The sequence below is a fragment of the Cavia porcellus genome, unplaced genomic scaffold (genome assembly GCF_034190915.1).
Source record: "Cavia porcellus strain 051 isolate PalLab524CR breed Dunkin Hartley unplaced genomic scaffold, mCavPor4.1 scaffold_24, whole genome shotgun sequence".
In the NCBI taxonomy this organism is placed as follows: domain Eukaryota; kingdom Metazoa; phylum Chordata; class Mammalia; order Rodentia; family Caviidae; genus Cavia; species Cavia porcellus.
The window spans coordinates 40226772-40349979 of NW_026947507.1; the positions used below are offsets into that span (position 1 = coordinate 40226772).

The 123208-nt window shown below is 48.2% G+C and overlaps 1 protein-coding gene and 1 non-coding gene across 3 annotated transcripts; one reads left to right on the forward strand and one right to left on the reverse strand.

The window, feature by feature from the left end:
- The first annotated feature begins 3285 nt into the window (after window positions 1–3285).
- On the forward strand, window positions 3286–3425 carry LOC111754564 (small nucleolar RNA SNORA2/SNORA34 family). Its single transcript, XR_002789239.1, has one exon. It is a non-coding gene; the product is annotated as a small nucleolar RNA SNORA2/SNORA34 family (small nucleolar RNA).
- Window positions 3426–9036: 5611 nt separating this feature from the next.
- Scara5 (scavenger receptor class A member 5) lies at window positions 9037–105339 on the reverse strand. 2 transcript variants are annotated; one of them, XM_063234919.1, is made up of 10 exons: window positions 104959–105339; window positions 101447–101564; window positions 87674–87802; window positions 85513–85566; window positions 45410–46084; window positions 36975–37055; window positions 35464–35562; window positions 33756–33812; window positions 16119–16313; window positions 9037–11073 (listed from the first exon to the last, which is right to left on the reverse strand). In XM_063234919.1, exons 1-10 carry the CDS (start codon window positions 105004–105006, stop codon window positions 10937–10939), a joined length of 1593 nt encoding a protein of 530 aa, XP_063090989.1. In that variant the 5' UTR covers window positions 105007–105339; the 3' UTR covers window positions 9037–10936. The 2 variants fall into 2 exon arrangements, with proteins under 2 accessions (XP_063090989.1, XP_063090990.1); XM_063234920.1 differs by lacking the exon at window positions 85513–85566 and having other exon boundaries at window positions 104959–105337.
- Between the last annotated feature and the right edge of the window lie 17869 nt (window positions 105340–123208).

Consider the following 123208-nt stretch of genomic DNA (forward strand, 5'->3'; position numbering starts at 1 on the left):
CTGGCATAAAGCTGCTTATAATAGTTTCTTATTTTCTTTTCAATTTTGCTATATGCATATTTTGTCCTCTTTTCCATTCTGTTTTTCCTCTTGATTAGTTTTGCTTCACATCTGTTAACAATATCCATGATTTTTAAAAAGTTGTACTGGGGAATCAAACTCAGGGCCTTGTGCATCCTAGGCAAGCATTCTACCCCTGAGCTTCACACTCAGCTTCTGTTTACCTTTTTAAAATTTCAGATTGTAGCTTTGTTCATCATGATACTTGTTATGGTTTATGTCAGCTGCTCCTCCCCTACCCCCCCCCCCATTTCATGCAATCATGGACACAGCTGAATCTAGCATTCATGATTTTCATTGTCTGGTGCTGGGGTTGGTGGTATGAGTGCTATACTTGCCCAAGGGTGGAGCCAGCATACAGTGTAAGGGCAGGAGGAAGGCGTGTCTTTCTCATTTGCCATGCCATTTGAGCTTGTTGTTTGTGGCTGCCTAAACCGCTGTCCCTTGGACACATCATTTTGCTTTGGAGCCATCTGAGTATAGACTGAAACTTCCAACCTGTAAGAAATAAATCTTTGCTTCCCTGACTTTGGTCATCAGGTATTTTGCCTCAACAACAAGAGAGAAAAGTAACTAAGCCAATACTGTTCACATTATTCACCTGTTGGTGGACTTACATTGTTCTAACTCTTGCTCATTACAGACAAAGCTCCTCTGGATGTGTGTATTTAAGTCTTTGTGTGAACATATGTTTTCACTTCTCTTTGGTAAATATAGTACTTAGCATTGCAATGTTGGTGTCATCATAATTGTAAGTGAAATAAATCAGGCACAGAAGTCTAAATATCACATAGTTTCTCTTATGTGAGAGACCCAAAGAATAAATAATTTAAAGAGCAAAATAGAAGATAGATGATAGGAAGCAGGGAGGTAGACGTTTTGCAGATGGGAGGGGAACCTAGGAATAGAGACAGAGGAAGGGAAGCCAGAGAAGGGGAAGCAGAAGGATTAAGAAACGATATGTAGGGACTGGGGATTTAGCTCAGCGGCATAAGCGTCTGCCTTGCAAGCAGGCAGTCGTGAGTTTGATCCCTGGTACCGATAAAAACGAAAAAGACAAAAAAAAAAAAAAAAAGAAAAGAAAAAAGAAACGATATGTATATGTACTGAGTCCCATAATGAATGTGTTCACTACATAGTGTCAACAGGTACTAATAAAGAAAGTGAAAATAAAAGAAACAATGGTATCCCGTGATAGGCACATATATAACACCACACCAAACTGGTTCCCAATTGTTTGTACTGTTTTTGTTTTCCCACAAGCAGTGTATGAAAGTTCCAGGGCTCCACATCCTGTCCAACACAAATTATCATGGCTATTTTTGCTTTGACCAACTCATTATTTTTTTAAAGGAGATTTAAGTGCCAGAAAAATAGTGATCATATTTACCCATGTAGAGACCATCCCAGAGCTTCTGATCTTTGGGTAACTTCATTTCCCATCTCATGTCATTATGTTGCTGCATGAAGGACTTCCTGTAACATTTCCTGTGGTACAAGTCTGCTGGGGAAGAATTCTTTCAGCTTTCATAAGTCTGAAAAAAATCTGCATTTCTTCTTGGTATTTGGAAGATATATTGATCAGATTAAGAATTCTAGGTTGATGGAATTTTTTTTTTTTTTTGGTCTCCTTTTAAGCGTTTTGAAGATGCTGCACTCTTGTTTTTCAAGTTTAATTTTTTCCAAAGAAACATCTGGTGTTATTGTTATCTTTGCTCCTTTCTAGGTAATGTTTTCCCCAACCTGTATGTGTGTGTGTGTGTGTGTGTGTGTGTGTGTGTGTGTGACTGAGGGGATCAAATCAAGGCTCTGCACGTGCTATCTCTGGCTACTTTTAAAATTTTCATCAGTGGCTCCAAGCTATATGCTTTGCCATATGACTGTGGCCTCCCGCTGGAGCAGGAGTGGGCAGCTTATCCATGATCCCTTGCTGAGCCAGCTGAGTGTCTTTTTTTGCAGTTAATTGAGACTTGACTTTGTCTCTGGTGACTTGCTTCTCCAGTACCTAGAACAGTGCCTGCCTTAAGGGAGGGATTCAGTCATGACCGCATGGACCCCTCCTGTTGTACACATTGAGAAACTTAAAAGCAGGTCCCAGTTTAGTTTCTTACTATACATTAGCCTTGATTGAGAGACACAGAATCTACTGCTTAGTAGTGAGGAGGAAGATGCAGAGCAGGGAAGTTTCACGGGATGGAAGAATCCCAGGAGGGTCTCGGTGCACTAGTGTAGAAGGTGGCCCAGGTGTGTTTCTGCGGCAGGGAGAAGCAGTTCAGCGCTTCCATATCCTGCGTTCCTCCAGCCTCACCCCCGACAGGGAGGGCTCAAGTAGCAATGAGGGCAGCCAGAAAAGTGTGCCAATAAGGCATCGCCCACCTGGTGTACAAACTGACTGCCGCTACCTAGCGTAGGACAAGAGGGTCACAGACCAGCAATAGGCGCCGTGGGGACTCAGGCTGGGCAAGGAGAGAAGAAAGGAAGCGAAGAAGCATGTGAAGGGGAGGGGGCTTCGGCTGCTCATTGGCTCAACCTCTGTGTACAACGGTGTAGGATGAGAAAACTCACGGACAGCATTGTTTTAGGGCTGATGACCATGTGGAGTATCTCACGAGTGATAAGTATTTCCTTCCCCTTTGTTGACAGGATCCTGATATGAGGATGACATTTGACTCCCAATCATCCTGTCTCAGCCTCCCAAGCACTGAAATTATGGGTGTGTGCCACCATGCCTCACTATTAATTTCAATTCCAAGCCTCACACTGAATTTCAAATAGTGGGAAAGCCCATCTTTTTCGTGGATGTTTACTTGGAACTTTGGCTTTTTTATTTTGAGTGTTTAAATATATGCATTGGTCTAGAAGCCATGGTAGCCTTTGATTTGCTACTTGTGGAGAAGGGAGTGCCGGCAATGCAGTCAGAAGTTTCAGTGCATGTCAGGCGGGAGGCAGAACCCTTCCAGTTATCTGAGAGGAAGTGCAATGTGAACATTGGAAGCTGTCAGATGTGCTGCTAGCAGCACCAGTGTGAAGGAACTGCCATCCCTGCAGAGGAAGGGACCAAGATACCTCTGGGAGAAACAGAAAGAGAGGATGGCAACCAGGCATGGGGGGCACAGGCCTCTGAGTGCAGCACTCGGAGGGGCTGAGGCAGGAGGATCACAAGTTTGAGCCCAACCCAGGCAGTTTAGTGACTTAACAAAGCCCTGCCTTAAAATAATAAATGGACTGGCCCTGAATCAAGGTCGGCAGCTTCCTGAGGCTGTTGGTTTCGTCAAGCAGGAGCCTAAAGAGATGTCTTTCTATGGTCTGTTGGCCATTTCAGGACTTGGGCAGTAAAATGGTCAATGCATTAGAAAGAAACAGCTTGAAGCAACCTCTCCCCTCCTGGTGAGTGGTTGTGAGTGTGGCAGGCTGCGGTGGCCCAGGCTATGCTGGGACCCAGAGCACCCGTATACCAACCAACCCCTCCTCCCCTGCCTGTTCTGCTTTGCTGAATTTCAATATACATGAAAAGTATGGACAGCTATTTTGAAGAGAACATGCGACTCTACAGCCGCCATTAGTGACTTCCCTATTATCTGGCTTTGAAGACTTAAAACGCCTTACTTATTCTGTTTGGATCAGTTTTATACAATGTTGTTTTGTATGAATTCTCTGTACGTGAAGACATGGACAACTGTTTGGAAGAAAACAAGAGACAGTGAAGATCTCAGATCGTCTAGCTTTGAAATTTGTATCTCTTACATTGCTTTATGTCCTATTTTGTTCTGTTTTGTTGTGTTTAATTTTACCCCCTTTAAAATAAAATTAAAAAAATATAAATGGAAAATGAAGGGCTAGGGATGTAGGTTAGTGCAAAATGTAGCAGAATTCAATCCTGGGTACTATGGAAAGAAAGAAGGAAGGAAGGAAGGAAGGAAAGAAAGAAAGAAAGAAAGAAAGAAAGAAAGAAAGAAAGAAAGAAAGAAAGAAAGAAAGAAAAAAAGAAAGAAAGAAAGAAAAGCGAATGAGAGAAAGATATGGGGCTGAGGTACGGCTGAGGACTGGCAACATGGTGCTGTTCTGCCGTGCAGAGTCTCCAGGGACCCTGAGGGTGCTGGTGCCGCCGAGTGGGAAGACATGGCCCGGCCTGTACCAGCTGATGCTGCAGCAAGGAACCCCCATTGCCAGGAGGAAGCTGTCTTACTAGCACGCTGCTAACAAAACCAGGACAGAGTCACAGGGAAAAGCCTGCTTCCTGGAGACTGCAGCCGATCATACTTCACAGTCTCCCTCTAGAACTGCCTCTGCGGAGATCTCACCGGGGAGCCCTCAAGGCTGTGAACGCACTTCAGAGTGAGGGGGAAGCACCACAGAAAAGATGAGTGTCAGGCTGGGCTTGTACTCAGATGCTTGCGTGACCTCTACAAAAGAGCTTTAGTGACAAGCTGATCTGATGCCCCCAAAAACCCTACCAAAAGAACTTTGGACTAAAAGAAGCTAAGTATAATCATGGAATCTTCTAAAGGAGCCCCCGTGAAAGGCTGGCATTTGGGCATTGTGACACACAAGTAGGAACTAAGTATTTCACCAAGTCTTACCTGTGAGGTTGTCTTTGTAGGCAAATGGCTTTGCATTTACTAAAATCAGTGGGAAGCAAATGGTTCTAGATTTTCTATTGGCACCCAGGGTTGAATTGCTCCAACAAAGACCACAGTCAGTCAGCACCATGCTGGGTCCCCTAGGAAGGAGGGGGCCACCTGAAGGCACAGCCCACAGGGAGACATCAACCGAGTCCACAAAATGAAGACCAAAGTGACACACTCACAGTTCCTTTCCCTAGGCAGAGGAATCTTGTCATGGAAGATATGTGGCCTAGGTAGGGAGTTGACAGGAGGAGAGGGTTCCCACCATTTACAATAAGTGTCCCTGATTGCCTTTCTCTGGATTTATTTACAAAACAGAATCTGAATTTTTTTGTGTTCTAGCTTTAAATTACAAATCCTCATAGGGGGCCCCAGAGTTCTAACAAACCCATTTCCCGCCTTGTCCTTCCTACCTAGTCCTTCACCTCGTCCACATGACTCACCATAATATCCAGTCTGGATTAGCTCCCTGGGGAGGCTCCCTCAGGCCACCCAGGTAACCGCAGGGGCACTACTGCCCTTCACACCCTACTGCCCCACATTACACTGCACTACCCAAGAAGGACTCAAAAGAGCGACCTTTGAGACCCATTTCTCCACCCCTTGTCATCAGTGTTCACACACAACCACCTCTCAGAAACTCACAGAGGGAATGTAATACTCACCTGATTGTAACCAGGCAACCCAGGAAGGTAGTTCCATGTAAATAGCAACTGTTCCTCTTGATGCAAGGAATGTTGCTTCACTTTCCCTGATTAGCATGTGTTATGGTGAGACCAGCCTGATGTTCCCATTCTCCCATACCAAACATCGTCCTCCTCAGTCCAATTTGTGATTCAGGAATAAATAAATACATCAAATGGTTTTAGCAAATGAAGAGAGACAAGCAGAAAATGGTTTGGTTTGAAATACTTTGCTAAGAGACAAAATTTTCAGGATAATTTCAGAAAGATCAAAGGTACTAAGCAATATGAGAAGAGAAAGAAAGGAACCTGAAGTCTTCTGGATTGTGATAGTCTTTTGATAGTGTTGCAACGAAGAGATGGTAGGTACTCCTTTGACTATCTTTGCCTAGCTCCCTTAAATGCTTTGAAAAGCCAGATGTTACAAGACTGGTTAGGAATGAGGGGTCTCCAGCCTCTTTTGCAAGCGTATTACAGGTTTATAAGAAGGCAGTGTTCTCTCCCGTGGGTTGCTAGGGACTCACTCTCTACAGGTGGTCTATCTAAATGTGGAGCTGATCTCTGTAAGCATCTTAATGGGACTAGGGCTCAAATGTCCCCTATTTCAACATAGGTGCTCTATGATCTTTGCTTCTACCTGCTTTAGAGTCGAGCTTTCAGAGCCTAGTACTATTGTTGCTTGTCTCATCAATCAAGAACACAATAGTAGTGATTAGGATGTTTTGGATATTCAAATCTGAACTTTTCCACTTCCGGTGTGGTCCTTTCTATGCCTGAGTCTCCTCTCATGGAGAACTGGGATGATTAGAACAGAGCCAGCAGTTGTACAGATTCTGGGAATTCATTGTGTGGTAAATGCTCAAGGGATGTTGCCTATCACTTTCATCATCTGAGCTCTGCTTATCTGTGACCACTTTGTATGGGATATTTTACTTTATTCTATTCTATTTTCAGTGCTCACACTGGAATCCAGGGCCTTGTGCATGTTAGACAAGTGTTATACCACTGAGCTACTACCATTTGGGATGGATGGAGCTACCTACCTTCTTACTGTTTAATCTCCATCTCCTAATGTTTTCTGTGTCACCAGAGCTGCCTATGCTATTGTTAACTCACTAGAAATGAAGATGGTGCTTTAATCTTTTTTTTTAAATACACAATGAGTTACTTGTATTTTGCTTTGCTTGGCAAACAGTATCCCCTTCATTAATGCCCTTCTTATTGCTGGATAGTGTTCTTGGGTCTCTAACGTTATACTGAAAGCCTGTGGAAGTAGAAGAGAGCTAAAATGTAACCTCTAAGAGGCCCTTGCTTGTGCTAGATACTCAGTGAGTATTGCTTAAGAGACATACAGGGGAACTTGGTCCATACACTCCCCTGAGATAGGGCATGGGTCTCCAAGGGGAGAGAAGATCCATAAAGATGAGTGTGGATCTATCAACTGCAGGACCTCCCCTGGACCTAGAGCGATGCCTCAGCAAATGCAGCCTGGTGATGAAAGTCAGCATTGTGCCCTCTCCTTATGGAGCAAAGAGCCCGGTGGGAAGTAGGAAGGCTCTCATAGGTAGGAGACAGGTAGGAGCTGAGAAGCAAGTGAGCCAGGCAAGGGGCCAGGAAAGCTTTACCAGCTCTTTGGGGTCACAACAGAGGTCATTACTGAATAGTCTAAAACCTCTGTTTTTGACTGTCTGTCTGTTTCAGGACATCTGTACTTTTTCTGAGATTATTTCCTTATTGCTCATCTGTAGCTCAACTGGGCTAATGCTAAGGAGGACCAAGTAAGAGCTCTGGGGCTGAACTCTGAAGGGAGTGTGGTGAGAAGGGCTGCAGAAGAAGGCTGGAGACTCATCCCAGCGCTGGTCTCTGCCAAATGCTTGAGTTGTGTTTGCACAACAAAGGCTGTTTCCTTAGGATCCTCCATGACCAGGAAACAGCCATGGGAGGACTTCTTCCAGCCATGAGAGAGGACTTGGCAGAATAACCTTCCTTCCAGCATAACCAGGAGGTTACAAATGGCACGAAATATTTGAAACCCATCGTTCTGCAAGTTGGACAACATGGATCGCGAATCCTTGAGACAAGGGGAACGGCAACGGGGGTTTGACCTCCATCTTGGTTTTCCATCTGACTATAGCCCAGAGAGGGGCTCGAAGTCCAGCAAGTTTGCTGAGGTGAGAGGCAAAGACTAGCAATAAGAGAGATTAGAATTTCTCAGCACCTGAGGGAAGGGAACAACAAAGAGAAATTCAGAAAGGTACACACAAGTTTCCTTGGGCCTTCGGCTCACTCCTTGTATACACACCCAGTCTACTAAAATGGTTGTGACATGTAGGCTGCAAAGTGAGGCATCAGGCCTGCAGATAAGGACAGTCAGCACACTTTGTGGACAGTAGAGAGGGGAGAAGAAAGAGGTTGCTGCCCTTCTCCCAGGAGACCATTTATAGAACCAGAATCACCATCACCATGAAGTGTGTGTGTGTGTGTGTGTGTGTGTTGGGGGGTGCCATCAGGCATTATGAGGAGGGGAAAAAAAGGATTCTTCAGTTGTAGAGTTCCAGAAAATCCACCTGTTTCTGCAGTGTTAGGTATTTCCAGAGGTGCCACCTACAAAGCTGTGACCTCAGCTATGCAATGCCCGTGTCTGCCCACAAACTGCTTGCAATTCCTGCTTCTCATTCACTGACGGACTTAGTGACGTCACAGACTCAGACCTCACTCCGGACCTCTGTCTCCTGTGGGAGTGACCCCCCAGAGGGAAGCATACCCCTAAGTGAGAACTCTGGAGTTGGCAGGAAACGGGCAGGAGTGCCTTTCTTCCTTGAATTCAAAAGCATTTCTCTCATGACAGGAACCCTGAGTATTTTTTTCCCCTTGGGACTCATCTCCTTCAGTTACCAAATCAGGTTTGTGCTATTGCATTCTATCGAGTTAAGTGGGTCTCCCGGAAGTTCATGTGTGGGAAGCTTAAGTCCTCAGTGTGCAGGGAGGTATTTGGGTCACACGGGCAGAGTCTTCATTAGTGGATTAATAATGCATTTCTCCTGCGTGTTCTGCATCTCACAAGACTCTTTCAGAGACTGTGAGACAGTTGGTCATGAAGCAAGCCTGCCCCTTGTGTTTTGTCCTTTTTGCACATGCCTGCTTGCTTTTCTAGTTTCTGCATGAATTGAAGCAGCGATGGTCTCTCAGCAGGTGTGGCTGCCATCTTGGACTTCCCAGCTTCCACAACTGGGAGCCAAAAAAACCTCTTTTCTTCATAAATTTCCCAGTCTCAGATTGTTTTGCTATACCAACAGAAGGCAAAATAAGGCCAGTCATTCCAGCACTCTTGGAAGCTAAGGTAAGGTGGGGGGACGGATTTGAAGTTCAACTGCAGGAAAGTAAGTAACTTAGGAGACCTTGTCTTAAAATTTAAAATAATAGATTTAATAGTGGGGAAGTCTGGAGATATATCCCAATGTGAAAGCTCTGGATTCAAATCCCAGTGCTACCAAGGCAAACAAACAGACAACACACAGAGACATGTTCTAACATGATGTTGGTCTAAAGTGTGTTGATTGTTCTGTGGAAGAATTAAGATGACTTTTCATAAATGGCTAACCCACTGAAACATGACCACCAGCCCTCTCCACACACCTTGAGTTCTCAGATAGAACACAATGGGACCCTTGTTATTAACACATTTTCCACTTTATTGAAATTCTTTTTTACAAAGGTCTGGTGTACTTAGGCCAGGCCTGATTCCTCTAGTCCCTGAAATACAGGACCATGGTCATCTCCATGTCCTCTTAGATCGGTATGTAAACTAGTCGACTTTTATTTTAAAGATTTAAACATTTTAACATTTCAATATTGTTTGTATTTGACATAAACAAGACTTGGGCTTTCCTAAATGAAAAGACCAAGTAAGGAAATCATATGTCTTCTCATTGGTAGCATAACTAGGTTCTTTACCACAACCAAGTTGATGATTTTTAAAGTGACATTTTTCCACCTTTGGTATTTTCCTAACACAAATTTTGCAAGTGCTGAGCTATGTAGTGAAGAGTGCTATGTTTATATATACATACATATATTGGCTCTGAAAGAAATGCATGAGTACATGCGCATTACGTAAACATAGCAATGGGTCAGAAGGAGTTGGGTCATTAGAACATTAGTCACAAGCGTACTGTAAGCAAAGAATGACTGAGAGCATGTATTGGCTTGGTTGTCAGCCAAAATCTTTGCAGGACCTATGGCTGCAGGGGCACAGGCCCCACTTTGTCCGGGCAGAATGATGCTCTCCTGATGTGACCGGTGACCCTGTATCTGAGGCCCGACTGCGAGTTTGATTCTCCCAAAGTGAGGTGTCTGCACCCACTCACTACCATGTGGCTCCCCCAGGTCTGGAATTCACACACAGCCCAGTTCAACCCCTCTTCATGTAAACAGCAGAGTATGATCTCCCTGACATTCAGAGGGGCCGAAGTCACAAAGTTGCAGAGGCCCATGGCCCTTTATTCTCCTTGGAGGTTACAGGGAATCCTGACTTCCATCACTCCTGTAAAAAACTTTGGGAAGATGCTCCATCAGCTCCCAACAGCTCTGAGACACAGTCACTTTGCGTTAACCCTGAGTGCCCAGTGACTAAGCAATGGACTCAGGTTGACACAGGTGACCTCCGTGTTACCCTCCAAATCCACTCTGCCCCTGCTTGGGTGGTTGACCTGGGGGCCCATGGTGTCTGCCCTTGCAGACACATGGCACAGGGTTTGCTATATTCAGTTTTCTAATCATGCAAGCTAAAGTCCAGCCAAGACATGCTATGGTGTGGGTGGCACCTTGGTTCAGTCATTCTTGATCTTCTGACTTGGGAGCCAGGTGAATGGGCCAGTTGAGTACTACCTGGAGGTAGGTTCTTACCCAGACTGACGTACCTTGTACCAACGTGACAAAGTGGATAAATGAATTTAGCACCCAAGATACTATCAGCACACCACTGTAGTCACTCAGTAAATTCCAGGTTCCCTCTCGCTCCTACAGCTATTTTTCCCGCTCTGTGTCACCTCCACAAGTGTGTAGAGGCAGAAAAAGAGAGGACACCAAGTTCCTTAAGATTACCGCTTGCTGGGGAGGTGGATGTTGAAACTGTCTTGGCCTAACTGAGGTTTGGAAATTATCTGCTGAGAAAATGATTCATAATTCCCTCCCATCTCTGCAGCTGCCTTTGTCTCTCAGATCTTCTGGACATTCATCTGTTACCAAGAGACTGAAGAGAACATGGATACTGAGACCCTAGGAATGGTGGCCAGATGGTTGAGCCAACTGGTGGTCCCGCTGGCCAGGGCTCCTCACTTGGAAACCCAGCAGAAGGAGAGACAGGCAGTAGATCCCATAGAGCACTTTGGAGCAGATGTCTAAAAGGAGAGTGACAACAGGCCACCACAGTCCTAGCATAGGGCCATGGGGACTGGGGGGGCTGGACTGGGCAGAGCAGAGGCATGGCCAGGGTAGCCCCAAGTGATGCCCCACCCCAGAAATGCAGGAAGGAGGCTTGGCGACAGGGTCCTCGGGTTATGCCTGCTTTTAGAATCTGCTGCATGTGACCCCGGCATCCTCAGCATGCCCACAGTTTGTCACCCCCCATTTGGAGAAGCTGCAACGGAAGATGGTGTCCTCTGTGCCCTTGCAGGCGACGTCATCCATCCAAATCCTCCCTGTGCCTGTGAAGACAAGGCAATGTGACTTCTTAGCAAAGATGCAGGAAGGAGGAGAAAAGGAGGCAGGAGTGTGTCTGTCCCTGACTAGGCTGGCCCTGGCCATGCAAGCATTTGTCAGAGCTGGTGGCTTCTGCCTGCTGTCTCTGCCCCACCAAGAATTTATGCTTGTTTTTAGGCTGGATTTTTTGCAGGCAGCATAACAATAAAAAATGGTGAGGATACTTATTGCTCCTGTGTCTCAAGCATCTTGCACATGGGAGCTTTCTTAGTCCTCACTATGGTGCTCTGAGGTAGGTCTTAATAAACCCATTTTGTAGGTGGGGAAACCAAGGCCTGGAGAGCAATTGGTTCAAGGTCATTTAGTTTATAAGTGGTAGAGTCTGACCTCAAACTCAAGTCTTGCTGCTCTCAAGCTCACACTTTGTAAGAGACATTGCACAGCTGTAGTGACATGGTGTCTCAACGCCTTTGCTGATGAATAGTGAGGCAGAGTCTAATAGAGGCACAAGGTCAGACAGGCCCTGGATTTCCCAGTGTCCCAGAATCAAGTTCATCAGTGTCAACATCACCTCTGGTTTTGTGAGGTTTTAAGAAGATGATTCTGTTCTATGGGCCTACATAGTGGTTCTGGAATGACTAGGGACCCCAGAATTTTACAGACAAGATAAATATTAAAGAATATGCAAGAGCATCCCTAAATCAATAAGTAATTAGGTCAGTCTCCAGATACCAGATCTCTAATACAATCTGTTAGTAACTTTACTTGCAGCCAGTCCTGCGTACCTAGCTCTTAACTGGACTGACCTGCTGGTCTGAAGGTGCCCATGCATGGAGGGCCAGGGGCTTTCACTGGTTCTCCCAGGATCCTACCTGAGCCTGAGCCACAAACAGCATAAACTTGCCACTGAGGTCCTGCAGTGAACAGCAGAGGCTCGGGGAACATGGGTCTCCATGAGTGACTGGGAAGGTCTTGTCTGGGGTTGGGCATGATGGGGCAGAAAGGAGTGGAGTCTCATGGTTAATGGGCAGGCACTGGTGGACTTTCTGGCCTGTGGTCCCAGATGCTGGAGCCCATTCAGAATCCTTCTGGAAAGATGACTGGGCTTCAGGGATCCCATGGGAACCATAGCTCTGCTGCTCAAAGTGAGACCCTGGACCCACAGAAGTTGCATCATCAGGAGCTCAAATCTCCCAGTCCTGCTCAGTCTAGACAGTGATAAGATCTGCATTTTAACAAAGGGGCTAAGCCTGGTGGCTTGAGAAGCAGTGGCAGAGGTGCAGGAGAGACTCTGTTTTGTGCTGTGCTCCAATTCAAGTCTCAGCACCATCTAGGGTGACCTTTTATGTTTTTAGATTCTGAAGGGTCTTCCCAGGATAAGGAATTCTCAGTGTTAAAATCTACTAGGGCCTGGGTGCATTGGGACAACTGTCACTCCAGCAACTCATTTGTTAGATCTGTGACCTGGGACCAAAAAGCACAAGGGTAAGGGTCATAAACTAAGTTCCAACATTACTGGCCATGTCACCCTGAGCAACTCATTGAGATAACAGTGCCTGTATTGGAAAGCACTTTAGAATTTTACCAAAGCCTATAAATAAGGAGCTTGGAAACCAGTACTAGACCTGGACCTCACACCATATCCTCCTCATCTTGTTTCCCAGCAGCTTGACAATTTCTACCTCTTTCTTAGGGAACTGACTATCAAAACCTTAAACTCTGACACTCACTCTTGGGCTGCCAGGTGAAATTCCTTTGCAAAGAATGTAAAGGGATCATGTAAACCCCGGTGGTGCTGACTGAATCTACTGCATGGACTAAGCAATTTAGACGTGTTTTTGTTCTGTAGATATCTTCCACATCTGCTGTCACAGGATTTCTGTGAAATGATCTGGGGATAGAACAGGGAGGACCCTGTCTTTGCAGAACCTCCTCCTAGCCTGGAGAGCTAGAGCTCTTACACAACAAGCCCCCGCAGTCCAGCAGTAATGCGCAGATTAAACATCTCCAGGAAAACATATCAGTCTACAAATTACCCAGCAAAAGGCCGAGAGCCCCAAAGCTCTGTGGGATTAGTCACACCCAAAGAAAATAAAGAAGCAAATAAAGGAGACTAACAAATAAAGAACAGGCCCAGGGTTACCGGGACCAAATGTGCATTTAGAATCTCAAAGCTCCAAGCTCTAGCTGGGGCTTAGCCAGGGAATTCTGGCTCATGTCCACATGTGGAAAGCACAGTAAAATGGAAACAGGGTCATTGAATGAGCAGCCCTGAGTATCTCAATTCTGACAACCGTGTGGGGTCTCCCTGAAGGGGGAAGCAAGGAGCAAACCATCTCCACTCCTCACCCTGTTGCAGGAGCCAGCATTCTGCGGACTCTGGGTGCCAATCATTGTCTCAGGTTAGAATGACAAGGATTCTTCAAGGAATAGTCCCTGGACCCAAGGGTCACCATCACATGCCTGGGAATTGTTAGGAATGTGCCAGGGGTCCATACAGGTGGAACTGCTTAGGCCAAGTCCTTGCCTCCACCTTGTTATCTCTAAGCTTGAGCTGCCCAGTAAAGTCCTGCTGGGGCAGCCCAGGGTGAGGGGACTGCTCTAGAGAAAATGTAGCAACCAGCACCCTTATACCCTGAAGAAGTGAGACTGGGGCTAGAGTTTAGGTGCTCTGACCCTCACAGCACTAGCTGTAAAGATGACAAATATCTGAGTCCCTACTCTGTGCTCAGCACTAGTCTGGATGATTGGAATACACTAATGAACAAAAAAAGACAGCTACAAAAGACAGCTACGTGTGAGCTCTGATGTGTTTATCTACAGCAGTATGACTAGCAGGAATAAATACACAGAATCCTACAGGCATGCACCTGAGCTCACACACAGGGGTGGCAGAGAGAGAGAGGAAAATGGAGGCACCAGCAGATGAAGTGACACATGCGTGATATTGTTAACCACTATGGGGCAGGGCTCACTCAGTCTAGGCCTTGCTCCTTATCAGAGAACCCCAGTCCACAGTTTGAAACATGTAACCTTAAGTCAGGGGTGGCAAACTATGGGCCAAATACGTTCCCCCACCTGTTTTTGTAAATAAAGTTTTATTGGAATGTGGCCCCATCTGTTTGATTACACATTGTCTAAGGCTATTCTCTTCCTGTGACTGCAGAACTGAGTAGTCATGACTGTCCCTCATTCTGCTCTGGCAATTTTGCCTTGTTCTGTTCCTGCCACCAAAAACTAAGCAGCTTTGCTCCACCATGCTCTTCCACCACGATGTCCCCACCTTACAGTCAACTGACCATGAACTGAATCCCCTAAAATTGTAAGTCAAATTAAGCCTCTCCTTTACGTTGTAGCTATTGCATGGATATCGTGTCCCAGCCATGAGAAAGGTGACTAATACAGAAAATTGGTACCAGAGAAGTAGGGTCATTGCTGGGACTATATCTGACCATGAGGTTTAGGTGTCTTTGGAGCAGGTTTACTGGAAGACTTGGAAAGGTTTGAGATGTGGGCTACAACAGCCCACATGTGTGCCTATTTTCATATTAGTGTGGATGGTGTCTGCAATAGGAGTCAAATGAAAATCTAACGCTCAAGGTGATGTTGTTGGGAGATGAGGCCTTGGGAGGTGATTTGGTCAGAAGGATGGACACTGTGATGAGACCACTGCCCCTCTTCTACTGGGGACCAAGCAAGAGACATCTTTGAGACAAGAAAGGGGCTCTCACCACACACTGAATCTGCTGCTGCTTTGCTCTTGGATTTCACAGGCTCCAGAACAGGGAGAAATAAATTTCTTCTACTTATGAGTTACCCAGACTGTTATTTTGTTATAGCAGCCTAAATAGATTAATAAGAGACTGTAGTAAGCCTATTGCTGTCACGGACTGAACTGTGTCCCTCCAAAAGACATACACGGAGGTCCTAACTCTGAAAGGACTTACAGTGTAAGTCTTTGAAAAGGTACTTTAGATGAATGAAGTCAATAGGATGAGCCCAAAGGCATTACGGCTGATGTCCTCATAAGAAGTGGAGGTCAGGACATGGACACACACAGAAGCAGACCATACAGGGACACAGGCAGAAATGGCATCCACAGACCAAGAAGAGAGGCCTCAGGAGAAGCCAACCCTGCCAGGACCTTGACCTTGGACTTCCCTCCAGAGCTGTGAGGAAATAAATTCCTGCTGATTAAGCTGCCTGTTCTATGGTATTACGGCAGCAACCATAGCAAAAGGACATGCAGGCAGCCAGAGAGACAGACACGGTGGGGGAGCAGAGACTGGAGCTCAGGTGGCACAGTCTTCCTCGCCACAGGAAATGTTTGGATGGTTAATGTCACTGTCTGGCTGGGAGGATCTGTGTCCTCCCTCCACGTCTCCAGTACTGTCTGTGGGGAGGTAGCATGTACTCTTGAGCAATCCGAAAAGCAGGCAGCACAGGGAGGGCCTCGTTCTGTGAGGACGAGGTGGGCGATCTGGGCATGCTCACCTGCAGTTCAAAGGCTCAGAGAGGCAGGGACAGCCCAGCAGCATGGGTAAGGGTCTGGATTCCCGAGATGCCTGTCTGGGCTGCATCCAGGCTCTGCCCTTTGCTAGCTGTGTGGTCCTGGGCACGTTACTCAATTTCTCTGTTTTTTCATTTGGGAAACAGGATATCTGTGTTTACTCAACGGTGCTGTAGGCATTAAATGAGATTTTGTAATGTGTTCAGACTGTAGCCTGGAACACTGTGAGCATGGGAAGTAATAAAAGTGTAGGGAGATAAGAGAGCAGGTCGCAAAGCCTGAAAGATGGAGGCAGTGGGAGAGGGACTAGCGATGTGAACCAGGATGGAGAAGGAGGGCTGGTAGGGAAACTGACAGGAAACGAGATTTAGACTCAAGGAGAGGAACTGCTTCCCCGGGGGACAGTGATCTCCCACCGACCGAAGCACCCAGGCAGAGCCTGGCACTCTTGGCCGAGTCCAAGGGATAGAGGCTTTGAAGAGGAGGTCAGTCCAGGATCCGCCGCGCCCTCCCCAGGTCTGCCACCTCTGCAGGCCTCACCTTGCCCGAAGCGAGCTGTCCGGTACACATCCTCTGCGCTGCGGAAGCCCAGCATGCGGCACACCACGTCCCCATCCTTCTTGTCCCAGCCGTCGTCACACACGGTACCCCAGCGCCTGTCATGGTACACCTCCACGCGGCCCTCGTGTGGGCCTGAGCCGTTCACCAAGCGGACCATAGGGACTTCCAAGACACCTGAAGGGACAGCCACTGTCAGTTACCACCAGGCTCCAGACACAGCAGGGCCCTCACTCTGAGGCTCCTCTCTGAGGCAGGAGTGTGGGGCCACAGCCAGGGGACCAGGATGTGCCACGCTTGCCCTGTGTTAGCTTTCTTTCCCTCCCATTCCTCTGTTTCTTCTTCTTTGGTTTTAGATTTGCAGCAACAGTGACTAGAAGGTACAGAGATTCCCCACAGTCCCCCATTGTCAATATCCCCCACCAGAGTGAGCATATGTTACAGCTGAGGAATCCTCTGATGCATCATTGTCACCCATACTTCTCCCTTGGGTTGGATGTATTCTGTAGGTTTGGACAAGCGTCTAATGACAGCATCCACCATAGCAGTGTCATGTAGAATAAGTCCACTGCCCTAAAAACCCTCCGTGCTCCACCTGTATATCCCTGGCACCTCCAACCCCCTGCAGCCATTTCGTCCATGGTCTTCAAAGCTGTACCTTTTCCAGAATGTCATGTACTTGGAACCACACAGTAGGCAGCCTTTTTAGATCGGCTTCCTTCAGTTGATACTATGGTCTAGATTTAAAATGTCCTCCCAGAGTTTCATGTACATAGAAGGTGATTGAATCATTGAATGCTATACTCATCAGTGAGTTTATCCACTAATGGGCTCATTGATGAATGTGCTATAAGGAGCTGGGACCTGGCTGGAGGTGACCACGGTGGAGCATGGTCTGGAAGGGTCTATTTTTGTCCTATCTCCTCCCTTCCTTCTCTCTCCCTCTGCTTCCTGGTTGCCATGGGTTGAACAGTTGTCCTCTGCCATACCCTACCATCATGTTGCTTCTGCCTTGGAGCCAGCTGAATGTGGATTAAACCATGAGCCAAAATAAACCTTTCATCCTTTAAGGGTATTTTGCCTCAGAAATGGGAAAGTAACTAATACAGTAGGCAATGCATTTACATTTTCTGTGTCTTTTCATGGCAGGATTCAGGGATCTGTATCTTTTTCAAATGTCCCAAATGAGTCAGTGGTAATTTGTCTATAGATTAGCATTCAGGGGTGACAGGATTAGAGAGCAGTAAGGTTTTCTTCTAGCTCTAATTGTTTAAAGACTCCAAAGCCAGGGTCAAAGTCATCCTTTTGTTTTGTACCTGGGAGATGTGGGGTGGTGCTGGGGGTACTGTACTGTAACACAGTGACAAGTAGGTGACAGGATGCAAGAAAAGCTCCATGTGAACAGCCAGAGAAAACAGCAAATTTATTCTACCAAACCTGATCAAATACTGCTCCTCAGCCTCCTCTTCCTTTCTTCTTTCCTCTGTCCTCTCTCCCCTCTCCTCCCTTCTTCCCTTTCTTCCCCTACCTTTCTTCTTCTCCTACTACACACTGTCTGGACAAGGAAACCTGGAACATTTTGTACAGGGTAACAAGGAAACCACCAGGAAATCACGCCACTCCTAAGACACGAAATGATTACACATTGATCACCCTGAATGGTTCCACTCAATATTTAATGTATTTGCTTATATCCTTAATCCATTCACCTGAAACAGAGTTACTGAAAATACAGTTCCTGCTGGCTGCCAAAAGGTAGGCCAAGGACCTCTTGGGGAGCAAACCACGGAGGGAAGCGGGGATCCAGAGGTCAGGTCTGACTCAGTGAAACTGCCTAAGCGGTAATGAGGAGCTAACCTGGAGCCAGCAGCAGCAAAGGAGGCTGGGCTCAGGGTTGGAGGACACAGACTTGTCTCACTTCTGCTGGCACCATGCCATGGCAGGGGCTGAGAACAGAAGAATCAGTGTGGGAAATGTAGGGTGAGAGATGCCATGAGTCCTAGAATATTTGAGAAGCCAAACATGACATAGGCAGGCAGTCAGACCTGACACTCAAGAGTCCCTGACTTAGCCTTTCTGTTCTGGCCAGCTCCACTCAGTCCATTCGCTTCCTCACTTGCTGGCAAGCAGTTGAGAGTCTGCTAGCAGTGTCAACCTACCTGGGCCACAGCACTGGAGCTTATTCCTTATCACTTGTCCCCAGGCCCTCAGACTAAGAGCTAATTCCCACAATAAGCTATCAGCCACTTATGGGGTTACCAGATGCTGCATGACCCCAAAGAGGTCAAGATGATTCTGAAAGCTGTGTCACCTCCCCTGGACTCACTCAAACCAGACAGTACATTTATTCTTGATTTGTCTTATACAAAATTCTCCTAATGTGTGTTTTGCATTCTCTTTACCCCTAATGAAATCTGAGCTCTGTAAACAACTCCGTGGGAAACAGTAGACTAAAGTTTAATCTGTCTCACTCTGGGACTTGGACACTCCTGGGGCTGTTCCTTGAATGATGACTCAAGCCTCCTTGGTCCCTGCTGAGGGAGACAGTGGGCAACACGTTTCTTAGACCTGAGCAGCGCTGCCACCTCAGGCAGTGCACTTGGGCAATCACCAAACACAAGACCCCTCTGTAGCCTGAGAAGGATGTCATGACTTTCTAAGAGGCTTGGGTTTCATTGGACAGAGGGTTTCAATTCAGCCTTTTCCTAGCAGTTTCTGCCCCAGGGCAAAGATTTCCCCTAAGCAACCAACCACAACAGGAAATACTCTCACCCTGCTTAATGAGTCCTCCTTGACTTAATCAGACATGGTGCCCAGCAGGCAATCCCGGCCTGCTCTGTGATCCTCCCAGAACACTTACTGTTAGTCTTTCTTCCTGAGATACCCCACCCTGGTCCCTTCAGAGTGGATGAAGTTACTTAAGGTCTAGAAGGTGCCCCTTTTGCCCATTACAGGAGTTCAGTACTGTATGAAAATCATGCACTTCTAGGACTAGTGCAAGAAGGAATGGCCCAGCTAGAGGACAGAGGTCAAGAGTGTCTGTGATGAACAAAGGGACCCAGGTTTTGGAGACTACAGCCACTACCCTTACTTAGTAATGGCTCTCTTCAACCAAAGAGCCCATTTAAAACCTCCTTTGCATCTCTTCTCCATGAGCCCTGGAAAATCCTTCACAAACAAAATGAGGATTGACATCCCCAAAGAAAGTCCTGCCCTCAGCATTGCCTTGTGGCTCCCTGATTGGACTCATGGGATGAGACCCTGGGTTAGGAGACTGTCACTTACTTTCCATCATTCAGGGTCCCTAAGTGGGACTGGGGCCTGCCTTTCCATGTGCTCACAGCTTTCACTGGAGAAGACAGTCCTGACCACAAGCCTGGCCCTGCTCACCCCTGGGCAGAATGACACCTTCTGCCTTCTATCTCTTGGCGGGGAAATCCCAGCTGAAGGGAGAAGCCAGTAACTGTTCCTCACTTAAACATGGAGGGCAAGTGGGGTTGTTCTAACCTGACAGTTTATCCCAATCCCCCGGCCACAGGTCCTGGACAGAGCTTTTCCTTGTGATCTCTCCCCTACCCCATCCTTAGAAGAAACACACACATGCCCACACGGCTAGACCTGTGTCCCTTTTTTCTTGCTACCCTGAATCTGGGGACTCTTGACCCCACCAAGTCTCCTTTTATGCAGAGAAGCAGACAGAAAAGTGCCCTTCAATCAAAGCTCAGCCGAGAACTGTCACTGCTTGATCTCTCTGTGTTATGTAGGGAAACTGTTGAGGGCACCCAGGATAGGGGATGGATTTCTTCCAACTGAGCAGCCTTCCTACTCTTGTAGATCAATAGGCTCATTGTTTCCCCTCACAGTTTTTCAGGGGCATCAGTGGTTCTAACCCTTGGTTGGGGCTTTTTACCACACTGCAACCCCAGCCGGTAGAACCCACTTCCGGTTCCCTGACCCACTGAATTGATCCTGTCTCCTTACCCAGGCTACTCCTGGGACAAGGCCTGTGATCTTCACCCACTCTCCTGCAGCAGGGCCTGGATTCCCCATCCCTGACTTGGTTCCCCAGTGAAAAAGAAGAGAGGAGACCCACATAGAATCAGGTCTCCTGGTGGAGAATATACACGAGTCTGGACCAGGAAGTTCCACATTTTCTGAGGATATCCATAGTAGGAACTTGCATTCATTTAGCTGTGGGCTACAGATGTCCCCATTGCTTAGTGTATGGAGCTATTTTAGTTAATTGTGACACAATCTTTGGGATTTTTCAATCATCACAAATGATGGAGAAATACAGAATTTGCCAGCTGGCAGAGACTGAGAGACATTGTCCAAAGCCTTCATGTGACACACGAAGGAACAGAGGCCCAGAAAGGCGATGTGGCTTTCCAAAGTCCTCCAGCAGTAAGGAGAGAACCTAGGATCTGAACTTGACACTTAACCCCGGGGCCAGCTCTTCACCTATCCCTTCCTTTGCCCCCTAGAGTCCCTGAGCTCTCTGAGCAGGGCCTGATAAACTGTTTCACAACTTTGATGAAGATGTTTTTCTGATGGAGCAGCTACACTATCAACAAGTATGTTTAACCCTAAAACTGTCACACATCCACCTGCAAGTCATGGAAACACACTGGATGGCCCCCCAGTTGCTGCAGTGATGTCTTGGAGGAGCAAGGCTACTGCTGAGTTGTATTTGAATGTGTCAATGACTGCAAGCAGGCCAAGGTTAAATTTAGCCTTGGCTTTTAAAGCAAGTCCACTGTAAATCTACTTCTTGTGCATAAACAATGTGTTATCTGTGTGGATTCTTTATAACTATCTTTACCAATGTATTTCTTTTATTTTTTCAATGACTCATTTGTTTATCTATCCAGGAGTACACCCCAAACCCCTATGACATTTCAGCGTTGCAATGGGCACCAGGGATGCAAGGACAAATAAGGATTGTCTTTGCCCTCAGATCACTTGAACTAACAGCCAACACAGAGAAGGTGCCAGGATGTCAGAGCCGGCATAGAACTCAGGGACCCCTAGCCAAATCCCATATGGAGAGGAAACTGAGGTTGAGGTTGGGGAAAAGCCAAGATCCCTCCATTCTGAGACCACTGGTCCTTCCCATGCAAGCCACTCTGCACTAAGCCGCTCTATCTACTCAGGAGGCCAAGGGTCCAGATGGCTGCCCTGGAATTCCAGTCCCTCCCAGTTCCAGCCAGAACCTTCAGTGCCAAGCTGAGCTAGCTGTGGGGACATAGGGTTACAGGACCCAGTCTCTGTTTTGGACACAAAAATGCTGTGAAGCAATCGCAGGCAGCCCAGCATGTGTGGCCCTGAGACAGGCAGTATGCAGCCGTGAGGAGCACAGCAGAGCACAGAGGCAGGCAGGGCCAGCAGAGGCCACTGCACATTTCGCAGATGCTCTCTCTTCCTTGTGGCTTCCCTTGTCATAATTGTTTCCCAGGGTGCTGAGGGGATCCATGACAATAGGTCTCGCCTTGGCCAGACTCCAGCAAGAGGCCTCTGGGTCCTCCTCTTAAGAACTGGGCCTCCACCTTGGCCTAAAAAGTCTTGAATGAGACACTGACATCATTTCTAACTACTCCAGGCCACATCTCTAGGATCCGCCAGACTTGCCCTACTTTGAGGGCCTGTCTGGAAAAGCTCAAGGCTGCTCCCCAATTTACTATTGCTTCTAGCCAACACTTGCGCATAGGACCTCTGTCTCCAGCCTCCTGGGAGGTTAGGAGTTTAATAAGCACCAGTTTCCCGTGTGACAACTCCCTTCCTGCTCTTTGCAACTCTTCACCTCCCCAACCGTACTGACCCCTCTCACCGCATCCATGACCTCTCACTCTGCCTTTGAAACCCTTTGCCTCCGTACAACCAAGATTGCATCTAGTTTATGTTAGATTCTGTTCCTTACTACAGTATTTACTGTGGTTGAATCTGATCTTAATACTGTCCCCACTTTGTCTTCCACATCAGAGGTGACCATGACGTGGGCCATCGTCTGTGGCAAGCTGGTCAATGTGGGCTGCACTCACAGTCTGTGGCACTGCTTTGTATGTGGAGAAGGCCATGAAGGGCTGCATGGGCTTAGAAGTCCTGTCCAAGCCACTGGGAGGGAGATTATTACGGTCACGCAGATTCCCTCAGAAATCCGAGCTGGGGGTCTGGAGAGGACGTGAGACAGGGAGTGCACAGTCAACAGGCCCTGTTGGAGATGGGACCCCATGACTGGCTGCCCCAGTGGTAATGGCCCCCAGAACAGCCTTGGATTCTGAGTGTCCTTCTAATTCAGGCTCTACAAAGCCCATTTGTATGATGGGTCCTAGGAGCCTAAAAGCTTCCCAGATGCCATTACTCAAAGTGACTCAGATGAGTCTCTGGTCTTGGCTACAAACAAACCCTGAAGAATGCCACAGGCCCATCTAAGCGCTGCCTAGCTACCTGCCTGTGAGCGTGGTAGGGAGGAGGATAGTGAGTTTGATGGAGGGGCAAAGTGATTTCTATGCAAAGGAGACCTAGGCTGATTCTAAACACAGGAGTAGGGCCAGAATGCTGGCCTCATCCCTGGCCAGCACCACCTCTTTTCACCAAACTTCCTGAACACTGGTAGAGTAGTGGTGGTGGGGACTATAGCACAATCATGGAGGTGGCACACAGAGGGTCACCAGCAGTCCATTCAGCAGTTGGTAGGTCATCTTCAAGGAGTCTCCCTGAGGACATCCCAGGCCCCAGCTGCTGGAACAGGGGTCGAACCCTTGAAAGCCTGTTTGCCTGAGTGACTGTTTGCAGACTGACTGCAGGAACATGGGTCTCACCCCTCCAATTGGATTAGTCTATTCTCAACTTCCTCTCTTATCCCCAGAGTGCTGCTCCTGGCTTCTCAGCATACTAGGGGAGGGGGACTAGAACATCCGGCAGAAGCCTGGCTCCTGCTGTCAGCAACTTTCTGCACACTAATGCAAACTAGATGTGATTCCTTCAGCAAGGCAGCTCTGGAATGGTCCAGGAATTCCCTGCTAGGGCCAAGGCCACTCTCGGGCTCCTCATGCAGACTTTATAAATCTCCTAACATGTGGGATTCTCTTCTCCAAGGAGGCGTGTCTTTGCTCTCACTGTCTTATACAGTACATATGTGTATATCTATATGTAGGAAGAGCAGGGTCCCACATGAAGCAGATGGGGCCTCCCCCAAAATGCCCTGCAGTGACTCCCTGAGCACCAGAGCTGGAAGTGGCCTTGGATGTTCACCTTGAGCCCCTCCTTCCACTTCAAACACTGGAGCAGGGTCCTTTGTGGACCATACCTGACAGCTGCTCATCCTGCCTCCAGGAATGGAAGGGAACTCACAGGACCTCTCGGGAATCCATTCCTGGCTTTTCAAACCAGCATCTGTTTTTATTTTCCAGGCCCTGGCATCTCAAGATGTCTCCAGTGCTTTTTCATACAATGATCCCTTACCTTATTATGCTGTGGTTTTCAGCAGTTGCTGGGGAGTGAGATGTGGAACATCTTTCTCTCAGCACCAAGGAGCAAATGGCTTCCTCACTCTGCTTCTCAGGGGGCCGAGGGAGACCTCTTAGTGGACAGCAGCTGCAATCTCTCAGACCTGGTTTCCGGAGCTGGGGCAGCCTTACAGCCACCTCCTGACAGCCAGCTTTGGCTGTGCCCAACTCAGCCCCCAAATCCAAACACAGCAAAGCCATGTCCTGGGCACTTCCGGAGAGGCTTCCCAGGTCAGGTGAGAACATAAAGGGAACAAAGGCATGAATACTGCTTCTCTGCACACAACTCACTGCAAAGCGCTTGCCTCCTGCATCCTCTCATCATTCCCCGCAATGGAACAAGAAGGGAAAGGGCCCCTAAGAGTCACATGATTTGCCCAGGGTCACAGTCGGCTCCACAGACAGGCTCCAGTCGGCAGGAAGAACATAAACCTCTCTCTTTCTAACCACAAGGTCAACTCTCAGGCTGAACACTTGACGTCCCTAACAGCCTTCTCCAAATTCGAGGTGGTGTTTATCTAGCTCAGGACAGCTCTGTGGGACAGCTTAGCTTTTTTCCTGCCCTTGATCCCAAGGGACTGAGTCCTAGGCTTATAGTCGTGGTTCTCAGCCCTGAATGTGTACAGGAATCACCAGGAAACCAGAGCTCGTGGCAGTTCTGAAGAGGGCACAGGTGGTCTCCACACACAGCCAGGGCACTGTTACAGAGGATGGATCTGGGGATGTGCCCTATATGAAGGGTCTTCCTGATGTACCCTATATGAAGCACGTAGAAGCTCCTGGGAAGGCTTTCTGGACTGGTTCCTCTACGAGGAACAGCGCTTGCTATTCTCTCCTTTACCTCTGTGCACTCCTCCTATTACAATGAATGAATGAACATGTGGGTGAGTGAATGAATGCGTGGGTGAATGAATGGGTGAATGAACAGGACTTACACCACTCTGTGAGGTGCTGAACATGGAACGGGTCACTCAGCCCCAGACTGCGGGGCTGTGCATCAGAAGGGCCCTCCAGCCCAAGGAACTTCGCTTCTGAAGGAGAGGAGCAAAGCCGAGCTAAGCCTGGAGTAATACAGCCCTTGATGTTTGTTTTTCCTGCCTCCCAGTCTCCCTGCCAAAGCAAAACGAGGAAAGAAAAGAGGTCGTGGAGAAGAGAAATAAACACATGGAGCTGGGAACCCGGCTCTGCCTTCCTGCAGCTGCAGAGAAGGGCCCCCGCGATAATTTGGACCATCTGCCCATTAAGGAAGTTGGACTTTCATTCTATTGTAAAGAAAGGACTCCCCGTACCCCAGCCGGCCTGCAGCCCCGGCCTGCCGCCATGCCTGCCCTAGCTGGGTGACACTTTGCAACAGGAAATGTGATCCGAATGCGAGCACAGGAGCCACCCCCAAGCTCGAGCAGGGATTTCTCCTTAGGCTCTCCTGCAGGGCATGGTTTCCAACATGGCCTGTGCACAGCGCTGTACAAAATGTTATTCCTGGGGCAATTTGTGCAGAAGTTGGTGCAAAGCATTTTTATGGCTCTCTGTCAGCGGGTGGAGGTGTACCATTTAATAGGTGAGGAAGTCGAGGCTCAGAGAAAAAAATGACTTTTTCCAGTCCCATGATGAAAGGACCTCACCAGGGTCTCCATTGTGTTGTCTCTGATATTGGGGTCACATGGGGTGTTCTGGAATTAGCTGTAAGGAATACTTACAAAACAGCTACATCCCAATTTCCTATTATCTATCTTCTATTTTGCTCTTTACACTTCACGTTTCTCGTCCAGGAGAAACCAAGTGATCTTTAAACTCGTGTTCTCATTGATTTCACTCAACATGATGGTCTTGAGATGCACCCATTTTCTTACAGGTAGCAACTCCCCATGATGAAATATATAAAATGGAAACCAAAGAAAGAAAAAGAAGTACCTCCTGAGGCACCACGGCTGACCACACACTCATCTTCTCTAACTCCCGGCCCCCACCTCGGCTTGTCTCCTTGACTCTACTGCTTATTATTTGGAAATTGGGAATTTGTCTCTTTGATGTTACTGCTCCAGGGCCCCTGGCTTCTCACAGGTATTTATCTGCAATAGAGATACGCCTGATCAAATAATAAATGAAGAGCTTTTCCTGCCCAGGGGAGCTCACCCACAGTGGGAGGACGTCATTAAGGCCCAGAGACTCTTCTCAGAGCAGGATTTGTGGGAATTTCCTGGATGGCCTGGGGGGATAGTTGACCACTTTTTTCTTTTTTGCTTCTGGGCTTCTCAAAGGCCAGCTAGAGGTTGGTGTCAACTAGCATTTAGGACTAGAAAGAGCCTTGGGGAGCTCAGAGAAAAATGACAGGAGCTTGAGAGCTCATATCAGCAGGCCTGGGGCTCCCTTAGCCACACACTGTGAGGAGACGCTGACATTTACAAGGCCTCCCAGGACCCACGCCCATGCCTACTGGTCTCCTGGGAGGGCCTTCTCTCCTCTAGCCCTGGGTTTCCATCTTTGTTCTGCTCCCCCAAGTTTCAGGGCTAAGAACTTCGTTCGCTAGGATGCTTTCTCACCCCACACTGTAAATCCTCAAGAGGCAGCCTGGAGAATCAGCTTAGCACATTCTAACTTTCCAAGCCTGGGCTTGGCGATGACCTCTCAGTGGTTTCTACTTCTGCTGGTGGGGCTGGGGACACACTTTGGAGCATTCCTCTGCAACACGCATGAGCTCAGCGACAGGGGTGGCTGGGTCCCAGGGGTGTGGAACTCAACACAATCTTGATAGAGGATCGTGATGAGCGATGAGGCATTGCAGCAAGTGACCCTCTGGGCCCTGAGTCAGCAGGGAAGTCAGCAGGAGTCCCTGTCTCCACACAAGCCCTCCCTTGGTGGGCTCAGCTTCGCCTGTCTTTCGTCTCCCTCTCTTCCATCCAAATTCTACAGCTTCCTGCAGAAAAGAGGCTGGACTGCAGCTCCAAGGGAGGTAAGTCTGTCTAGCACCGGTCCCACGTCCCTCCAAGGGTTTTGTCCATTTCCAAGGACAGGAAGGGACATGGAGCCAGGAAGTGAAGCGGTGGGCACCACCCTGGAGACCGCAGTGCTCTCCGCACATGTAGCCTCCCACCATCTCCAGGGAGGGCTCGAGGTCACAGGGATTAAGAACAGTTCTCAAATTTGTTTGAAATGTTTTCCAAATAAACAGCTCTGCTGCTCCTAGCTTCAATGTGAGTCTCAAGTTCATCTGGATTTAGAGCTTTCTTTGCCTAAAACCCACATCAAAGATCTGATCGTCAGTTCCCTGGGGGTTTCAAGGTGTTGTTTTTCTAGAAAATTCTGCACTCCCTTCAGTCTGAGGTTTTTATTCCCCAAAATGTTCTCTGGCAGGGCAAATCCTAGAAACTGTTTGCCACAGAAAAAAAACAGGAACTCGGAGCAACAGAGCTGGTTCCAGGCAGCACTCTGCTAGAGTATAGGGTGGAAGCAGCCAATCTGCCTCAGTCCTGCTTACACACCTGCCAGCCCTCACACAAACTCCAGACAACGGCTTGTTTATTTTTTCCAGCTAGCAGTTCTCAGGCTTTGGCCCCTGATTCCTTCCCCCACCTAGCACACAGCACAAATATTAGCCACCCCCGTAAGTGCTGTTTATAAGATATGAATGTAAAAGCCTGGCACAGCAGATTGCCTTGAGTTCAAGGCCAGCTTGGGCTACATAGCAAGACCTTGTCTCAGGAAACCAAGGGGAAAAAAATGAATGTAAAATGACTACCTCAGCTGATCCTGCCTCTCAGGAAGCCCCCGCCCTCCAGTTGCCCTCCTGGCTTCTGTGTGTATTTGTGTAGGGTACTGGGGGTCAAACCTAGGTAGAGCTTAGGGTGTAGCAAGCTACTGAGCTACATCCCCAGCCCTTTTGGTTTTGAGACAGGATCTTGGTAAGTTGCCCTGGTTGGCCTCAAATTTGTAATCGTCTTGCCTCAGCCTCCTGAGCAGCTGGGATTACAGGTATGCATCACCTGCTTGGCCTCTACCTAGCTTTTTAAAGGAGCTAGGTTTTTACTTCTGCCAGGCCCTCTTGCATCTGTGTGAAGCCACCCAATACAGATCAACCAGAATTGAACTCTTGTCTGCACTCAGCAATCTGAATGCTCCTTGGAAGGAGTCACCAGAGCTTTCTGGAAAAGTCACTGAGTTTGTTTTTGGAAAGTTAAGATAAGATCTTGGCAAAACCGACCATCTGAAGGGCAGATATCGTCTCTGCACAGAACAAGGGGGAAAAAAAGAAAATTGCATCCAAAGAAGCTCAGGGACCAGCCTCAGGGCCACATCTTTGCTCTCCGCCACTTCTGAGTGCCTGTTAACAGGATGACTTTTGGAAAGCTGTTTTGGGAGGCTCTTTGCCAGTGAAATCAACCGTAAGAAGATTGGAACTTTCAGCTACCAACCAACATCTGATAAGGGTCTAATTACCAATGGCCAACAGTTTAACAAATCATGGTTAATCAATCAGTCATGTTTATGTAATGAAGCCCTATAACAGCTCAAAGGGCAGGGCTGGAAGACCTGCTAGGCTGTGGCGCACAGGGAAGTACAGGGGAGGGGTGAGCCTGAACCCGACCCATGTTGTTGCACCCAGTGTGTGCGTCCCTGCGGCTGTGGCTGAGCTGTTTTCCTGAGTTCTGTGAGTTGTTCTAGCAAAGAACTGAACTCAAGGAAGGGGTCATGGGAACCCCCAATCTACAGCTGATTGGAATTAGAAGCAGCCCCAATAGACAGATGTGCAATCCGTGAGTCTGCGCCATCTCCAGAGGGACTCAGCTAGAACTGAGCTCTGGCTGGTGCTGCTCCCTGCAAAGAACCAGCTGGTGGCTTCCGGGTGCCCAGAATGCCACGCCCAGGCCCCTGACCACTGAGATGCTCCCTCCCTACCTGTGGGCCTTGGTTTTAATTTCCAACACCCCAACCTCCTGTGCCAAACTCAGCAGAGTTATCAGAGGCTGCTTTTGCTCACATCTGTTCTGTTCACCTGAGACACCATCACCTTCCTCATCCCTTGGGACTTAGCTCAGACACCTCACTGACTTTGTCCCCAAGGCCCTTCTCTACTCCCCTGTGATGGTCAATGAGTCTTTTACCTGCCACCCGTGAGTTTCCAGCTGTTAGGCGCCTGGGGCGTGGCAAAGGCTCCACAAACATTTGCCCAGAAAATGAATAAAACAACGCTCTCTACCCAAAATGCTTCTCTTCAATCCGTGCAGCCACCTTTTCCTCAGAAGTATGAAGGGGCCAGTTTCCCCTTCCTGCACACCCCACTCAGTCCCTGCGGCCCCTGCCTCTCTCCTAGCATCTCTGAGGGTCCAGGCACCCGGATCCCTGCTCTCCCCAGAGCTTGCTCTGCTCACTTTCAATTTGTTCCCAACATTATCTCATTGGCCACTGTCCGAGCTCCTGGTTCCTGTCTCTCTCTCACCACTGTCTCCCATGCCCCTGTGGTTTTTGCCTCAGGAACATTTTCCAGAGTAAATTTTGTGTCTGCATGTTTTTTTTAATCCCTAGACATAAACTTTGGGAAGGAAATAGTTGAAAAGCCCTTTCCTGGTTCCAAATACACAGGGTGACAGAAGAGTACAGTGAATGTTGAATTTTTTTAAATTGTCACAATAAAAGATATAGTTGCCATTAATCCTCCTCTAAATATTCCTGTGGCTTTGAACACACTTATCCCGCCCTTCTTGCTGCTTTCTGAAGCAGTTCCGGAAGTCCTCTTTCATGAGTCTCTTTCCAAGGTGTGATAAAAAAATACGGTGAATGCTGCTGCCAAGTGCCACCCAAAGGAAAAGCAGGCTGGTAAAAACACTGCACCATGTCCTGGTCCACCCCATTCACTGGATCTGACGGTGTGCAACTGCCGGCTCGTCCCCGAGTCAAAATGACCACAAAAGGGAAACATTTTGAATAAATTTAGGTCGTCGAGGCAGCCATGGCAGCACAACTATACATTCATGGAAAAGGCCCTGCAGACCTGCTCTGGAAGAAAGTGGTGGACCAATGGAATATGCGTGTTCAAAGTGAGGGAGAGAATTTTGAGGGGGATTAATAGCAATTGTTTGTCTTTTCTGTGATAAAAACTTTTAAACTTAAATATTCAATATACTTTTCAATCATAGCTCATAGGCTTTTGTATATTTTTCTGCCGAACAATTGCTAGAGACTACAAGAACGAAGAAATATATAAACTGAGCAAACGCACCAGGAGTGCACAGGTGCCCTGGTATTCCTGAGCTCAGCCCATGACACACCCAGGATGCATGTAAAGGGCACCCAGGCTGGGTTGGCTTTGCAGGTGGGTGCAGATCCAGGCTGAGAAAGCTCAGGGCCACAGAAGCAAATGAGGGCAGTCAGGGCCAGTGAGGAGCAGGAAATGCTGGCTAGAGAAGAGTATCTTACAAGCAGCAGAGAATTGCTAAGGAAGAAATTAGCACTTTCATTCTAGACTCTCCAGACAGTCAGAACAGCCCATGAAGACTCTGGCTGAACACAAGATAACCAGAGATGGTGGCAGAAGAATGGACAGTGTGGAGTCCAGGCCAGGCAGACCCAGTTCTCCCCGGTCATGTCTCTCACGATCGCTGGTGACCACTGGCAGGTTCTTTATTCTCTCCACCCCGAGTCTCCTCATCTTCCTACCATGGATGTGACTGTGTGGAAGACAAGTTGCTGAGGGCTAAGGGACACAGTGTGTGCTTCTCACCGTTCCAGGCACATGAAGATATTAGTAGCACAGGATTATGGGAATAACTAACTTCTTAGAAGTGTGACTGACTTCTAGATCACATCATTGCTGGGATGTTCAAGTTACATGAGAAATTAAGGCTGCTCACATGGTTAAACAAATACTACTTGTATATAAAAGGCATGGGGGCCCTGCATCTCCAGGCCCAAGGCTCATTTTTGATGGGACATTATTCTAAACAAATTCCTCAGGGGCAGGGACGGGAGAAGGGGGTTTTGTAGACTTTAAGAATTCTCAGTGCCTCTTTCCTTCTAAAATAGAGATCTCAATAGCTCTGGGAAAAACCCTCCAGAACTCCACCCACTTGGTTATTTATTTTAAACATGCTATATGTTGGGGTGCCCACCAGGATCCCACCTCTAAACTTTCCCAAATACACCCAAAGTACTGAACATTGTCAAGTTTTCTGAGCTGCCAATGATAACACTGACTTTGAATTCAGCCTATATCATCTGCATATTTTTCCCATGAAAAACCAAATCAAGACTGGTTTTTTAAACAGTCTGAATGTATATCCTTCTTTAAATTCATGCCATGGGATTTAAACAAAACCAGATCCTTTACCTACCCTCTTGTTGCAAGATACTGTTTATTTTTCCTGCAAATGGACCATATATCAGGGTAAAATAAATGTCCTTCCCTCTGGAGATGTGTACATGGAACTTTTTTTTTTCCTGGCCAAACTTCCAAAAGCTAAACATCTAATGAAATGACTGATATTGCCCTGGCCTGTGGAAGGGGCTTTAATTCTCACCAACCAAACATTGAGGATCTAGAATCTAGACCCAGTTTGGCCATGATCTAAGTGGGGATGACCTTGGGATCCTTCCACCTCTCTATTCTTGGTCCTAACTCCATGAGCTGGTGGGGTGGGGTGGGATTGGGAAAGGGAGAGAGAGAGAGGAATTGATCTGAAACCCATCCAAACCCCAAAACCCTATGACTCCAGATCAAAACATGGATAAACAATGGCAAGATTTTTGTTCTGAAAACTATTTCAATATTGACTCAAAACTCAGGTCCCAAGAGGATCTCTCTGTCATGTACTCCTCAAAGGAAAACCTCCTGTCCTCCTCCCATGTGAGGGGTAGCTGTCTTGCTTTTGTCACCAACACCTTTAACACAGACCTGCCTGCTGGAACTTTTTGGTTTGGGGCTACAGGGAGACGTCAAACCAAAGCTGGTGACCACAGCAGACCCTGCTTAGTGGCCCCTCCTGCACAGAACCTATTTTGGAGGAGGTCCGCTCGCTGATGCTGAGAACTTTGTCTTCCCATGGTGGGGCTGCTCAGTCCCAGGGAATGACTAAGAAAGCCTCAGAAGTGGGCACCATGTTCGTCAGCATTTCCGCCCTTCCCTGAAAGATGAGCTCTGGGCCTCTCCTCTGAGCCGAGTCTCAGGGATATAGTTAACACCTCTGGGACAGGACGGCCTTGGGAACTCTGTGGGAATCTGAGCACAGCTGAGGTTAGCATGGTCTAGGCCGGCTGGGGAGTGGCAGCCATGGGAAGGAACTCGACATGGTGCAGACCCAGAGGTCAGCACTGAGCCACTGAGCCGTGGTGGCTGTGGGTCCCCTAGTGCTTCCATCTGCATTCAGACAGGAAGCCACGGGTTTTAAGGAGCCCAACCCCACTTTTCAAGACCCCATCGCCCAACTTCCAGGGGATGAATCAGGGAATCAGAGCCCTGGGATTCAGTTCCACCTCTGGCCCACACAGTGACATAGAGAAGACTGTCCTCCCTTTAAGCCTGGATGGTAGGGGTGATGCCTGCAGGGTAACTGATTCATGATGAGGGGGGCGGGTTCCTCACACACTGAACAGCTTCCAGTCAATGAACCCTCATTGCTGAGCCCCTCACCTTCCTGTCCCATTACCCAGGGGCCACTTTTAAGGTCCTGGAAGGGAAAACTTAGAGCATTGTGTAGCCCGGGGCTGAGTTTCGTGTCTCCAGGCTCCAGGCAGGGTGTAGTCCCTGCAGAGGGGCGTCCAGAGCTGATGTCAGCCTCTGGTAGTGCAGCCAGCAGGCCTGAGAGCCAAGTAATGGGGTGCCCTGGTCCACGTCTCCCATCCGCCCCATCCACCACTGGGCTCTGGTTCCTACCTCCCCAGATTGCGCTCCCACCGCAGAGCCCTGTCAGCTCTGCCCACAGAAGCCAGGTGAGTCCTGACCAGAGAGTATCCTTCATGGCCATGGTCTCTGGGCTGGCTCGACTTCCAGGCCCTGCTCTTAGGTCAGCTGAAAGCAGCAATGCCAGGGCCTTCCTGACAAGACCCCGCTGGTATGTGGGCAGCATCTCTGATCTCTCTCTAAAGGTCATCTCTGCAGTCCCGCCCTTCCTGCCCAGCCTGTGCGGAGTTGTTTATTTCTCAGGGCTACATGCCACGATCCTTCTCAGCTACCTTGGCAGCAGCCTATTGAGGACAGCCAAGCTACCCAAAGACATGTTCAGCACTCCACCCTCTAGGGAGCCCTCGATGGGGTCCAGCTTGTGACTCTGCTGTGGCTCCGCAGGCGCCCTCCCAGCCAAGGCTGGAACACAGAGCCCGAGGCTGCGATAATCTGCTCAAATCCTCACCAACTCTCAGCCAGCAGTGCGATACAGATATGCTGGGTGTTCCGTTTCAGGCTCAAACTCGCCTGCAAGGTGCTATTCTCTTCCCTGGTGCCTCTCCAAGAAGCCACTGATAGCCCTCTGGGGAAAATGTGCCCTGGGGAAGCTGCCACCACTAGATAAGCCAGCTCCTCTAGTACCCCCTTCAGCATGGACCTTGGCAGAGGGGCGCCCAGGCCACCCTGTGAGGTCTGTACTCCATCCTGGCAGCAAGGAGGAAACAGAAGAGACTGCACTGGGCCTCATGCTCATCTTTCGGGGGAAGTCAGGCATTTTACAAAAATTGAGCACAGGATTTTAGCCCCCACCTCTGGGGACTTCAAGAAGTAAGTCTGAATTAGTGTACTACCAGGAATAAAAATAATGCTTGGTGAGTCCTAAGTCTGGGTCCAGACTGTAGTAAGTACTTTACACAGATCAATTCACTTAATTCTCATTAGCACCCCAGGGAATGAGGACTCCTCTTGGCCCCATTTTACAGATGAGAAATTGGAGGCGTGCAGATTACACATTGCCAGCCAGTGAGACAGTCAGGAGGAGGCCTCCAGATCCAGCCACACACCACGTCTGATGCTGCACAGACCCCCTGTGACCCTGGGCTCTGGACCAGCAGAACCCTAAGAAAGGAAAGGCAGCTCTTGGGACATGGAGCCCAGCCCCTGGGCCCCCAACCTTGAGCTGCATGAGTGATTGGCCCACCCACGCCTACACAGCACCCAGGTGCCCCATGGAACTCTTACTGGCATCCCCCGCTCTGTCTCCTCGCTCTCCCTTCTCTCCTTTCGGGCCTCGATCACCTAAAACACAGGAAGAACAGTGGCATTAGAGGTAGTAACAAATTCCAATGATGACTTAAGCCTTACTTGCAGACTTATTAATCCCAGGCCAGAGAAATCCTTAGGCAGGAACCAGCAGCAATCAGAGGGCACAGGAGGCAAGAGAAGAGCTCAGACAATTGTGCCCCCTGTTCTGGTCACCCCAGGAAAGAGCAGGGACCCAGCAGTGAAAGTCTCATCTCTTTCTTAAGCACAGAAGAGCAGCCGCCGCCACATAATCTCAAAGAGCACATGGCATTCAGCAGAAAGATGATGAAGGAAAGATGACAAAGCAGGCTGGGGATTTGGCTCAGTGGCATAAGCACCTGCCTTGTAGGCAGGTGGTCGTGAGTTCAATCCCTGGTACCGATAAAAACACACACACACACAAAAAAAAGATGACAAAGCAAAGGTATTGCTATGAAAATTTCAGGGTTTTAGAGTCCACATCCAACTTTGTTCCAGTGAGCACAGAGGAGGAAACAGGGAGGGCTCCAGTTAAGTAGGAAGAGACACGGGTTATACGCCAGGCAGATTTTCTGGTGGGGCAGACTATAGAACATATGAGTATGAGTTTCCACGGAATTAGGAATTTCCTTCTCAGGATATGGTTAGAAGAACAAAGCTTCTTTCCCAGGTGGCATCTCACTGTACAAAGAAGTAGAAAATCCTGCCACCACTTAGGAATTCTATTCCAAGGATCTCTGGAAAACCATCTGCAAAGCAAAAGTCTCTAGTGTACTATGGGTGAAAACTGCAAGTCAGAAATTTCTAGAAGAGAATACCTAGCAGGATTCAAGGTTTGAAAAAAAAATGCTAATATTTGTACATGAATGTGTTCAGAGAAAGGTCTGTCAGGATGTGCTCCAAAGAGTTGACAGTGACTATTCTAAAGAGTAAGCACTGAAGGAAGTGAGGGGTAGGGTAAGAGATTTTCTCTTTATTCTTTGCACAAAGACCCAAGGTAGCAATAGTGTTTTTTCAGTTCATTGTATTAAGAGAAGAGTAGGAAGCGTGGGGAAAGAGCACTGGATGTCCTCATCTTGTGTAGCGATGACAGGAAGTCTTAACAGTCTTGAAAGAAAATGGGAAAACAGAGACTGACTGAAGTAGGTTCCCATAAGAATGAGTTTCTGTTGTTTTTTTTTTCATTGGCACCAGGGGTCGAACTCATGACTGGTTCCCCTAAGAATGAACAAGGCACTATACACAGGAAGAAAAAAATAAATCAGAAGAAACGTGTTGCTAACATAAGCCTAAGGAGTGATTTACAGTCGTAAATACTGGAGGTCGTGGAGTACTGCAGAAAGGGAGGAACCTGGCAGGAAATGCAAGGAGGGGCCTCTGTGTTTTTCCTGGGGGCCACTTTGCCACCTTCCATGTTTCCATCTCTGGATTGAAGCCCACAGTAAGACTGCAAAAGACTTTAAAGACATTTTCACACACAGTCATTCCTCGTGACACAGAGCACAGTGGCATGAGGACTGTGAGCTTTAGATGGGAAACTGAGGCTGAATGGGATGAAGACACCGGGCCCTGGGTCGCTCTGCTGGGTGGCAGAGACATGAAGTGGCCCGTCAGGCCCGCCTAGCTCCCAAGTGCTGTCCACCGGTGCGGTGAGGTTCGTCATTACCTTTGAACCCACGCAAGCCCATCGGGCCTGTGGCTCCCAGCTTGCCGTCATCACCCTTGGGGCCAGGTAGTCCTGGGGTTCCCCGCTCGCCTGGAAGACCTGGAGGGAGAAGAGACAATGGTGGAGCTTCAGACCCGGGACCAGAAGGTCCTCAAGAGGTCACTGTCTGGTTCAACGACTGACCATGACCACACACCCTCCATATCATGGTTTCCTGTGTCTTCCTCACTCACTTTGACCTTCTCTCTCTCATTATTTAGGTGGGGACCCCTCCTCCTGAGAGGCCTAGTTCTGTTGTGAGTGGCTGGTGCTGATCCCAACCCCACTCTTTACTGCTGGAGATTTAGATTTGCAAACACCTGGAGCCTTTGTGCCCCAGGCATAAAGAATCTCACTGAATCATGGCATCAAACTAGGAGGTACTGTTATCCCTGCACTACCCATAAGGTAGTCAAGGCACAGAAAGGTTAAGTAGCCAGCCCAAGGGTACACAGCAGTGCTGGGGCAGGATCTGAGCTTCCTGAACAGAGAGCTCTTGGCTGGTCTGCCTCAGCTCCTTCGGGGTCTAAGGCGCCCCCTGGCCCCCAGGGAGTAGGTAGGGGGATGGCTGTTAGTGAACAGGAGGAAAATGAAACAGTGCTCCATTCTGTGTGAAGAAAGAATAAATAATCAGTTCCTTCCTGCAAAAGGGGCTGGAGGTTCAGAAGGACAAGGAAGCCATGGCCTGCTGCCCGATCAGGCCCCAGGCTCCTGGGACAAGGGGCCAGTGCTGATTGCACCATGGAGAGCCAGGACCAACAAACACTTTCATCAAGCAAGAGCCCCAGGGGATCTGGCCTCAGCTCACACTTATCTCTGCTAGGCAGACTGCCCTTTATTGACTAATTGTCCTCTCCCTCTTGGAGAGCAAGCTGGCTTTCTTTGGGCTTCTTTTTTAGGGGATCTGAGAAAGTTGCCTGGAGTGCTCGGTCCCATGGGAGGAGAGGGGAGGACTTCAGAGAGCACTGACTAATTTTCCTCCTTTTCCTTCCTGGGGGGCCGGGTAAGCATTCCCAGAGTCTGGTAGTCCTGTGGCCACAGAAGCCTGATTCTAATGCAGGATGTGCCCACACCTACCATTCATTAGGCAGAAAAAGTGGGTATGCAGCACCTTAACTGAGTTTTCAGAGCTCCCCTGAGGGGCTGGAGTAAAGGCAGACTGGGCACTGCCTCCTCTCTTTCTTGGAGATTCGGGCACAGTGATTCCTCAGATATGCTCCCAGACACCTCTCTGGCTACACTTTCCCTCTGGCCGCCTCCTAAGTCTCTGAGGGTGGCTGCGGGCGGAGCAGACTCAGTTGTGAGGTTTGACAGTCACAGAGCTGGAGCTTTCACAATAACTGAGTCTAAGAACCACACAGTCTTTCTAGAAGGTTCCAAAGTGCCCTCCCTGCCAGCCACTGGATCTGCAGGGCTGTTGTGCATGCAGCAGGACAGACAGGGCAGGAGTCTGTGACTCATGGGTGCATTACCTCGGAGGCCAGGGAGGCCAGGGATGCCAGTCTTTCCTTCCTTGCCTTCCTCCCCCTGATCACCTTTGGGTCCTGGTGGCCCTAGAAGGTAAAACCAACACCAAGGTTACAGAGTTGCTTTCTGGAACAGGCCTCAGACATCTGCAGGGGAAGTAGAAACTTCTTCTCTGATGACAGGAAGTGTCTGGGTGATGATGCCTTGGGATCCCACAGGATGTCAGCACCACCTAGCTCCATCTTGGGAAGACCAGGGAAGGCTCCCTGGAAGAAGTAACTTGCAAAGGAAATCTCAAGAAGCCAGAGCTGGTTACAAGCGTGGGGTGTGCTACAAATGGCATACCCATGTCGCCCCAAATCCATACACTGAAGTCCCCTGCAGTGGGGTGGTTTAGGAGATGGGGTCAGGGGGAGGAGATTAGGGTTACATGAGGTCATGAGGGTGGGGTCCTTGCCATGGGATTAGTGGCTTCACCAGACAGGGTGTGCACTAACGCACGTACACACACACACCCCACACTGACAGTGCAGCTGCCTGCAAACCCGGAAGGAAGCCCCTTCCTGAACCCAGACTTCCAGCCTCCACACCAGAAACAAATGTCTGTGATCTGAGTCCCTCTGTGTTTGGTGCTTGGTTATGGTAGTTGTGATGACTAAGCCAGGGTAAAAGGAAGGATCCTGGCAGGGGAGAAATCCCTCAAGACAGAGCTATAGAAACCCCCATAGCACAAGCAACTGGTGGTGGAGGAGGGCACTGTGGGGTGAGAAGGGTGGGTCTTGGAGGCCCTGCCTAAGTGCCCCACAGGAGGGCCCCAGAAAAGAGCCCTACACAGGAGGGAGTGGGGCTGGAGTCTGTCCAGGTGAGAGGTGGTGGAGCCCAAGGTCAGGGAAACAGCTGTCAGGGGACATCAGGGACAGAAGAGCCCAGCCTTGGCTCCCATTGGTGAAGGCCAGAATGAGGAGGTGGGTACACCCTTGGGCCTCTGCTGGGCACAGGACGGAGGTGGTTTCTACCTGCTTCCGAGCTGCCTCTCGGGGCGTGTGTGACTGGACTCAGTTCTCCACAACTGTGCCATGTGTGCAATTTATTTGTCATGTTCCGCAGAGCCAGCCAGCAAATGAAGGAGCTGTGGTTTCAGTCCAGGGTCTATCTGGTACGCCCTTTCTAGAATGTTCTGCCACTTGCTATTCCCAGACTGGCAAGCCCAGGAACCCCTCTGTTTACCTTCCAATACTACCAGCCCTCAAAGCTGCTCATCCTGGTGATGCCTGCTCTGACTCACCATTCCTACCAAAGGGGACACAACCCAGGACCTGGTACTATTGTCACACACCTCATAACGCAGTGACAGTAGACGTGTTCTCTCTGTCCTGACAGGGACTCACTCACTCCCTGAGACAGCACTATGTCCTTTAGACCCCCAGCTCTGAAGCTTCTCTCCTGCTGCTCTGTGAGAAAAATGTACTGGGCTGAGCAGTTCCCGCCCCATTCACATCCACTGGGAACCACCTCGCTCTGGTCAGGAAATGGGGTCTTTGCAGATATAATTAGCCAGCCTGAGGTCATGCTGGCTTGGGGTGGGCCCTGATCCACTGACTGGTATCCTCATAATAAAACAAAACAGAGAAATGAGGAGAACATCATGTGACCACAGAGGCAGAGACTGGAGCCATGTGACTGTAAGCCAAGGAATCGAATACTGCCAGCGGCCCCCAGAAGCCAAGAGGAAGCCAGGTTTCACAGAGCTTTCTTGGGGGCGATGGCCCCCACACACCTTGATTTCAGGCTTGCAAACTCCAGAACTGGAAGAGAATAAACTTCTATTATTGTACACAATCCAGTTCGTTGTGCTTTGCTGGAGCATCGCTAGGAAACCAAAACACGCATACTCACAGTGTCGTGGTAAGGTCTTACACAATACATAGCTGATGAATGAATGAGTATATGAGATCAGAGACTGTTAATACATACAAAACAAGCAGGCTGCCAAGAGCAAGATGTGCTGATACATTGCAAAAGTTGGCACCAAGCTCAGACCCTAACCAAAGTTGACAGATGCTTAATATTTCGATGGCACATCCATAGGGGAAAAGTAATCATAATCTCTTAACAACAACAACAACAACAACAACAACAATAAATTAATGAGTTACATAAAATTAAAGGAAGGTTGGGTTTATGGCCATCATTCTCTTTTCTGTGAAAAAAAGCAAAGGCTGCCATAGTGATCCCAGGTTCTAGAACTAGCCGGATTTAGAAGCAGACCCTGTTTGGAACAGGCTGAAGATTATACAGTCAATGAAAGGCAGAGTTAAGACGCAAACAAATGCCACATTCCCCTTCGAGACCTCCCCGGTGGTTAGACAGCAGCAAAGGGAATCCAAAGAGGGTGCCTGGATCTCTGTTGCTGGACCCTGACCCCATAGATCCCAGCCCCTCTTGCTCTGTTCTGTCCCCCAGCCTTCCCACAGAGAACCCGGGCTCAAGGAGCTGAGATAGTCATAGTCACATTTTCACACTGCTGCAGGTGTCATTCTGCTATAGTCTGCATTTTAAAGGTCCCCACAGCCTTAGTCCCCAGTCCACGACATTAATACTGGGTAGAGAACCTTGCTGTAGGAAGTTGGGTCATTAGGGATATGGCCCTGAGGCAGCTATTGGGACTGCGGTCTCTTCCTGTTTCCTGATTACCATGAGGTGAATGGTTTCCTCTTGCCATGAAGTTCTTTCTGTTCACCATAGACCCATGGCAACCGGGCCAACTAACCAAATACTGAACCCTCCAAAACCATGAACCTAAATAAAGCTCTCCTCTTTGTTTTATTTTTTCATCTTTTTGAGACAGGGTTTCACTATGCAGTTTGGGCTGGACTTGAACTCACTTTGTAACCCTGGCTGGCCTCAAACTTGAAGCAATCTTCCTGCCTCAGGCTCTGGAGTGCAGGGGATACAGGTGTGCAGCTGGTTTAAAGCTTTCCAGTTTAAAGTTTTCCTTTTTACAAGCTGATTATTTGGAATATTTTCTTACAGCAATGAAAAGCTGACTAATTAAGCATTGGACCTTCCAAAACCAAAGCCAGTATAAACCTCCCCTGTTTACAAGTCACTTAGCTAGAACATTTTGTCACAGTAATGGAAAGCTGACTGACACAGAACCCAGGGTATGGATTTTCCTGAGAGTGATCCTGGTAAGAGGAAGGTGCTGCCCAGTGGAACCACCCTGGTGTGACTAAGAGAATGGCAAGAATTTGGAAGGTGAGAGCTGAATGTGGACACACCGCACCAGGGCTCAGGCCCTTTGGTCCTATTTCAGCTGGATAAGAGCCCTTTCTTTGGTGCAGTTTGTAGCAGGAAGCGAAAAGATTCAATTCAGTGGCTTGGTGAATATGGAAGTGATTCCTGACCTTGGGAGTGAGGGCATCCCTGACCACCTGCACCCTGCTTTTCATAGGCTTCATGAGAACTATAATCAGATTACTGTTGGAGTTGTTCTAAGGTGCATCCCAAATCACCCTGCTGACTCTGGATTCAAAGACCAGATGTTTTAGAGCCACAGTCTAAATGCATGGTACATATGGGTGTATTTTTTACACACAAGTAAGTGGCTAGTGCTGTAGGGTCATAGTGGAGATCAATAGGCAGATGTTGGAACCGACGGTGAAGGTGGGCGGTCATCCCCAGCCTGGGTCCCAGTCTCAGATCAAGCTAGCCTGGCTGACTGACAAGAGCCTGCAGGGTGGCCAGAGCTTTGTGGGGTCACATTACCCGGTGCCCCAAGGACAGGTTCCTCTTCAGACAACTGTGGCTGCCCTTGGCTACACTTTCTCAATGGGCTGCTGTCTTCTCAGGAATCCAGGCTGGCAACTTCTGGTCCACTCTGACTCCTTTCACATCACATACACCCTGTGACACATGCTTGCCCTCAAGGAGGGTCCATCTCCTCTGCCATGTTTCTGATTGCCATCTTCTTTGCTGGATCCTCCTGGTCCCACTTCTGTCCCCCTTGTCTCTGGTCTTTCTCTCCAACCCACTGTGTACACTGCTGTTAGATTAATCTCTCCAAAATACATAAACAACCAAGTGAACTCAGAGTTCTCAGAGCACCCCCAGCATGGTGTGGTCCTCCAGCATGGTGACCTCAGCCCTTGTGGGCGATGTCACAGATCATTTCCAGTCTGAGCTTCTGCTGCACTTTCTATATGATGCTTCTGGACTCTCCTCTCTCTCAGCAAACTCTTTCTCATGGGTCCCCAACCACTGGCCTAGGCTTCCAAGGGTCCAATCCCCCTAGGCCCAGAAATTTGCTTTCATGCCCAGCTATCTGATCTCTCAGGGCACCATGATCAGAGCCCCCAGCTGTTGGGCACAGCTGTGCAACACTGAGGCTGGAGCACCTGAGCCTCATCAGGCAGCACCTGCCTGCTCGCTGAATGCTATCATCACCTTGGACTGCAGTCCCTAAGGAGGACAGCCCTCTGCAGAATGAGTCACCTCTCTGTGACCCCATGGCTCATACAAGGCCTGGCCCACTGTGAGGATTAGTAGGGTGACTTCTGGGCAGTTATGTGATGAGTTGCCCCCAGTAACACTTGCACGAGCTTTTAGACTTCTCCCCTTTCTACAGTCACACGTCTCATCTTTGCCATTAGCCAGGAAGGACTGGGTGAGGAGGTGGCCAGACAAGGAGGAACAGGGTGCTAGTAGGGGTCCATCTTAGGGCAGTCCACCAGCCTTGGCCACACTATCTCCAGTGCAGTTCTGCTCTTTGAGATGCCACATGGATGCATCTTCTGCCCAGAGGAGGACCAGTGACTGAACATCTGGGAAAAATTCCAGGGTTGTCATGGTGACCAACCAACATGGGCAGATGCAACTCTTTCTTCCTTTCCAAGTCCTAGGACAAGGAGTGGGGTGAGAGGAACTGTGTGTGCTGGAATCAGGGGAGTGACCTGCTCAGAAGGAGCCATCAGGACATCTGTATCTCAGCTACACTGAACCCCCCTGACAGAGGGCAAAGTCCTTCCACTGGCTGCTCTACACTCAGTTCCCTGAAGTCATGGAGCCCTGGACCTTGGCACCTCCTCCGGTACAGCCTGAGAACTCCAGGCATCACCCCCCACCCCTGAGAAGTGGGTAGGGCAGCACTGTCAGCCCCATTTCACAGCCAGGGAGACCCAGCCCTAAAAGATGAGGGGCAGCCTCTGAGTCCAAGGGCAAAGTGGGCAGGGCCAGGCTGAGTACGGCTGCTCATTTCCACCTTACAGCAAGGTCAGGGGTGGAAGGTGAGAGGATAGAGGGCCTCACAGCCCACCCCGGGACCTCACCCAGGCCACATATCCCGGTCCTTCATGGAAAAGCACTAATCTCCATGTCACTCAGTGCCATCTCTGTTAACTAGAGCCAGAGGCCCAAACTTAGCATCCGGCATCCAAAACACCACTTGAATTAGATCCCCTGCTCCAGAAATTTCCTATCCTACTATCATAGATGGTGGTTTTCTTTTCTCGAAGAAGCAGTCCACAGATACCCTTTTTGGGGCTAGTTCACCAGCCCAGCCCAGCCTAGCCCACACTGAACCCTGCCCTGTGTTTGCATCTCCCTGTCACACAAGGACCAGTGTCTGAGTTGTCCTCAACTGCAAAACAAGACTGGATGACATGCTGCTCATTCTCGAGTCTTGTGATTTTAGGCACTCACATTTAGCCAAGGGCCATTTGGATATGACTCAAGGTGCCTACCTCCCACCTACCCCCACAGAGCCCCCCTCCCTATGTCTCTCCCCCTCCAGTGGTGCCTCCCCTCTCTAATAATCTATGTTCTTGGCTCCTTTGAAATTCACATGTGCATTTCAGCAGATGTGATTGATGCTCAAAATCCAAAGAAGAAAACACAAAGCCCTGCTGTGAACATCCACAAAAGACAAACAGGAGACGAAATTCATAGAAAACTGCATAACAAAGTGAGAGAATGAAAACCATTTGGACTAAGCTCAAGAGTAAAGTAAATACGCTCTTACTTGAAAAATACAGATAGTTGAGTATTTGTAGATTCTGAGCCAGGCCAGGGTCAAAGAGAAGAGAATGGTGTGTGTATGTGGATTTACCCGTGTTGGTGTGAATGTGTGGATGTTGGTGTACAGGTGTGCGTGTGTGTTCATGTACATGTGTGTCTGTTTAAAGATTTTAAGAAAGGAACTGGGCAAAGTGAGGGAGCAAGGCCCCTCCTGACGGTCCAGGGCAACGGGGACGCTTTGCAGGTAAAGTGTCCCCATCCTGAAGCCGGGCCAGAGCTCTGTGAACCCTGAACAGCACTCCTTGCAACCTGAGAGGGAAGTGGGAAAGGGAGAAGGTACCAGATAAAGGGCACCACTGAGAGCTGGAAGGGCTGAGCTGCAGGAGCCAGGAGCCACAGGCCTGCGGTCTGAATGTGGCCTCCCCACCCCAGATTCAGGTTCCACAACCTAGTCACAGAGACACAGCATCAGGAGGTGCAGCCCCGAGGAGTGACTGGGTCAGGAGAGAGGAGCCCTCCAGAATGGGATTAGAGCCCTTACAGAAGTGGCCCCAGGAAGTCTGTCCCTTCGACCATGTGGGGACCCAGCAAGAAGGTGCTGCCACTGCTTATAGCAGGGAGCAGGGTGTCGGTGACAACTCTGGGACTCCCAAGTTTAGACATTTGCTTTATGTCTTTCCAACCTCACAGGAAGCCAAAGGGACGTTATTTGGGTTACTTTTCTGCAGAGTGGGGACAATAATACTGTTTGCAGGATGTGAGGAGAGGGGTCTTGAGCAATGCTAGGAGAATGAGGGCCTGAAATGCCTGGTTCAGGGTAGATAAGAAGACAGAGTGGCCATCTCATCAGCAAGGGCAGACTAGATGCTGACAGGCAGAAGACACTGAGGGAAAAATACAGGAAAAGCCAAGATCCAAGGCGTGGATTTGGAAGGAACAATTCTACCCTGTCTTTCTTCAACTTCGGAGACAGGAAAGCCCAAAGGGACGAGGCCCAGTCTACAGGCTGCCAGGGGAAGCCCTTGCTCGTCCGGCATCCAGGTTTAACGGCTGTCCTCATGTCCTGAGTCCCAGCTGAGTTTGCACTGAGGACACAGAGATGGCCCCATTCTGCAGGGCAGCAGAATGAGCACAGGATGTTGAGATTCAAAGTCCTGCTCTGTTCATTGAATTTGGCTCTTCCTGGGCTGAATGTTTCTGTGTGTAAGTTAGATTTCACTAAATCTATTGAAAACAAAACGGCCTGGGTTGCGACATCACCAGTCATGTGGCCATGGTAGTTCTCCCTGGTGTGTTGTTTTTGCTGAAATCCTGTCTCTCTCTGCAGTGACACCTCCCTTAAGCCCAGCTACACGAGGACCCGCTTTCAAACAAAGCCGTGCACAGGAGAGTGCGCTGGGAAGCGGGGAGGGGAGGCAAATGCCAGGCACCGGGATGAGTCCTGTTTGCGGTGCTCAAACAGAAGCTCAGGGAAGGGGCCTGCTGTGTAGGGCAGAGACAAGGCGGCTCCTGGAGGAGGCCAGTGTGGGAAGAGGTTCTGGGGAGATGCAGTGATACCTGCACACAGCTCAGTCCATGCTCTTGACGAGCTAAAGAAGAAAGCAGGACAGAAGGGAATGTGACCAAGAGCCCAGCAAGATCAGAGAGGCCGGGGTCCAAATCCCTTTCTGTCCTGTGATCTAGACAAACTGTTGAAGCTTCCTGGACCTCATGCCCCTGGTGATACGAGGGGGACAGAGGCACTTCCTAGAGAGGGCATTACCAGTCCTGGTCCCAGAGTAGGAACACATTGGGGGTCTGCACAGTTTCCCATCATACTCAAGAGTTACAGATGGAACGAAAACAGTGTCAGGTGAAATGCGTTCTTCCACCTCTGGTAAATAGACCTTCCTAACAGCCCTGAAGGTCAGCTTCAAATGTGGGCTTCTCTACTTCTTGGGGCACCACCACCAGAGCACAGGACACCGGAGGTGCTGCTCTCTTTCCTCCCCCTGCAGCCTGGTTCCTGGGCCTCCTCTCTGCTCCTGCTTCAAGCTCTGGGCAGTCTCAGCCCAGCACTCAAGCTCAGATTCCCACCCACTTAGCCATCCCCAGCACAGGAAGCCCACACTGGCTCCAACTTGTGGCAATCCTCCTGCGTCAGCCTCCCAGGTGCTGGGATTCCACGTGTGCACTGCCACCCCTGGTTACCAGCCTTTGGATTCTACTCTCTGCCCTAGAGAAGTTTACCCAGGAGTCAGATCTGGGCAGACCCTGGAAGCGATTAGGGTCACACAGGCAGAAAATCTCAGAGTTCTGTGGGCTCAGACACAGGAGTATTTGGGGATGCCAAAGGGATTTCCCGGCCCTTGGGAGGGAGGTGCAGGAGAAAAGCCCAAGCCAAGGGCTGTGGGAGCTGGGGACTGGGGGCTGGCGGCAGCAGTACCTTGGGCGAGGGAGATGTTCCGCAGCGCAATGGAGTGCTCCCAGTCCTTGAGGCGCAGGTCCTCAGTGACCGCATTGAGCATGGCCAGCTCCTGCTTCAGCTGCAGCTCCATGCCCAGGTGCACCAGCCTCAGGCGGCGTGTGTCCTCACTGGCGTTGGTCACCAGCACCTGCAGGTCCTGCAGCCGCGTTTGGTGTAGCGCCACGTCGTAGGACAGGCTGTGGTTGAGGCCGCGCAGTGAGCCGCCCACATCCGCCAGCTCCTCGCCCAGGACGCCCACCCTGCGAGCCAACCCGTCCAGCAGGCCGGCATGGCGCCCCAGCAGTAGCTGGCTGCGATTGCTCTCCACCTGCAGCTGGTACAGCTCCAGCTGCGCCGCATCGCTCTGCTGGCCCGTGCGGTCCCGCAGCAGGGCCACCGCCTGCTCGGTCTGCGCCGCCTGCTCTTGCAGCCCCCACAGCGTGCCCTCCAGCCGCTGCACAGCGCTAGCCAGGGCGAGCAGTGAGTCCGACTGGTTCTGCAGCGCGTCCTGCACTTTCCACACCTGTTCGGTCAGGTCGGCCTGCAGCGGGGCCTGCAGCAGCCGCAGCTGCAAGTCCCGGAAGCTCTCATTCAGCCAGTTCACATTCCTAGTCAGTGCCTTCAGGTCGTCCGGGGAGCTGCGGGGTCTGGACACTGCGGATGAGCAGAGGGAGAGGAGATGTGAGCGCCGCTGGGGAGGGAGGACCAGGTATCCAGGGATGAGCAGACCGGACATGAGAGGGGGGCTTCCACAGATCCCAGGCACTGCACTAAGTCTGGTCCCCAGCCTGTCTGCACCGCACAAGGGGGTCAGGGTGCCAGGTGTGCCACCTGCAGACGCTAGTCTGAGACTTTTGCAACTTTTCTTTTTAGTGTATGCTTACTGTACGTAATAATTATGTTCATCTTGGACGGTTGGTAATACATGTACATGTAATACATGTATATGGCACCTTGATCACCTTTACTCCACCTCTTCTCTCCAACCTCATAGCCCTTCCTATCTCCACACACACTATCTCCTTAGCTCCTACCATCCCTTTTTTATTTTGCATTTCAAATTGCTTAGATTTTGGGATTCTAATCTAAGAGAAACCGTGCAATCTTTAACCTTTTGTATCTGATTTATTTCACTTAGCATTATGGAGACACTAAAGTCTTTTTTTTTTAGATAGGATCTATGTAGTGCAGGTTGGCCTTGAACTCACTCTGCAGTCCAGGCTGGCCTTGAAATCTCAGCAGTCCTCCTGCTTCAGCCTCTTGAGCACTGGGATTACCTGTTCAGTCAGGTCGGCCTGCAGCCACTTGATGTGTGCCACCAAGGTATGTACCATGGTCCTGATCTAAGCATCCTCTGCTAGGCTGGTCCCTAAAAGATTTTGTATTTTGCATATTGCAAAGTGGTTGAGTAATAGGTTTCTGGAATTCCATTTAAGATACCGGGTTCTGTGACCCCCTCAACTTTAGGAAGTGATCACCTGCAGTGGCCTGGATGTCCTCCTCCCTTGAAATCTGTTAGTGGGAGCTAATTGCCAAGTGACAGTTACAGTGAGTCACGGGGGCAGGGCCCTCAGGAATGAGGTTATGTCCCAGTCAGAGGTGCCAGGGAGCTGCTCACCCTTCCGGCCATGCGAAGATACCCAGGAAACATCATCTCTGAGAAGGAGACCCAGGCCGAACCCTGCCTGTCTTGGCACCTTGATCTTGGTCTTCCCACTTGCTAAGCTACAAGCTGTAAACTGCTGTTGTTTAGAAGTCATCCAGTCTGAGCTATTTCATTGTAGCAGGCCAGATGGACTAAGCCAGCAACATGATTATCCATGTTTACAGTTAGACCTGCTAATGTTGCCCAGGGCAGCATAACAAGTGATGAGAACCCAGAGGACCGGCTCCAGAGCTGGGGTTTTGCCCCCAGTCTGCTCCACAAGGGCCTAAAGGAACAGCATTCAGGCAGCCAGGCCAGCTAGGCTCATGGCCACACACAGTGTTATTTGATACCCTTCGGAGTCCAAGCTCCCTTCCTCCTGCTGTGGCAAAGGTCCTGCTGGGCAGGTGAAAAATGGCTTTAGATCTCTACCTTCCTTCTCTGTATCCTCTCACCCTTGTAGTTCTCTGACTTTTAATCTTCAGAAAATGAGGTATCGCAAAGACTCCCCACCCTTTCCTCTTGGAGAGGGTCCCTTCTCTTGGCTACAAACAGCTGTTTCACAACCCTAAGACCAGGAAGCTAAATGCTGGCCTCTGGCCTCCTGCATCTGCTGGGGTTCAGGGTACACTGCACGCCCTGGGGTTAGGGGTCAGGGGCTGTGTGTCCCTCAGCTCTGCTGTGCACACCAGGAAGTGGAAACCAGTGGCCTGGAAGAGACAGAGGAGGAGGAGGAAGAAGAAGATGAGACACAGAGGGAATTCAGCCTTGGAAATCTTAGAATCCAGGAACTTGGTTACAGAGCTTGTCAAACAACAAGGACATTTTGACAGGCTAAGTTCTCTTCCAGAACTTCATGTTAGGGTGGGGGAAAGAATCTGCATGGTTTGGGAGTGGTCACATGAAAATCTATGACCACAGTCACCTAGTGACACTTATGGAAGGACAGAGCATTGCAGTGGTCACCTTGTGGAAGATAAGCCATTTCAGAGGCACCCAGAGTAGGACAGGGCCTTAGAGCCCTGCCCTTAGACCTTCATCCAAAAAGGTCACACCATGAAATGGTCACCTGCCTCTGCTTACACCACTTTCAGTTAGTTCTGACTGTTGGAATAGTCTGCAGTCTGCTCAGGCCCCCCAAAATGTGCCCCCTTGCATTTCCATCCACTGATCTGCCCTTTGGGGGAGATAGAGAGCTAGTGGACACCATTCTTCCCACAAGACAGCCTTGTAGCATTTCAAAGAACTTGCAGTTCTTTCTTGTATTTTCTCAAAATGAGAGCTAGTCTCTGTGCATCATAGCTGACCTCTCTAATATATGCACTACAGTTGGTCAACACCAGCTGAAAGGTGGTCTTTGGAAACCAGGTGCTTTTCCAAGGCATGCAAAGACCTGACAGAGTATGGGGGAAGGATCGGCACATTGTTTTGGGCAGGAGCTGTCCAATGAGATGGGCCTCGGCTGGCCCTGTTCAGTTCATCAGGGCTTTGCAGAGTCAGCCACTAGGTTGGGTCTACCCAGCCTCTGGTGAGCTAGATGTTTCCTCTATTCTACAGTTGAAGTGACCGAGGCCAGGAGGGTGAAGATGACCCACTAACACCGGTCACTCCTGCCCCTTGAAATCCCAGCATGGCTCCGTTCTGGAAGGTTGACCACAGAGCTGCCGACACACAGGGAGCTTTCAGGGAAAATGTGGGAACCATCCACTGTACAAACCACCAGAGGTCAAGACTGGAACCTAACACAATCTACCCACCCCAGGCACAACTGTAAGACACAGTGGATAAGAAGCAGGAAGACTGACATCCTCCCTTCAGTTTCTGGAGCACACAAACACAGCACTGGTGCCAGCAGTGGACGGACCCTGAGGTGTGATGGCTCTGATCTGGGACTGGGAGTGATGTACAGAGGCCAGAGTTCACAGGACTGGGTCAGGCCATGGTTGCCTGGAGCCCAGAGCTTGCCAGGGGCCACCCCTTTCCCTCTCTGTCTCTCCCCAGCTGCCATGGCTCTCTCTAGCCCACTTCTGGACACTGTGTCCTCTCTCCTTGGAGGCCTCAGGCCCTGTTCATCAGCTCCTGCCTCCTGCCCCAGCCCTTCTCCCTGTCTAGGAACTTGAACTGAAGCTGTGTCCACATGGGCACAGCTGACAATCAGCTGCCCTTCCAGGGAAGTCCATGTGTGCCCTTCCTTGCTGTTCACTGCATGATCAAAATTAACACAAATCCAAAGACAAGCAACAAAAAGCCTCCCAAACACCCCAATGGCCTCCAACAAGATTCTCTGGGTTTCCTTCTCTGGCTCCATCCATTTGCACAGCCAGACTTTGCAATTCGATGTCTGGGTTTTCCCACACAATATTATAATTACTTCACAAGCACTTTCCCATCCTTGACTCCTGTCCTTTATAATTGTGATGACTGCAAGAGTCCCTCGAGGGGACACACTGTAATTTATCCATTTTTGTTCTGTGGAATCTTTTATTTTCTTTTCATTCATGGTAAATAAATGCAGAAATGTTTCCTCTTTCTTGAAAATTTTTCTATAAACTTTTCAATAAATTCCCAGAAGTTGGCCAGAGTTAGTCAAAAGGCATGGCTATTTTATGATTCTGACAAAACCCCAGCCAATTTAATCGCCCCAAATTACACTACTTTAGTTACATTTCAGATCTTTAAGTGTGCCAATTACCACACAGTATTGCTGCACCTTTGTTATTTGTGCACAGCACACTTCATAGACACAAACTGGCACCTCGTTATATTTGCATTTCAGAAGTGGCCTTTCAAAGGCAATATCAATGGCTCTGGTACGCGGGTTAACCGGGATGTTACTTTACACATCCTGCCCTCTGTCGAAGGCCTTCCTCTGGGATCATGTGTGCACTCCGGAGTGAATTATCTCCTTCCAGCAGTCACCGAGTTTCCCAGCTTATACTCCTGCACCACCCCACTCGCCCTCTAATTCCTTCCAGATGTCTGCTGCCCTCAACAGGGAACAATTCTTACTTGAGTGTGATCCTCTTAATTCGTGTTTATGCAAACAGTTCATTTATCTCTCTGCCTGGTGCATCTACTTTTAATGTGTTTTAATTATTCTTTAACTTTTATACTTTCACACAAGGAAAATAAATCATAGGATAACAATAACAGCTGGAATTTCCTGAATACTTATTGTACTCCAAACAACAGTTCTAAGTGCTTTCCACATCAATACATGAAATCTCCAAACAGCTCCATGCAATAATTGTGAACCTACAAGTGTTATTAGTATCTTCATACTCCAGATGAGAAAGGGAGACACGCAGATGTTAAGTAACCCTCTAGGTCACAAGGCCAGGAGATGGGGGAGGCTGACTGAGCCCCTCGAGTCTGGTGTCTGAGTCCTCAGCCTGAACAACTTTTCATCCTCCTGCAAAGGTACAGGATAGAGAACAAAGTATGTAACAGTCAAAGGTGGAATAAATTTTGATGGCAGTGAGCTCCCCATTATAGACCCAGGCTTAAGTTAGGCTGCTTGGTAGGAATCATATAGGGATTCAACTTGAGATTCTGGCCTTGTATTGATTGCTGGATCCAAATGAATGCATTACTTTTTTTTATAAGAATAAGTGATCGGCATTCACATTGGCCTTAGGGCAAGATGAGGCTTAGTGGTACACAGAAAATGTGTTTTGTGGCTCTCCTTGAATGGCCTTGTCTCCCCATCCACACCTGGCCTGTCTGTGCCCTGCCACAGCTGCCTGTTATATGCAGGAAAAGTTAATCACCTACAATCTGAGTCAGGGTGTTCCGAGAGTGACTGGACCTGTCAGCATTTGCCCTGAACACATCAGGTGTACTATAATTCCTGCCAGGTGTGCATGCGTGCATGCGTGTGTGTGTGTGTGTGTTGTGTGTGTGTGTGTGTGTGAGGGAGAGAGAGGAAGGCAGAAAGTGTTTCACTGACCTTGTCACCTTGATTGGCAGCTGGATGTCCATTGCTTTATTTAAGTCATAGCCTAACTCTCTCCAGGAGGTAGGGCAGTGCGTGTTCAGGGTCTCATTTAAAGATAACACAGGCTCAGGATGTCAAGAGCTTGCCTGAAGCCTATATTAAGAAGTCACCCTGGCCATCTGTCCTTTATTCTAGTACCCTGTCCTCTACACCTGTTGCTGGGATCTTTGGTCACATGCTGAACTCCAAGCAGGAAAAGCAGGAAAGGAAATGGCATTTTCAAATACCTGCCAGGTGCCGTGGCCGGGACTGGTCTCTTAGGACAAGGTGCTTCCTTCCCCTGCCCAGCACCATGGGGGGGGGGTAATGCTCATCGTGCCCATGTTTAGATCAAGCAGCTCAGGAAGGTGGCAAAGCCAGTGCAGGCGGCCAAATGCCCTGCCATCACCTGGGGGCCTCCCAGTGCTGCGGTGGGGAGTGGCACTATTCTACAGACCAAAACAAACTAGAGCGATCCTGCCGAGCTCCAGGCCACCCTGCTTGTGGGAGGTAGCTCTAGGCCCACGGGACATGCAAAGGCCCGGTAAGTCTTGCTTTATCTTCTGGGAAGGACGGGAGGCAGGCATGGGAGCTCAGAGGCCATCAGTGGAGGGCAGAGTGCGGGAGGGGCGGGCTACAAGGCCAGCTTGGCAACCAAGGAAAGGAGGGGCCTTGGCTCAGGTGAGGCAAACTGAGCTCAGGTATCAGAGGCTGGAGACATGAGAGGAAGGGAAATTCATTTCAAAGCAGAGCATAACATTTGTTCAGGATTTGAAACAAAGAGGTCACCAGCAGAGCTTTGGCACCTAAAGTATGCACACGGCAACCTGGGGTTCCTTTGACCCCACTGTGGAGGAGAGATCTCACCTTTGTGGTGAGTGATCAGTGCAGAGGCATGCACCCCCAAATTAGGTTGTTTTCTTTTATTGGGGGGCAGGTGAGGGGAATACTGGGGATTGAATGCAGAGCCTTCACACTGAGCTGCATACCCAGCCCATTTCTATTTTTTATTTTGAAACTGGATCTGGTTAACTGCTCATGCTCCTGTCAGAATCTCCCAGAGTGCTGAAATTATAGGCATACACCACTATGCCTGCTCAGAATTGGAATTTAATCTTCCCCTAACAATTGTCTTAATAAATTTGTGTTTTCTCAGCGAAAACATCAGATGATAGGGACTCACATGCAGCCCCTCACCTTGTTCCCTGGGATGGGGTTCAGCCCCTTACCCCTTACCACCTCTGTCTCCAGTGGGGTCAGTTGGGGCTCCAAGATGTGTGCTGAGGCACAGTTGGGACCCAGGTACCTGCCCTAGCCTCCAAGTGTCCCTGTGCTTGAAGGAGCAGGACAGGCTACAGCAATTAACACCTCGATGACAATCACAGGGGAGGCCTTGGAAGCAAGGAGGTGGCTTTTTCTGCTTTCTGGACACAGAACCCTCCATTTTTGCTTTGAACTGCACATGATGAAGCTGGGCTTGAACAAAAGTAACCACTCTTGATTCAGGGCCTCAGGAAGGGCTCTGACTAAGCAAAAATCCCAGTGTGGTAAAAGTCAGCTCTGCCACTGTAACACAAGACCACAGACCAGCAGCTTGAGTGAGTGGCTGGAAGCCTGGGTCAAAGTGCCATCAGGATTGGTTTCTCCTAAGACCTCATCCCATGTCTCTTCTACTTCTTATCAGGACCGGGTTCAATGAACCTGGGACCTCACTGAGCCTGAATAGCTCCTTACAGGCCCTGCCTCCCAGTGCAGTTGCTTTGCTGTTAGGGGTTCAGCATTTGAACTTGGGGACACAAACATTCAATCCATCACAGGGTTCCTCAACATCCCAGATGGTGGAGTCACATAGAGGAAAGTTTCTGCCACTCTCTCAGGGTGCAAGGAATGATCTTTCCAATCTGTCACTATAATCTTCTCTTCCAAGGTGCTGAGATAAAATGAACAATAAAGATTTAAAAAGGAGACAAGGAAGACTGCAATTTTAAACCTTGGTTTCAGGACACAAAGGTTACCTAAAGTGATGATGTGTTTTTCCCTTCCAGGGAACTCACTGTAAAAGTATTCCTGAGGGTCTTAAGATACAATCAGTTTACAAACACAAGGCCCTGAAAATTCTTCTTCCTCCCGTAGATCTCCATCCCCAAGGAGGCAGCATGGGTAAGTGGACATCAGATCTCAACTTCAAACACATGCAAATGACTGGCGTCCTAACCTAGGCCACCAAATGGGGAGCCGAACAGATGGTAGGGACACACATCCTAGATCACCCCCAAGACCACAGCACAACTCTGGATCCCAGACCACAATGTGCCCCCATGCTGCTACATTCTACTTTCTCAGTATGGATCCTTTCATGCCTCTCGCTGAAGTGTCTTGAATACTCTTTTTCTGTGATAAAAGTCAGCAGATCTGCCCTAATCTACCCTACATGTGGGTGGGGCGAGTTGAGATCCCCATTGATTCTTTGGGGGGCCTCCTGGGACCCTATCAGGTGACAGTGGAAAGTAGTGAGAAATGGTCAGAACTGAGAAAGTTCCTGATCTGTGTGTGTGTGTGTGTGTGTGTGTGTGTGTGTGTGTGTGAGAGAGAGAGAGAGAGAGAGAGAGAGGTATCTGAAAATCTATAAATTAGTGTAACTAATGTAAATATAAATTAGTATAACTTTTGGGAAATAGCTTGGCTGGAATTTTTATGAGTCATAAAAATGTCCATACCTTTTGACCTCCTAATCCAATTTCTGGGAATTTATTGTTAGGAAGAATTTCAAAAGAGAAGGAAAGCTTTCTGTATTAATGTACCATAAAAGATTCACCAATAAAATAATGGGTAAATTACAACATGTCCCTGTGGAGTTATGAAATACATATTTGATCTTCATCCCTTTTCCTGGCATATAACTTCTAAAATCCAGAGTGTCAAGTGTCTTTTGTATGCTCAGGAGATGACCAGCACCTGGACCCAGGTAGTTTTGGAGGGGAGCTGGTCACTGGAAAGATCAAGATAGGATTACAGGGAGGAAATTTCAGCCTTGGCCCCCAAATCTGGGAATGGGACAAATGCAGAAGGTTGGTCACCAGTGGCCAGTGAGTTAATTAATCATGCCTGCATAATGAAGTTTTCATAAAACCCCAAAAGAAGCCTGGTGTGGTGGCAACTCCCTGTAATCCCAGCATTCTGGGAGCCTGAGGCAAGAGGATTGAAAGTTCAAGTCCAACCTGGCTAACAGTGATTTATCAAGATCCTGTCTCAAAAATAAAAATTAAACAGGGCTGGGGTGTAGCATGGTGTGTGGGCTGTGGGTTCAGTCCTCACTACTGCACTGGCCTCTGGTGGTTTGTTCAGCAGATGGTTCCCACGGTGCCGGGCTGTGATGGGGGCTCACTTCCTTTTCCCCAGAAGCTCCTCATATGTTGGCAGCTCTGTGGTCAACCCTCCAGAATAGAGCCATGCTGGGACCCCCTAGACCAGAAGTGACCAGTGTTAGTGGGTCATCTCTACCTTCCTGGCCTCGGTCACTTCAACTGTAGAATGGGGGAAACATTCTACGCAGCTCACTAGACTGTATAGGCCCAACCTAGTGGCTAACTCTGCAAAGCTCTGATGAACTGAACAGGGCCGGCTTGGGTCATCTCATTGGACAGCTCTTGCCCAGAAGAACGTGCCAATCCTTCCCCCATACTCTGTCTAGCCTTTCACGCTTTGGAAAAGCGGAAAAATGGAAAAGTGTCCAAACATGACTTTGAATAGAGGCTGACAAACTGCACATGGACAGACAGGTTGCCAGAGACACCCTTGGAAATCACCCAGGAATGCAAAAATTGGAATTTCCCTCATTATCAGAAGCAGTAAAAGACTGGTGTCACTAAACTGCAGGACAGTCCAGCCCCACAGCCAGGTGGCTCCATAGTAATGTGGAAATGGCCAACAGGAGGGTGATGTAGAGAAGAGAAAGTAGGTCTGAGCACAGCTACAGGAGCCCATATCAGGGTCCGAAGTCATCAGGACCCAGGAAGAAGGTAGCAGAGTTTTAATTTTTTGGTGAGCCTGTTATTATGTTAAGCACTGCATGCCCCATTTCTAGCTCAGCAGGACACACAGGGTAGACATTCACAGGCTGGAGACCAAGGTCTCCTTCCTGATCATCGCCCTGCTGGTCTCTGCACTGAAATCAGAGGGAATGGGGAGCTCTCCGCTGCAGCTTAGAGCACAGCAAAGAAACCAGACAGATTCTATCTTTGTGCAGGTAGCCTGTGCAGTTTGATGGAGTCACTTCTGGACACTCATCTGCTAGGGGCTCTAGGACCTCGAGCTGACAGCATAGGTATGGTATCCTGCCTGCCTTCTGGCGCTGTCCCCTATCAGTTTAGAGGTCGCCAATTCTAGGTCCAGCAGATGAGTGAGGGTGAGTATGTAGGTTACACCCTTGCACACACATGCACTAAATTTTCTGCCCCTGAGCTCATGCATTGGCTGCTTACTAGCTGCCCATCATCCACAAATAGATCCCGCCCCTGCTATGTTGGAGGGCACATGGTTGGACTGGGAGGTTCCACAGGCTGAAGAGCAGCAGCTGGCGGTCACAGAGGCCCCTGTTAGGATGGGCTGTCACAACTTTAGAGGAAAAAAGTCCCAGCAATGTATTTCTTACAGTCCCCAGAGGTGGAGCTAGACACTGTGTATCCAGGAACACAGGTGCCTTATTGGTGGTCCAAGCACATGGAGTCTGTGACAACTTAGTGCTGATTCCTGTGGGAAATAGGTCCAAGGTCAATTACAAACTCAAAACCCTCCTCTTGAGTGGATTATCCCCTGGATTCCCATTCTGGAAGCTTGAATGTCTGAAATCATAACCAGTAATGTCAGGAAACCCAGTCTTGGTGACACACATGCATCCAATAGGAAAACGACTGATTCTTGGTGAATTTGCAAGCACACTTTTTGGCTGTGTTAATGTCATAACATTGTGCCTCGCCCTGAACCTTGAGCCCCATAGGTGTTCAGCAAGTAGCTGATGACTGGAAATGAAAGAGTTCGGGAGCAGCGCCCTTGTCTCTTCCTGTGGCCTGGACTGGAGGACATGTGCTGGCTGGTCCTGGTCTGTGCCTCCCACACTCAGCCTATTTTTTTTTTTTCCAGCCTATTGTTTACTCCTGTCATGACTCCAGCTATCAAGTCCCAGGGGTGCAACCTGGCAGCCCCACACCCAGCTACACTTCCTATCACTTCCTTACCATACTCAGCGCATCAGACTTCTTAGAATTATGGAAATGACTTGAGACTCACATATGCAACACCTTAGCTCTGGGGAGAGCTCTGACCAAGGGAAACAGAGGCTGAAATATCACGGGCTCTCCAGACAGACAGATGTGACTCTTAGGACCAGCTCCTGGGCTGGGGTGGGATGGAGCCCAGTTGTCCCAGCGGAGACCAATGCGGGACTATAGTCTTGCCTTGGCTTTTCTTTTTTCCTGGCCTCACTGTCCCCTGATCCTTAGTCCTGCTTCTCAGGATCACTTCTCCCAGTTAATCGCCAAACCCCTGGTTCAGACTCTACACAGAAATCCTGGGGCAGACAAGAAGCATCCCTTCCTCCATCATGTTATCACATCTTGATTTTTGCTCTTTGCTTCTTTGAGTCCCAAGAGATCACAGATAAGTGCATGTGGGCTATTCCTGTGAGCATGCACTGCCATCTGGGACCGACTCGCTAGAGTCTGGTTGCTGGTGAGTACCAGGGAGTCTAAAATACAAGTCCTCTCATCAGTGTGCTTTTGGGGGAAGAAAACTACTTAGCAAACCTACTTATCCTTTGCTTTGAAATGCTTCTGCTCTAATGGTTTAAAAATGTTTATCAGGAAAAAGCAAAAGCAAAACCCAACACAAAATGATGTGAAGAAGTTGAATATTATTGGTGTAACTGTGGGAGAGAGGCCCTGAGCCACCACCAAGCTTGTTAGGATAGAGAGGGGAACAAACACGAGACATAGCATGGAAATGACATAACACAGAAATGACATGGCCAGGACTTACTGGCCTCTTGGAAGTAGAGGCTGAAGAAGGGGCAGACCCTGGTACTGCTGAGTGACACTGTGCCTAGGAAGGTAAAGTCCACAGCTCTGTTGGGCCAATAGGCTGATTGATGATCACCAGGAGTCGCAAAGTCAGCATGAGGAGTTTTGTAGATGGCAAAAATCAAACTTCAAAATGATCTTAACAGATGTGACATCTCAACTGAAGGTACACAGACTGCCTTATATAAGGGACAAATGCATTGTGCTTGTAATCATCTGAAAGATTGCTGAGCTGGTCACCTGCCAGCTCCCATTGATCGGATTTCCATCTGTTCCTTCCCATCTCTTCCACACACCCTATTCCTTAGCCTCGTTGGAGCCCCCCTGGGAGGGAGGCATTATTGTCCCTATTTTAAAGAGTTGAATGTGAAAGCCTTGTGAAATTAAGTAAACTTTACAGCTAGGAAGAGACAAGATGTGGCCTGGAATTGGGGGCAGGAGCTCTGATGGGACCTCAGAGCCTCCCCGATACCTTCCATGTGGTTTCACATCTTGGGGGGGGGGGAGACCGCAACAGCACCATAAAGCAGAGTGGTGTGATGTCCTAATCAGGTGTTGTCATAAGACTGCTGGTTTGAGCACCAAGTTCAGGCTGAGCAGGGCACTGTCCACATGGCCAGTGCTGTCCTGGATGGCAGTAAGCTCAGCTACTTTGGGCAAGAGATGATAGATGAATAGTGCAGGAAGGTGGCCTCCCAATTCCAGTACCCCTCAGACAGCACCAATGGGACTGGGGTCTCAGGTGGGCAGATCCCAGAGCTCATCTTCTATGCCTGAGGCTGAGAGGGGCCCATCCTTCACAGGAAGCCACCAGTAAATTCAGGAAGTGTTTCATGGCACATCTGAAGTCACCTTGGGGGAGTGCACCAGAAAGGCCCACGTCTAAAAACTTTCTGCACAGGAGTGTATATTTAAAGCATCACACTAGAGTATATTAGGTTTCCAGGGCTGCCTTCATGTGATACCACAGACTGTGTGGTTTCCACAACAGACATTTATAAGGTGAGATCAAAATATACAGTGGATGCTTAAATTTTAAAAAATTACAATAAAAGACACATTGTCATGAATCCCTCTCAAAATTCCCTCCCCCTGACTTTAAACACATTTTTCCCATCATGCTTATCATATTCTGAAGAGGTTCTGGAAATTCTCTTTCACGAGTGTCTTTAAAGGTATGATCAAAAATATGGTGAACACTGCCACCATGTGTCATCCAATAGAAAGTTAGGCTGTTAAAAACATCAGTGTGGACTTCCGGGAGAACATGGTGGATAGATAACAGCAGCTATGGAGGCTCTCTGAGATAGCCAGTTTAGAATCCAGGAATGGTGACGTGTGAGGGGTTCTAAGCAAGGGGAGATATACCATGCTGACCCAGGAACGAACTAAGCTGAGAGAAACCAACTGGAAATGCAATTCCAATGCTGTGACCAGAACAGATAAAATCTCAGCATGGAAGCTGGAATCCACGCCTCTGGAAACCTCAATTTGAATTTCCTTCCACCGCTACTGCATCTGAATCGGCACAGCAGGGACAGCTCTGAAAGCAGGAATCAGCAAGTTGAGAGTGGGAGTTGAGAGTGGGACTGGTGGAGAGCCCTGCATTGACTTGTGGTGAGTGAGAGGAATGGGGACCCTTCCATAGATAAGGAGGCTCCAACAGAGGACATTCTGGGACCAGGCAGACTAGTCGGAACAGGATGCTGCAGTAACTTTAGCTGCATATTCTCCTCTCAATTGGGACTGGTGGGGAGTGCCTGATCCAGGTGAAGCCGCAGAATAAGACCCAGTAGACTAGCCCAAACCAGGTCCCAGCACCTGGCAGTGCACCCTAGCAGTGAAGCCTTTAGCAGGTTGACCTGGAGGGGCGGGCCCAACATATGTTGCCCCAGTCTGTGTCTCCCTAGTACACTGCAGTGGGTGGGAACACCTAGCTGGTGGATTCAAACAAACTGTAACCCACAAAGAAAGAAACTGGGCCTCCTACATACACCTGTATGGAAGGAACAAAAAATATGAGAAGAGGAGGGAACAAAAAAGGGTCCTCGGCACCCAATCCTGAGAACACTGATCCAGGAAAGGTAAATGCAAAGGAGAATGAGGACAGAAAACATGCAGTATCAGACACGGCACCAATAGACATAAAGCAGTATCTCCGGAGCCTCATAGACAAGTTCAAAAACGAAGTATTTAATGAAGTAAAGCAAGATATAAGTAGAATCGTTAGAGAAATGCTAAGCGCCACCCAAGAAAAAACAAATGGTAGAATGGAAGAACAGAAAAAAAAGGGAGAATTGTTTGATGGAGAAAATAGAGAAAACATAGAATACGTGAGGCAGGTTCAAAGAGATTACCAGGAAACTAAAAACCCTATTGAAAGCTGGCATAACAGCTTGAAAGAAACTGAGGATAGATTATTGAACTGGAGGACAGATTTGTAATGTGGCAGCATGAAATGAAAAACTTCTTAAAAATAACAAGAAAACAAACAGTGATAATACAAGGCTAGAAGATGATAAGAGGATCTACAACTTAAGAATTAAGAACATAAAGGAAGAAGTAGGGACACAAACAAATGAATTACAAAGGCTATTCACAGAAATAATCCAGAAGAATTTCCCTAATCTAGCAAAAGGTAAAGATACTCAGATGTATGAGGCATACAGGACCCCAGCCACCTATAACCCAAACAGAGCTACACCCAGGCATATAATAATCAAAATTCCAGAAATCCAACATAAGAATAGAATATTAAAAGCTGTCAGAGACAAGAAACAGATCACTTACAAGGGAAAACCCATCAGAATTACAGCAGAATTCTCGGCACAAATCATCAAATCACAAAGAGCATGGGGGGAAATAATTCAAGCTTTGAAAGATAATAACCTACAGCCAAGATTGATATATCCTGTACAACTGTCCCTAGAAATTTATGGAGAAACAAGGTGCTTCCAGGATAAACAGGAACTAGGGGAATTTGCAACCACCAATTCAACTCTACAGAGAATACTGCAGGACATTCTAAAAAAGAAAAATACCAAGATTCCAGAAACAGTGGCAGAGTGGCCACAATGAATGGAGCAGAAAGCAAAATGAAGGAGACAAACTTACAACTAATGACAGAAAAAGAGCTCAACAGAAATGAGGCAGAGAAGGTTGGATGGTAGGAACAGCTATTTTGGAGAAAACAAGACATTATAATAGCTAGTGCTGATTTAATAGCATCTTGTTTTGAAGTCCCATCAAGCTTTTGTTCTTCTGTCTCCATCGGTCTTAACATGTTGTATCTTATTGGATATGTGATAGTATAAACAAAAACTTTTATAATCAAGGAGATTATACAGAAACCATTGTTCATTTTCTGTTAGTTGGTTCTAAATACCCTGTAATACTGTCATTCTCTTGAATGGTTTTACATTGTCTTGATACGTTTGATACTACAGTATACGAAGTTATACTCAAAGACTTCAAGGAAAGAGACACTATGGTAACTGCTTTTATGTTTGGATATCTTGTGGTGAAACACTATTTTGCTTAAATGGTTATGTTCTGACCTGTGCTGTTTTGTTGTTATGTCCTATTTTATCTCAGTCTCCTTTTTTATTATTTACTTTTTTATTTTTATCTTTTTAATTAAGGGAAAAAATAAATAAAAAATAGCAGGATATATTATAGTAACCCACTTTGATTTCCTATTAACTTGATTTGAAACCCTGTATTGCTCTCACCATCTTGTTTTGACTGATTTTCCTCTATTCTATTTTGCTTGATAGTACCAAGTTTGAGAGTATAGGCAACAACTGTGAAGACAGTAAGATTCACTATGACGCCCATTCTGGTTTGACTGTTATCCTCTTTTGAAGTCCATAATGTCTCCAATGTTTTGGTTTTATTGCTTTTGTTCTTTACTGTTTTGTTCAATTTTATTATAACTGATAATATAGGCAATTATTTTTAAGATAGCAAGAGGCATTATGGTAACCATTGTTGATCATCTTGTATTCTGTTTTTACATTATGTACTATGTCCATCCTTTTGATTTGACTGACTCTGTTTTGTTATGTCACATTTGGTTTTATTCTCTTCAAAAAAAAGTAATAAGAATTGTAGGAGTAATAAAACCCAAAATGTGTAACTGTCATTGTAAAAAATAGAGGAAAAGAAACTTCTCTAAAGGATACAACTGCATGTATATTTAAGTGTATAAGATAGATAACCATATTACTGAGTTTTGTTGGGTCATTGAACAGAACTGTTTGCAGTCTCACTGTTTGAATGTCCACTTTATATGCTTTAATTTTGTAACTTGAAAAACTATTTCTTTTTTTTTTTTTTGTCTTTTTCCTTTTTATTGGTACCGGGGATCGAACTCACAACTGCCTGCTCGCAAGGCAGGCGTTTATGCTGTTGTACCCTTTTGGTTTTTTCTTTTTCTCCTTAAATAAAAACAAACAAACAAACAAAAACCCATCAGTGTGTTCTCATACACTCTATTCACCAGATCTGGCCCTGTGTGACTTCTGGTTCTTCCCCAACTTCAAAATGACCATGGAAGCTATGTAGTTTGAATCAATCAAAGAAGCATCAGTGAAGACAGCACAACTAAAGACACTCATAAAAGGGAATGGTCAGAACTGCTTCAGAAAGTGGCAAGAACAGTGATTTACATGTGTTCAAAGCAAGTGGGAATATTTTGAGGGGTATGACTGTTAATTTATCTTTCACTGTTAATTTTTTAAAAAGCAAGCATTCACTGTATTTTTAAAATCACATCTCTTATCTTCTCACTATGCTGGAGGCTAGAAATCTAGGACCAAAGTGTCATTTGACTTGGTTTCTTCTGAAGGTTATTAAAAAGATCAGTGCATTCTAACCCACTCTATTCACCAGCACCATGTGACTTCTGGTTCTTCCCCCAAATCAAGATGCCCATGGAAGCTAAACATTTTGAATGCATTAAAGATGCATCAGCCAGGAGAGCACAACTAAAGACACTCCCAAAAGGAAACTCCCTGTGGAGCTCACAGACAGCCACCTTCTCTATATCTTCACATGGTCCTTCTGTGCATATGCACCCTGCTGTCACTCTGTGAGCCCAAACTCCTTCTTCTTATAAAGATTCAAGTTGCACTGGATTAAAGTGTACTTCACTTGAATTTAATCACCTCTTTAAAGACCCTATTTCCAAATCCATCCTTTTTTGAAGTAACTGGGAGTCAGGACCTTAATATATAAACGAGGGGAGCAAAATTAAAGCCAACTTTAATTCCCACTGTAATTTCCACTCCTGCCCTTAACTCCACATGTAAACCTGATAGAGATGAGTGTTTAAGCGAGGAAATTTATTTTCCCCATTAGAGTTCATAGACCTAAAACTGTGGGAAATCTTTTACTGGATCCATGGATATAGGAGTGATGCCAGTCAATCATGAACACCTGCTTGACCAATTAGACCCACCTCTACAGCTTTGATAAGCTAGGGCTCCTCTCAGTTGGTAGAACCTGATACTCTTAATCTCAGGGTCCCAGGTTTGGGCCCACATTGGGCACCAAATACAAGGATCCCTTCCCAATCCTCATCCCTCTGCAGGAAGTTTATATTTGTAATCCATGAAAATGTTATTGGAATTTTAATAAATTAATTCCAATCTTCCATTTCCAGCTCAACCTATGGTGAGAATAAAAACACTAAGACATATTTATAGTTATGGGGAGCCAAGGGGGTCCTACGTCTGGCCAGGATGAAGGTTCACTGGAACAAAAGCCTTGACCCAGATTTTACTAATTCATGAAAAAAGAAGTGGCTTGAGGATGAGCAACTGTGAGAATGGTGGAAAACAAACAAGTATTGGGAGTTGGGCATGCTAGGAGGCCTGAAAGCATCTCTGCAATATGTAGAGAGAAGAATATGCAGAAAGACCAATCTGTATAACACACTGAGGTAATAGCTAATGTTTTGGGGTTGGTGCTTCAGCTCTGATGTCTAGACTGTTCTGCCCTGGGATAGCATAGCCTCTTATCTTAGGGCTCAGTCCCAATTGACAGCCCTGGAGCAGTGGCTCTTCATCTCAAAGACTCAACTATGTTTTATGTGGAGTCATGGAGTGAAACAATGACTGTCACCTAACTTCCAAGATTATGCATCAACACCTCAGCCAGCCCTATTTACATTTCTTGGAGCCAATTGAAGGGAGAAGGAAATGGCCCACACAGCTCTGTACATATCAGTACATGGAGACAGGGCCAGGTTTAGCCAAAATGGAGGCAATTGTTCTTTATTCAAGGAGAGCCATCCAAGTGGGCCTCCACAGATAAGTAATTAATGAGAGCCCTTTAAAGGGACTGACTGGAAAGAAATTGGGGTTCACAGTAAAGGCGGGTGCCTACTTCTCAGTTGTGGTCATGTCATCAGGCAGGGACTCCAAAGGGACTCCAAAGTGGCCAGGCTGACTCTCAGGAGGCCAGGCTATCTGATGTTCCCCAAACCCAGCTGTTCTCAGATCTAGCAGCAGGTATTGATTAATACACTTGAGGGAGCTGCTCCTTCACTGCAGGACCTCCCAATCTCCCTGTGGGGTGCAGCAGTATGAATCTGCCTGGCAGCACTGAGCTCACTCAGAAGTGCTTAAGAGGGTAAATTGAATTGTTTGTAAATATCTCCTTGTAGGGTATCGTCTCCCACTGTCTTGGGGGGTTTTTGGTGTTTTCCTGCAGTTATTTCAAGAAAAGACCCTCAACAGCCTGCAAACTGAGCACTCACTATAGCTAAAAAGAAAATTAAGTCTGTTCTCAGACCCATGTGGACAGCTGCATTCCATTTAGAGAAAAGTGGTTTTGCACCCTAGTAGCTGACTGCTGACTCTCCCAGGAAACAGCCCTCTTTTTTTTTTTTTGCATTTAAGTGAAAATCTTCATTGATATACAATCAAGTAAAGTTTCCATCTAGAAAGAAAGGATACAGAGAGAGACAGTGTGAGTACTGATTTTTTTACAGACCTGAGTTGAGCTTATCTCCAGCACTTTTCCTTCTAATTAAAAGGGGAGAAGGGGAACTATATCTGCTTCCTTAACACAGTCTTTTCATATCAACGTGGCACCTGCCCATAGTAAGATGGTAACTCCTCCTGGAATCTCATTTCTTCACTGTGCTAGCAAACTGATCATGGGCATATTTTAAAAAACACATCATAATTGGATTTTGAAAAATTAATAGAAGAAACTTTCATTTATTCAATACTTAAACGATTGCCAACCACTGTGCAGGACACTGTAAAGTATGTGGAATATCTAATCCATGTCGAGATCTTTGAAGTTTTACAGAAGTCCCCAGCAGTAAATGTTGTGGGAAATTTAGGTTTGGTATCTATAGATAAGATACCAAAATCACTGTGGAAACTGAATTAAATGTAGTTCAACAGGGACCTTTTGTGTCTCAAAAACCATATCTGTGTTCCCTGTTCTATGAAAATCTGGGACCATGATTGGACATTATGAGGTTGAACTGTGTGGGTTCCAAAGAGACCCTCAGCACAGAAGTGGACACTTTGATTCTCACTCAAGCTTCTTCCTTTCTAGCCTTGAATGTGCCCTGTTTTCTCCATGCCTCTCAGTAGGACCTCTGGTCCTTACCCTTTCAGCCTACACTATGCGCTGCTGGTCACAGAGCCAACAATGGCAATATCTGGCATGAAGGTCACCTTGTGTCCCCTTGGATGTCCCTCCATAATTTACAGGTAAGAAACCAGAGTCCTAGACAAAGAGCCCTCTTGGTACAGGTCAAGCATCTGGCTGCAGGTACCAATGAGATGACAAACTCAATGGCCCAGGTGCTCAACTGGGTGTAAGAAGCAGGGAGTCTAATGTTAATGTGTCTACTCAGTGCCAGGCAGTGAAGGGGGCGTGTTTCATCTCATGTGATCCTCTGAGATCAGTGATCATGTGTCCAGATTTACAAGCTGAAGCCTAGTGAAATCAAGTAGTTCGGGGAAACACTATTCATGAATGGCAAATTTAAAACTGAAACCCTATGTGTCTTGTTCTGCCCCGTGCATCATTTACCCCTTCTCCTGAGTAGAAGCCCATCATGGCTGGGCAGAGACCCCTCCTGCATTTCCCTTGGCCGCCTCTGGTCATTGTCCTATGGAGCTGGAATCTGAAATCAGTGAGGATGGCCAGCATGTCTCTCTGTTTCTATCTTCCTGGACAATTTGTTCCATAAATGCTTGTTTTCAAACAGTTCAACATCATTCCCCCAGGGGCTCCACGTAGCTTTTGGTTGGAGTGCTGTTGGCTGATTTTCTCAGATCCATCTTTCTTCACTTGTTGAGTCTGTCATAAAGTGCTTTAAAGAGGCTGGAAATTACCCTCACTAGTAAGCATGTAGGGGATCAGTGCCAGACTTGCCAGGAATCCAGGCATTTAGAACATGAGATTCTCACATCACTGTTCTCCAAAAAGCAGAACTCAAGATAGTAAGATCACACTCACTCTGAGCTGAAAATGGTCTTCACAAACATTTACTTTCAGATGAAGACATAGCGAGGTGACAGGAAATATTCCAGATCATCTAGATTATTTAAGAACAGAATTAGGTCTAATATTCCTATTTCTTGAAATGTTGTTTACATCTTTCTACTATACCACACTAGGTATCTAGTGTGTCCAGAAAACCAAAATTGGATATCCACCCATCTGCTCCCCCATCTACCCACTCACCATCCACCCATCACTCATTCACCCATCTATATGAATCATCATTGACAATAATACAAAAAAGCATTCCTTTACAAATAGGCAGTTTTTCCAATTAAAAACATCGAACAATAAGAGTAACAGTTACATGGAAATACTGGTTGGTCCCCAGAGTATTTTCGTTATTGGTTTGGTTGAACATTCCAGATTTATAAAAATATTTAATATTGCAAAAGAGTCTAATGAAATTATGCCAGTGACAATCATCAATCACACTGTTTTTAAATAGATTTAGAACCTTTTCTGCAAAATAGAAAAATCTTAATGACAACATTTAACATCTCATAATAAAAAATTACATGCATCTCATGTTTAAAGTTTTTCAAAACTTGGCAGGTTTGCATGACCTGCAGTCATAACTATTGTCATTCTCTTTATTTGGTTTTATTTTTTCACTTAAAAAAAAGAGAATTTCATGAGCTCCAAGACTTGGATGGATCCTCAGACATACTGGCTGGGATTAAAAAATACAGTAAATGTTAAAACATTTTTTAAAAGTTTATTACAGTGAAAGACATGTTGCCATTAGCTGTGTTCTCATGGCTGCGTCAGTGTCCAGAATCAATTCAAAATACTTTTCACGGTCATCTTGAATTTAAATTTTGAGACCAAGTCTTGATAAGTCACTAAGTCACTATAGACGGTCCCTTCCGCTTCCCAGAGTGCTGGAATTAGGGGCAGGTGCCACTACATCCAGCTGCTCTATGGCTCTCTTCAGGTGGCACGTGTAGCTCTTCACCCTAGCTGACCACCAGGACTATCTTCCCTGGCAGTAACAATCACTTGTACTTTCCAGAGAGATCTAAAACATTTTCCTCCCTCTTTCCAATCCCCTCTCTAAGGCTCAGCTCACTCAACATGGAGGCAGCCCTTTTCCTGGGTGCAGGTGCACCCACAGTGCTTCCATGAAGATCTGAGTCAGAAGGGCGCCTTGGCCGTCCTCAGGGGACTGGCACCTTCTGTGCTCCATTCTGTCCCCTGCCAGCAATTCCCACATGAATGCAGGGGTGGGAGGCACATAGCCCTGAGCTTTCCTCAAGGACTCAGTTGTGACTGGAGCTCTAAGTGGCAGGGAGGGTGAGGAGTGCCCGCCCGACTGTCACAGTCTCCACGAGACAGCCCTTTAACGAGCTGAAGACCAGTCTTCCTTCCTTAGGTTTCAGGTTCCTGTCATTAGCAAAACCTGTCCTCCCTGGATGCTGTGTTTCAGCTTGTGTGCATCCATTGACATGCTGGTATTACGGCCAGGTCCAAAATGCCCCTAAAATGCTTTTTTTGATGAACTGTTGGAGACTTTAAAGAGTTATATGAAGAGTTGTTGAAGACTTGTTTGCCAGCTGTTGGGACCTGGGGAATTCATTGGATCATGACAGTGCTAACTTCATCAGCAGGTTAACACAACGAAGCATTCACAGGAGGTGGAGCCCGTGGGAGGAAGAAGGGAATGGCTTGGCCCTGGCCCACTACCCTACCCCTTTCTGGCTGGCTGTCCTAAGGTGAGCTTCTTGGTCACCATGAAGTGGGAAAGTTTCCTCCACCATGTCCCTCCCTCTTGACGTTTCTGTTCACAGCCAGCCAACTATGGATTGAAACTGTGAGCAAAATAAATCTGTACTCCTTTAAGTGGTGGTATATCAAATATTTGGTCCCAGTAGTGGAAAAGTGATGAATACCACTAGCAACATCCAACAACATATTCTTTGCAAGGCACTGAGGCCACTGTGTCCTTCCTTCCATGGTGGCCCTCCCTCAGGCTCAAGGGGGTAGTTCTTTCCCCACTTTTACTTGGCCCAATCTCACTCTGTAGAGCCTGTTTCTCTTCCCCACCTTTAATAAAACTTTGCTACCATTAAAAAAAGAGTTTTTGGGGGTGAGGTGAGTCTAATTTGTATATTACGGCTGCACCTACCTTTAACTTAAGCCCTACTCAGAGAGGAAAATAACACCAAGGAGGTTGGAAAACCCACCACTCAATAACCATTTTTTGGAATACAGATTAAGCATCTCTAATCCAAACATCTGAAATCCAAGATGCTCCAGAATCTAAAATGTTTTGAGCACCAGCATGAAGTCACAAGGGGAAAATTCCATACCTGAGTTCATGTAACAAGCCCCAGTCAGAATACAAGCATACTAAAAACCTAAAAATTACCTGCAGGTAATGTTCAAAGGTCTGTGTAAAGCATCAGTGAATTCTGTTCTTTGACTTGGTCCTATCCCATGACTTCTTGTTACATATATGCAAATATTTCTAAATTTTAAAAAGTCTAAAATCTGGCCCCATGCATTTCAGATAAAGGATTCTCAACCTGTAACTAAGTCGGCAAGAATCATCAATGGATGCTAACCCCATTGAACAAAGGATTGCTAGGAAGCACTATATTTACACAGTATCAGGCAGCTGCTTAATTACAGAGGGAATAAAAGATGCCTTTAAAATAAATAATTCTGGGGACAGGGAAGTAGCACAGTGGCACAGCACTCCCATAGCAAGCATGAAGTCTTAAGTTCAATTCCCAATACAAAAAAAAAAAAAAAAAAATTAAACCATTCTGGTGGTTACTACCTTAAACAAGTGATCAGATTTATCATCATCAATTAAGGAACAAACTGACATAATCTACTTCCCGAGCAGGATTTACTGTGTCAAGAATGTTTAATGTGCATCAGGCATGAGAAAACAAATCCACACTGAGAGGCAGTATACCAAGTAACTCGCCAGTAGTTTGCAAAAGTATCAGTGAAATAAAGTGAAACACTAGATGTTTTAGCCTTTTTCCAAAAAGAAGACTAAAGACATATAACCTCTATGTGTGTTATTGTATACTGAGTCTTTTTTAAAGGCTGAGGAGGACATTAAATATGCACAAACTATTTATAAGCCTATTGATGCTAAATTTCCTGAATTCAATAATTATATGGTAGTGATACAGGAGACTGTCTTTGTTTTTATAAATACATACTGAAGTATTTGGGGATAAAGTTTGCACCTGATTGTCAAGTGTCTTCACAAAAATAAAAAAGGCAATAATAATTGAGAGACAGTAAGAAAGCAGAAATATAGCAAAATGTCCACAATTTATAGATCAAAATAAAGAGTATATGGGTGCTCAGTGTAGTTTCCAGCTTCTCTGGAAATTAAATATTTTTCAAGCTAAAACAAACAAAAACCACAAAGGAGCCTTCCAGTCCTGGTGGCCCTAAGCAGGATTGTCATCTCCCTTATCCCAGGCACTACACTTCATCAATGTAACTTTGATTACAAGGGCTTTTTGGTGGACAACTCTATCACATACTTACTGATATGGGGCAACGGCCAACCTCAAACCCCAAACCTCACTTGAAAGACTTTTATAAGACATGAATTGAAATTTCATGCGGTATCCCTGAAGTATACACAATTATGTGCCAATTAAAGTTAAAAGTTAAAAAAATGTTGAGTCACGTCTTGGCCATTTCTGCAGCACATGACTTCATGTTCATCCCTATTACATTATCAGGTCTGTGCTGTCTCTCTGGGATTCAGCCTCAGAGTGGGTTGAGAGTCCACATTCTTTTCAATTCAGCCCAGATCTCTATGAACCACAAAGAAGATAAACATGTCATGTGGGACTGAGCTACACTTAACAACAATTTATTAATCATGCACAGTGTGCAAAGAACTGGATAGGGTCAACAACAAAAAAAAAAAAACAATGACAACAAGTAAATAAGATGAGCTTTTTTATTATAGCCTTCTGGAAGATAAGAACCAGGCTCTCTCCTTCTTTGTCATCCCCTAGCACCATGTGGCCGTGACTAGGCCTAGTGACAACACCTGCCTTGGCCTTCTGTGGTCCTTAGCCAAAAGCTTAATGAATCAACTTCCTTCAGACATGATATGATAAGTAGTCAAACAGCTGGAAGACTTTAAGAGCTCATTACTTATCAAACATGTAAAACCTTTTTTAAAAACTCAAAATAGTGATGACTCAACATCAAGCTGGCAAGACCAGGGTGGAAATTAGCAAGCTTTCGCACTGCCAATGACTGTGCAAATTTTTTCTGTTTTGGAAAGCACCTCGGCCAATGCATCAAGAGTCATTAAAAATATTCACACCCTTTGTAAAATAATCTCACTCCTGGGAATTCACCCTAAGGAATAATTCAGAAGAAGGTGAAATACTACAGTGCAAAGAAATGCATTGCATTCTCAGGGGTAGCTGTGAAAACTTCTAATAACTGAGTATAATTAATTCATGATATGTCAGCTACATAGACTTTGCTGAAGCCCTCAAAATAACAAGCGTGAGGCTTAGTTCATAACTATAGGGAAACACATATGTTATAATAGTAAGCAAATGTGTGCATGCATGCAAACATAAGGATTAAAAGAACACTGGCATTATTGAAAATAACTGACTTTAGGGAAGTGGAATTGTGAGAAATTTTACATATATCCTGATAGAGCTGTTATATTTGGGCAGAGGATTTTGATAGAATCGTCTGTTGGCTGAAGGGGAAAGAAGTGTGTCATAGACTGACCGTGTCTTCCCAAAATGCATGTGTAGAATTCAAACCCTGCTGGCTCAAACTGTAACCATATTTGGATCTAAGGTAAAGAAGAGGTTAAGGTAAAATGAGGCTGGAGAGCAGGAATCTGATCGATGTCCTTACAAGAAGAGAAGACCCTGCAGGTAGGGAGAGGGGAGAGGTGGCATCCACAAGCCAAGGAAAGCGATCCTCACTGACACTTGGTCTTAGACTTCCAGTTCCTGACACTGAGCAACTGTACATGCCAGTTATTTAAACCACCTGCCTATCTCTCTAACTTGTCATGGCAGCTCTAGCATACTCAGACTGTAACAAACAACCCAGCCGTACACAGCTAACTTGCATATCTCTAAGGGTCAGACCAGACCACTGAGCATAACAGATTCTCATCATTATCCACACCCCACAGGTGCCCAGAGCCAGACAGAAGCTGGTGAAGCTCCTTTCTATCTTCTCCCCATTCAATAGAACGCCCAACTTTCTAACTCAGGAACAGCATTTCTAATATGAACTGCATTTCTAATATGAATCTGCCCAAACCCACATTTCCTCTCTGTCCTCCTTCAACTAGGGACTCCCAGCAGAGACTCCAGGTGGCCTGAATGTCCCATTGGACTTTCAGATACAAACTGCCTTAAAAACTCAAAGAATCAAACCAGTTCCACTCGTGACCATACACCCAAAGGAACTGACACAGAGACTCACGCGTGAAATCATACCTGTTCATGTACCCAATAACCAGAAGGTGGAAGCACCCACGCGACCCCTGAAAGATGAACAGATAAGCAAAATGCGCCTATGAAAGGAAGGAGATGCTGACTCAGGCTACCCCGAGGGCATTATCCTATGTGAAATCAGCCAGTCATGAAAGGTCAAACCCCACCTATATGAGGTAGCTACGATAGACTTCTCAAAGAAAATAGAAGGGTAGTTGCCAGGAGTTACAGTCCCAGGGGACACAGTCTCACCTCAGGGACGTGGAAATTGTTCTGTAGATAGATAGGATGCTACTAAACTATGTGGACACGTTTAATGCTGAGTTCTGCACTGCAGTGGCTAAGCCCGTGACTTCATGCGTACTGCGCCATAGTAAAACTCCAAAGGGTATTTTAAGAGGAAGGCTGCACGGGGAGGGGGTGGGGGAGAGATGGCCAAAGCCTCAGACTGGGTCTCAGTGCGCACCCAGCAGAGATGGTGGTGACTCAGGGGAGGGGCTGGCTGGATCCAGGCAAGCAACTAGACTCTGCCCCATCCCACCCAAGCCGGAGTGATGGATGGGCCGACTGAGAGGCTCTCAGCGCAGCCCGGGATCAGCTTTCCCAAGTGGAGTTTCAGGACCTGATCTGGAGCCCTCGGCCAGCGTCTTCTTTCTCCTGCCCCTGTCTTCTCTTCCATCAAATGAAAAGGTGGGGCGGCTGCGTGGCAGCTCTGGACTGCAGGGGAGCAAAGGCGCGGGCCAGCGCCATGTGTTTGGGGTTTGCGCGGCTGGGGACCCGAGAGCGCCTCAAACCGGCCGTTCCCATGGGGCTTGCTGGGTAACATTCCCAAATCCCTCTCCTAGGAAGAAAAACAAACAGCTGAGAGCAAGCGCTCCAGCTGTGGGGCGCGTTCCAGGCGCGAAGGGGGGGGGGGAGGGAGGGGGGAAATGATTCCAGTCCCAAACGCCTAGTTAAATCGAAAGCAATAGTCCACAGGAGGGAACGGGAAGGCTTCCATAAACCCATTTTACCAAGGAAATGTGAAAGTCCATCCCCGAGCGTTCAGGCGCTGTGCTTTGCAATCTGCAGTGCAGTGCTCCAGCCCCCTTCGAAACGTTGGGTCATAAAAGCCGACGTCGTAAAGACCCACACGGCCAGGCTGTGTGTGCAGAGCCCAAATGGTCAGAATACAGAACAGGCTTGGTACTGGCCCTCCGTGTGTGCAAAGTCATTCTCCAAGTCCCTCACTACTAGGCACCTCAGTTTCCCTACCTACATCTTGCCAGCAGGGTGGTGGACAGAGCAGTAAATGCTGGCAGACGTGAAAGCCAGGCCTGTTGCAGTCACAGATGAGCAGAGTCCTCTTTTCCTGGGCTGTGGATTCAGTTAATTAGTGGAGAAATCATGAGGGGACAAGTTGGGGCTCACAGAGCAAGCTCTTGACTAGGTGAAACATATGAGGCCACCCATCTACCCTAACTGCCAAGACCATTTAAATTTAATCAGTTCCCACATCTCTTCTCTTATGAGAACTACAAACTTCCTTGGACCTCAGTCTTTTCATCTGGAAATGGGGTTAATGACATTTACCTTAAAGTCTTTGGAGGATCAAGCGATATATTAGGTGTGAAATCTAATTGCTACTGTAATGTAATGGTGGCACTGGCTGAGAAATGGGTACCTACCATATATGGGAAGATTGGGGTGTTTGTGGTGCCCCAAAGGGGGCATCTTGGGAATCAGGCCATTGTTGCTGCAAGAGGAAAGCAGATTTGCAGCAGCACAGTGCTCATTCCCACCTGGACTCCTCCCATTCAAAGTTTTTTCTGGATGGAGAATCCTGACCATGTTTCAAGCCTGCCCCTCACCCCCATCTGCCTGCAGATGGAAGGAACATGGGCTTGAATCTGGCTCTTGAAGCATCTGGGGCGGCCTTGCGACAGAGGCCACAGGAGGAGTCACTGTCTTCCTGGACACAGAAAGAAGGGCTGCTGTAGGACATCCCAGAGCTGGACTGAGTTGGCAGAACGGAGTAGCTGCCTGGCAAGAGCCAGAAGTTGGTCTTGGGCAGGTTCCACAGGTCCTGAGTGAGACCCTGCATGGTGCCATAAATGTGTCCCACACACCATTATTCCTCACTGTGGGAGCTGGGCTGACAGCCCTGGAACAGCCGGGGCAGTACCACCGCTGGCCACCTCGGAGCAGAGTCTTGTGGCCAGGGAAGGCCCAGAGCCACCAGGAGAGGAAAGGGCTTAGCACATCTCCACTGCCAGCTGGAGACCAGCCCCAGGGTCTGAGGCAGTGACACCAGCATATTTGTTGTCATTAACTTCTCTGCATCTGGACTTGGAGGAGAGCTGGGCCTTGGAAGTGCAGGAACACGGACACCTCCTCAGGGGCTGGCATGGGCCCCCACTGTGCAAAGAGAACTTTACTCCACACCCTCAGTTCTGCAAAGAGCTCCTCACTTTGCCACCCTCCAGTCAGCAACACAGAGGCCCGGGAAGAAAGCTGGCCTTCAGGAAAGGGAAGTCCACAATCCCAGGTCCCTGAAGCAGAGTCTAGAAGGAGGGTACAGGGACACCAGGTGGCCATGCTTTCCTAGCACTAAAAACACCTCATCTTGTTGGTTAAGTCATGGGCAGGGGCTCCATTGCAGGTACTTGAGTCTCAGAGTCTCATTGACCTTGGTAATCCTCATCAATGCCCAGGCATCAATGCCCAGGCATCCAGTGCTGATGTTTTTCCCCTTGAATATTTGTGTATGGTTTAGATCTAAAGTGTCCCTTCCCTCCACAAGTCTCATGGGTTTAGAGGTGGGGCTTTCAGTAATTGAATCATGGAGGCACTACACTTAGCCGCACATCCTTCCATGAGCTCCTAACATAGTGGAATGTTAGGAGGTGCAGCCTGGTCAGAAGAGGTGAGTGAGTAGGGGTGTGACCTTATAGTTGGTTCCCCTCTTCCACTTTCTGGCTGCCACAGTTTGAGCAGCTTTCCTCTGCCACGCTTTCACTGTGCTGTTTCTGCCTTGGAGTCAGCTGACTGTGGACTGAACCTACTGAAACTGTAAGTCAAGTAAACCTCTCCTCCTTTAGATTATAGGTGCCTGGTATTTTGTCCCAGCAATAGTAAAATGCTTAATAAAGTGTGTTAACAGTTACCATCTATGCCCATTCAATTCAGATAAGACCTTTTATGAAATGCTTCTTTGGGTGCAGAGTATAATGAGAAAAATATTGATTAATGTGGACTAAGTAGTTTGCGATGTAGCAGTTACCATTAAACAAATTGGGAACTGGCCCTTCCTAAGAAGGATGGTGAGTGCTTAAAAACATTGCTTCATTCAGGAGTCACCCCATGACCCCAGGGATGGCATCAGGATCCCCACTTTATAAGTAAGGAACCTGGAACTCAAAGTCATGGTGAAAAAGAAGCAGGTGGAATAAAATCTAAACCTATATGACTGTAAACTCTAGTCCATGTGGATGGCACAGAAGTTTTCAGGTATGGGCCCTGCCCTCCAGCAGGCCCCTGTTCAGTGAGGAGTTGGCCATAGAAACAACTGGCTTTAATACGAGTGCTAAGTGGACATGCAGGTTATTTCCAAGGACCTAGAGTTTTTCACAATCAATAGAACTTTAAGGGTTTGACAAGTTATCAACCTGAGGTCCCCAGACAGAGCCTCAAAACAAAGAAACAGACAAACGGACAAACAAACAAAAACCAATGACTGGTGATCATCGATGAAATCTAGCATTCAAGTCCCTGTGGCTCTGAGATGCAAGCCTCCTGCTGGACACCACACAGCCAATGGTGACACTGGGGAGTGATAAGGGCCGGCCCACGAGTGTGAGCACCTGTTCCCCTCAGTGTAGCCATTGATCTTCCCATGGCCACCTGACAAGACAGAAGGCGGAGCAGTGTCAGGGTGTGAGGGTGCTTCACCTCCCAGAGGGCTGGGCTGGTCTCCTGAGCTGGGGACATGTCTTCTGCAGCTGCCAGAGGCAGCCCAATCCTTCTTCCTCATGACAGGGAGCCTCTTTCAAATTCAGCAGAGAACGAAGCCAGCAATGCCTTCTTCTTTTCAACATTCCACCAGGAACAATGCCACATGAACTGTCACACGCTGGTATGGTGAGTGGGCTGAATAAGTGTTCCCCCAAGTTCATGTCTATTCAGAACCCATGGATGTGACCTTACTTGGAAATAGGGTCTTGGTGAATGTCATCAAGTTCAAGTGAGAACATCTCACATGAGGATGGGCCCTAAATCCAGTATGACCAGGGTCCTCACATGGAGAAGGCTCCATGAAGATGGGGGTGCAGTTAAAATGAGGCTACTTTGAACCAAGACAAACCAGAGACCACCAGTCCCACCAGAAGCTGGGAGAGGCAAATGACCTTCTTCCTCAGAGCCTTGCCAAGGCCCTGACCTGGAACTTTTAGCCTCAGAGACAACATGAGACAATAAATGTATATTATTGTAAACCACCCAGGATACAGTACTTTATCATAGCAGCCCCAGTAGACCAAGACCTGGGGAGTCATTATCTGAGCAGATGAGCATTTGGCAAGACGAGTTTGGGTGGAGATACCAGTTTGTATGAACTGGGTCACTGTAAATAGTGGGCAGTGGCCTCTTTTTCTGCCTTCACTGCCACGACCCCAGGCCATGGGCTGCAGACAGAGCAGAACATCTTTTTCTGTGGCCCTGAGTTCTCAGGCATGTTGCCCAGTGTGCAATTAAGTCTCCTTCGCTATTTCTCACAGGAAACGAGGCCTTTACACATGTTCACAGAGACAGAGTACTTAAGAACCCTGCTCTTCTGTATAAATTGGTACAATCTTTCCATAATACCTTAAAAATATGTGTCCACTTTGACCCAGAAGTACCAGTAGGAATTTATCCTAGGGAAATAATTGACTAGTATTTATATAAAAAGGCATCGTGGGACAAAATGGATTTTTTTTTCTCTTCCTTCATCTCTTCCTGGTCATGACACATATCCTGCTCCTGCTGGGACTATACACAGGCCAAGCCAGAGTGATAGAAAGGGCCTTTTATAATAAGCCACAAAGAGAAAGAAAAGGGTTAGGGAAACCCCTTTAGTACAGTGGTTGTGCTGGCAGCAGGTGATTTTTGCAGGATAAAATCGGAAGTGTATGGACACTAACCCGGAAGCAGAACCATAGAGAGCTGCTTCTCTTCCTTCCTTCCTCTTTCTACAGTTGAACCCAGGGGAGACAAGATGCCCCAAAGGTTGACAAGTAGGGACAAAGTCAAAGAAAAGGAAGTCGGATGGAATGGAAGGACATCCATAGGGCCTGGTGGCAGGGTGGCAGGGAGGCTCCCTGGATCACTCCAGAGACTCTCACAGAGTCCCAGGAGCCAAGGGCTAAAGGCTCCACTTTTCCTCCTGAGAGCTGGGTGGAGGGCCATCTTGGCTCCCTCCTGCCTTCGCCACTGGAGAGTTCTGGCTCATTAATTCTGGCTCTGTCCTGCCCCACAGGTAGAGTTGGAACTCAACACCAACAGTAGGGATTTAGATTGAAAAGGATGGAACAGTCGCACAATGGCTCTCACCCCTAGATGGAATGCAGATGAGGCGTGAGGAGCTAGGAGTGGGGGACACTGGCTTCAGGTTTGGGAACTGAATATTCCCAGAGCTTTCGTGGGGCATTCTTCCGGAGGTGCTACCTGAGCAAAGAGAAATCAAGTCTCCATGATGTAAGACATGTCCCTTTAGGACACCCTGGGCCCAGAACAACTAGGTGTCCTCCTCATGTGGAAGGACAGTGGGGCTCATGGGAGGAGTCACCATAGAGAGTTTAAGGGGAAATGGGGAACATTTGAATCATGCCTTTACTCCAAAGAAGGAAAATTACTTTTAAAAATTAGGAATCAGTCAGCTTTGAGAACCTAGGGAGGCCCCAGAAAGCAGGTGCCTGGGACCCCTGAGCAGGCAGGCAGGATCCTGAGGATGGGAGCCTGAAAACAAGTCCCTGTGCTACCACCCTGTGCAGGTAACTCCTACCCTGGTCTCCATCCCATTTGTACACTTGAGGCAGCACCAATTCTCTCAGGCACTGCAATGCTGCCTCTCTCTGCAGGAGCCCTCAGGGAACTTCCAGCTGCTGGACTGGGACTTTGGCCACCAGGAGCTTCCTCTGATCCCTTTCCATCCTTTATACCTTATCTTGCTGAGGAAGCACCTGGCCTGGGCTAGAAGACACCCTCCTACCCACCTGGGGGCTTGCAGGGACACCTGCCACCGGGGCGGAGTAGACTTCCTGGACCTCCCCGTGGTTACTGCTGACTTCAGTTCTCACCAGAGAGAAACACGGCAAGGGATGGTGTTAGAGATCCCCGTGTACTCTGGATGGAATGGAACCTGAGTTAGGCTCTACTCTGTGGTCCCCTGTGGTCAGGCTTCTGGTGGAGGGTAAGATGGATACAGGGAAGGATGCAGTTCCCTCGCCTCTGGGACTGCTGCAGAAAGGATCTCAGAGTATGCAGAGATCTCACAAAGAAAGGTAGGAACCCAGGGAATCCTGGCAGACATCAGGCCATGCTGAGCTGCCCACTGGAAGGGTCAGAAGGAAGGTTCAGGCTTCCTGTCCCTGAGGGTCTTCTCAGAGATGAAAGGTAAGGGGTAAATCCAGGAATTATCCTAACAAATCTGAACACCCTATTTGCCTAAAGGCCATGATTATGAGCCACAGGGCTCTTCTGGAAGCAGAGAGACTAGGAAGTGTCCCCACCCACCACCACCAACATCAGCAGTAGCACCAGTAACACCATCACCACCACCAAAATACCCCGACACCAACACCAGCCCTGCAGGCATAAGACTGGCTGGTTATACGCAAAGCCTTCTGCCTCCCTCCCCTTCTCACCAAATATTGTGTTGATGCCATAGTTTATCTGAAATTCAAATGTAACTGGGGTTCTCACACTTGTCTTTGCTAACTCTGGCAATTGTATGGGAGACAATTGGAAGAGCCAGGTGAGAGAGGTGAGGGCTGTCGGGGTTGTGGATGGAGTTGAGGTGGAAGGGGAGGATGAGTCCAGTGGCATTCCTTGGCTTGGACAATTGGTGGATCATGGTATCAGATCATGTAGGTCAACTAGAAGAGCAGATTTGGGAGGTGTTGCATTTAACATGCTTGTTAAATATCCAGATGAGATGGCATAAGAGACAATGTGACATATTAGTGTGAGATTCAGGAAAGGGGAAGACAGAGCCCATTATACTTGGTGATGGTCACCAGGAAGAGAGTTAAGTTCAAGATTTTGAGGGCCAAGGACTGAGCTCCTAGTTATACCAAGGAGTCAGGCAAGGCAGGTAGGGGTGAGATTGCCCAGGATATCTACTGACAATCTCACTGAACTAAAGCTGAAACATCTCTGAGCATCTTGGCACCCCTATTTTGAGACTTGCAGCGACACCTTTATTGAGCCCTGGTATAAGCCCACATGTTGCAAAGATAATTCCCATGTCATTTCAGTCTTACCACAGTTAGGTGATTACTCTGTGCCCATTAAAAACAGTTTTCAACAGTGAGGTTCAGACAGGCTCAGATAATTTCTCCAGATCACAACTTGACCTGCTGAGATTTAAGCTCAGGTTTGCCTGGTTCCAAACATCTGTTCTGTACTGTGTCTTGTTTGTTTTCTGTGCCTCTGCTTGACCAGTTGGCCTGATCCTTTCCAGGTGGGGCTTTTTCTCATCCCTCTCCATATCTCTCTGTGTCTCCCATGGTGCTGGGCACACTTCTGGCACTTGCTGAGTAATATTTTGGATGTGATGGGTGAGGCCACCATGCCCTGGGGCAGGGTCAGCCAAGGCATGCTGCTTACAAAATTGTCAAAGAAATTCCAAGAGTGTATTGCTTTTTCTTTCCAAGAGAGTGGGAATAAGAGCTTCTTAGCTGCTCTGTCTCAGTTCCAGTCCAAACACAGAGTGACTAGTTGGTGCCAAAATCTACCCAATAGTCCCTGGCAGAGAGCAGAAGAAAAGGTGGGTTTACAAGGTTCCATGCCTGTGCCCTGAAGAAAGAGAGTTAAAGCCACAGAATATCTAAGAAAGAACTCCTCCAGCTCCTGCCCTTTGCTTTTTGGAAAGGAAAAACATGTGAGGTCTGTGTGTGGGACCGTAACTCTCATACGTCCTCCTATCCTTTCCTGGGGTAGATTTCCCTTGGGAGTTCTGGCAGAGCAGGGTGAGGAGAGGAGGGATTGTCCTCAGTGATAATCACCTACCACGCACCACGGCACTCACTACACAAGAGTGAGTGAGTTGCCTAGCCACTGCTAGGGCAACTCACATGGGTGAGTCAGTGACTTCCTGACCACACTACAAAGTGGGTCTCTGATCCCTTCCACTTTAGAGAGGACGATGCTAAGGACTAGTAGTTGGGGATGCTTTGCCTGAGGTCTCACAGCTAGCGGCAAAGGCAAGAAGCCTGCCCTGGCAATCTGACTCTACCGACCATGCCTTGAACACTGAGTACTAAATCCTGCCTCAGACCAAAAGGCGCAGGTAGGTAAGTCCCCCACTCACATCCTTCCCATCCACCACCTGGGCCCAACCCCCAGCAGGGATCATAGACCAGAACAGGCAATGCCTCCAAGTCTTAGTTTTCTCATCCAAAAAAGAACTACTTTCTGGAATTCTCAGATTGCACTGAGGTTTAGACAACACATGTGTGAAAATCTTTGGCATCTCTGAAGCACAATCCAGAGGCAGAGGACAAAATGAGCCAACTAATGCCAACTAATGAACAGATAAGCCTGGGGCAGGGCTGACAAACTTTCTGAAAGGGCAAGGCAGTCAATGTTTTAGGCTTTGCAGACCACACGGCCTCATTCACAGCTCACTCAGCCGCCATGCATGGTGAGGGTGACCGGCCACTGCTGTCAGGTAAATGAATGAGGCTGCTGCGTTCCAATAAAACTTCATTGACAACAGATGGTGGTCTAGATAAACATGGCCCTTAGTCTAGAAGAAGGACTCCAGTGAGACATGGCTAAGATGTGTCCTCTGCTCTACCCTCCTTAATTAATGGAAGGATTGGGCCAAAAACCCACTTGTCAAATGTGTGTCAGCTGCCTCCGCACCTGTTTTTCTGTCCATGAGAAGTCAAGGCATGATGAGGGTGGGGTGGAGACTTTTGGGGTGAGGGAGTCAAACTGTTGTTCTTTTGGTCTTTCTTCTTCCCGACTCCCTGGACTTAGTGTAAGACTGGGGTGCTCCTGCTGGGGAAGCTTAACAGACAGGGTACCCAGCAGAACTGGGTGGGATTCATGCTCCTAATGTGGTAGTGGTCTGGACTCTAAGGAAAAGGGTACAGGGCTCCTGAAGGGTAGCCCTTCACCTCACAGGACACAAGGGTAGCGTGCATACACGGACTAATGCGCCCCAGTCACCTCCTCCTGGGAACTGTGTCCACGGCAGCGGGTGATGGAATGGGGGTTGGATGGGGACACTGGCTCAAACATGACTATGGCCCAAAGCTAAAAGGAAAAGCTAAGTGACACAGTCAAGTTGATATACCAGGCTGCAATCCTCAGCAGGGCCCTGTGTGATGACATTTTACTGTGATGACACTACATTAAAATTGAAGCCACAACAAAACCAACAAGCCCAGTTGTCCTGACCCAGAATGGACAATGTGTCCTTTGAAGAGACCTGGGGCTGGGTGGGAGGAGAACCAACATGATCATGAGGGGCCGTGTGGCAGTCCAACCCTGGGACAGTGTCCCTGTGTCCCTCTGAGGCATCTCCAGAAAGGGTAATGCAAATTCAGCCTGCAGCAGCATCTAGCACCCAACTCACAGTTGCCCCAGTCCAGTGTGCCCTGGGCTGGCCACACCACCCAGGAATAGTGTCTATTTACTACTCAGACTGGGGAGAGGGGTGGCTGTTATGTTTAGTTCAAGCATTCATGGAGCTCCTGCTATGCACATGGTGCTGGGAGCACCAAGAGGAAGAGCTGCAGTAAGTTGTCAGGGGAGCAGAGCCCCACACCAGTCATCTCAGTATAATGCAGCAACGTGTGAGGAGCGAGGCTCCCACATCGGGAGATTCCCCAAACCAGGTCTGAGGAGCTGCCCCCTTGGGAAAGAAGGGCCCATTCAGTCTGCATTTTCACCTTGCTGATGAGTAGTCATGGGATGAGGATGGAACCTTGTCACGTGCCTGAGAGAACCAGAAACAGTGCCAGGGAGGTTCAGGGGAGCTTGCTGCTCCTGGCTGCTCCTGGGTGGAAGCATGATTCTCTGCCAGCCAGGGAAGTTGTGATGGGGGTTCTTGCCTTGTTGGGGAGGCTGCTGCACAGGACGTGCTCTGAGGTCCCTTCCAAGGCTGGGCCTCAGTGCCATGGGCAAGACTGGCACCCCGAGCTGGCTCAAGTGACTCCCTGTTTGGAGGGAATCGCAGCGCTGGAAATGCCGACTTGTTTTTTGGCTCACCCTGAATTGTTACAGCCAGTCTGGGACCCCTCAGACGATGTTTCTGGGCTCCCCTGGGTGTTAATTAGGAACAGGGGGCGCAGTGTCCCTACTCACAGACAGTAACTTGGGCTAAGCAAGAAGCCTCCAGTCTTTTGTTACCCTGAAAGCAAAATTCCTCCCATTGTGTTAATTACAATGTCTATTTACTGAGTTCCTTTTAGTGCCAGGGACTAAAAGTTTTCCCCCATTTGTCTAATCTTTGCAACAGTCCTATAGGATGCATAGCATTTTATAAATGAGGAAACAGTGGCCTCAGAGGTGACCTTATTTGCCCTCAGATGGCAGCCCCATTCCAGGGCACAGCCTGGACTGGAACCTAGAAGCTTAGTCTGAAAGCCCAGAACCTGATGGAAATTCAGTGATTATCTTAGAATGTTTGAAACTCAAGAAAAAGAAGAGAGCCATCATTTAGCCTGTTGGGTTTTTTAGACTTACAGCTTGTGTCTCATTAGTGAATTGTAAATAAGTGGGTAGCTTGTGGTCACTTAAAAAAATGAGTAGAACAGAGTAAATCATCAGTTTGCTGTTCACACAGTTAAATATTATCTCAGTTATGTTTACATGTGTCCTCTAATGCGAGGTGAAATGCATCTAGATGGTGGTCAGAAAAGACACATAGATCTTATCCAGACTATTTAATTTCACAAATGAGTGTACTAATATTCAAAGGGGATAGTGATGTTCCCAAAATTATGGGTTATTACAGTTGATCTGAGACTAAATCTGTTTATCAAGCCATTAGCAAACCTAATCGACTGTACAGAAAACCAATAAAAAGAAACAGTAGGGCCAAAGCTGTAGCGCAAGGCTTTATCTAAGTGATTTAGAGAAACTGGCTTATCTAACCCTTGGTACAACCTGGCAAGGCAGCCAGGAGCCCGGCTTCCTCTGCTGTCAGATGGAGGAACTCAGGTCCAGAAAGACTGGGAAACTTGGTCAATATCACACAGTGATGGAGAAGCCAGGGTCAGGCCCAGAGAGCCTGGCACTAAAGTCCAGTCTCATACCAGAATAAAGTACTGCACCAGTTACCCTGTCCTGATATGCTTTCTGAATGCTGCAATGTCAGTACAGATGCTACAGTGAGTGGATATTAATATAATTAATTACACACCGGTTTCTTCTCCTGGCCAAATGTCCTTACATGACAATTCACTTTTCACATCCTTCAGATACTTGATTAAACTGAAATAATCTTTTTTTCCATGAAGACATTTCTAAGCTCCCCTGTCTTCATCATTCCCTCATTTATTTGTTCATCTATTCACACACTTAAAATGATATGCACTTAAAGAATCAAATAGAACAGGCAGAACTTTTTTAAAGGTAAAACTGTCACAACACCCTTCCTTGTCCCAAAGAGACCAAGGCAGTTTACACAAAGTACATTAATCAGAGAGAGAGAAAACGAGGCCAGAACGAGGCTCACACACAGATACCACAGGATGCAGGCTCGCACCGGGAGGAGCACAGGCTGGCTCCTGGCTTTCCCTTCGTTACATCTGAACCCGTGCAAGGTGCAATGGCCAGCAGCTGACTCTCAGCCTGTGCTGATTACCTCCTTCCAAGAGATTTCATAACTCTTAGATTCACAGTCTCAAGGTGAAAAGGAACTAGTCCCTAAGAAGTGTGGGCCTCAATTCTATTAGAGATAGCGGGAAGCATTATGGTAACCATTGTTGATCACCTTGTATTATGTTTTCACATCATCTATTATGTCCACCCTTTTGACTTGACCGATTCTGTTCTGTTATGTCACATTTGGTTTTACTCTCTTCCAAAAAAGTAATAAGAACCATGGGAGCAATGAAACCCAAAATGTGTAATTGTTATTGTACAAAAGAGAGGAAAAGAAAGTGCTCTATACTATATAACTGCATGTATATTTAAGTGTATAAGATAGAAAATGATATCACAGAGTTTTATTGGATCATTGAACAGAACTGTTTGCAGTATCATTGATGGAATGTCCACTTTACAAGCTTTAATTTTGTGACTTGAACAATTATTTCTAAGATGACAATATGTAATCCATTAACTAGTGATTTCCTACTGTTCATTTTTTTCTGCAAATCTGTATAACTTGTACCCTTTCTTTGCTTTTTTTTCTTTTCTCCTTAAATAAAATTAAAAAAAAAAAAAAAAGAAGTGTGGGCCTCCTCCTCCAATGGAGACAAATCAATTTCTCACGGGTCCTCGGAAATCAGCGTTCCATAAGGTCATGAACCCTCGAGGACATCCCTGTGATAACCACAAGGATGAAATGTCACAGAGTGGTTTCTGAAAAATGACACACTCTGGTTTCCAGCATGCAGGGCAGATTCAGAATCTAGAGTAGAAAGTAAGTGGGCTCTGAGCGTGCTATTCCGAGTGTAGAGTCCAGGGGTTGGCCTGCTTGAATCAAGGTGATCAAAAGAATGGGACTTTCAGTTCAAATGACATCAGCCAATTCTTCCCCAGGCTGAGCTGTCCCTAAGACTCCAGCCCTCAGGAATTGGGATTTCCTTTGCATTCTTTAGCATGTAGCGTGAGCTAAATCATATAGCCCGTGTGTGTGTGTGTGTGTGTGTGTGTGTGTGTGTGTGTGTGCACATGCATGTGCGCATGCGTGTGCTCATGCGTGTGTGGTTTAAAATCTGTCCCACCTCATGACTTTGTATTCCCAGGCCTGTCCCTTTGTCTGTACCAACTGGCACCCATGCACAAGTTAAGTGCGTGCTGAAGATGTCAATGATGATGACTGGCAGCCACTGCTAAAAACAGTTAAATGAAGGTGTGAGAGGACACCCCCGCATCTCACCAGGAACTCTGCCTGGTCCAGGTGATCTTTCTGTTGTTATAATCCTGCAGCATCCCCCCTAACTAGGTCCTTTATGTTAGCACGGGAAAGGGAAGGGAGAGACAATTCTTGATGACTGCTCTTCATCACTGCAGTGGTTCCCAAAATAGTCACAGAGACATCCTCCACCCCTTTAACTTCACCACAGAGAACATCTTTCCTGAAGAGCTTCTTGGCAACTTCCTGACCACACAACTATCCACGCTCAATTCTCTTGTTCATGAGTTTAAACCCAGTGTTCTGTGCTGTCTACAATGAATCTCAAACAGAATAAAAACACAATGAGATGGGATGGGATGGGATGGGATGGGATGGGGTGGGATGGGATGGGGTGGGGTGGGATGGGATGGGATGATACTGTCTAAGGACAATTCCAGGAGCAGATGGTTAGATGGAAGGCAGAAAGGCCAACCGAGGGTATCACTTGAGTGGTGGCTGGATTAGTCTTCTGACCACGTAGGTTAGGGCAATGCATAGACAGATGGTACAATGTTTGCTTGTTATTTTGAACATTTGGGCAATGAGATGACTCACGAGAAATCCTAGAGAACTTATAAGAGTGCTATTTTGGCACAATGAAGTTATAATTTTTGAATAGTGGAATAGTAGGAGCAGGCATACGCCCATGAGATGTTGCCAGTCAGCTATGAGATATGGCACTTGCCACAATGGATCATTTTGTCGCCTAGCAGTAGGTTATATGAGATTTGTGGTGACAGGTTTTGAAGTTTAAGAGTGACTCAGATGGTTATCTTGGGCAAGATGACTTGTCCAAGTATGGGCAACAAGAGGAGGGAGCTCCTACCATAGAAATCCAACAAGAAGGTCGGCTCTAGTTCATTAGAAGAAATCCAGCTCTAGTTCCCCCTGAACCAGGGATGTCTGCTATCTTGATATTTGCAGGAAGGGAGCATTGCTGGAGGTTTCTAGTCAGGTGATCTGAAGAATCTCCTAAGACCAGGCAGAGCCCCCTTCGGGAGCAGGAGACTTGTCCACCATGTTCCCCTCCCTGTGGGAGCGGTAGCTATGAATTCTGCTTTCTCACCTGTCATCCCCACCATGCTTCTCCCAGGGGCCAACATGACTTCCAGATAACAACCTGGGGAAGTGACAGTGACCATACATCAGAGCCAAGGAACAAAGTATGACACACGTTTCCTCATATCAGTTCCAATCCTGCCAGATTTTCCATTCTACACTGACAATGCAGTGTCCCAAAATTTAGGTTTAAAGGCGACTAAAATGGTGAAGAAAAACATCTTCCTGTTTTCCTCCTGGAATGACTAAAGGACACACAGATTTCACACAGCATTTTCATGACATTGGGAAACCATGTTTCATCCTCCTTCCCGACACTTCCAAGATGTCATCGTAAATCCCATTCAATCTCCAAGCCAGCGAAAGTCTTTCAGAGTCATGTTGGACTGCTCAACTAGTGAAACAAACCACTCTTCTATTTTGAATGGAAATCTGTCTCTTTATAATTTCTGCCCATTCGTCCTAGCTATGCCCTGAGGTCACACAGGATAGTCTCACTTTCCCACATGGAAACCTTTCAGACTTCACCAGGGAACTTTCCTCCTCTGGAAGTTTCCTCTTCCCCAGGAGGAGGTGATGCTGTTCCAGGACTGAAGGCCTCTGTCCCAAGGCCTCCACCAGCCCTGTGTCTCCCCACTGGACCCCTTTCGTCACCTAAAAGTTCCTGGTCTGCAGAACAGTTGTAACTCCATCGTCTGGTTTCTCTGCTGGGCTGAAATGCTTTCCAAACATTCCAGAAATTTGTTATGGTCCTGGCAGCCAAACCCACAAAAGCCAGATCCTAAGCTCTCACTGAGAAACCCAAGAACATGTTCAAATCATCCCGTGGCTGGCTCAGCCCATGATAGATCTGCTGGACACTGTCCTTTGGTCCCCGGGATGAATTATGACATTCTCTTATTGTTGCTGTTGGCTGCTCCCCACCCCTTACTGCAGGTCTGTGGTTCTTGAGACAGATGGCATGCCTGATCCCCTGAGTGCAGAGACCTGAAGGCACAGCCACACTGCATATGTCATTACAATGCCCAAGCGACTAGACCTACTTGACGGACATTGAGTCCCAACCAAGGAGGTCCTGGGCATCTGCCTCAGGATTTCCAGCAAAGGGTCATCTGAGGGGTGGAACCTTCTGATGCCTGCCCCAGAGTTAACTCAGGACCCCACCCTTCGCACACCAGATCAGCTCTGCCTGGCGGGCAGCTATACTCTGACAACCCCACCCTCCTCCCAGCCACTGCTGCAGTCTCTACGTGACCACATGCCCCCTCTGTACCCCCAGCCCCATCATGGCACCCCCTGTGTCCCATCTTGAGATGGCTTCATCTGCCTAATCCTCTCATGGTCTGTAGGCTAGAGGCTCCTTGAAAAGCCCTGCGACCCCAATCCCGACATAGAGCCTGGCAAGAGGTAGAGTCTCACATGAGATGTGCTGAATCGAGATAAACTGATCCCTTGGACCTGTGTTGTCAAGTCTAGAGATCTCCAGGGAGAAGGATGGGAATAGAGGACCCAGTTATGGGAGGAAACCACTAGGGGGCAGCCACAGCCTCTGCTGTATGGCTCCAACCCAGGGGACTGCCAGGGGGACTGTGGTGTGTGTGTGTGTGGGGGGGGGCACTGCTTCTAAACACAAGATCCACAGGCCCCTCATATGATCCCCTCCTTGGTCCATGAACTCTTTCTCCCTAGCTAAAGAATGTGTTCCAAACCCCAGGATCGGGGAGGAGAGCCTGGCTGAACTGGGGTGAACTGATTCTACCCCTAGTAGTTTACCATGCAAAGGTTTACCATGCCTCAGCAGCATGGCACCTTGTGACTATTTTCATGGTATCCTGAGAGGGGGACCTAAGATGCAGTCCTCCAGACCCAATGTGAATCACACCCCAGAGGTCCAAGGAGGCCCAGTGCAATCCATGTCCCACAAGGACAGAAGAAGTCAGAAGCTACACAAAGCAGCTGGCTCTCCACCACTACACCCAGATCCTGCAGGCTCATGTATTCCCTGTCGCCATCCCAAATAAAATGACTAGGGCTACCAAAGAGCCCTGTCAAGTCAGCTTCTTTGGTGGTTTCTATGGTGACGAGGGCAGCATTTGGGCTCCAAACAGTGGGAGAGAAGAGCGTCCCTCTCATCCCAGAAGGCCAGCATAGAAAAGGGCTGCTCTTACCTGCTAGGATGAAGATGCCCACCAGAATCAGAAAGACCAGCAGATAGAGGCCCAGGACAGCATGCTTTAGGGCCGACAGGGAGCCCAGCTGGGTACAGCAGCCATTCACCCGCCGTTTGTGGCACGGACCTGGACATTAAGAGATGGAAGCAGGAAAGACACTTGAAAACTCCACAAGCCTCTTTTTCTCTCTGGTCTCATCCCTCTCATGCACATAGATGTTCATGTAGAATCTCTCACAGCCTTTCTGTACATCTCTACCACAGCCACCTTGACAGGGAGCTTCTAGAACCATCACCAGATGTTCAGCTTCCAGCTGTTCCTCCTATCTATTCATGAACAAACCAGACAGGGTTGTCCACAGCTCATGCACTCACACAAATCCGTTTGTTGAGGCAGCTCAAGTGGCAGAAAAACGGGCTTGACATGGGCTTGAATATCTGTGTTCTTTACCGAGTGTCATTGTCTTATGTGATACAGGAAATAGAGAAAGTTTTCAAAGGAACTTGCAAACTCAGATTTCTGCAGCAGTCAGGAGAGCATAGGCATGAACAACATGGGCCAAGTATGCCCACTCTGGAGGGGGCTGCCGCCTAAGGATGAGGACCATGTATGGCCAGAGCCAGAATTTTTGAGATGTGCTACAAATGACGAACATGCATCTCCTTATTTTTAAGTTCTGGCAATTAATTAAAAACTCAAAACACAGGGGAGTGTAAATAAAGCACATTTGCAAGCCAGAGCTGACCACCAGCTTCAACTCTGGGTTTAGATTTACCAGAAAGCACAGTACCACCCTCACAGGTACACGTGACTCACTGGCTTACCCCAGAATGAAATAGGGACAGGTCACTGCTGTAGTGGGCTTTAGGGACAGCGTATTCCGATCCTGCTGATTTGCAAGTAAAAATGTCAAAGTGCTAATTAGCGACAAGCCCTGCATCAGGACCCGGATGGTCTTTCAGCTGAATTTGTCCTTTGAAGCAGCCATTTTGAGAGGCTCAGGAGAGGCCAGGAAACTCACTAACCTCACTTGTCAGAGGAAAGCAAGGGGAACTCTACCACCCAAATTCCAGCAGAGATTGCAAGAATTGCAGCACGGTATTTTCCCCCCAAATATGTGTGCCTCCTGTAACGCGTACTCCCTGCCCTGTGTGAGTGCGAGACTCTCCAGAGAGCCTGTCCCCTACTTTGGTGGTGTCACTTACTGGAGTGCGCTGCTTGTGAAGGAAGTGTGAGCAGAAGCTTTGGCAAGAGAGGTTGCCATCAACAGTTTTTCAGTGTCTGAGAGACAGGGGACATTTGCAGGTTTCTGTAAATTTCATCTGTAAGGAGGTACTTCGAGGGCCTCTCGGCTTTCATGACCACTTCCATGGCCTCAAAAGTTTGGTCACTGTCAAGGAAGGGGTGGTGGCTATTGATGGCCTAGGAGGCAAACAGTCCTGGACCCCTAAAACTACTGTTTTTTGAGGGATGTTTTCCCATTAATTCTCTCCATTGTATTCCAAACACTGCTTTTCCAACAGCTAAGCAGAACTATTACCCAGAACTTCCATTAAGCACAGGGTATTGATGTGAAGCAAGCTGTAGAGAAATACAAATTCAAGGACCAGTTTCGTAATTCCTTCAATGTTAGCAAATTTGAAAGAGACAACGTGATTTTGCACTGAGATCTGGACAGTACTCCGCTCTTTACTTCATCCTAAATGTTCTTTCCTAGGATTATACATCCTTTTCTATACTAGACTGAAACCAGTTTTACTCCTAAATACGTAGGCTGTGGTAGCATCTCACCTTTTTGTCCCGGGAGGGACCCGTAGGCATCTGATTGTAACTTAACAGAGCAAAGTCTGTCTCCTTCCGGAGCGAGACCCACGGGCACAGCACTGCGTGTTGCTGCCCAAGTGTGAGTCCTCCTTATCCCGATGGCAGCTCCAGCTCTCCTGGGCTGGTTCCCTCCCCCACAACATCCCAGCAGGAAAGGGAGAGGAAAATCACACAGCCTCGGATACATATGGCCAACTTGCATTTTACTTTCTTCATTTGTATGCATATTGCTAGCTCCTCACAAGACTGGGTCAAATTGCACTGGTTTTGCTGGATTTTCCCATAAACAGAGCAATTCCTTTGCCCTCCGTGTTGTGCTTCCATTTATCTATCTATCTATCTATCTATCTATCTATCTATCTGTCTGTCTGTCTATCTATCTATTTTAAAAAGAATAAAACCTAACAAAACAGAACAAAGCCAATCAAAACAAAACAGTCAAAGTGGCAGAGAACCTCAAAACAGGGTAATAAGAACTCTACAATGGCTACCATAATTCCTCCTGTTATCTTCACAATAGTTGGCCATACCATCAGACATGGTAAAATCAAATATAAAACTCAGAATAAAATCAATTAAAACAGAACATTAAATAAATCAGAACAAAACTACAGGAACAATACTGGATTTCAAAAACAAGGCAGAAGGAAATCCCCCTTGTTCGCTATATTGCATTACTGTTATCCTCTTAATAGATGCTCTGACTACCATCCTTAGGCCTTCAAAATCAATCAAACAAAACAAGCATTTAGTTGTTTTTGTACTTCAGTTGCTATGAATTCATCCTGTCCTCTGAACCAGCCAGTTGCTTACTGGGGCCGAGTGGTGGGGAGCTTTTATTTAACCTCTAACCCTAGACTTTCTCCTGAGAGAGTTTAACTCCCTCAGCAAGATTTGATTGTTTTGTGTACCAAATAAAATCTAAATATTACACGGTTTTGGATAGAGATTTTCTCCAAATAGATAGATAAGCAGAACACAAAAGGTGTGGCAAGATGCTTGGAGCAAAGGAAAGGACAAGAAATGAAGAGGAAGGTAAGTTACCAGGAAGCCCAAACACAAGGCGGGCTTTCTTCTCCAAGCAGTAGCAACAGGGTAGCTGAGTGGCCCACTCAAATTATTTAAGCTTAGCAAAAGATGAAAAACACTCCGTAATTATACAATCAACAAGACCAGGGCAAAAAAAAGTATGCCTACATTTTTGATTTTCAAGCTGATTCAAGGCCTCATCCCTTTTCTCCAAGCAGGGTCCCATCCCTAATCCTCCCAGGGCCAGGGACCAGACAGCTAGAGACAATCCCTGTGGGCCAGAGCCCACCTGAATTGTTCAAAGCCCTAAAGCTTTCACTCTGTCCTGCCTGGCCTTCCCCAAGGACCACCCGGTCGTGCCTCTAACCTCCTCTTGTTTTCTTCCACCTACAACCTGGCCAAATCTGGCTTTCCCTCCAAGCCCTACAGGGGGTCCCACTCGATATGACCTGGCCTTTCTCTCAGGAAAAGATCCTTCTTACAATAGAAATGGCCCCTCTGCACTGACCTCCAGTCATAGCCCTATGAATTATATGCATGTATGATTTTAAAACAGCATGTTATCAGAATCTGTCAGGACCCAGAGGAAGTCTCAGCATTCCATCATTTTAGGGTTGGTCTGTGTGTCAGACAGAACACAGTAGAAGAGTCGATGTGTCACTTCTGAGATGAGACAAAAGACACTGCAGCTTCCCTCCTTCTCTCTCCCCCTGCCATCATTCATTTGGGAAGCAGCCAACTTCCATGTCACGATCACCCCATGGAGAGCCTATGTGGTGAGAATCCGAGGCCTACAGCCAACAGCCATGTGAGTGAGCCTGTAAGCAGATCCCTACCCCAGATCAGCCTTCCCGCTGGTGGACATCCTGACTCAGCCTCACAGGAGACCCTGAGCCAGAAGTTCCCAGCTAAACCACTTCTGGATTCCCCTCAACTTATATAAAATATAAGCATATCGGTGAGCAAAAACTTCATCTGAAAAAACTGACAGTACTTTGGCTTTCCTTGTATATCCGTGATTTCTTCAGAAAATGTATGAGACATGCATTTATGTTTGTTTTCCACTGCTAAGTTTTGGGACAACTTGTTAGGTAGCAATGATAACTAATACACTTACAATAGACACCAGGAAATGGAAAGACCTAGAGCCACGTGAGCAAAGAATTCATCCACAGCCTTCAGATTCAGCTCCCCAGCTCTACAAACAGAGCAGAAGGGAGCAGGGTCAATGGACGGGGGCACGGTGTGCAGCTGTACTGATTCCGCCTCCAGAGTCCACATGGAGGAGGCCATCACCCAGCAAGCTCGAATGACAAGCCTTTCTAGAGGAACTGGCATCCGTGCTGCCTCTCCTCAGCCTTATCCTCCCATGGACAGTTATTATAAATTTGAGAATTCTACCACCGAACCAGCAATGCTGTCTGTAAGTTATTATAAACTTGAAGGCTGTGGCTTTAAGAAGAAAATGTTCTTCCTCCACAGGAGAACAGGAACCGAAGGAAGTTCCTGATGAAGCTATTAGTTATTAAGTGGTGTTGTTTGCAGACTCAGGCACACTGGAGACCTGAATGATGGGGAATATGGTGGATGGTCACCACCATGAAAGTGACAACTAACAGACACTCTTCCAACACCAGGAGGATCGTGGGAAGTGTCCTCCATCTTGCTTTCGAAGTGAGGTGACCTCTCATAAGATCAAAAAACCAAAGGAGGGCACTCATAAGGTCAGGAGAGGACAAGGCCAGTGGCTCAGAGCCAGCAAAGAGACACTAAAACATTAGTACTCTGTGAATTGAAGGACAAGCACAGAATATCAGTCTGGGAGACGCTGTTTATCTCCATGTGAAGCACGTGGCCCCCTAATCACCCCAGAAGGGGACAGATATCCCCATCTTTAGACATCTTTGCCTGATGCAGCCTACAGGACTGGCCACAGGGGCCTATGACTTTCTTCACGTCACTCCAATGTGTCTTTTTTTAATGTCACATTTATTTAAGAAAGAAACTATACTATCACAAGTGGAAAATTAACATTTTCTCATTATGTATTAAAACAAATACCTAACCGTTACAATAACAACTTACAGCCGAATATGGCACCAAGCATGTTGAGATCCAGGGAGCTGTGCACAGTGAAATCTGGGGAACCCTGGCGTTAGTCTCCTTCCAGAGTGCAACCCTTGCACTGCCCTCTTTATGGACAGCTGTCTGTCTGCATTTCTGTCTGTGGCATCTTCTGAGGCAGCTGTGTCTCCCCATTGCCCCGCACGGGGTCCCATGGACAGCACAGCCCTGACAAGTTCTTTGCAAGAACAAATCCAGGCGCACGTTTACTTCTGCTACAAAGGCCATGGCTCACATTTGCCCTGTGCAAACTGATACACTGACAAGTAAGTGACGGATTCTAGTTGGCCAGAGAAACACAGTGGGAGCAAAACGTAGTTCTAAAAAAGATAATGAAAGCTCGGCTTTCCTAGCCTATCAGGACTCCTGATGCCTCTTAGTGCTCTCTAGGTAAACTGCGCGATCCATTTCTTGAAACTTCCTTGGAACACCTTCCTGCCAGCTCAACACCAAAGTCATACGTGGAGCTTCTGAAACATGTGAGGCCTGAGCCCCGCCCCTGGACGCTCTCGTTCTAACTCAGCCATGAAATGACAGCTTCAGGGCACAGAGGTCCACAGCGCTGCACCAAGGCATCTGTCATGTCAACAGAGGATGTGAAGACACATTCTTGGAAAGCAAGCGAAAGGTCTATTATTAAGAGCTCGGTTTATTGCGGAAAAATCTTTTGATTCCTTTTTTGACAGGACACACTCACAGTGAGATTGCCTCAAACTATTTTATTATTCCCAGAGATCAGAACTCTATCGCTTCTTTGCCCAGAGAGCCTTTGCTGAAACACTGTACACTGAGGGCGGGAGTGGGGAAGGCCTTGGTTGGGGGCATGAAAGAAACCAAAAGGAGTTTATACAAAAAGCCAAGGAGGCCTGGAAGGTCGAGCTGAAGATGAGCAGTGAGCGGCTCCCCAAGCTGCAGGGACCTGGGGGTCCTGGTCTCCTTACATTAGGCCACTTGCTGTCCCTAACACCGCAGGAAGGAGGAGGCACAGGCTTGGGGCTCCATGGAGGTGAATTCAAAGTAGCAAACCCGAGCCAGCCTCTCCAGCAACATGACCTTCCTTTGAAGGCATATCTTCCAGTTTCTTCAAAAACAATATTTTAATTGCTCAGTAATAATTTTAGAGCACTGTGGGAGTCCTGTGTGTGGATTAAGCTGCTCCCACTTGCCAGAATATTCACCAATTGGATCTGATAAAAGTGGGTATTTACTTTAAAAACAACAACACAACAGCAAAACAAAACAAAAAACCAACTAGGTCTAAACCACACAAAACACAGGACACAATGATTCCATAAGCACTACTTAAGTTTTAATAGCAACAGACACTCTTTGTGTTCCTTTTGGTTTTGCGGCTCATAAACAGCAGGTGGAGACAGGGTTTTACGGCTGGGAGGGATCACAGCACAGCTCGTCCAAGGATCTGCGTGAAACCCACCCAGCGCTGACTTCATTAGGATAAGCTTCATCATTCCCGGGAGGGTCACTCAGCACAAACGCTGTTTTCATTGTACAATCTGCAGGGTCAGAAGCAGCCCCAAATAACCTCTGCCTTTGCAGCTGCTGCAACATCAGGTGTAATAGGGATCTCCGCTCACCTTCCCTCTGAAAATGGTGTGTTCTCATGGAATGGCTGGTGGCTGAGGGCACCCAATGATCTTCTGCATAACCATGTCCTAGCTTTTCCTACCTGTTGCTAGGAAGGAGGAGTAGATAGAAGGAGGGGCGGTCAGAGCCAGTTCTGTTTAGATTGATAATGACCTAGGACAGTTACTGCTAGTACGTCCAGAGATATCCGATCATTTTGGCAGTTCCCTATAAATATTTTTCCCAATCCCTATTTCCCAAGTTACTCTGCATAAAACTTCCTGAAAACAGTCTAAGGATTGTGCTATATTCTGCAAAGTGCTAGCATGAGGCGAAAGGGCCCATAGTTGGCATGCACCTTCTTTTGTAGCTGAGGCAGAGGGATAGAGATAGATGCCAGGTGAGAGAGGAGAGAAGGGCAGGCAAGGTGAATCTGCCAGAAATGGACAGCCAAGAGGGAGGAAGAGAGCAGAGGGGTCCCCCAGGAAGAACAGGGTCATGGGACTGGCTGAAGAGGCCACTGTTCACACCCCTAATGGACAGTGCACAGATCAGAAGAAATGGGATATCAATGCAGGAGAGACTCACACAGTAGCGAGCTTAGGCTCTGCCCGAATTCTGCCAAAAGACCCTGATCTTGCAGAGCAGCTCTGGACCCTGAACAAAAAAATTCCCAGTTGCTCTCCTAGCTGCTGGTGAAAGATAGAAAGTCACCTGACGGTGTTTGCAAGGAGGAGGCTGGGGCTCAGCCACTTTTATCACAACACTGCCCCTCTTTCCAGGACACTGCTGCCACCTCCCTGTCACCACCTCTTCTACTTGGATCTGACGAATTGGTTTCTCCTGTAGACAGGAATGGTACATTTCAGTCACCTGTCCCTAATTCCACTCCCACTACCAGTGGGGTCGGAAAGCTGTTGTGGGTGTCTGGTTTTGAAGACGGGAAAGCTGAGATCCCAGCTCTGCTCACCAGTATGGGATTGAGAAAGAAGTGTGCCTGAGGCCTGTGGCTGTCACCTCTGCACAAAAAGCTTCCAACCGAGGGAAGCTTGGCAGATCTACAGAAATACAATGGACCGCTGTCATCTGCCCAGGGCCCAGACCCAACAGTTATCTCATATAGATTTTTGTTGGAAAAGTCTGGCCAGCGATGTGAACAGAATCGCAGCCATAAATCACTTTGCATAGAGATGTGTAGAGAGACCACTCCAATGAGGGAAGTATGTGTTTGATTCATCTGTTCCTGGCGTACAGCAAGTGCTCAGTTAATGTCTGTTGACCATTGTCTTGTTAGGAAATAAGACAAATAAACCAAACACAAATTTAATGGGCACCAGGTTTCCAGTTTCTGTGTTTGATGCTTTGACATTGAGAGCCTTGCAGACTGTGGAGGGCCAGTATTTAGAAATAACAAATGGCTCACTTAGGAACAGACCTGTCACATGCAAACCAACCAGGTCAGACCCAATCTCCACAAGTCCTTCCTGGGCTTTCACCCTCCAGGCCACAATCTACCTGCCACAGTCACACCAGAAATCCAGGTACCGAATAATCAGGGCCCTGTGTCCTGAGGTCCGCTGAAATTAATCACATGGCCCAGCCTGAGCCAAGTGATTACGCCTCACTGTTTATCACCATGGAAACCACAGCAAAGGTCCCTGTGATTTTTTTCTTTGACCCCTCCACCTCCTGGCCAGCCAGGGTGCTTCCTTGTGTGGCCCCCAGGGTGTGATCTCTGGCTGACCTTCCCCATCTGTTGACCTCAGCATGCAGGTTTTAAAACAGCTCTGCAGTCTCCAACAAGGTGACACTCAGAGTATTGGTGGCCGCCTCCCAAGCACCAGATGGGTTCATTCTAGGCGTGACCATAATGAGAGAGGGGGTTATTGCTCCACCTCTCAGATGAAGGCTGAGCTTGGAGGTTGGGTGACTGGCCTAAAGCAAATGGCAGAGTTGGGGTGTTTAGCTGTGCAGAAGTAGGAGAGCTGAGACCCAGAGAGGGCTGACTGCAAGTCCTGGGAGGGCCAGGGAGGGGGCTTAGCCAGGACGGGTCAGTCATTCCTTCAGCACCCGATGCTTGAGCAGGGTGTAGCAGTGGAGAGCGCTGACTCCGGATCCGTCTCTACTGCCATGTAACTTCAGCCACCCAATGGGCAGCTCCCTGTCCTTCAGGGAACCAGTGGCCAGTCCTAAGGGCAAGAGGACTGAACATTCTTGAATGGGAGGGGGGGGGTGCTGTTATAGGCATTCCCAAGGAAAAGCCTGGGGCTGTCTGCTTTGTCTGTCTTGGTTATCCCTATAGACTGCATTCAGGGCACAAGACACTGCAAAATCCTTCCTCTTTTTTTGTTTGTTTTTGTTTTTGGGGGGAGACGGGTACCAGAGATCGAACTCATGACCTCACAATTGTCAGGCAGGCACTTGTGCCACTGAGCTAAATCCTTGGCCCTTAAAAACTTTTTTCTTTTCTTCTTTTTTTTTTTTTTGGTACTGGACATCAAACTTATCAAACACTTGCTAGGCAGGTACCTACACCAGAATCCCTGGTCCAGAATTCCTCCTCTTGACCACTTACTTTGCTTTTGTTTCCTGTGGCTGTTTTGTTTTTGAATTTCCTTTGGGAATATTTGCCAAATATAGGAAATTTGCCCTCGATAAGTTCATTGTGCGCTGGAATCTGGGGCCTACAAACAAGGCTTTGTACCAGGAATAGAGTAGCAGGGCCAACCCTCTTTATGTTCCTGATTAAAATAGCACCTCCTTCACTGGGTAGTCAGTCACAACTCAAAAGCCAAGGGCACACCCTGAAAACTAAGGCCACCAGAGACTGCCCTGGGCATCCATGAGGTTGGCAGGCCTCACCACACCCACCTCCCTACAAAGCCATGACCTCTTGCCTTTAGCCTGCTGACTGCCTTTGGGATCCCTAACATAATAAACCTACAAGCGGAAGACAGCTTCCCTTGTGACCCCAGAAATGCTTAAGAAACACAGGAGTGAGGAACCATAATCCTAGGACACCAGAGGACAAAGTCAACTTCTACTCACTGACAACTTACAGCTACACTCTGCCAACCGATACGCATCCTCCCGCAGTCCTGGGATGGGTATGAGTGACATTATTGTTTTTTAGAAGATGAGGTCTCCTAGCACCAGGGGCCAAGGACCCTGGGGGAAGCAGATGGTTCACTCTGACATGATGACTTCGCAGGGTCAATACATGTAAAGGTGTGGCCAAGGTCAAGATGCCCACAAGGGACAGAGTGGTGTCCTCACATCACTGCCACTTGTAGCCCCAAAACTCAGGGCTGGGGAGCAGTAACTGGAACCCAGAAGGAGACCACCACACTAAGAGGACTCCCAGCCCAAGATGACCTTGTGGGGTGGGCCTGAGGGATGGCCCCCTGTCTTTTCTCCTTCCAGCCTCTGCCAGGGCTCCCCCATGGCCAAACCCAGAAAAGAAGAGAGCAGGGTGCAAGATAGTGATGAGAGGGATAGCACTGCCCAGGGCCAGGCCCGAGCTATGTGCCCAAGATTCAGGTTGTGCGTGGCCCATAGATTCCAGCCTGGGCCTGCAATGTCCAGCCCTTCTCATTCACCAAGCTGCCCCCAACCAGCAAGAGAGACCAGGAATGAGGCCACCTGGCCGCTACCTCCTCCTGGGCCACAGCCTTATCTGCCAGCGCATGGCTCTCTGCTCTGGTCTGGCAGGACGCTTCCCCAACCATGCTACAACTAGAATGAGTTAATCCCTCCATGCTCCTTCTGCCCCAGGATGGGCTTCTCCAATCTTCAGAGGGTGATGACCCCGTGGGGGGCATTCCCAGGTCCTCCTGGAAGCCCACTCCAGCTTTGGGCAGCTGCTCACAGCCTCAGCTGCACCAAATGAAGCAGGAACACTTGATGGATGGGAAGATAAAGGAGGGGGCTCCCCCAGGAGAATAATTGAATTTTATGGGGAAGGAAGGGGGAGCCCCTGGACCTAGCGTGCAGCCAGGAGCATGTGTAAGTCATTACATCCGCCAGCTTCCCATCTGTGACCACGGATGACGCCACGGGTGTGGTGAAGGGGCTGAGGCCACGGGGCCAGTGGGACCATAATATTTTTCTGACACTAACACCTCTCTCAGGCCCTGGGAAAGTGCTGCCAGAAACTGGGCCCAGCCAGGCACCACCCACTTGAAGGCCTTGGCCTCTACTTCCAGTGCCAAACTGGAGAGATCCCCGGCTACACGGGAGGATAAAGCAGGGAGCAGCGCTAGGGAGGGGGAGGGGACCCTGGTGGGGCTGGGTTTGGAGGGAGGCGTGAGCGGGCCATCAGAGCCAGTGTGGCTGTGGTCCTTCCAGGTCACCTCTGGGATTGGCCCTTCTAAACAGTTCTGGCTACAAGGAGCCTCTCTGTGACGACCTGTGAGGTACCAGGTAAGGGGACAGCCCTGCCCCCAGCCCTCCTCATCAGCAGAGGGGTCCCAGGTGGGTACTGATGGCTGAGATGCAGGGGAAGAAAGCAGGGTTTCTAGGGGAGTTCTCCAAGGGTGCAGTGGAAGGGTCATGGAAGGGGCCTTCAGGAATGTGGGAGACACACCCAGAGGTAGACAAAATGACCCATCCTCTCCCTTATCCTGCCCCAGTCCCAGCAGCTACAGGAACTCTTTCACTCTCTGGAGTTTCTTCTTGGGCAAAAAGGCCTATTCTCAGCACCTCCACCCTCCCAGGAGGAGTAGCCTCGCACAGTGGATAAGCTGCCTGTGACCCCACATCTCCATCTCCCATCCAAGTGCAGCGGGACAGTGCCAAGTGCAGGCGTGCCTGCTTGCCGGCTGGGGGAATGGCTTTTCCCCAGGAATTCCAGCCTAGGGCTCCACCATGTAAGCCACACCCAGAATCTAGCATTGCCAGGCATAGGACAGATTCCATAGCTCAATTCCCACCTGGCTTCTAGTCCATTCCTCCACTGGATCCAAATCCAGAGGCAGGGGAGTTACTTAGGACCAGCAACTTGGCACCTTCAAATTCCTTCCCCAGGAAAGAACTCGGAATTCAAGGGAAGGAGCCCCCAGGCCAGGGGATGGCTAATAGATTTCCTGGAGTCTGCGAGGTACCTGGCCCCAGCAGAGCCCCAGAAGGGCTGAGCGCCCACCTTGGCCTCAAGGATCTTGCTGGCTTGTGAAGTGGGGGACCACAGCAGCCCGGCAGGGACACAGATGGCATGTGAGATGTCAGGGCTCTGAGGCAGGCATCCAAGCATAAGGAGCAGGTGCCATCAGCCAGAGACTGGGGGCCACAGGGAGAAGATACAGGGTAAAGAGGGAGGGCAGCCCCAGGAGGGCACAAAGGCCCGGAACAGGAAGGTTCAGGAAAGCTTTCATTTTAAGAGTACCAAGGGAGGACAAGAGGGCCCAGACAGACCCTGGAAACTTAGATGGCCAGAAAGGGTACAACCAGGATATGACTCCATCTGCCATGACGTGTTTACAGCCTGCTGTCATTAAGGTCACACCTGAGTAGCTGGGCTGCACTTTGGGGACTTTTTGTCCCAGTGCCAAGACCCCAGGGCCAGCCTCCGACCAGGAAGTGTGTCTCTCCCCTGCTTCCTCCACCCTACCTCTCAGGAGGGGTCCCCTAAGGAAGCTGGCACCCCTCCCAGACCTAACACCTTCCTGCAAGCAGGCAGGGTGGCCTTGGCCAGCCGTGCTCCCTTCCCCACGTCCACCTCCTCCGTCTCCTCGCCCGGCCCAACCTTCCTCCCCTCTCTCTTTTACTTCTAGCAATGAAGATCAAAGGAGCTGTGAAGCCCTCTGGCAAGAGATCAAGCCTGGCTTGAACTTCTCCAAGTCAAACTCCCCACTTCTCTCATATAAATGAAAGAGAAGGAGGAAGTCAAGCCAGAAGCCCAGGAGTTTCTGGAAGCTGGTTTCATCTCCACGATGCTCTATCTGATTTCTTATTCCCTCCCAGCACCGGCACCTGGCAGCCAGGAGCAGAGTGCAAGAGACCTAGGAAATTTGGAAATCAGGTTGGGAAGGTGTTTGTGTTGCTGCCTGGAGATTTTGAGGACTGCTCGGTTGGCTGCCCATCCATTCACTCGTTAGGTTGTTCACGAATTCTTTCCTTAGTGCATGCACGCATTCCTTAGTTTATTCATGCAAGCCTTAGTGGACACCTACTGTATGCTGGGCCAGCAGGGAGGCAGCTGTGAGTAAAACAGCAAGGCCTCCCTTGTCCAGCCTGTGCTCTTGTTACAGGAGCCAGAGGAGCAGGTCCCTAATGCAACAGCCAGGTCTGTTTCTATACACAGGTCGTGAAACTAGATGAGACCTCAGTGAGACCTTCTGCATCCCCACTTGGCAGATCAAGTCACTGAGGCCTCAAGAAGGGACCCCAGGCTCTGCTGCCTTCACTGCGCTTTCCCAGCCTTGGCCCCCTGGTACCCAAGCCTGGCCACAGTGATCCCCCGGGCACCCCACTGTGCCACCTGCAGTTCTTTCTGACCAAACCAGATCCCTAACTGTGTGCAATGGGGACACAGCCAAGTGAAGGACATGGATTGTTATCACTTGGCCGCTGTGCCTGGTGGGGCCAGCCCCATGGGTCTTTCTGACAGCAGGGAACAAGCTGGCAGGAGTTTTCCTCACCTCTTCTATAAAGTCCCTTTCAGTCTCCAGGGCCTTTTCCAGAAAGCCATCTCCCTGCGGGACCTCAACACCCACACACATTTCCACCTGGTCCCGGTGTGGGGAGCTGTCTCCGGGCAGCCTCCTCTCCGCGGAGAGGTCTTCGAGGTCCCCTTCCCATTGCAGGGTGGGGCAGGCACACTACCATCTCGTGAATGCTTCTGGGTGATGATGGGCTGGAGGCTCCTCCGCTTATCAAGAGGGTCTGGCCTGAGTGGCTGGATGCCCTCATCTGGCCCCAGCCTCTGTCTAGAGGCAAAGCCCTGACCAAGCTGTTGGGACACTCAGTCCTGGGAACTCTCTGTGACCAACCAGCCATGGGTTCCCCATGCTGCACTCAGCTTGGCTTAGCCATCTGTAAATGGGAACTTAGCCAGATGTCTGCATGGCTCTAGTGAGGTGAATGAGCGGAAAACACCCCCAAAACATTTCAAGGCTCAAGATCAACACAGGCAGTTCCGGACGGCAAGGTCACCAGCATCCCATTGCAATGGCCCTGCTGATCTTGTACTGAGATGTGGCTTGAAGCACTCACCATCCTCACACAGGTTCAGCTTGGACAGGCTCCGGCCATCAAAGGGCTCTTCAAAGACAGAGCTGGTGTCACGGTCACTCACGGTGTGCAGGTACATGGCTTTGTTCTCCATCAAGTCCTGCAACAGCACAGATCGGGGGGAAGGGAGAGTTGAGCACAGGTGGATATGGAAACCAATGCTCTAAACAAAGCACCCAGCACCATGTCACCCTGAGCCTAAGCACCAGGACCCTCTTGTCATCAAAGCAACCAGACACCACTCTCCAGGACTCGGGGATCCAGTGACACCCCTGCAGTGCTCACTGCCCTGGGCCTTTCTGATTGTGAGCTCTGTCCCTTCTTTGCAATAGCTGTCACACTTGGCTGCAGCCCTGGGCTGGGGACATTGTGGCCATGTTAGGCAGGGGCTGGGAGCCAATCTTGCTACCCCAAGGGTACCCAAGAGAGAGGCCCGGGCTTTGCTCCTGCTGGATTGGGGGAACCAAACACACGGGTGCATTGTGAAGACACAAGTTCTGGAGCCACGGAAGCTGAGAGGGGGAGCTTGCTTTCTGTGTGTGTGTGTGTGTGTGTGTGTGTGTGTGTGTGTGTGTGCCTGGCAGTGTGCACATTTGCTAAGACACACCCTGTGACATGAAGGCCATCTTCCTGCTGGGGACCCAGGGTGAGCTGGACATTGAGGCCTCTGGCCGGAAGGGATGGTGAGTGGTCTATTTCATTTTGCTTCCAGATTTTCTGAGTTTACATTCTTTGTATAATGAGAAAAATCCTTTTTTAAAAAATAAAAGATGACAAAATATTTATTTACATAATTGTGAAACACTTTGTGTCCTTACCCTCACGTATATGCTCAGGGGATGGAATCCAGGGCCGTCACACTGAGATGCAGTTCCAGCCTTTCAACGTTTTTTTAAATTTTATTTTGAGACAGAGTCTCACTACGTCACTGGGTGCTCAGGCTGGGTTGGAACTTCTGAGCTTTGTGCCTTAGCCTCCCAGAGTTCTGGGAGCACAGGTGTGCGCTAGCACACCTAGGTCTGTTTAAATAAATTAATTCTCTAGAAGATGAAACATTCCAGGAGTTTGGATCTCAGGTCCCGCATAACCTGAGGCGCACGCAGAGGTCCGTGCCCTAGGAGGCCATGCCACAGTGCCTGGCAGGTGTGGGGGGCGTGGCCTGTGGGTCCAGGATCAGTCTGCTCTAGGGGGAGGGGGCGCGGCAGGCTGATGGGAAGGGGACCTGGGAAAGCCCTGCTTTCCAGACTGGAGCTTGGTCTACAGAGACCCCTGGTTTCAGGGTAGAGAAAGTCCAGTGAGGAAGCAAGCATGAGGTTTCCACTCTTGTTTGCTCCAGTACTGATCCCCCACATCCTAGCACAGATTCACTTGTACATACATGTGCATGCACTTGCACACACATGGGGGCGCTGTCTCCTGGGCCTTTCCTGCAGCTGTAGGAAGGCCAGGAGAAAGGGTGGTTCTCGGCTCTGGCAGGGTCTCTCCGCCTGGCCAGATCCCTCCCACCCAGCTTCTCCAGGCCTCCTGCTCTGATGTTTTCTGTGCGCAGCCTCCGCCCAGCAAGGGCCTCTAGGTGGAGCACCGTACTGCTCTGCTCCATCATTGGACAGCGCCTCTCCCTTGGCCTGGCTCCTGGGCAAGTGTCTCCTCAGCCTGTGATAACCCTCGCTCTGCCAAAGGCAACAGCAGTCATGGCCAGAGGTCATCAGGGAAGACAGATAGGGTGCTGCTGTCCCTGTGGGGTGGGGTACCAATACTGTTCTTGTTGCACCTCCTCCTTTCCTGGACACACAGACCTGGTATCTGGCCCTTAGGGGTCCTCCTCTGGAGACCTCCTCTGCCTCCTCCCCACCACCCTTTAGCTGGTGAGAGAGGAGTGGAGAGGGACAGGGGAGAGGGCTGGGGCTGCCAGATGTGAGAGAGATGGGCTTGGAAACACTCAGCTGTTTGTACTCGGAAGGGAGAGCTAGGCACTTCGTTCTGCTGTCCTGGTTTTATTTGGGACTGTTTTTCCCTCTTGGGGAGCTTGAGGAACAGGAACTTGGCCCTCAGCTCATGGGTCTTTATCAGCTCTGGGCCAAGTCTGTGCTCTTGGCAAGGCACAGCTGTCTGTCCAGCATGGCAGCCACAGTGCAAACAGCTAGCGTGTGCCTTGGACTGAGGGGTACCAGACCTTTTGCCCTGGCATTGTCCTGAGGGTTCCTTCAGGAGCACAGCAAGGGGCAGGCAGGTGCACTGTCCTTCCATGATTCCCATCTTAAAGATGCCAACTGAAACCCAAGAAGCAAGAACCAGTGGACATCAAGAAGGAGACACTGGACAGGGGTTTCTCACCAAGGGCCTGGCTCAACTGCAGGGCGCCTTGCCTAGGATATGCCTGTGGCCACCTTCAGGGTCCCAAACTAGGCAGTGAAGAGGGTCAAACCCCAGAGGGCCAGCAACACACCCCAGCAGGCAGGGCCCAGGGCCAAGGGAGGCTCTGAGAGCTAAGAGGGGAAACATATGCTGGGTGTGGAGGCCACAGGGACCTGGGAACGAAGCCTGAGGGCCTGGACCTCAGCATTTGGAACTGGAATAAGGCCACCCTGCAAGCAGGGAGGGGCACTCCATGGATTTCTCCAGGGAGATGCTCACTGCCAGGTGATGATGCCCAAGACACTTACTGGGCAGGTCAGAGACTGGGTTTGCCCCTTAGACTCTGCAGCTGAAAGCTGCAAAAGCCCTCAGTCTCCTACACCCACTCTGTGCAGACCTGTGAGCACCAGGTGCTCAGAGGACCAGGACTCTAGCCCAGCTCCTTCTCTCCTCAGTCACCCAGGGACACAGCCCGGTGCCTGACCTCACTCAGCCCAAGTGCATTGCTTGCGTGGTTCAGGGTCCATGCAGCTGGAGAGCCTCACACCAGATGGGGGCAGTCTGATGAGAACACCCTTCCACCAGGTAAACAGTCTCAGGTCCCCTGAGCCAGTCCCCAAAACAAGCTATGCTGGGTTTGCTTTGCAAAGAGCAACTGTGAATTCTGCCTGGGGCTTGGGTGGGGACCCTGACTTTCGAAGTCTTTCGCCAGGCATCCAAACGACAGAGTGAATTCTTCCTGCCAAGCCGGTGCCTGTCCAGCCTCTAACTCTGCAGGGCTCCGGCTTCCTTGGACTCCTCGACTCACTCATCCAAACTCAGTGAAAATCGCTAGGAAGGTGACAGAGAGAGAACTGCTGAGGAGGCAGCAAGCCCTTTCCTCCTGTCACTGTACTTAGGGAACCTGAGCGTAGCCGCACCTGGAGGCCTGCAGCCAGTTTTATAAACGACTGTGAGCATCAAAGGTCCCAACCCGCTGCACTGCGTGGCAGGCGTGCGCACACAGCACTCGCAGGGAGGCTGTCCTGTCCACCTGCTCCCTGAACAGGCTGCGGAGCTATGAGGAAATCGGGGCAGAGCCGCCACCACGGAGCCCACACCCCCACAGACGCGGGGACAAAGTCAGTGCCCAGACTCACCTGACGCCCCCGTTGAGGCCACAGAGCCTGGCGCTCAGTTCCCAGCATTCGAGGTGGAATTCGCAGAGCCGGCTGCAGTCCCGCTCAGACCCAAGCAGCCCCTCGGAGCCTGTCCCCACAGCCAGCCAAGGCCAGACGGAGTCATAAAAAGAGGTCGCGGGGGCACCTGGTGACTTGTCCCAGACCAGGGCCAGAATCCCTCGTGCAGGAGGACCAGGCTCAGAGGCAAGACTCAAGCAGGCGGCGGGGCAGGGAGAGTCTGCTCCTGGGACCCCTTGCGTGGTGCCTCGTCCCTGTCAGCTTCGGGCAGCGACCTGGAGATGTCCCGTGGAGGCACCGGCACTTCTGGGAGTTCTGACTGAGTGGCCGGCTGCAGGAACTCTTTATAAAAGCTCCAGGAGCGACCGCGGAGGCTGCGCCCGTGGGGTCTGGAGCACGGCCCCCCTCTAGTGGCCGCTCTCGGCATGACGGCTTGGCCTTGGGTCTCCGGCGATCGGCGATCGGCGATCGAAGATGTTCAAAATATTCTCTGGACCACTCCTCGGGCATGGCAGCTAGACCTGGCCTAGGAGCCGGGTAGAAGAACCCGTACTGCAAATTTATTTGTAGAACAGAATTGGCGTTGCTCAATTCATTCACCAACTTGGTGTAGAAATGACTATATATTTTTCTGAAGTCCTGTCCACCCCTGAAGGACACAGACTGGCCACCCTTATATTCTTATGAATATGAGACATATTCATAAGAATGCCTCAGACCTCTAAGGAAACTTCCCAAAATTGAGCTCAACATAATCAGCAGCAAAAACACAGTTTATGGAGCATTAACCCGACACAGGGGAGCACAGGGTAAGAAAGGCAGGCTGGCTGTGAGGGACTTGTCATCTGATATAGGAAGCCGAACGTGAGTGAGCAAAAATAACTCGAGCAATTGTGATTTTCAGAAAGATTCGAGATGGACATGGGTGATTACACACACCTATAATGCTGGCACTCTGGAGGCTGAGGCAGGAGGATTGCCACAAATTCACGGCCAGCCTGGGGTTCACAAGTGACCTCAAGCCCAGGCTAAAATACATAGTGAGACTTTGCCTCAAAATACCAGAGGAGAGCTTGGAATGTAACCTCCGTACATCTGGCTCCGTTACTGGCTAACATTCAGAGTTAGACTTCGAACAGACAGTCTTGGCCAGGCTCAGCTCTGCCCGTGGCACGTCGGCCAACCCACAGCTGAGTCAGAGAAGCCTGAGTCATTTTCGGAGCTTGTTCCTCCTCACTGCTGCAGCTTGAAGCCTGATGCTTCCCGGAGAGAGAAGCAGTAATCACATAATTATAAGAATAACAAGAGGCGGAAGGGCAGGAGGAGGAGAAAGGGAAGAGGGAGAACATGAACACACTTAACCTGGACGGTCTCCCTGGGCTCCAGAACCCCCATGGATGTCAACATCCGTAGATGCTGGGGCCTCTATGTAAAGTGGCATAGTATTTGTACATAACCTATGCCTCGTCCCATAGAGTTTAAACCATCTTTAGATGTCTTAGACAACATGCAGTGTAAATAGATGTGCTGTATTGTTTTGGGAACAATGAGGAAGAAAAAATTTCACATGTTCCATACAGATAAGATTTTTAAAAATATTTTTGAACTGCGGCTTGTTTGAAGCTGGGGTATGGCACCTGGGCTGCCACCGGAAGGGCCTCTAGAGCAAGCCTGAGGCAGATGCTGCTACTGAGCCTGTGGGAAGGAGACTGATCACATGACTTGTCCCAGGTCTTGCAGTCTGTAAGGGCAGAGCTGGAACTGACCCCTAGCCAACCAAGCTAGAGCCACCAGCATCCCCTCCTCTTCTACTCTCTCCAACAGTGATGTTTTTCTCACCCATCAATTCACTGGTATCCCTAGGAATGGAATCTTAAAAAGTAGCCAGGAGCATGCTTAGAGCATGATAGCCAGGGATCTTCAGCGCAGAGATGCCCATTTCAGCAAGAAATAGGGCAGCTTAGTTAGTGCTGTGGCCTCAGTCTGTCTCCTCGGATGCCCATGATGGAAACATAATCCCAGATACAAGGTGCTGGGAGGTGGGGATCGGTGAGGCTATAAAGAGGGGTTTGGGAGTGGCTGTCCCTCTTCTGCCTCCTCACATTCGAAGACTCAGCATTTGTCCCCTCCTGGCCTCCTGCCACCTGCATGCAGTGAGGAGGCCACCCTGGATGTCAGTGCCTTGATCTTGGACTTCACAGCTGCAAAAATGGAAGGAAATACATTTGTTTGCTATGAATGACCCGGCCTCACACATTCCTTTTTGCAGCACAAATGGACTAAGACAGTTGGTGAAATGTGGTGAAATCTTACTTTACCTAAAAATAAAGTCCCCCTCTCTGCTTTCCTTACCCTGTTCACTAGGAGGGAAGGAGAAGGATGAGGACGGAGTTGAGAGATGGGACCCAAGTGGAGCCCAGGCTCTGCTCTGAGCCTGTCTTTCCCCATCAATAATGGATGAGGGAGACTTAGAGAGGGTCTGGTTTTCTGCCCAAGACCCAGAAACAGGCATGGAACTGTTAAATTATAAAAGTGCAGGAAGAATGAAGTTTATACTTTACACTCAGTGGCTCTGGGCCAGGCGAGACTCTCTTTCCCTTTTGTTTCTGGTATATTTCACTCCCCGTTCGGGTAAGGTCTGTCCAGATTGATGGCCATAACCAGCTCCCTCTCCGTGCTGTTTTCCTCTTTTGCTGAGTAGTATTCTATTATAAGCCTCTCTTTGTTCATCTCTTCTCTTGTGGGTGGGCATGTACGTAGTTTCCAGTCTTTGTCTATTATGAATTAAGTAGCCCAAGCATGTGAGGGTCCCCTGGATAGTGGAGGACAGAAGTCGCCCCCAGGGCAGGCTTTCTGGTGGGCAGCCCTTAGCGTGGACCGGATCTTCTCACCTCCTCGCATCAGAATGGTCTGGCAGAGGCTTGATACCATTTGGTCCTGTGCTACACTGGCATCTGGACCCTGCCCCGCAGTGCTCTAGGGAAATGTGGGGTGGATTGGACTCTGCGGTAGCAAGACCATAGAGGCAGAGGTAACACCCTCTGATACGTAGTAGGGAAGAGAGAGCTTTCACATAACCAAGAGCTCACCACAGTGACCACAGCAGCTCGCACTCCCCACATGTCAGCCGTGGCTCTTGTTTTTCAGAGTTGACAGCCCCTGACAAATGGGATGCTAATTGCTATGTGGGTCTCTCCAGTGTCCAGCTGCTGACAGCTGGCGCAGAGTCCGAGGCGGGAGAAGCAAGAGCCTCCGCCTTGAGGAGCTCCCTGCTCCTCGCCCAACATGGAATCCACCCAACCATCTGCTGGGCTCCCCGCACTCAGCTCACTGGGGCTGTTTCCCAGCAGGTGTGAGGGTGACGGATTACGTTCAGCGGCCCAGGCCTCCTGACACTGGCCCAGGCCACCAGCAGGAGGGCAGAGGAGAGTTCTCCCCATGGCATGCATGGGCCAGAGGCCCAAGACCGGGGCCTACCTGGAGTTCTCGAAGGATCCAATCAGAGAGCCAGGGTGCCCTCCCAGGGGATCTGTTTTGAAATGGAGATGACCTAAATGTCACTTGGGAATTCGATGATGAAATAACTTGAAAGTAAGCAATTTGTAAGTGGTAGCCAAACATGTTCGCTCAAATGAATCATAAGAAATTTCTCAAAACAGGGTGAGACTTTGGGGCCAAAGCCCTCAAGAAGAGAGTTAGTGGGATAAATGTAAACCAGACAGCATCGCTTCCCATTTACAGGATGTGGACTACCAGGCTCCTCAAGGTACGGAAGAAAAAAGGTCTCAGACTTAGATGTCTTCAGCGTTGGTGTTAAATCACTGAAAGTTGAGGAAACAGCTATTTTAAAACTTAGGCTGCATTAATGAAAGCGAGATGAGCAGAACAACGGGAGTTCAAGGATCCCTGCTCTCGGCGCTAATGAGATCACACTGGATGCTGTGGGTTCAGTTCTATGGGCAGAAGACAGAGGACGACCAGGGTGCTGCAAGGCCCAGAAACTAGCAGGGAGGGACAGTGTTGACCCTTGAGGAGAAGTCGCTAGGATGGTATGGGTCAGGCGTGCAGGTAGGTAACAGATGTGGTGAGGTGGTGCTGGGTGTCTCTCTGCACTGTCCCCAGTGACACTGCCTGAGCAGGCCCCGGGGATGTGTGCCAGCCAGGAGAACCACACGAGGAGGACCTTCTGCATCAAGCAGTGGACTGGACCCAGTGACCACGGATGCCTCTCCCAAGCCCACGCAAGGACCTTTCTCCTTCCTGACGAAAGGCTCTCGCAACTGACCGCACTGCACACGTGCTTTGGTTGGGAGAGAGAAAGAACATTCCACGCATGCTTTCAAAGGGAAGAACTAAGAAGAGGAAAAATGATTTTTTTGTTTTTCAGGCATAAACCCCCATCAAAGGAGTTATGGTCTCTGGTGCATTCATTTACCTATAAAAGCCTTGAGTTTATCTGTCTTTATAGCTGAGTAGTACTCCATTGTATAAAAATACCACATCTTTTTTATCCATTCCTTGGTTGATAGGCATTTGGATTGTTTCCAAATGGATTGTACTGCTATAAATATGGGTACACATATATCACTGTGGTATGATGTTTCTATTCTTTTAGGAAAATACCCAGAAGGGGAATAGCTGGATCAAATAGGACCTCTAATCCTAGTTTTTTGAGGAATCTCCACACTGATTTCCACAGTAGCCGCACCAGTCTGCACTCCCACCAACAGTGCGGAAGGGTTCTTTCCCCCACAGCCCCTCCATGTTGGTTATTGGTTGATTTTTTGATAATAGCCATTCTTTTGGTGTGAGATGGAATCTCAGTGTTGTTTTAATTTGTATTTCACGAATGACCAATAATGTTGAACATCTTTTCATACAGTTGTTTGCCATTTGTATTTCTTCATCTGAGAGTGTGTATTCCTCTCAGATGCCTATTTTGGAATTGAGTCTCTGAATCTGAGGGCTTGATTTTTTAAAAATTCTTTATATGTTCTAGATAGAGGTTCTTTGTCTGAGGGACCATTGGCTAAAGTTTTTTTTCCCAGCTCGTGGGTTTTCTTTTTTACCCTGTTAGTGATTTCTTTTGAAATGCAAAACCTTTTTAATAAGATGGGATCCATTTGCTGATTCTTTGAAGTATTTCCCATGCAGTTTGGTTTTTGGTTCATGAATTCTCTGCCTACCACTATGCCTTCAAGATTTCCATCTACGTTGCAAACAGCACTTCTGAACTGCTAGTTCACGCCGTGACTGACACAGAGCCCGAGTCGCCCTGATCTCTGGAATGTATGGGTTTCTGCCACACCAGATTCATTTGCTTTTTGCGTAGTTCCTCTGCAGCTGACTTTTGGGCTCTCAGAAGGATGCTTTCCATTGATCCCATTATATTTCATCTTGCCAGCTTTGAGCCATGACTCTAGCCAATTGAGATCATTTGAACTTTGATTCTGGTTTCCAGCATTAGCTAAATAAATGTAGCCGTGTCATTTGCAGCTCTGGCAGCCTCCGGCAGCCTCCCATCTGCTTCAACCAAGCCTCTGGCAATGGACTAAAAATCTCTGGCCTGAAGCTTTGGGCAACCCCAGCCCAAAGGGGCATCTCTTAAAGATGATGCTGAGCATCTCTTAAAGATGATGCTGAGCCATTGGTAACTACGCCTGGCTCTTTAAATTCATCTTGCATCGACTTGGAATTTGGTCTGGAATCCTCCATCATAGACACTGGAATGTTGTGTCCCTTTTGCCTTTTCTATGTCTATGAAAATTGATGCATGGCAAGGCCAAAGCTCAGGAGACAGCAGCCATCGGATAAGCATTTTATTACTCAGAGTTCCCAAGAGAAGAGGGTGCTCCGTGCCACAGAGGGACAACAAAGAAGGATCAGGGCTGATCAGGAAGCCAGGGGAGAGAGGGGGATTACAGGCAAGAGCCAGAGATAATAGATGAAGCAGGCACAGGCTTGGCCACCAACAGTGTGAATCACTTCAGCAGGCCCTGGGCAGACAGGATTATCTCTCCTTAGCTGATACCAGGCCTGAGAGTGGTCAGGGCAGACAGACAATGGCCTGTAAGACAGAGGTGGGGAATGTGGGAATCTCATTGGAGAGTCTGCTTTGGAAAAATATGCTTAGCTTGAGAGAAAGATGCTTACTCTCCAGAAACTGGTGAGCTCTGGGAGGGGCAGTCCTTCCAGGGTCAACCAGGCCCAAAAGTTCAAGCATCAGCAGGCGTGAGATGAAAGTCAAAGCTGATATGCAAGTGTAGCCTACTTACACCTGGAGCTAATGTCAGGTCAAGGTGCCGGAAGCCCTGCCTCAGAATTCACGGCGCTGTGGGTCCCCTCTCTGTCTTAGCAAAGGGAGGAGAGAATTCTCCTAGAAAGCATGTGCTGGAATAACATGCTTGCTATTTCCAGGGCCCCTCCATGACTCCTCTCTGCACTTAAGCACTGAAGACTCCATGGGGCAACTGCAGAGTCAGCACACAGCAGTGGCCAACACGGAAGTGTCACTTCCCTGCACCCCTCAGCAGGTTCCTTGGCAGGTGCGTGCCCATGTGTGGTACCTCTCAGGGCAGAACCCTTCCTGGATCAATAGGATCCCCAATTTCCCAGCTCCCACTGAAAGTTATAGTGCAGGGAAAGCCCAGAGCAAAGCTCAGGGGTGTGAGCTGGAATCGAGTCCCGTGGGGATTAAGTGTCTGTCTGCTGAGAACCGCTGAGATAAGGAAACCCAAAATGTTAGCCAAGCTGAGTGAGCATTCTGTGCTGCAAGCCTGTTTTCCTCTCTCTGGGACGGGTGTGTCTGACCACAGTCCAGCTAGCTCTGTGGCACACATGGACCAACAGGTCCCGGTGCCCTGTTTGTCCACCAGGAAGTTAGCATGAGCAACAAGGGCTCACCCAAGCAGGCTCTGTGCCCTTCAGGCTGCCTGGCCTCTTCAAGCTGCGTTCCAGGACTCAGCAGGCAGAGCTCAGTCTCGGGTGACTGGATGAGCTCAGTGCCCATGCTACCCACCTCCCCCAGACACCAGGCCTTCTTCACGCCTGGTTCTTTGTGGTGCAGAGGGGTGGCATTGATTGGGCCTCAGGGAGCTGTCAGAAGCTGGCTGCTGGAGGAACTCTGAAGTCTTCCAGCACACTGAGGTCCTCCTAAGAATTCCGTTTGCCATGCATAGAAAGGAGCAGCTGCCAGACTCGAGAGCAGAAGCGAGGGACAGAAATGGAGAGTCGAGTCAGCCTGGTAAGAGGCAGGAAGGTGAGGTGCTGCTGCCTGCTCTCTTCTTCCTGTTTCTCCATTCCATCCCACTGTCATTCAGGACACAAGATGCCACACCTTCAGCAAATTCCAAGTCAGTCTCATAACATAAGCACCAGATGGGACCACTTAACGGCTCCCTCTGGAGATGGGGGGCTGTGGCCCAAAGTGGTCACTGGTCCTGGAGACCCAGCAGAGGCAGGAGCTGGACCTTGACTTGACATCCTCTTCCTCTTTGCATATCCAAGTGAGGATTGTAGACCAGCAGCACCTCTAATCTGGGAGGCTTTCGGTGCCTGAGCTGCTGAGTCAGGATAGGACGCCCCGGCATCACCCACGCTGGTCAAGGCTGATTGACACTGATTCTCACCATTCCACCTACAGAGCCTTCGACAAGCTCTTGTTTCCTCAATAACTCAAATTCCCCAGGTCTGAAAAGAGAAGGATGTATAGTGTGGCAATCTGGGGACAAGGGGGACTGAGGTGGCAGGCTTGGCAGCGTGGCTGTGGGTGTGGCTCATGGGCTCTCTCTCCTCTCACTGATGCAGGTGTTGGGCTCTTGTTTGCAGAACACAGGCACGACCTCCACCCAGTATCCCCCGGACATCCAGAGTGTAACCACTGCAGAGCTGGGAGACCTACGAGGAACAAGAGGCCTGGGGTGTAAACTCAGAGGAGCCAGCGCCTCAGTGCAGCTTCCTCGGGGGCTGTCACCGTGCAGGAAGAGGTCCCTGCATCCCTGCGTCTCTGTGCCTCGTAGGCTGGGTTGGGGTTTAGAGATGCCACTCCTCCTTCTTGATGAGTGCAAACTTCCCTGAAGAGGGACTGTCACATCCTCATCAGAGCCCCTCCTGGCTTGGTAGATGGGCTTGTGGGGGCCACATTTACAAGGCCAGCTGCAGGGACCATCCCCATCTGAGAAGACTGGCCCATTGCTAAGGCCTTAAAAGAGATTTTGAAAGTAAAACCAGGTCATCAGGTAGGCCCTGGTGCACTAGGACTGAAGTCCTAATGAGAAGAGAGCATAAGCTAGGTGTGAAATCACAGCATGCAGGAGGCTGAGGCAGGAGGACCGCACAGAGTTCAAGGCCAACCTGAACTACACTGCAAGACCCAGTCTCAAAAAAGAAAAGAGAGGGGGGACATTGGCACACACAGAGAGACTGCAGAGAAATGTGCGCCCAAAGCAAAGACCACAGAGGGCCGAGGGTGGAGGCAGCTCCAAGCCAAGAAGACGACTGGGAGGAGCCAGCCTTGCTGACACCTCAGTCCGAAGCTTCCAAAGGTGAGGAAATAAATGCTGCCTAAGCCACCTGATCTCCAGTGCTTTGTCACCATGTCCCGAGCTGATCAAGTCACATGAAGGGGCAGGAAGAGCCGGATTCTCCTCACACACCTCCAAGTCTGGGTGTAGCCTCTTAGTTCCCTGTCTGTAAAGAACAACTTCGTGCCTGCATGGCATAGGTGAGGTCGTGGGTTCGACCCCAGGTACCAAAAAAGCAAAACAAAACAAAACAAAGAAGAGCAACTTCCAGACATCAAGTGGGGACACAGCTTTAAATTTGTTGTAAATTAGCAAGGAAGGAGTTTGTCATAAAAATATTGTTTTCTCCCCTGGAAAAAATGCTGCAATGTATCTGACTGCCTTCTGGTTGGGTCTTCCAGGTGGTTGGTGGTGGTTGTTTTGTTTTGAGGGTTTTGGTTTGGGGTTTTTGTTGTTTGGGGTTGGGGAGGTTTGTTTGTGTGTTTGGTTTTTGGTTTTCTGAGACTAGCCCAGGCTGAAGGCTGACCTTGAACTCACTGCTGATTCAGGCTGTCCTGGAACTTACAATCGCTCTATCACAGCCTCTTAAGTGTGAGGACCACAGGTGGCACCACCATGCCCAGCTCTGGTTGGCTGTGTATTTGCAGTTTACAGTGGAGAACGACCCCCTCCTTCAGGCATAATGAGATTTCCTCCAGAGCCAGGAGACCTAGGGCTAGAGACTGATTTGATCTGAGGTGCGTGGGCCCACCACCAAGGTCACTAAAACAGTGCTCGGGAAAGCCACACTTTCCCAGCATGTCAGAACACAACAGCAGAACTGGGCACAGTGGTGCAGTGGTGCTATAATCCCAGCTACTCAGAAGGCCGAAGCAGGAGGAGCACAAATTTGAGGCCAGCCTGGGCAATTTAGGGAGAACCTGTCTCAAAATAAAAAGGGCTGGAAAATGGAGCTCCATGGAAAATGGACCCGGGTCACATCTCCAGTGTGGCTGGGGGAGGGGGTGACACAGTAGAAGTTATGACGTGGGGTGGGCAGCCTCTTTCCTGCAGGTCTGTGTTTGACACTGGGTCGCACTGCTGTTAACCAAGTTGTTACTCTGTTTGTGACTGTCTTAAAACCTTGTGCACTTTGTTTAATTGTTGCTTTTGATTTTCAAAATCAAAATGGTCTATGAAAATGGTGGCTCATCTTCTTATAAAGCCACCAGGATTCAATGCTGGGGACTCCACTGTGATGACCTCCCAGAGGCCTCACCCTGAAGCACCACAGCTGGATGAAATTTCTGCTCTCTTAAAATCGCACAAAAGGGATTCGATTTCAATTTGAATTTTTCGAAGTGACAAATCACATTCAAATCATTGTCAAAGAAGAATCCTGTCCCGGTTCCCTGTAACTGTGAGCTGCTGGCGAGCCCATTCACGGCTCCTACCTGCTCGTTTCTTCTCAGGGTCACCCGTGGTTCTAACTGGGTAGGGCGGTCTCTAGTGCCTCTCCAGACCTGAGAGTGCAAGATGGCCCCTTCTTCTCCCAGCGTCCCTCAATAGGGCAGGGTCAGAGACTCAGATATTGGCATTAGTTCTTATATTTGTCACTGTCCAGTGCCTGGGACACAGCACTCAACACTCACGACTTAAAGGAGAACCGGTTTATCTGGCTCGTGGTTTCAGAGGGTTTCAGAGGGTTCGGCTGCTCTCATGCAGAACCAGCATGGCAGAAAGGTGGAAGACGGCACCTCAACCACGGCAGCCAGGAAGCAGAGAGAGAAGCAGGGAGCCGGGGACAAGAATACATGCTTCCAGGTCACATTCCCAGTGACCCGCCTGCCCCAACCAGTTCTCCCTCCCAGCAGAACAGGACTCATCAATGGACTAATGCACTGATGAGCGTGGTACCCTGTGATTCAATCCCTTCCTAAAAGTCCCACCTCTGAACACATGAGACTCCTGAGGAACATTCTAGATCTGAGTCATAATGGTTCTCCCAGCCCTGAAGGATGCCTGTCTCTGGGGGGTGCAACCTGGTCCCGCACATGTGAGTTGAAAAGGGCGCCATGTCCATGGCAGCTGGGCCTCACCCAGGACCTCTGTCCCACTCCAGTCCCCAGCTACCTGGGAATCACTCCAGGATCCTAGGAGTCTTCGAGCCGGTGGGCGTGAAGCTGGGAGCCACCCAGCAGGGCCAGCAGAGGGGTAAGGCAGGAGCAGGAAGGGGGTGGCAGGAGGGACTCTGGTGTCTCTGGTGCTGCTGGAGTAAAGGCCTCTCCTTGCCCGCGTCTGTCCCTCACTGTGCTCTCTGAGAAAGCCACACAAGGCCCACCCTCCCTCCCCTGCGGGGATCTGCTTTGGGATTGACCTTGGAGGGCAGAGTTTGGGTCATGAAACATGAACACCAGATTAAGGGGCCCTGAAGGAAACCTGGCCGGACTTTTCTCCATCATTGCTTCTTGTTCACGTTCCCACTGTGCTCTTTTCTCCTGCTGAGCTCCTGCTGTCACAGAGGTGTTCCCCACCGACCTGCACACTTAGCCACACTCCGGACACCTGCATACTCATGGCTGAGCTACCAGAGCTACCCTGTGTGCTAGGATGCTGGATCCCCAGGCACAGAGCCCATGCGGTGCTGCAATGCTAACCTGCACTACCAGGAAGGGGTGGTGAAAACAACAAAAACACTGATGCCCGAGTTCTGCTCAAGTTTTCATTCCACATGGCTAAATTTCTGTGTGGAGTAGGATCCACTTGGGGTCCCCAGGTGATTCAAAAGTGCAATGGAGCATGGCATGGTGGCACATATCTGTACCCCCAGTACTCAGGAGGCTGAGGCAAGAGCATCCCCCTGAGTTTCAGGCCAGTCTGGGCTATACAGCAAGACCCTATTTCAAAAGAAAGAGGAAAGGGAGGAGAGAGAAGAGGAAGAGAAGAAGAAGAAGGGGGAGGGAGAGGAAGAGGAGGAAGCAAAAATACCCAAAGTGCAACAGAAGACAAGGACTATGCCCTAATATCCACCCGAACAGTGTAAATGAATACCATTATCAAAAGGCCACAGACTGTAGCCAGACGTGGTGGCTCCGGCACGCAATCCCAGCACTTTGAGAGGCTCAGGCAAGATGACTGCAAGTTTGAACCCAGCCCAGCAAATTAGCAAGGCTCTGTCTCAGAAATAAAGAAAAAGTCTGGGGATGTCCTCAGTGCAAAGGTCGTGGGATTAAAACAGAAGACGAACCAAGCAGTCTCAGGAAGATATAACAAAGATGGCTAAGTACAAGCAGAGAGAAACAGACAGAAAGACAGACAGAGAGACACTGAGGGAAGAAGAAATGGTTTGGACCTTGGGCTCCGCCTGCAGGCAGCAGCTGCAGGTTCCTCCCTTCTGGCCTGAGCTTGGCTCTGGTCTTCCAGCTCCAAGCAGCTTCGCCCTTTCCTCCCAGGGAAGCCTGAAGGAGGAGATCATGGTCTCACAATTGTTCCCTTTCCAAGAGCAACAACTCATATTTCCTTCCAGGGGACACATAACTTGAGCAATTCTATAGAGACTTTGGCAAGATTTTACAGTACAGACTGTAAGTGGCTCTTTGGGTAAAGGGCACTTACAGCTAGGTTTCCTGGGTCATTATCCATTTTCTCTGGGTCCCTAATCAGATTAAACGTGGTGCAGTGTAGAGCAGGGAGAGATCCCGGGTTATGACGAGGGATTTTGACAAAAGAAAATAGACACACATTTGTGCTATTCTGTCTAATTCAATCGTGATGGGGAGAAATGGAAGAGAAGAGAAAGACCAATCAAGGGCAGCTAATAACCCTAAGCAGACTCGGTGTAATGCTTTCCAAGAAGCCAAGAAGCAGAGCTCCCTTTACAATCACCTCATCAGGGTACGAATGAAGATTCTTCTTTTTTAAATTTTACTTTATTTAAAAGGAAAAAGAGAAAAAACAAAACAAAACAAAGCGGTGTAAAGGTACAAGTAATACAGAACTACAAAAAAAAAAAAAAACAGTAAGAAATCACCAGTTAATAGATTACATATTATGATCTTAGAGATAGTTGCTCAAGTCACAGTATCAAAGCATACAAAGTAGACATTCAAACAGTGAGCCTGCAAACAGTTGTGTTCAATGATCCAACCAAAAACATTAATGTGGTCAGCTATTTAACACCCCTAAACACACTTGCTGTTGTATCCTTTAGAGCTCTTTTTTTCCCTCACTTTTTTACAACAAAATTTATACATTTTGGGTTTTATTACTCCTTAGTTCTTATTACTTTTTTGGGGGAGAGAATAAAGTCAAATATGGCAAAACAAAGCTGTCAGTCAAAACCAAGGATAGACATAGTACATGATGTAAAACAGAGTACAAGGTTATCAACAATGGTTACCATAATGTCTCTTGTTTCCTTAAAAAGAATTGTCTATCTCATTAGGTATTATAAAGTTGAACAAAACAGTAAAGAACAAGACCAATAAAACTTGAGCATTGTAAACATTACAGGACTTCCAAAGGAGACAACAGTCAAACCAGAATTGGGAATCTTAGTGAATCTTATTGCTTTCAAAGTAGTTGCCTATACCCTCAAACTTGATATTATCATACAGAATGGAACAGAGTCTAATCAGTCAAAACAAGATAGTGGGAGTATTACAGGACTTCAAAACAAATTAATAGGAAATCAAAAAAAGTTACTATAATATATCCTGCTAATTTTTTAAATTTTTCCCCTTAATTAAAAAAAACATAAAAAATAACTAAATAATTTTTTAATGAATAAGGGAGAGATTGAGATAAAAGAGGACATAACAATATACCAATACAGGTCAAGGCATGACTGTTTCAGCAACCTAATGCTTCACCACCAAATAACCCGACTTAATAGTAGTTACCATAGTGTCTGTCTTTTTCCTTGAAATATTTGAATAAAACTTCATATACTATAGCTTCAAATATTTCCATATCAAGAAGCCCAGAATAAAGCCTTTCCAATTAATAAGTGAAAACTTTATAAGGCTTCAAGGCCACATAATGGGGAATCATGATTACCACATACTTTTATATATTTGAATCATTACTTACATTAGGGAAACTATTCGGTATTCACACATGCGAGATTGATTTATTTCACTTATGAGTATGGTCTCAAGCTACGCCCATTTATTGATAAATATCTCAATGTGATCCTTCTTTATAGCTGAGTAATACTCCATTATATAGAAATACCACAACTTTTTTATCCATTCCTCAGTTGATGGACACTTGGGTTGTTTCCAAGATCTGGCGATTACAAATTGTGCTGCTATAAACATAGGTGCACATATATCACTGTGGTATGATGCTTTCAGTTCTTCTGGGAATATGCCTAGAAGTGAATAGCTGGAATAAATGGGACTTCCAATCCCAGCTTTTTGAGAAATCTCCAGACTGACCTCCACAATGGTTGTACCAGTCTACACTCCTGCCAACAGTGTAGGAGAGTTCCTTTTTCCCCACAGCCTCTCCAGCATTTGTTGTCGTTGGTTTTCTTGATCCTGGCCATTCTTTCACGAGTCAGATGGTATATCAGTGTGGTTTTAATTTGCATTTCTCTAATGACCAATGATGATGAACATTTTTTCATGTATTTATTTGCCATTTGTATTTCTTCATCTGAGAAGTGCGTATTCATCTCAGATGCCCATTTTTGGATTGGATCTTTGAATTTTGGGGGTCTGAATTTTTTTAATTCTTTATATGTTTTAGACAAGAGTCCCTTGATGAAAGGGAGTTCACTAAAATCTTTTCCCAGTTTGTGGGTTTTCTTTTCACTATGCTGGAGATTTCTTTTGACATGCAGAAACTTTTTAATAATTGATTCTGGGAAGTATTTCCCATGCGGTTTGAGTCCTGTTCATGAATTCTCTACCTACTCCTATGTCTTCAAGGTTTTTACCCAATTTGTTTTCCAATAGATTTAGTGTTTCTGTTTTAATATTCAGATCTTTGACCTATTTAGATTTTAATTTAGTACATGGTGATAGACATGGGTCTAGCTTTAGTTTTCGGCAAATGGAGAGCCAGTTTTTCCAGCACCATTTATTAAAGAGACTGTCTTTCTTCCAGTGAACCTGCTTGGCTCCTTTATCAAAGATAAGGTGGTTGAGTGTGTTTGTAGTTGTGGTTGTATCTTCTAATCTATTCCATTGATCTTCGGCTCTGTTTTGATTCCAATACCATGTTGATTTTACTACTGATGCTTTGTAGTATAATTTCAAGTCAGGGATTGTGATGCCTCCTGCCTTGCCTTTGCTGCTTAGAATTGCCTTTGCTATTCTAGGTCTCTTCTGGTTCCAGATGAATTTTAGGGGTGATTTCTCTAGATCTATAAGGTATGTTGATTGTATTTTTATTGGGATTGCATTGAATCTGTATAACAGTTTTGGGAGAATGGCCATTTTCACAATGTTTGTTCTTCCTATCCATGAGCAAGGGATGTCTTTCCATTTTCTGAGATCATTTTCAATTTCTTTTTTCAGTGTATTATAATTTTCCCTGTATAGGTCTTTCACTTCTTTCATAAGAGTAATTCCTAAATATTTCATTTTTTTTGCTTGCTAATGTGAAGAGTGTGGTTTCTCTTATTTCCCTTCTGTGCGAATGAAGATTCTGGTGGAGGTTAATAATAACTGCGTCTGAGGGGTTGGTGGCACACTGCTATAATCCCAGCACTAGGGAGGCTGAGGCAGGAGGATTGTTGCAAGTTCAAGGCCAGCCTGGGCTCTGTAATGAGTTCATGGCCAGTCTAAACCACTGAGAACCTGTCTCAATGAACAAAGAGAGTAATAGCAATAAAATGATACCTCACTTTCCCTAGGCTGCGTAACACAATGACGTTCCACAAATACCACGTTCCCTTATGTCATGTAGCACCAGGAAGTGAGTTGTTGTTTTCTGTATATAGCTACTTTTTTTTTATTGGATAGTCTTGGGTGTTTGATTTGCATATATTTGCTTATTGTTCTTTTTATTATAACTTCCAAGTCAATGATTTTATTAATCCAGTCTGGATAATGTGTATTCTCAAATGATTACTCCCCTGCTCCTTTGGTTATAGATTCACCTTGTAAGTGAGTCACAGCCACCATTTGTGGCAGTTGCTGTGTGACAGCACCAAAGTGGCACCCTCTTGGGGACAGATGGAGCAGCAGAAAGTTGCTGGCAGGTGGGCAGCACTGAGATGGATGAGGCAGAGCTGCCTCTGTTCCTCCGTGGCTTCCACAGTGACAGCCCAAGTGGGACAGAGAGGAGATTGGATCGACCATGCTGAGAAAGTGCCCAGCAGGCATTGAGGCTCAAGGCTTGGGTTCTGAATGACTAGCATTGCTTTGCAGGGATGAGGTCACTCGTGGGTGACTGGCAAGGCTGTGGTGTCTGCCGCTGGAGATGCTGAAGTGGCATTAGGACCCAGTCCCCGCTTTGGTAGTGACAGACCTGGACAGGTGAGGGTCTCCACCGCCTTCTGGAAGAAACCTGAGCTCTGGAGTTTCTCGCTGTGAGGTGGAAAGAGCAGACTCCTTCCAAGGGCAGGGACTGGGCGGGAGGGGATCTCTGAAGATCTCAGCCCCGAGGGTCCCCACCCCACCCCAGCCCTCAGTAATCAGTCTGCCCAGTGAGTTGAGGTGGGACAAGCTCACAGCAGAAGGTACTGGCCTCTTTAAATACAGTTAGGAGGCAGCTGCCTTCTCTCCCTCCTCTACTACATTTTAAAAACACCTTTGCAACCCCACCCTGGACACCGGCAGCCAGGGACAAGGGACATCTTTGGCTTAAAAGATTGGGAGGGTGGCTTGTGATGGTCCTCAGCCTCCCTGCCCAACACACTAACCCCAAAGCCCAGACTGTGGGGTGTCCAGGTCTAATCGAACTAACACCGGCAGATTCCCACTTCTTCATGCCAAAGAGACACGGTACCTTTGTGGTTGTTCTAGCCAAAGATGTTGTATTCTAAGCTTAATCCTGGAAGAGACACCAGACAAACCATAAGGTTATGAAACAGGACAAGGAACTGTTCCAGATGAAAGGCATTAGATACGGGATAAGTAAAAGTAATATATGATCCTGGGCTGGGTACGGGTTGCCGCATAGGCTGTAATTGCCATTTGAATGCAGATTGTAGATAAGATGAGAGTGTCACATCAGGGTTGAATTTCCTGACTTTACTGTTGAACTGAGAATAGGCGAGGGAGTACACTAAAATAGTAAATGGGAAAGAGACGTGGCCTAGGCAACCTACTTTGAAGTTGTTGGGAACAAGCATACACAAGCACACACCACACATGCACACACACACACACACACACACACACACACACACACACACACGTGAGCAACAAAGCCAAGCAAATGGAGTAAGATGTCAGCAGGCAGAGGCTGTGTCTGGGAGTCCTGTTTCCCACTGCTGCAACTTTTCCGCAAGTGTGAAATTCTTTCAAAGGAAAATGATGGAGAACCAAAGAAAAGACCAAAAAGGGAGCGTTTAAATAGGAGAAATTCAAATAAATAGAACATGTTCACCACCAGTCACAGTCCAAGCAGGACCAGATGATATTTTTAGAACTCCAGCATGTTGCGGGAAAGGGTGACACTGTACCTATTTTTGTTCTGGCATCAATGGCATAGTCATACTCCCCCCTAGCAGTAAGTGACAGAGTTTCTGAAAAAGCATTAAAGATTTTGCAGTGCTCGTAGATCTTGTGCTGGCATTGAGTTTGGAATGACCCCCAAAGGCCCAGGGTGAGGGTCTGCTCTGCAGGGTGTTCCTACTGGAAGGTGGCTGACCTTTGAGAGCTGGGCCTAGCTGGAGAGCTTCAGGTCATTGGCGGCCAGGCTTCAAGGAGATTGGAGGACCAACTCCTGTTTTTTTTTTTTTTTACTTTTTTAGTGCCCTGGACACAAAGTGAGCAACTTTGATCAACCATAAACTCCTGCTACAGGGTGCTACATCCCTCACTGTCCATCAGTGTGAAAAGTAATATATTGGACCCATCGCAGACTGGGATTTCCAATATCTTGAGCCAAAATACATCTTTCCCCTTAAGCTGATTGTCTCAAGTCATTGCCATGCTGACTGACACATATTGTAACAGAATTATTAAAAAGTTATCCTAAGGGAAAAAATCATATAAATTTATGTATAAGAATGTTCTCACCAGTATTATTTACCAGGAGAAAACAACAGTGTCATCTAAATGTCCAAAGCCAGGATAATGGTTGAATAAATGTAGGCACTGTCTAGCATTTACAGTCATGTTTCAGAGACCCCCCTGCCACCCCCCAGTCCTCAGAGCAGTGCATCCTCTCTCGGGGTCCCTCACAGGGTCAAGGTGCTTCCTGAATCCTGATCTTGTGCCTTGCCCCTCCCAGCCAGTTCCCTTCCCCTGAACAGCTCCTATCACAGCCTTCGGTGTAGACTGAAGGGCACAAATCAACCCCTGAACGAATAGCCCTCATGCTTGGATTTCCAGTGATGTCTTTGTGAATCTTTTTGACTCCACCCTCAGTGATAAAATGTTTCCTTTTTTTATTGAGTCCGTATGAACCTCTCCCTGGATTCTGCCCGGGTCGCCCCAGCTCCTTCCCTGCTGCTTGGCCCAGGCCGGCCCTGGAGGTGTCCTCCGCCCAACAGCACCTGCAGTCTTCTGGCAGCATCCAACACTCCC

Bases quoted from the DNA above. Each gene is read 5' to 3' on its own strand.
- Scara5 (XM_063234919.1), bottom strand. From the start codon at position 105,006: ATGCTGGGAACTGAGCGCCAGGCTCTGTGGCCTCAACGGGGGCGTCAG. The intron at 46,085-85,512 runs GTGAGAAAGCAG...GCTCATCCGCAG, and splicing joins AAGCATGGTGGGGATGACAG to TGTCCAGACCCCGCAGCTCC. The intron at 37,056-45,409 runs GTACTGCTGCCG...TTTACCTTCTAG, and splicing joins GAACATCTCCCTCGCCCAAG to GGCCACCAGGACCCAAAGGT.